We start from the raw sequence: 112,175 nt of genomic DNA, 5'->3' as shown, positions 1-112,175 counted from the left end.
ATGCATCTTTCCCTTGAATCAGTATAGATGGGGTCTACATTATAAATGTCTAAGAGATGGTTATTGGTGTTGTGTTTTTAAATAAAACAGAAAGAGAATAAACAACAACAACAAACTCACCACTTCCAGCAAAGTTGCTTAGTTTCCTCTTGATTGATGCAGGTTTCTCTTTGAGAGAATTTGGGGTGGGTGGGGGCCATGATGGGGAGAAAAGGAGCTCTACCTCCAAGTTCGACTTAGTTGCCCTAGTGCTAGTCTATTTAGCCTTCTATTTCTGGTCCTGGGAAGTTTTAATTTGTAAGCTATTTATTAGAGTGAAACAGTGGGGATTCAGGGTAGGCATACTGAGTGCCCACATTTTAAAATGACTAACTTTTGTTAAACTCCATCAAACAATCTGTTAATACAGCAGTTATCAGCGACAACAAATAGGAAGTTTTCTTCTACTCCTTAGAAAAGAAAACTATTTGTTAGAAGGAGTGGGAAATATTAAATCATGATAGAAATACTACATGTACGAGAACACATTTTAGTTGAACTTTCCAGACATATCCAAAAGTATAAAGAATAATAAAATGAACTCTCAATACACATCCCTTAGTATGCATGAGGACCTAGCTACCATTCCCCTCTTTGATGAGTTGAAGATGTTAACATGCGAACATCACACGTGTTCCCTTCAGATGCAGAAATAACGGAAATTGGCATGATGACATGGTCAGTGCTAGAAGAAGGCATGGGTAGGCAGTGCTCTGCTCCTTATGAGTCACATTGCTGACAAAGCATATTGGGCCCTGCTCTTCTGTGGGCATGGAGCCTGAATTACAGGTGAAATTGCTTCTTCTCCCCCTACCTCCCCTCCCCTGCTTCCATACAAATATGGTCCTTTCTACTCACGGCCATGGAAAACGTCAAATAAGTAAAAAATAGTCTGAGTGTCATTGTTGCTCTTATTATTGCTACTTAGTGTGTAACATATTGTGACTCTAGGAAAGATGAAGAGCTGCCCTTGGTCCTGGAAATGTCATTACTGAGGTTATGGAGGGCTCTAAGTTTGGGTCATCATGAGAAAGAGAGGAAAAGGAGCGAGAGGCTGCTTCTTTGTGTGTGACACTCTGAGGTTCCAGCAGACAGTATTGTCCTCTGTGTCTCTAAATTTACCATTCCCTGTCTAGGCAGATGTAGCAGAGTTTGATTATTTGATTTAAGTTTATACTGAAGGGTAAGGTTCAATTTTATAATCCAAACATATACTGGTCTGAACATCCCTTGTTGTCAGTAGAGCATGACCTACAAGGTATATAGGGTGTGGTCTGTTGTAAAAATATAAAAAATAAAATGCTGTCTTTTATCCCCCACTAGGTCTACATAGCAGTTCTCTAAGATATCTGCTAGATAACTTGCCCGAAGCACACATCCCAATTCCATGGTGGCCCAGTGTCTCCAGCTGCCGCACACTTTCTTACACTTAAATCGCTACATGAAAGAACACACAACACAATAACCTTTGATCCAATCAATAAGATATAATTGCCCACCTAAATATACAAAGCCCTGTACACATCTATCCCTTAAGAACATTTATAACGGGGTTGGGAATTTGGCTCAGTGGTAGAGCGCTTGGCTAGCAAGCGCAAGGCCCTGGGTTCGGTCCCCAGCTCTGGAAAAAAAAAAGAAAAAAGAACATTTATAACAACCTGTAAAGGTACAGCATAGAATCTTAACATCAGGTTCCATGTTGTCTCTGCCATGGCTTCTCCTCTCCTCTTTTTTTCCCATCTCCTCCTCTTCCTTCAAACTTTTTCCCGCCCATCCTTCCTTCTCGACCAATGACAGGCCTCATTATACCTGCCTCACCTGTGACATCATCCCATATTTCACCCTTTTTGTCTAATTGAAAAAACTTTTTTCTCAAATATAAGCCTAGCACAACTATTATCATTTTGCAATTAAAAGCATAAAATATATCTAACACACAGACCAACACTTTACCAGTTAAACAGAACATTTAATTATCCATTCCAGCTTAAGAAAGGCTTAAAATCTATGTTATATCCTGGCTAACTTGTATACTATCTGATAACTAGCCAGTAAAACATGTATTTTCAGATTTAAACAACCTGATAGGCTATGAGCCTATAATCAGTCTTCAACCCCATCAGAAATCTGAGAATGACCAAATATCTATACACACAAGAAGCCTAACACGGCTTCCAGAACTGAGAGGTTGTAGAGACAAAGCTCCACTAACACAGTCCTCTGTTAGCAACATGTGAGCTCAAGTCTTCAGCCTTCTGGCCCCAAATCAACTGACAGACTCTTGAAATACAGATTTTTTTGAAGGGCTGATCACCCTGTCTTGGCAGGGCTTATCAGTCAACTATTCTGCATAATTTATCCTTTTCTGGACAGCATTAGTCTGCAGATGAAACAGGCAGTTTTGTCCAGTGGCTGCCTAGCCACAAAGTATTGCCTTACCTGGAGGTAGAGATGCTCTGCTCAACTTCTTCATTAAATTCACCAAGTGGGAACTGTTAGGATCAGAAATGTCTCAGTAAAAGATAAATAATTTTAAATCTCATATTTTGTGGATTTCTGACGTTTTTGAAAAACATCTATCTATATAAGGCAATCTGGACTATTTTTTTTTTCGGGGCTGGAGACCGAACCCAGGACCTTGCACTTCCTAGGCAAGCACTCTACCACTGAGCCAAATCCCCAACCCCGGCAATCTGGACTCTTATCTTTATATCTTAAATATTATCTTGAAAGTATTCTCACAAACTCAGAGCCATGAATTTACTATTTGGCCCTTGACTCACATGTGTAATCAACTCAGAAATTTGTAATGACATCAATAGAAGGACTGGCTCTAAAGCTTGTACTTTTAAACTTTTTTGACAAATAAATTCTATACCAAAGCAAAAACATGATCCCAGCTGAGCTATCAAGTGAGATTATGACTGTGTAACTCAATCCAGCTAATTCCTCCCTGTTAAATTACAACCATTTCTAAATTCCTCATGAAAACAACTTTAGAATAACCACTTTTAGCCCCCCAAAAGTCCAGGTAATTGGGGCGACGACTCCTCTATAACTTCTTCAAGCTGTACATGGGCGTTGAGATATCCTTGGGGGTGGGGGTAGGAAGAATGAAGCAAATGCTGTAGCTGATGTGTCCTGACTGGTCCCAGCTGAAACTCTTTGAGACCAGGAATCCAAGTAGATGCACTCTGAAAAATACAACTCTCAACACAAAAGTTTAGAATCGAGATATCTTTTTGTTTGATTCTCCTGAATCTAGTTTTTCAGGTGGTCTACCTCTCTCAAATCTGATCAGTATGACTCTGTGAGGTTTCCAGAGCCTAATCACACTTTTTAAAAACACAAAGACAAACTCTTTCTCCCAAGATACTGTATTCCTTAGTCTGTAACCAGAAAAGCTTGTATCTTGCACTCTCTCCCAGAGTAATAATATAACCATAAAACTCAAAGTCATACCCATTATGAAGAGTAACCAATTTTAAAAAAAGGAAGCAAGCTAAACAATAGTGTTAAATGATGAGCCTGATAGGGTTTTGTACTCAGTGATATCAGGAAATAAACTCAAAATTCCCGTGGAGCCCATGTTAAGAGAATCTGAGCTTCCTGTTGTGGTAAATATCAAAACTAACTACAAACCCTAGCTAGCCATCATCAACAAGCCATATGGCCTTTAGCAGGGTAATTCATAAAATAAACTAAATACCTTCTATCAATTCTAATACCAATAAGCAACCTATCAAACCAGGACTTTAGCCCAAAATATATCAATCTGCCAAGCTCTCTACCCGGAGCCATAGATTTTATTTAACCTTAATATCCTAAGTATTTATCCATCTGTTAAGTTCTCTACCTGGAGTCACAGATTTTTATTTAAACTTAATAAGTTGTAAATACCTTCTATCAATTCCAGTTATCAATAAGCAATGTATCAAACCAGGACTTTAGCCCAAAATATATCCATCTGTTAAGCTCTCTACCTGGAGCCACAGATTTTTGTTTAACATTAAGAACTTGTAAATATCACAATACTGTACTTGGAGTCAGTGACTAATTTTTCCCTATCTAAGTTCCAAACCATGGATGAAAATCCCCACATGACTTAGGTAATCTCTGCACTCTCTTCTTTTTTAAAAGCAAACTTAATCACCTTTTAATAATATATGTCATTAAGAAGTAGCTTTTCTAACTAGGATTTCAACCCAAAATTCCTGTGGAGCCCACGTTAGAAGGAATATGAGTATCCTGAAAGACTTTCTAAACAACTTTCTTTAAAAAGCAGCTTTTAATTTCCAACTCTGATCTGCCATTACTTATCACACAGCAGGGGACCTATAGCCTGACAGCACAGTTTGCTTCTGTGTTTCTTGGTTTAAAGTTCCCACACTTGAGACATCATGTGATTCAACATGGCCCTGGCCTCCTCCTACTTAGAAAATAAAACTTTCTCTCAACTCTTAGGATTACTAGTTGATTCTCACCCATCACACTGATTCGCCATCTGTTGTTGTAAAAATATAAAAAATAAAAGAGTATGTTTTATCCCCACTAGGTCTACACCACAGTGCCCTAAGATATCTGCTAGACATCTTGCCAGAAGCATGCATCCCAATTCCATGGTGGCCCAGTGTCTCTAGCCGCCACACACTTTCTTACACTTAAATCGCTACATGAAAGAACACACAACACAATAACCTTTGATCCAATTGATGAGATATAACTGCCCACCTAAATATACAAAGCCCTGTACACATCCATCCCTTAAGAACATTTATAACAACCTGCAAAGGTACAGCATGGAATCTTTTTTTTTTAAAGATTTATTTATTTATTATATACAAGTACACTGTAGCTGTCTTCAGACACACCAGAAGAGGGCATCGGATCTCTTTACAGATGGTTGTGAGCCACCATGTGGTTGCTGGAAATTGAACTCATGACCTCTGGAAGAGTAGTCGGGTGCTCTTAACCACTGAGCCATCTCTCCAGCCCCATCCTCAGCTTCCATGTTGTCTCCACTGCAGCTTCCCTCCCTCTTCTTCTCCTCTCCCTTCAAACTTTTCCCCCGCCCATCCTTCCTTCTCGTCCAATGACAGGCCTCCTTCTGTCTTGTACCTGCCTCACCTGTGACATCATCCCACAGTGGTCCTGCCTGTGAGGTATAATCCCAGCTCCCGGATCCATTCCTGCACTGTTTCTATAAGCACCCAGCCTAGCCTCACACCCTATGTGGTGACTTAGATGAAAATGTCCCCAGTTGGTGGGATTGTCGGAGTGGCCTACTTGCAGGACTTTTGTCACTTGAGACAGGCTGTGACATTTGAATAGAATGACACTATTCCCAGTATGTCTTCTCTCTGCCTCCTTAATCCATAAATTAAGACATGAATGCTCAGCTGCTGGTTTAAATGCCTACCTCTGTGCCACCACTCCACCATCACAAGCTCTGCCCCTATGGCACTTTAACTCCAGTTAAAACTATTTTTGAGACAAGGTCTTGCTATGTAGCTCTGATTGTCCTGGAACTTACTATGCAGGCCAGACTGACTTTAAACTTACAGAGATTTTTTTTTCCCTTTAGGACTTCATTGCTTTCCTTGAATAACTACATCTTAATTACAATTACATATTTATCTATGTGTTTATTTCCAAATGACCTGTGCCCCACTTTATTTGGTGTTTAGTTGCTGTGAAGAGACACCATGACTACAGCAACTCTTAAAAAGAAAGCATTTAATTGGAGTTGACTTATGATTTAGACGTTTAGCCCGGGAATTAACAGTCATTGGTCATTAATATCTCTCAAATCAATGGACTCATTTTCCCAATAAAATGACACAAGCTGACAGAATAGACGCAAAAACAGGATCCATCATTCTGCTGCATACAAGAACACACTTCAATATCAAAGATAGACATTATCTCAGAGCAAAGGGCTGGATAAAGATGTTTCTAAGCAAATGAACCCAAAAAGCAAGATGATATAGTCATTCTAATATCTAATAAAATAGACCTTAAACTAAAATTAATAAAAAGAGATAAGGAATGATAGTTCATACTCAACAAAGGAAAAAAAACCCATCAAGATATGTTTCAATTCTTAGTTAGTTATCCTTATCCCAAATGCAAGGACACCCACATTTGTAAAATAAACAGTAGTAAAGCTGAAGTCACAGATCAAACGCAACATATTAAAAGTGGAAGACTTCAACTTCCCACTCTCACCAATGAACAAGTTATCACACCCAGACAGAAACTAAACAGAGAAATAAAAGAACTTATAGACGTTGTGACTCAATGGACCTAACAGATATCTATGTAACATTTCACCCAAATACAAATACAAATACCTTCTTCTCAGCAACTCACAGAAACTTCTCCAAAATTGACTACATACTCCATCACAAAGCAAGTCTCAACAGATACAAGAAAATTGGAATAACTCCATGTATCTTATCAGACCTCAATGGATTAAAACTGGACCTCAATAACAAGAACAGCAGCCTCCACACATGAAAACTGAACAAATCTCTAGTCAATGATCACTGGGACAAGGAAGAAATTAAGAAAGAAATTAAAGAATTTCTAGAACTCAATGAAAATGAATGTATAACTTACCCAAACTTATGGAGCACATTGCAAGCAGTGCTAAGAGAAAAGTTCAAGCACTGAGTGCCTTCATAAAGAAATTAGTAAGATCTCATACTAATGACTTAACAGCACACCTTAAGGCTCTAGAATTAGAAGAAGCAAACACATCCAAGAGGAGTAGATGGCAGGAAATAATGAAAATCAGGGCTGAAAAGGATAAAATAGAAACAAAGAGAACAATAAAAGAATGAGAGAAACAAGAGCTGGTTCTTTGAGAAAATCAACAAGACAGACAAACCCTTAGTCAAACTAAAAGACAAAGAGAGAATATCCAAATTAGCAAAATCAGAACTAAAAAGACACTGAGGAAATCCAAAGAGTCATTAGGTCATACTTCAAAAGCCTGTACTTCACAAAATTGGAAAATCTAAAAGAAATAGACAGTTTTCTCAATAGATATCACTTACCACAGTTAATCATGATCAGATAAAAAACCTAATAGGCCTATAATCCCTAAGGAAATAGGAACAGTAATTAAAAGTCTCCCAAACAAAAAACAAACAAACAAAAAAACCAAGGGCCATATGGTCTTAGCACAAAATTCTACAAGACTTTCAAAGAAGAGCTTATATGAATACTCTTCAATTATTCAAAAAATAGAAACAAAAGGAACATTACCAAATGCATTTTATTAGGCCATAATCACCCTGATACCAAAAACCACACAAAGACTCAACAAAGAAAGAAAATTTCAGACCAATTTTCCTCAAGAACACGGGTGCAAAAATAGTCAATAAAATACTCCCAAAATGAATTCAAGAACACATCAAAAAGATCATTCATCATGATTAAGTAGGCTTCATCCCAGAGCAGCAGGATGATTCAACATATGAACATCCATCAATGTAACCCACCATATAAATAAACTGAAAGAAACAAAACACACGATCATCTCATTAGATGTAGCAAAATCCAACACGCCTTCATGATTAAAGTCTTGGAGAAAAAAAGGATAATAGGCACATACCTAAACAATAAAGGCAATATACAGCCAGCTGACAACGTCAAACTGAATTGACAGAAACCTATTTCTACTATATGGCCTTGATTTTCCTATTTGACTCTCAGGCCCTGTATATTTAAGCCATCAAATACTTTGTTTTATCTGGGTCAAGTCCCAATTAGTGAAAATTGGATGTCTACGTCTTGAAGTAGTCAGTCTGGATAGTCTGGAGACCAGGACTTTGGAGAGACAATAGTAAATTTTGCTCTGGTGTCTACCATTTTACAAAATGTCCAGGCTGTCCATAGACAAGATACAGCAGAGGCTGACATATCAACTTTACATTGAGAGCCGTGACTGATGAAACGCCAACAGCCTTACGCCTAAAGTGGTTAACTGACCAACCAATCCAGATTGAAACAAGACATGAGGGCAGAGAAATCAGCAGTTGAATAACCCAAGGGTAAACTTTACACAGAGAGCAAAACAGTGTGACTATACCACTAAAGTCAGAGACAAGACAAGGCTGTCAAATTCCTCTGTATCTATTCAGCTAAGTACTTGACAACTAAGAAAGATCAAAGGGGTAAAAATTAGAAAGGAAAGAGTCAAAACATCGTTATTCACAGATGATATGAGAGTATTCATAACCGACCCACAACAATTCTACAAATGAACTCCTGCATCTGTTAAACACCTTCAGTGAAGTGGCTGGATACAAAATTAATCCCCCCAAATCAGAAAACTTCCTATATATGAACAATAAATGGGCTGAGAAAGAATTGTTATGGAAACGATATTCCTCTCAGTAGCCACAAATGATATAAAATATCTTGGTATAACTCCAACTAAGCAAGTGAAAGAGCTGTATGGCAAGAACTTCAAATCTTTGAAGAAAGAAATTGGAGAAGATCTCAGAAGATGGAAAGACCTCCCATGCTCATGGATTGGCAGGATTAACATAGCAAAAATGACCACCTTACAAAAAGAAGTCTGCAGACTCAACACACTCCCCATCAAAACTCCAACACGGTTCTTTACAGACCTTGAAAGAATACTCATCTTCATATAGAAAATCAAAACCAAAAATCAAACAAACAAACCCAAGATATCTGAAACATATCTAAAGATATCTGGAGGTGTCACCGTTCCTAATTTCAAGGTTTACTATAGAGCAATAGAAATAAAAACCACATGGTATTTGCATTAAAAGAGACAGGATGATCAAGAGAATCAAATGGAAATTCCAGAAGTAAATCCTCACACCTATGGACACTAGATTGTTGACAAAGAAGTCAAATTTATACAGTAGGGATAAAAAAGCAATCTGAGCAAATGCTGTGGTTTGCCCTGGAGTTATCTGTATCTTGATGCTAATTCCACTGTCCCAAGGACTGCTGCCTAGTCATGTGCTCAAGACTCAGGTGACCTCACCAGAACCTTCTCCCCATTGAATTTGTAAAATACAGGTGAGGGGCAGGTACAGGATAGAAGGAGGCCTGTCATTGGAGGAGAAGGAAGGATGGGAGAGAAGTTTGAAGGAAGAGGAGGAGACTGGAATGGAAAGGAGGAAGAGACAAGGGAGGGGGAGGGGAGGAAGAGAGAGAGAGAGAGAGAGAGAGAGAGAGAGAGAGAGAGAGAGAGAGAGAGAGAGAGAGAAGCTGTGGCAGGACAATATGGTGGGTGACGTTAGGATTCCATGCTGTGCCTTTATAGGTTGTTACAAATATTTTTAAGGGATGGATGTGTATTGGGCTTTGTATGTTTAGGTGGGCAATTATATCTTATCAATTGGGCCAAAGGTTATTATGTTGTGTGTTCTTTCATGTAGTGATTTAAGTGTAAGAAAGTGTGGGGTGGCTGGGCTGGGCTGCCACAGAATTGGGATGTATGTTTCTGGCATGGAAACCTGCCTTTGTAACTAGGTAGGGAGAGAGATTGCTGCCAGGTTCACTTTGACAGAGTGATATGGGATGGAGCAGAGGGGTGAGACGCTTTGCTGACTGAGAATTAAGATATCTAGCAGATATCTTGGGGCACCGTGGTGCCAGACCTAGCGGGGATAAAAGACAAGTATACATTTTTATTTTTTATATTTTTACAACAACAACAAACAAGGGGGTGTAACTGGGTGTTTACATGCAGAAGAATGTGAATAGATTAATATCTATCACTCTGCACAAAACTCAAGTTCAAGTGGGCCAAAGACCTCAACATAACCCAAATATATGGAACATGATATAGGAGACAACTTTCTCAACAGAACACTGATAGTTCAGGCGCTGAGATCAACAATTAATAAATGGGACCTCAAGAAGTTGAAAAGCTTCTGCAAGGCAAAGAACAATGTCGAAAGGACAAAATGGCAGCCTACAGAATAAGAAAAGATCTTCACCAACCCTATATACAACAGAGGACTGATATCCAAAAATATATAAAGAAACTACGAAACTAGACATCAACTGCCAAAGATTCCAATTGATTTAAACAGAGAATTCTCAACGGACTAATTGCAAATGGCCGAGAAGCACTTAAAGAAATGTTCAACATCATTAGTCAACAGGGAAATGCAAATCAAAATCACTCCGAGATTCCATCTCAGACCTGTCAGAGTGGCTAAGGTCAAAACCCAAGTGACAACTCAGGCTGATGAGAATGTGGAACTAGGGGAACACTCCTTCATTTTTGATAGGAGTGCAAACTTGTACAACAATCTTGGAAATCAATTTGACAGTTTCTCAGACTATTGAGAATCTATGTCCCTCAAGACCCAGATGTATCACTCCTCAGCATAACTCAAAAAAAAATGTCCCACCGTCTGACAAGGACACATGCTTCACAGTGTTCCTAGCAGCTTTATTCATAGCAGCCACAAACTGGGAACAACTTAGAAGTCCCTCAACTGAAGAATGGGTAAAGAAAATGTGGTTCATTTACACAATGGAGTATTGCTGTGCTATTCAAAAAATATATAATATAATTTGCAGTTAAATGGACAGAACTAGAAAAGATCATCTTGAGTGAGGTAAACCCAGAAAGTGGTACATACTCAGTTATAAGTGGATATTAACCATAACATAAAAGACAATTGTGCTACAAACAACAGACCCAGAGAAGCTAAGTAAAAAAAGAAATCTCAAGGGGGGAATGCACAAATCTCACTGAGAAGGGGAGATAGAAGAGACATCATGGATGTAATTGCAGGGGTGCTGGATGGGACTGGCGGTAGGGATGGGAAAAGGAGGAATCACATAGCAGGGAGGAAGGAAGGAGTACTGGGATAGGGGAGGCATCTTTGGAACAAACGTGGGGCAGCAGAAACTCTTAAGAATCTATGAGGGTGACCCTAACCCTAACCTTAGACTCCTAGCAATGGGGAATATGGAATGTGACCCAGTCATCTCTTATAGCCAGGCAAAACGTTCAATGGAGGACATTTTGACACCAACCCAACCACAGAATCTTTGACCTATAATTTGTCCTGCATCACGATGTGCAGGGGTAAACATGGAGCAGAAATGGAGGGAATGGCCAACCAATGGCTGGTCTAGCGTGAGACCCATGCCATGAGGGGAATCCACACCTGACACTGTTAATGGTATTTATTCTTCAATACTTGCAAACAGGACCTAGCCTAACAGTCACCAGAGAGGCTTCACCCAGCAACTGATGGAAACAGATGCAAGCAAGCACAGCCAAACATTAGGCAGAGCTTGGGGAATCCGGCAAAAGAGGGAGAGAAAGGGGTATAGGAGCCAGAGGGGTCAAGAAACCTGCAGACTCAACTACACTGGGCCCATAGGGGCTCACGGTGACCGAACCCCCAACCAGGGGGCATGCACAGGACTGAGCTAGGCCCTCTGCACACGTGTGACAGTTCTGTAGCTCAGTCTTCATATCGGACTCCTAAGAATGAGAGCCGGGGCTGGCTCTGATTCTATTACCTTCCTTTGGGACCCTTTCCTCCTACTGGGCTGCCTGTCTATCCTCAATAGGAGAAGATACACCTGGTCTTGCTGCAACTTGATATCCCAGGGCTGGTTGATACCCATGGAAAGCCTCCCTTCTTCTGAGGAGAAGGGGAGGAGAGGGGCATGAGGGGGAACAGGAAGTGAGAGGGAGGGACTAGGCAGAGAGGATGGAGGGGAGACTATAGTTGGGATGTAAAGTTAGTTAGTTAGTTAGTTAGTTAGTTAGTTAGTTAGTTAAAAAAGCTGGTGAGATGAATCAACAACTGATGTTTCTGGTATTATGGTGTATATTTAGTGGGAAATTACACACACACCACCACCACCACCACCACCACCACCACCACCACCACCACCACCAGTACTACCCATTCCATGATACCAAGATGGCTGCCTAGTGTGGGCAAAGTAAAGTAACGCATAAAAAGAAGTTTCATGATGATTTGAGTGGCGAAGTCTGAGATTATCAGAGGAAGAATTCATTATGGCATGGAGAAATATGAGGCAGATCGTGGGGATCCCCTAACGGAACCGATGAGGTAGCAACCAGTTCCCTTTCTCACAGATAAGCCTGGAAGTGGGGACACCATGTGACACCATGTGTCAGTACTATGTGACAACTTAAGGTTGCAGAGGAGCCAAGAGCCAGATGACAACAATTCTAGAGAAGGGAGGGGCTGCATTTGGTTTCTCTGCCTTGAAAGGAGGACTCCTTAAGGCATAAGGCTTACTTCAACAATCACCTCATTACTGTGCAAAGGAATCAAACAAGTTTCTCTGTAAGGGGCTTCGAAGGCATAAAACAAAACAAAACAAAACAAAACAAAAACAAACCGTTTTAACATTAAGATGTTATGTAGCACTGCCCCCTGCTGGACATAGTGAGACATCGCAGCTGGCCGACTTAACTGAGAAAGGTTGCCTAGCAGGAACAGAGATTGGTTGCATCTAGTCCTCCACCTTTTGCTGGTTATCGATCCTGCATTTATCTTCTTCCTCTTACAGTGCAACTGTCAGGTTAAAGATGCCATCCTCGGCCCCATTTTCTTCTACACTGTGAATTCTACAGTGTATGAAATGATCTAATATGTTGAGAGGGTGTACTGGCTGGTTTTGTGTGTCAACTTGACACAAGCTGGAGTTATCACAGAGAAAGGACCCTCCCTTGAGGAAATGCCTCCATGAGATCCAACTGTAAGGCATTTTCTCAATTAGTGATCAGGGTTGGAGGGACCACTGTGGTGGTGCCATCCCTGGGCTGGTAGCCCTGGGTTCTATAAGAAAGCAAGCTGAGCAAGCCAGAGGAAGCAAGCCAGTAAGTAACATCCCTCCATGGCCTCTGCATCAGCTCCTGCTTCCTGCCCTGCTTGAGTTCCAGTCCTGACTTCCTTTGGTGATGAACAGCAATGCGGAAGTGTAAACTGGAGAAACCCTTTCCTCCCCAACTTGTGTCTTGGTCATGACGTTTGTGCAGGGATAGAAACCCTAAGACAGAGAGGATCAAGTTAAAAATGTGAGATGCAGAATCTCAAACAGCTGCCAGCAGTCAGATTTCTGTAACGCGTTGAAATGAAAGTGACGGAGGAGAGTGGGTTTCTTGACAATTATGAACTATAAAATATTCTGCTTGTTAGACTCATTCAAGCTGATAACAAGTGTACTGGGGTGGCTTTACTTCTGAATGTGTGGTTCCTTTGAAATCTGGGAAGAGGCGATTAGAATTACAACCGCCTGAAGAGAATGTCTGTGAGAAACCGTCTGTCGAATGAGTCCATTTGATAAACTTGCTTTAGGCAGAGGTGGATCTGTGGCTGAATACGGGACATGAGGAGTTAGAGCTGAGTGGATTGCTCTGTTGGGGTGGGAGAAGGAGAGGGGGAGGGGAGGAGGAGGGACAGGGACAAAGACAGATGGCATGGACATGGTTTCTTATTCCAGAAGGGGACTATTAGCCACAGGGAATCCGGCCAGGCTAAGAATTATGAAACGGTGCAGAGATGTGAAGGTGGGAAGACTGAGAGAGCCAGAGGGGATGGAGGACGCCAGGAGAATGGAGCCCTCTGAACCAAGTAAGCGAGGCTCATGTGAGCTCAGAGACTGAAGCAGCAAGCAGGGGAGCTGTGTGTGTCTGCACCAGGTCCTCTGCTCCTCTGGTATAGTTATTTGCTCAGTATTTTGGGGGGACTCCTGACTGTGAGGATAAGTGGGTCACTAACTCTTGAGTCCTCTCTTAGGGCGCTTACCCTTCTGTTGGGTTGCTTTCTCCAACGCCAACATGATAGCTTCTACTCCGTCTTACCATATTTTATTTCGTCATGTTTGGCTGTTATCTCTCTTCTACTGAGAGACAGAAGTGGATCCTGGGGCGAGATGCAGGTGAGGAGGAGCCGGGGGGAAGGGGGGGACTGTAATTAGGATTTATTGTATGAGCAAAGGATGTATTTTTCAGTACCGAGGGGAGAGAAATAAAGTAATTTCCTCCTTTTCTTTGTTTTCTCTTCCTTTCCACTAATATTTCCTTCCCTTTCCCCCACCTTCCTGCAAAACAAGGATTATCTAACATTAATTTGTAGGGATTTTTTTTTCCATTCCAGAGATGGCTTTTAAATGGTTTTAGGTTTTTTGTTTTTATGATTTTAGTCTTTTGTTTTTGTTGTGTCCTTTAGCGTGTGTGTGTGTGTGTGTGTGTGTGTGTGTGTGTGTGTGTGTGTGTGTGTGTGAGTCTGCACGCGCGCAGGCGCTGTCACAGTGCTATAGAGCATATGCGATAATCAGAACACAATGTTAGGTAGTCAGTTTTCTCCTTCCAAGAATTGGACATTGGAATTCAGAGATTTACATTAAATCTTTCTCTGTCTTAATCTGTTATCCAGAGTCTTTTCTGGACAGACTTCCATAGCAATCAGCGTTGGGGGGAAATGCTCTATAACCAAAGGACATATTGTTTTCAGCCCCACCCCTGGGAATTGTTCAATTCATGACCCAGTGATCAATCGCAGCGCCGGGAGTCCTCCATGAAAGGTTAGGGAACACTCTCTAGCCACACCCTATCTCCTGTAGATAATGAGATGTGAATATCACATCTATAGAAATATTGGTAGGCGTAGCTACAAAGTGGTGATGCCTTTGTCCCAAAATGAAGCATAAATCCAGTTCACACAGAAACAAGAGAGAAATGGATCTCACTGAGATTTGGATGGTTTTGTCCTTTTGGCCAATAAGAAGCACACTTGTAATTGCTTCGGGAGAGTCCTCAGTGGATGCCAAACACTTCGCACCCCACGTTGCGTAAAAATACAACACACTGGTCTCGTTAGGTTTTTGGTTAACTCGATACAAGCTAGAGTCGCTTGAGAAGAGGCAATTACAATTGAGAAGACAATTGGTCCACGGAACAATTTTGTAATCAAGGACTGATTGCCACGGAAAGGCTCAGCCCCTTTGGATGTGGTCAACCTTGGGCAAACGGACCAGAGTTGCATGAGAACTCAGATAAGCAAGGGTTGAGGAGTGAGCAAGCCAGTAAGCAGTATTTCTCCATGTTCTTCCTGCCTGCCATCAGGGACTGGCAGTGAACCAGGAAGTGCAAGATGAAACGAGTCCTTTCCTCCCCAAGTGGCATTTGATAATGGTGTTTATTACAGCAATAGAAGGCAAACTAGGAGACACACATGCATGGGCATATGCATAATTAAGCCTAGATTCCACTTGTGAGAGAAACCATTTTGACTCATTACCCTAGCTTGTTCCTTCCTTTGGAACTCTTTCTCACAGTCCTCCTTCTACTTACATTTACAAGTATCATATGCGTGCACATACAGAGATGCGTATGCACGTATCCCTCCCTGGCTGAGACTCAGCTCTCTAGCTCCAGTTCCTGTTAGTAAGCCCAACCGCTCAGCAGCACTAAGGGGCATGCGCACATTCCTTAGCAAGGAGAAGCCTGTAAAGGGCGGGTCCATGTGCGCATGCTCCTATGCTCTCTACTGGCGGCTGTGTTATGGCCAGAATCCCTCTGTCACGGCAAAAGAAAACTAAGGATGCAGGTAGGATTTCCAGAAGCAGCTTTTCAGAATGAGTCCTCACCGTCAGCAATTCTGCCTTGAAATGGAGGTAAGTCAGAGTTTCTGAACCTTGGTGCTTCTGACTTATGGCTCTTCCTGTGGGAAGCTTTCCGGTATGTTTAGCATAAAATACTCAGGCTGCATCTTTGCGTTTAGCCGCTAGGTGTCAGTAATACGTCACTTATCGCGACAGCCAAAAACCCACAGGACCCCCCCACTGAACTTGATAAGGCCCTCCCGGGCCTCATTTGAGAATCATGGCTGTAAATACCTTAAGTTATTTTGCTAATTGAAAATATTAATATGCACAATACAAGCAATAGATATGAGACAGGGTCCAGATAGGAGAAAGGGTAATGAAATCAAATCATAAATGGGGCTTGTGTTAAGAGTCAAAAAGAGAACACGTCAAGAATTTGAGAAATGCCAGGGAAGACTTAGTCCCTTCAGTGGGGGACTGCAGAGTGGAAGGTTATTAGCACATTCGGGCTGAGTGAGGACAAGATATGTATATAACTGTGTCCGTGAGTAACTGCTGGTTACTATGCTTTGGATACAATTTGAGTGTGAAACCCCAAAGAATTGCCTTATTAAAGCTTGGCCCCTACATTGGTAATGTTAAAAGGTGAGGTAAAGTGAGGGGTTGAAGCTGACCATCTCTGTTCTCTGGCTTCCTGCCTTGCCATGTGTTAGCACTGAAAGAAGAAAGATTTTAAACTATCCCCCACTGACCCTGCTGTGAAGGCCAGTGCACCTCACAAAAGAATAACATAACATGTTATGGGGAAGTAAGTAGTCCAGCCATAGACCACCTGGCCGCGACAAGGCCTAGCTCAGCATAAACCATCCAGCCTCGATAAGGCCTGACTTACCAGTCCTGAGAAAAAAGAGTTGGGGTCAGCTCGCCCCAGAGGCAGGGTGGCCTGGAGTTGGACTGAGCCCAAGCTAGATCATGTGCGCCAATGTAAACAAACCAGTGAAATTGCTTTGCTTTGTGTAACAGTTGCCAACCACCTATGTAATTTTCCCTATAAATATCTTCCCCTAATTGGGCTCGGGGTCGACTCCTCTGTCTCCTGTGTGAGATATGTGTCGCCCCCAGAGCTCTGGTTTCTCAAATACACCTCTTGTTCATTACATCAAGACCGGTTTCTTGTGAGTTCTTGGGGGTTGCGTCGTCTCGAGATTTGAGTGGGGGTCTTCCCCACCCCGCTGTCTTTCAGCACCACAAGCATACATTCTACCATAAGCCAGTTGGCCATGCCGTGCTGTTTTTGGATTTTACCTCCCAAACCGTGAACTGAAGAAACATTTTCTTTACGTTACTGTGTTACGTTATATAGTAGCAGAATAGACCGACCCAGTAGACAATTCAAGTCAGAGAAGACTCTTGGGTGGATATTCTAATTTCCAATGTCATTCGAGCTCTAGTTGAATCATAAGATGGCTAGAATAGCAAAAGGGGCTGGAGCCTCCAGGGGTGTGTATCCATGGTAGGAGCTGTAGTTTGGCCTGATTTAGGTGTTACTATAGATAAGGGCTTGGAGTGAGTTCTGCTAATCATGTACATGATAGTGACGTGTTCCTGAAATTCACTGGCCAATGAGACGTGTCAGTTCTGTCAACAGATGATCCTGAATAGGAAGACATTCATGTTGCCAATGCAAAAGTGTCTTCTGCTCCAGGATTGGCTTCTTGCTTTTCTCTGCAGACACCCCAACTGCACTATACCACCCCATTCCTGATGTCTGGGGAGGAAGGGCAGAAGTCTCTTCCCCTGTTGGGCTGGGCAGGACAGAATAGTGGTGTTCGGTCAGCAACAAGACACTAAATGCATATGCTTCCTGGAGATCCCCAAGCCTCTCAGGATTCACACTGAGTGCTCCCGATAGACATTGTGCGTCAGAGACAGTTTCAGACATTTTGCATCTGCCCATGATCGTTGACTTGATCAGACTGGTGTCACCAAGTGGCTTAAGTAATACTTCAGATAAAACAGTGTAAAGTGAGAAACTCGTGAGAACAATCGGACTGAGAATTTAATGGAAACCGTGTTGCAGAGAAAGCAGACCCTGGGCCCCATGCCTGTTTGTCTGTCTGTTACTTTCCCTGGATTCTTAGGCATCTGAGGTTTAAGGAAAGCATCTGCCTCTCTGACTTGTGTTTTTGGTGTCTAGCACTAAATTGTTGGTTGATAAAGTGAATTATTTAAAATGCTGATATATGCGAGGCCAATGTTTTAACACATGTGCTCAAAGCTTTTCCTACTGGATGGCGTTCACACAGACAGACTCTTTCCCACTCTGTCTCTTCATACATGGTCACTAAACACTCCTAATCTAGTCACGGTTTTCAGAATACAGTCAGCCTTGAGTGGCTCAATAATTCTCAGATAATCATTGTAGTGAATTATGTGATATGTTTCTAAAATTGGAAAACAGAATGGATGGCGAGTATATGTGAACTTAAATGAAAATAAAATATGAAAGTGGCTGGTATTTTAGTAGAGAGGGTCTGAGCTGCCTACCTTCCCAGAGTCAGCTGTCAGCCTTCAGCCTTGTCATAACACCTCAAGGCTGTAGACAAACCCAAGGAGAATGAGGCCTTCCAGGTCTAATGCATCACTCCTCTTTCTTCAAAGACAATGTCTCTGAAAAATCAATAAATTTATCCCTGTTAAATAAAGTTTTCTTTTTTATTGTTTGTAAGTGATACCTGATTGAATCTACTTCAGATTTCTTTTGAAACTTGAATTTTAAATGTTGGTCATAGAAGAAATATACATCTTACAGTAATTGCCTCTCAGGTAGGTTAACGAATGTGATTTTTGGAAAATATTTCTAGCTTTTCTGCAGATTCTCACTTCATTGTACATAGAAGGTAGATCTGATTCTTCCTCCAAGCGCCATGCTCGCAGAAATAAGACTTAAACTCAGAGTATATTTACAGTTACCCTGACCATATAGCCAGGCTCTTTTCTGAGTAGCTCATATCTTAAAATAACCTATTTAGTCTGATCTACATTCTATCATGAGGTGGTTACCATGAGTCAGTCTCGTCACATTTCCCAGGTTTACCCCTGGGTATGTTTCTGATGCTAAGGTCCTGTTCCCTAATTGGCTCTTAATCTGTCAGTAAAGAAGCCATGGACCAATTGCTAGGTGGAAGGAATAGGCGGGACTTCCGGGTCTTTGGAGGCAAGCTGGAAAACCCGAGGAGAGGAGAGTTCGCCTTGCTTTTGATGGAGAAAAGTTGACCAGCCATGTGAGATCTTGAAACGAGTGGCCACACAGGCCGCTCCTACAGGAGGGTGGTCAGGGGAGTTAGCAGGGTCTAGATGTAACAGAGCAACTAAAGTTAGGGTAGGTGGGCGGTACGGAGCTAAGAATATTGATAAGGGCACACTTTTCCAGGCGGGAGATTGTAGCGGCCAGTAATTCTGTCAAAGGGCAAGTTGAAATTGAACAACTGTGTGTCTGTGTCTTTTATTCGTGGATTCAAGGGAAGTTGGGTGGGGGCTGGTAGCCATGGCCCTTTCCCGGAGCTTAGGTGAGGTAGCAAAAGCTGCACGCACCGTATCTCCCACCTAGCATTATCCCAGAATCCTTTCTGCCGACAGGATGTTCCATCTCCTGTTTCTGCCTAAGCTCTAGGCCATCACATTTATTATTGACAGATGCCACATCCGTACAGATACAAGCTATTTATTTTCTCTACGTTTATCAGAAGTAGAACAGTGTAAGATGTGGGCTTTGTTAAATTGAAGATGAAACACGACGAATCTTAACCATTCTTTCTACCCTGCCCCCTAGATTGTGTATTTGTAGCTTGCTTTATCTGTATAGTCCATGCCATGAAAGATGCTCTTCAGGGAGGAAGCTTCAGGTCAGTTCCAGTTCTGGGTCCTCTGGACTCTGTGTCTGAACTGCATGGTGTCTTCAGCTACAAGGATGTACCTCTGCTGTCCAAATAAAGGCAATAGCAATACCATATAATCTTTTGGGAGTCTCTTGGACAACCTGGACCGGCAACTTAAAGAGGGTTTTCTTGCATATTCTTTGGCTCCAGGAGGGAGTATTGTCAGCCCAGGTGGTAAAATTTATTTCAACTATGTACATATATTTAATCCACATACTTATGTTCATTGTAGGTTGGGGGATGCGAGTACTTAATAGTCTGATTCTTTAATAAAAGGAGAAGTCATGAATGTGAAAAAAGATCAGGTGGCAGTTCATGTGACATCTTGAAGGGAGGACAAGGATGGGAAGTGTCTCAGTTAAGGTCTCATTGCTGTGAACAGACACCACAACCAAGGCAACTCTCATAAGGAAAACATTTAATTGGGGCCGGCTTACAGGTTCAGAAGTTCAGTCTGTTACCATCAAGGCAAAAGTGTGGCAGTGTCTAGGCAGTCGTGGTGCAGAAGGAGCTAAGAGTTCTACATCTTTATCCAAAGGCTGCTGGGAGAAGACTGGCTCCCATGTGGTCAGGAGGCGGGGCCCACAGTGACACACCTACTCCAACAGGGCCCCACCTCCTAATAGTGTCTCTGCCTGCGTCAAGTATATACAAACCATCATGTGGAGGAACTGTGGAATTATATAATAATCTCCAAAAGTAAAAGATATTTAAATAAACAAAGTAATAACATTTCTGTATGTTCTGTGGAAAGCCAGAGGAGTCGGGTCTTACTCCTCCCCATCACCCACAATAAAAAAAAAAAAGAGAGAGAGAGAGAAAGAAACCATTTATTGTATGGTTGGGAACTGAACCCACTGTAACCAAGGTAGAATTTGAAGAGCTTATCGTATTGAGGTACACCTCTGATGAGAACCCACAACAAGGGAATGAAGGGGTTAGTTTGGCCAAATGAATGCTAACTTTCTATGTGTGCTTTTTTTTCCCAATTCTCATACAATTGCCACATGAATTGAGGCAAGCCTCCCTCTAAAAGTGGCTTTGCATCATCAGACATAAGGTATCCAAGGGGTGGCTAGGTGAGCCCAAGATCCACATGACTTTCATAGAGAAAGATTTCCTGCTTTAGAGAACTCTTACATAAGCCATCTCTGAGACCTGATTCTCGTAGGACTTTTATCTTGCTCTTGCCTGGTCTGTTCCCTAAGGATGAGCTGCCCCACCCCCATCCCAACCCTGTCTGTTTTCTTTTTACAGAGTATTACACACCGATACACTGATAATCAGCAGGACATCACAAGTTCTCCCTTCCAGGGTTCACCCTAGTTCTAAATTATGGGAGCAGATCACACCTTCTCCGTGGCAGGTTGAGAAATGGCACTGGAGAAAGGCAGGTGTTTCTTTTTATGGTAGTCAGGTAGCTACCAGTCTCTAACTTTGGAAAACCTGTTGCCTCCCAGTGTGCACTCTAGCAAAACGTTCCCTGCTCTGTGGACGGAACTCCTTCCTCTGGAACCTCTTCTGTCAATGCAGCGGTTGTCCTCTTGTTGGAAAGCCAGACAGCAGGCTGGTCTTCACTGTAGCAGCATCAGGGTCCCTGCCTGACTGCTGTGAGCCTCTGATTTTATTAGCTGCAAGGGCGGTCACCTCACTCTTATCTGCTACACACAGAGCTGTCATGAGCTGGAGAGCTGGTGGGAGCTGTTGCTCCTCTAACTCCTAGCTATTACAGATGATGTAGCTGTAACATACAACCTAGTCTTTTCTTTTTTTAAGATTTATTTATTTTATGTATATGAGTACACTGTAGCTGTCTTCGGACGCACCACAAGAGGGCATCTCAGATCTCATCACAGATGGTTGTGAGCCACCATGTGGCTTCTGGGATTTGAACTCAGGACCTCCGGAAGAGCAGTCAGTGCTCTTAACCACTGAGCCATCTCTCCAGCCCTCAACTTAGTCTTTCTCTAATTCCTTATTAACATGCTCTCTACATTCTGTCCTCCCTTCCTTGAGTACGGTTAGCCTGTATTATGGTTTGAATGTGAAATGCTGGATCATGTGTTTGAACACCCAGATCCCAGTTGGCGGTGCTATTTTGGGCAATCGTGTAGGCTGTTTATTGTAGGGATCACTGGGCATGGACTCTCACTGTCCTGCTTCTGTTTGCCACCACGTAAACCCTATCAGGATAGACTCTACCCTCTGAACGGAAATAAATTCTTCCTCTCTCAAATTACATCTCTTAGGTGTTTTATTACTGAAACACAAAAGCAACTAGTCCATGATTGTGGTTTCCTTTCAACTTGTCAAATGGGGTAATGTGTTATCTCTCGTTAATGGGGATCTTCTGGGACTGTGGTGGCTAGATTAAAAATGGCTCCCATAGGTCCAATGGGAGTGACACTGAGGAGCTGTGGTCTTGTTGGAGGAAGTGTGTCACTGTGGAGGCAGGCTTTAAGGTTTCATGTGCTCAAGCTAGTGGGGCAGTCTCCTTCTGCTGCTTGCATATTAAGACGTAGAAATCTCAGCTCCTTGTCCAATGCCATGTTTTCCTGAATACTACTTCATTTCCTGTAATGGACTAAACCTCTGAAATTGTAAGCCAGCCCTGCTAAAATGTTCTTTATAAGAGTTGCTGTGTATTCCGGGACCTTTGGGGTCCCACTTGAGGTTTAATAATAAAGACTGAGAGACATTTACATAGTTTATAGCTGTGAGCCTTTTTGCTGGGACAGTCTCTCAGCTGGCTTCTAACTTAATCCAGTCTCTGCCATTGCATTTCTCCACAAAGCTCTCGGAGCCCTACCTCCCTGCCTGGTTCCCTTTCTTCCTTCAGTCTCCGGTAATTCTTTCTCTGCCTAGTCTTCCTACCCCAGCTTTTCTTTCAGTTCTTTATTATGTAAAGGCCACACTCATTATTCAACCACTTGGCCTTGGGGGCTACTTGACCATCCCCACAGCAACTTTCGTCTCTTTTAAAGGCAGGTGAGCAAGTGACAGACATTTACCTTGAGAACAAGGCTCAAGGACACATTATTTCATAGCCAGTGAATACAGTGTTTGTGCCTCATCCGGACAGCCTTGGTCATGGTGTCTCTTCACAGCAGTAGAAACCCTCACTAAGGCTATTAGCCCAAATGCTCAAATCACCCTAGATGCACAGAACACATGAATCTCAAGAAGGATGACCAAAATGCGTATGCTTCACTCCTTCTTTAAAAGGGGAACAAGAAAACCCTTGGGAGGGAATAGGGCAGGCAAAGTTTAGAACAGAGGCAGAAGGAACACCCATTCAGAGCCTGCCCCACATGTGGCCCATACATATACAGCCATCCAATTAGACAAGATGGATGAAGCAAAGAAGTGCAGGCCGACAGGAGCCGGATGTAGATCGCTCCTGAGACACAACCAGAATACAGCCAATACAGAGGCGAATGCCAGCAGCAAACCACTGAACTGAGAATAGGACCCCCATTGAAGGAATCGGAGAAAGAACTGGAAGAGCTTGAAGGGGCTCGAGACCCCTTATGAACAACAATGCCAAGCAACCAGAGCTTCCAGGGACTAAGCCACTACCTAAAGACTATACATGGACTGACCCTGGACTCCAAGTGCATAGGTAGCAATGAATATCCTAGTAAGAGCACCAGTGGAAGGGGAAGCCCTGGTCCCAAGCAAGACTGAACCCCCAGTGAACGTGATTGTTGGGGGGGGGTGGTAATGGGGGAGGATAGGGGGGAAGCCCATATAGAAGGGAGGGGGGTTAGGGAATGTTGGCCCAGAAACTGGGAAGGGGAATAATAATCAAAATATAAATAAGAAATACTCAAGTTAATAAAGATTAAAAAGAAAAAGAAACCCTCACTAAAACAAGGACTAATTCTAGAAAGATAGTCTGATTATAATTAAAACCTATGACCAATACATAGGTGGTATTTTATTGCACTGTGACTTGCCTACAATATGCCTTGAAGTTGGAAAAAGTTGATTTAATTATTACAGTAACTTTTATTCAAGAGAAAAAAGACTTCCGTCCATAAGTGCACTCTTTTATGTTACTTTATGGGGACCTGGCAACACTGTACTGAATCCTGTGATGGGTCAGTGGCCGAGCAAGACCCCTTCCATCTTTTCCCGTAGAAAGTCTGGAGTGGACGGGGAGATGATGACACAAATTGGGGACCAGCTAATGCAGATGGGAAGGCTCTACTAAATCATTACCACCATTTATTTGATTCTGGCAGTATTGAGACTGGGGCTTCCCAAACAGACCCTGTGCTCCTCCTGAGAATCTCAGGAAGTTAGAGAGGTCTTGCAGTATGCCCATCTCTTAAATGTGGAGAGAAAGCTTACCATGTTTACAGCTATCCTACAGCTGTAAATCCAGGAAGACTTGAAATAGGATAAATATGACCATCGAGGCAAAGTACCCCCGATAAATTAAAGAGATGATGAATAATTGATGCTAAGCTCAAAATGGATAAGCTTTTTTTTAAAGATCAATTTATTTTATGTATATGAGTACACTGTAGCTGTCTTCAAACATATCCGAAGAGGGCATCAGATCCCATTACAGATGGTTGTGAGCCACCATGTGGTTGCTGGGAATTGAACTCAGGACCAATGGAAGAGCAGTCAGTGCTCTTAACCACTGAGCCATCACTAGGCCCCAGGATGGGATGAGCTTCTTATAATTAATAGTGGTCATATATATATGGGTTTTCCTCACAAAGAACAATGCATAAAGCCAGAAGTCAGATGCCACTGGTTCTGTCTTGGCATCTGGAGGGAAAGGAAGAAGGTCCTGGAAAAAAGTATGCATGGACAGGTTCAAAAAACCAACCAACCAAACGTCAGTGCTCTGTAAGGAAGATGGTGACCTTTAGGAGGACAGACATGTTTTGTAGTTTCCGTCTGAATTGTATCAGTTCGGTGTTCATAAGACTCAGAAGCTAACAAAACTTAACAAGGTTCAGGAGTGGTTGGAGATTAGGGTGGCCTCTCTCCAAAGGTATGTAAACTCCCTAGTAGTGTTTTCTTAGGGTTTTACTGCTGTGAACAGACACCATGACCAAGGCAACTCTTATAAGGACATTTAAATGGGACTGGCTTACAGGTTCAGAGGTTCAATCCAATATCATCAAGGCAGGAGCATGGCAGTATCCGGGCAGGCATGGTTCAAGTGGAGCTGAGAGTTCTACACCTTCATCTGGAGGAGACCAGCAGAACATTGACTTCCAGGCAGCTAGAGTGAGGGTCACACCCACAGTGACACTCCTACTCCAACAAGGCCACACCTCCTAATAGTGCCACTCCCTGGGCCAAGCATATACAAACCATCACAGGTGCTGGTAGCCCCACAGAGGCAACTTTTGTCAGTTATCACCCATGCTGTGGTTGTGCCGTTGAGTCACCCATACTCTTGTAATTAGTAACCCCAATAACCTCAACAGCTCTCTAAGTAGGCTTGAGTAGAATGATTTCTTTGGTTTGTTGATTGTGATTTATTTGGGATGAGCTTATGTCACCCAGGGAAAGTTACCAAGTAGATTGCCTTCACACTTCCCAAACAATGGGAAACTCTCAATAAAGACCTGTTACCAAAATGTTGGGGAAGGAAGAAGGCTCCGATGAGGGCCAAGGGGGACCTTGGGGCTCCTACAGATTTGATCCAATTCACTTAAATTTCCTCCAGGAATCTTGTGGGGACCTCAAGATCAGATCTTTCATTAGGTTTTGGAATGTCAGCTAAGAGATATCACTTTAAAATATACCCCCCCTTTTTTTTTGGATGTTATAGTTGCCCAAATCCCTCTCAGGAAAGCTAAATGATTGTTTAACCCATCCTCAAGACAATAAGATAAGCAGGCTCTTCCAGAATATTCAATAGTCCCCTGTGGGAAAGGAAGAACAAATTTAAGAATAAGTATCTTTGAAATTTTATAAAAAATAAAACCTGTGCATATGTAAACACTTATATCCATAAAATAAAGTGAATATATATTCACATATATACTTACATATTTGTGTACCTCTGTGTGTGTGTGTGTGTGTGTGTGTGTGTGTGTGTGTTCATCCCCTGAAAAACTCTTACTTTCCCGAGTGACAGGATGTAGCACGAAGACTTCAACCCTGTATTGCCTTTCCTCATAAGGAAAGATTACTAGATTTCAGTTACTCTTTTGTGGTTTCATTTTTATAAATGTGGAGAGCTATACATTCTTCTATGGCCTTCAGTTTCTGTGGTTTTTCTCCAATCCAGATGGGTAAGTGTAATTTTATTTACCCTGGGACTTAGCCCAGAAAGATTAAAAAATTTCCTGCAAGCAATTCTGTGAATGGAAAGTTTGGATAACAAAGGAGAGACTATGCCCTGAGGGGAGAAAGAAGAGCAAATGAGACCCCAGAGGACTGACAGGCCTCCTAATTAATAGAGGGGAGGTGGAAAAGACGCTCTTCACCTCAGCATAGGTGGCACAGTGATGTAAAACTCAGTGGCCTGAGTTTGATGCTAGGAGCTGGTCAGAAGCTTGATATGGTGGAACAAATCTGCAATCCCGGTGATCCTACAGCAAGATGGGAGTCAGGGAAGGCAGACTTGGTCTAAAGCTCAGAGGCTATTAATCCTGGGATCCACCTCTAAGCAGCAGAAATGAGGGACCCTCTCTTCTAAGGGTGGAAGGCAAGAGCCAATGGAAAATTTTCTTCTGACCTCCATATGCATGCAATGGAATGCTCATATGTGTGCATGCACATTCATGCGGGCATCTTTGTACACACACACACACACACACACACACACACACACTAATTTTCAAAAAGACTGTGCATAAGGCAAGACATGGCTTTACTTTCTTTTAATGCAAAACTCTGGAGGCTGAGGCATATTGCACGTTCAAGGCTAGCCTAAGCTACATAATGTGTGTGCGTGTGTGTGTGTGTGTATAGTATAGTCCTGGCTCTCCTGGAACTTCCTTTGTAGGCCAGAGTGGCCTCAAACTCACAGAGATCCAAGTGTGCTGGCCTCCTAAATGCTGGGATTAAAGGTGTGCACCACCATTGCCCAGCTAAGTCCCTGAATATATTTGTTTTTAAGTTTATACTTGATTGGAAGTATAAGTAAACCTACCCTTAAGACCCCATTCTCAGAAGTTCCTCCTTGTACTTGTTGCTAGTCCTGAAAGGTTCCTGCTCACTGAAGTCTGTGCTTTGCACATTAAACTCTCATTAAATGCTAGCAAGGGGTACACAACCCTCCCTTCCTAAGTTCCTTCTAGGTCCTACTTATGAAAAAAAAAGTCTCACCTGGAAATACAGTTGCAAAAAGTACACTTTAATACATGCAGAATGTCTTATCACTAATGTCTTCTTCAGATCCTGTTGGCCTCAACTCTGTGGAGCTATCTAAAAGACATAAGATAATAATTTTCCGCCAAGACTGAGCCTGGACTTGGAGAGGGGATTCTGATGAATGGATGTTTGGGAGCATAGGAAAAATGACTGGAAGTCAGTTGTGGGTACAAGCTGGTAGCCCTGTCCTCTGCTCAAGACAGTTCTGAGCTCACAACTCCCACCATGCCTGGACTCTGTCCCACTGACAACTCAGAAATCTTTTTGAGAAGCTGGGCTAATCAGTGCTGTTGCCCTCTGTTCTTTTAGGTTCATGAAGCCCCTCATACAATTCATATTGCATCTTTATATTTTGCGTAGTTGAGAAATCCTGTTTATATATTTTAAAACTCATGTTTTTAGGGTTATTTCCTATAGTCTTAAGGCCTGTCCATTTTGCAGAGGAACGTAGACACACCCTTGCCTCTTGAACTTGGGCTGCTTCTAATTATCACGGAGTCTTAGCCTTAACAGGGAGAGCATTCCTCTAAGGAGAAACATGAACCTCTGTACACTGTTATACAAACAAGCCTCACACCCACAGAAATGAATAGCATTCGTGGAGATCCATGTTCTGCTGGCTCTCTTTAGAGGCAGGACTGTGTCACGCTGTCCCTTCCATGGCCATGCGGGACTTGGCATCCTCCAAAATAATCCTGTTTGAAACAGAAAGGTGGGACCTCCCTGTTGTCTTCCAAGATCTTGGCTTCTTAATAAAGCTTTCATGACCCCCCTCACCCCGCTTCCTTGACTACAATTACTCTAGCATTTCACCCACAGACTCAGCAGGATTCAACAGTGACATGAATCTTATGTGATGACACTATGTTATTTCCTATGCTTGTATTTAGTAAACAGGTTTTTTTTTTTTTTTTTGGCTTATCATGAGTAAATCTGAAAGCAATATCTGTCGGGTTTCTCAGGTATTGTGTGAATGACCCAGATTGGCCTATCCCTAGCACCATACTCCACCATTCATAAATATCAAGGGATGATGCTGACATGAATCAAACTGCAATTCGTGCCATATGAAAGTAAATAATTTATTCCCTATTTTCACACACACACACACACACACGCACACACACGCACACACGCACAGAGAGAGAGAGAGAGAGAGAGAGAGAGAGAGAGAGAGAGAGAGATGCACACACGCAGGGGGGGAGACACGCACACACACACAGAGAGAGAGAGAGAGAGACAGACAGACAGACAAACACACACACACACCCACACACACACACACACAGAGACAGACAGACAGACAGACATGCACACACGCAGAGGGGGGAGACACGCACACACAGAGACAGACAGACAGACAGACAGACAGACAGACAGACACACACACACACACACACACACACACACAGAAAACCACTTGGCAATGTTTATATGCATAAACCTTGTTTTCCTCCATGGCTGCTAGTCATGGCTGAATCAAATATTCATTGATTTTGATGTGTCATGCCTCCTCGTGTTCTAATTTGCTTTCTCATGCTATGGTAAACACCATGTCCAAAAGCAACTTAGGGAAAAATGTTTATTTGACTTATGCTTAGAGATGGCAATCCATCACAGAGGAAATTGGGGGATGAAAGGGCAGAAAGTCAAGGCAGGAAATTGGATAGGAATCATGGAGGAATTCTGCTTGCTGGTTCATTCATGGGAACACACACAGTTAGATTTCTTACATAAGCCAAGACCACCTGCCGAGGGCGGGGACCACTCACGGCTGAGTGAGTCATACTACAGCTGTCCGGAATCCAGGAGGAAGATGCCTGGTAGCCATTATGATGCAAGCAGCTTTCTTCAGATGACCCTAGGATGTATCAAGCTGGGGATGAAAGATAACCAAGAAACCATGCAAACATAGAGGTGCGTCCTTTATAATGGCACCAGCAGACTCTACCAAATTTGTTACTGTGGTCACTTTCAAGGAATATTTTTAGCATACAATATTAAAAGAAGTTACTTATGCAATTTTCAGGCTTTACTACCTAAGAAGAGTTTTCATTTTAATTCTCCAGTAAGCCAAACGTCTTCTTGGTTGTTAATATTTTTCCAGTAAGGTGTGGCCTCTTTTGCTTTCAAACTTTCCTCTTTGCTTATTTGTTTTGCTCTGAAATTGTATGGTAATGAGTGTTTCTGGTGACATAAAAAAGAAAAAAACAAACAAAGAAAACTGAAACCTTCTTCGGCGAAGGTTTTTTTGTCCAGGACATTGGCAGATGGAAGATATCTGTTCCAAAGGCACAGACATAAGGGAAAAGGTTCTGATTCTGTAGCTCACAGGAGTCTGGAGCAGCAGGAATCGGTCATGATCTTTAAGTAGCAGGTGTCCTAGGGATGGAAGCGCCTTCTAGACAGGATCACGAGAGACCATAAAGAAGTCGCAGGAGAAAATGTACTTAGCTACGTGGCATTTCAGCAAGCAGATCTGGGAAAAGAAGTCAGGAGGGAGCATTAGAACACTTAGTTGTGAGTATATTAACTTCGCAAAGGTACGCTGCATTCAAAATGCAGGGTTCATTTCCCCAGAGAGCCTCAGGGCCCTCTCATAGTAAAGCAGGGCCTTCATCTCCTGCCCTTTCAGTTTGAAGACCAGCCCAAGAAGGCTGGTGCTCTCCACAAGCCGGACATTCTGCCGAACACGTCTTTCAGCCACTTTCTCCAAAGCTGTGAGTAGTTTCCTCCAGGCAAAGGACTTCTCTTCTACTTTTAGACCTTTTAAGTAGTGAGTGATTGCCTCGTCTTCTGACTTCTTATGAAATTGTTGGAAACGGCCATAGCGGAAATGAATATCCTGCTCTATGTGGGCCACAAGGTTGTTGCGGTTCAGGGCCTCCTGGAAATTTCCCTCTGCTTCTTCATATTGGCCAATTTCTGCCTGCACTTCAGCCATGCAAACATAAGCCATCTCAAATGTGGGCCTCAGATTCAAAGTCTCTTGAAATTCACAAATGGCCTGATGTGCCAATCCCTGTATATTCTCCTGCCTTCTGGACTGCCTGTTTCCGGATGTCTTCAGTTGGATCATCTGTTGCTTGTAACAGAGCCCTTTTTGGTAATGTAGGTAGCCAGAGGAAGGTGACGTCTGCAAGGCCCTGTGTAGAAGATGAAGAGCTTTGTTTATGTCACCTTTCCGGCGGAAATACTTGGCTGCGTAGCGAAAGACATAGCTTTGGCAAGATGTGCTGCTGAGGGCTTCTTCAATGTGTGTTTCTGCTTCATCTTGTTCCCCTAAATCCTGAAGCTTTAGAGCAAGGAGAACTTTAAGGTGTGGATCTTCTGGATTTAACCTGACAGCCTTCCTTAGAGGTTCTAGAGAAACATAGTTGTCATCGAAATCTTGGCGATAGGCCACAACTGCATAGCCAGCGTTGTACTCAGGGTTTTCTGGTTCCTCCTGCAGAGCCTTTGCAAAGCAGGCCATGGCTCGCGTATAGTTACTTCCTCCACACTTCAGCAAGGCCCAGCCTTCCTCACAGTCTATCTCAGCACACTCCATCCTGTAGCGGAAGGGACTTGCGAACTCCCTGCAAACATTCTCCACCTTGTCCAGGTAGATCTGGGCTTCTGCCAAGCTGCCCCTGTGGTAATGCACCCAGGCACAGTTGCCCCAGGTCACCAGGCTTCTCTTGCCCAACTGCTCTCCCTCGATCAAGGCTTCAGCCTCTTTCAAGCTCTTCAGGGCTTCCTCCTGCTCACCTTTCAGGTGTCTCACGTAGGCCTGGAGGTTGTGCATCCCCAGTGAGTTCTTGATGTCAAGGAACTGGACCTGCTCTGAGATCCTCACTTCCAAATCAGGTATGTCATTTTTTTCGAAGAGCAGGCCCCATGTGAAGTGACATCTCAGCTGAAGCAGATTCTCCATGACCTGGTCACCATCAGCATTCTCTCTAGGAGGGAGAGGCAGAATGAGTTGTTATTTGAGAAATGGCCGGAAATGGACACAAGCCAAGCATGTCTTCCAACACTCTTGCTCTTTTATCCAAAGCCCCACACTTACTGTTCCGTTAGAGTCCCTTAATTGTAAACTGATGACTTCAGACAAGGCCGGACATAGATGGCCACAAGGAATACACGCACACACAAAGATGACAGACCCTTCTTCTGAGGTTTAGAACTCTAAAAAATGATTTCTTTCCTACTGTCTTTGAGGACTTTATGTCCACTTGCATGCTGCCTGAGTTGACATACAAATAGGACCTGTCCATTAGCTAAACAACGAATATTGAGAACATGTCACTGTCACTGTAGGGCCTGTCCCTTTCATCTTAGACACAAACAAGGAACTGGTGTGATGTTCTAAGAAGTAGGCTATCTCGGATCAAGTGGACCTGTTGTCTTCTTTCTGACACGAGGGGCATGATTCTGCTTGGTCTTTTTATTTTGGGGTGATTTAGATGTGGGCCTTCTAGAGAGTGACAGACCTTAGCTCCCCTCCTCTGTGGTTCAAAGGATTCCCTGCATTTTAAAGATGTCTGTACAAATTGAAAGGCTTTCCTTGTCTCCCTACAGTACAGTTCCAGAGCTTCCCAGGTGTGTATCACTGCATGCCTCAGTGTCATACTTTACCTATCTGTGAAATGGGAACAACTTTAGTATCTCCCACTCCTGGTCTTTGGAGGTTTTAGTGAGTCTATAAGTATACAATACATGGAATATATTATAAAACCCTATAAGAGTTTCCTATTTTTCTATTGGTGTTCAAGACAAGAGGTAGAATTTAGTCACTCATGTTTTGGGTGGGTATCCAAAAGCAAGCAGCTTTAAATCATGTTCAGGGCTAGAAGGCAAAAGGCTCTTGGTTTTGTTGGTGGTTGTCTCTGCCAGAGGCCATGTATGTCATACTGCATAAACCAGTTGTCTTTGGTTTTGATCTGGTCAGAAGGCAAGAGTAGCAAAAGAGAGGTGTGACAACCTGTTAGGTCTTTCCCATAAAGAAGACCATGCTTGGAGTCCTTAAAGGTAGACCAATAAATAGAAAATGACATCTCCTGAATCAGCCAGTTGGACTGAGTAACTCCTGCATCTCCCATTCATTCACCCAGTATATATTGTAAATTATATGTGATAGCCCCTATTTTCTGGTCCCAATTCTATTGTAGGAAGTTTGTCTTCTTTTTTTCAGTTATGTTCCCTCTTTTAGCCCCCAGGGGTGTGGTCTTCTTTATGAAAACTACCTGCTGTGGTTCATGAACATCAGTTTTTTGTACTGGAAGACCAGAATTCAGCATCATTGACTCAAAGAAAGCTTTGTGTGACTGACCAAAATTCTATGAAGTCTCCAAGGTGCTCCAATAACATACATGATTTTGAAAACATAGAATTGGACTCACTATAAACCTAAAGCAATCAACGCGATATGGTACTAGTATGAATAGCTCTGAAAGAGAAAAGGGACATACATGTTGCAGGGGTCGGGGACACAAAAGCCAAGTGTCAAAACACTACATGTATGGCTGCACCTTTTTGCCTAGGCTGCCACAGGAGAATAATATAGACTCAGTGACTTACACAACAGAACTTCGTTTTATCGTAACACAGCAAGTTATAAATCTCAGATCAAACTGCTTGCCTGGTAGCACCTCATCTAGCAAGCATTTCTTCCTGACTTGCAGAAGGTCACATTCCTGCTCCATCCTCCTGCAGTCTGTCCGGTCCGTGCCATGAACTGAGAACCCTGGATTTGCTTCTTCTTCTTGTAGGAAAGCCTCTCAATTCTGTAACAAGTGCCCTGCCCTCAGGTCTTCAGCTAACTTGAACGTATGTCTATATATTTTTACCTTTCTCTATGTACAAGTACTACTTTTGCAGTTGATTTGGAAGGGGACATAGTTTGAACATTAGTATAGTTTGGCTTAGTGACGTAGTTTCTAAGGTGTAGATCTGCTGAAGGCAGTTTCTTTTGGGGATGTTTTAAGTCACTCATATACATGATTAAAATAGAGTTGGAAGGAAGTGTTAAAGAGAGTTTAGTCATAGTTCAAGACAGAGAATAAACTCACAACAAAACACGGCAAGCAAGCTTTAAATCTTTGCATCTGTCAGGAGGTCAGGGTTGGAATAGCTTTCTGAGTTAGAGATAATCCTGCAAGCCGCTACAGTCAGGTCCTGAGAGAGAGAGACTGCCCAGAGTGTCATGCCCTGATGTCACACTAAGGGAGTCATGTAGACCAAGACTGAGCCACAAATTGAGTTCCCCACTTTTCTCCCTAGGTCTTGTCTCTTCCTACAGTTGTCGTCTATGCTCTGTCCTTTGTGTGAGTTTGAGTGGTCTATCCCAGTGACATGTCTAATTGTGTACAGAACCTTAAATGCTTTCGAGGCAGGTTATAATCTTGGTTTCAGTCCTGGCAAAAGTTCAGTCTCATCAAAGGCAAGAGATTTATTTTCAGAAAACAAGACTTAACCATGTGTCAAGGCATTCTACCTGATACCTGACAAAGGGAGGCAGGATAGGGAAAATGAGACGGTGACAAGTTCTCGGCTAACTCGGGAGTGAGAGCCTGGAAGTAGCTACTTTGAGATGAGGACTTTGGGGCTAGAGAAGTACATCTCTTATTAAGGTGATCCATGGAGAGAGGTGCCTTCCATTTTGGAATCTTACCATCTTTGGAATAGTTTTGAATGCCATTTCTCCAGGAAATAACAATTCTTTTGAAAACCTCACCAAGAAGAGTGCCCAAATGTGGGCCCAACAAGACTGACACCAGACTTAACTATGAACAGAGAACAATGGGCAGCCCAGTAAGGCTTGGAGAGGAGGTCTTCTCCAGGAAAGAGACCAGCCATTGGTTGTCCAACACCAAATGTTGGTTCCTGATCACATATACACAATTAACATTATAAAGACTTAACAGGTTATATTTAGAAATTTATGTGTATGTACATACGTGTGTGTGTGTGTGTGTGTGTGTGTGTGTGTGTGTGTGTGTGTTTAGGGTGCTTATGCCAAGGCATGCATATGGAGGTCAGAGGATGGCACAGCATTATGCACTGGTCTTCACCTTGTTCCTTAGAGGTTGAAAGCCAAGTGTGTTCTACCTCCTCTCTCAGTAGTACCACTTGGATTCAACCCTGGTCCTTATGGTTTTTTTGGTGAGCCCTTTACCCACAGAGCCATCTGCCCAGCACCATTTTAAATCTTCAAGGGAAGCAGTTGTGAGGCTCCCTTGTCCCCTTGGCATGGTATTTCAGAGCCTATGGAGTGTGACGGGAGACTGGGGACCACAGAAAGACCATCAGTGGCCATGAATGTTCGTAGCTTGCAGAATATTATCAGTCCTTCCTTCAAGTCCTTCCTAGGCTTCAAGTAATGGAAGGAAGATGCTCGAAATGTCCTTCATGTACCAACCTGGAGAAGAAATAGGGCACATTCTTCTTGCCATCGAAAGGTTCCTGAGTGTTGAGAGATCTTGGTGCCACTTTCTAGGAATGTAGTGGGAAGTTGACATTGGACTAGGACAAGGAAGTAGGCTCAAGATGAATTCAGCTGAGGAATGTGTTATTTGTATCTTAATGGGTTTTGTTAAGGCTCTGAATACAATAATCATGGGACCTCTGTTTATGCTTTGTTTGTTCCTTAACTACTCTGTTTATACCTTATTTATTATTCCTTGACTACTTTGTTTATGCCTTAGGACTGACCATATTCTTTGTATGTACCTAGAATGGTAAAAAAGCAGAGTGGAGAAAAATAAACCCACTTCAGCTTTAGAACTGGCTGGAGTCAAATTATAGTGTTGCCTAATTGTCTTTTCTTTCTTTAATGCTCCCTCCCTCCCTCGAGACACTGTTGACTGACTGAGCTGACTTGGTCACCTGAGCCTGTGGCCCAGTGTGCCTTGGGTTTCTGTCCCTCAGTCCACTAGTCCATTCCCATTTCCAGAGTGCTTTTTCTTTTCTACGGAAATGTCTCTTTCTCAACGTATGTCTCTGGTCCAATTCATTGATGCTGGACAAAAATACTTGGGTATTTCAACAGTGCCTCTGGGAAAGTTTGGCAGTTATTTCTGGACTCTGGTCTTTACCTATAACATTTGATAAGCCAGGCTAGAGATACAAGGGTAAGACGTTTCTGGTCTTTCTGTCTCTATAATCTATCAGTTTGTCTACCTGTCTCTGACCTCTCCTGAACCCCCCTCTGTTGTTTTTCTCTCTTTCTGTTTTTTTTTCTCTCTGTTGGGGGCACATAGGTCCTTGCATCCACATTAAACAGTAAGAACATCACACATGTTAAACATGAAGAATTGTCTCTTCAATAGATATATATTGTTTTCCCACTCAGAAGACTGGTAAGGGAGGTCATTAATAACCTAGTATTTTGTGTTCTCTGTACAGCCAGAACACATCAACCTCATACAGCAGGACCAGAGGGGGCTAATAGTGTAGGTAACTTTTGCTTTATTTGTATGGTCAGAGGCTCTCCCAAGCTCACACAACCAGAGCTAGAAATGGTAATAGTCCAAATGACCTCTGTACTGTCTGTATGACTGACACTATACTAGATCCTTCCCAGGCCCCTGAAGCTAATACTTGAAGCCTATCTCTACAACTAATCCTTTTGAAAGAAGTCACATGTCCTTTGAGTTGCGTTTCAATGCAATTATACCTCATGATACCACTGTGTGCACAAAGGATTGTATTACACCAGGAAACATTTTTTCCATATTATACAGTGCTGAAATATATTTACAATAAACAGTGTCAGGTTAGACTCTAGAAGTTTGAACCAACATTGGCTAAATTATGGTAAATCGGATTTCGTTCATAGAGACCAGAGACCCCAACATTTGTCTTTTTCTATCTCTATGTCTGTGTCTGTGTCTGTGTCTGGGTCTGTGGGTCTGGGTCTGGGTCTGGGTCTGGGTCTGGGTCTGGGTCTGGGTCTGGGTCTGGGTCTGGGTCTGTGTCTGTGTCTACCTCTGCCCCTCCCTCCCAAACAACCAAATTCATGGTTATTCCTTCTTTTCCAGAGCACTTTAAAATGATGAACAGGCTTCTGTCGGAAGGTTAATCTGGCCCAGGGGCGTCAGATTCAACCCAGCTTTTCTTTGCTTTCCCTGGCTACAGCATTCCACAGGACAGCAGTAGCCCAGAAAGATCTGCCTTGACTGGGAGGCTCACAAGGATCCTTCTGGGGAACTGTGTCTTGATACACTCTTGCATAAGCACCTACTCTACCTTACCAAACTTCTTGGCATGGTTTTATGACCCATGGATGCCCTTCCTGCTACTGTCACACAGTGGTTATTGTTTCTGAAATAAATGGGTTGGGTACTCTGAGATGAGGACTCTGAGAATCTCACTTCTTGTCTGCCCCCATTTGGGTCTTCCTAGCCAGGCTCCTTCTGGAGGAATTGCTATAAGAAGGGCAATGAGAGTGGGGAGGCCCCCAGGCTCAGGGGATCAGAGGTGACCTGATTCCCTAGGTCTCAGGGGCAGGCAAGAGGGCCTTTTTTCTTCCTAGTTATATGCCCAGTTCTTCTGTTCAGTTGCAAATAATGAGATGCTCCTTACCTGGCAATGCAGCAACTCGGCCTCAGGGTGCAATAAAGCGCCCCATGTGCCTTCCATTAAATCTGGAACCACTGGTTGGTGGCCCTGTATCTCATTACCTTTCTGGTGAGGTATGAGGCCCTTGTCTGAGGGACGGAACTTTTACCCACCATACCCTAAGCCTTAGTTGTGTGCCCACCAAGTCTCTGGGTCTCAACTTGCTCTACCTTACCAAACTTCCTGGCATGGTTTTACACTATATATATATCACAAATCCATGCAAATTTAGTTTCTTGGCAAACAGCTTTTAATATCTCTTGTCTGAGGGAATAGAATTTATACATTTCTGTTTCTTAATCCTGGGAAAGAAAGAGGAAAAAAAATGTGTCCTGGCTTTTGGTTAAGCCAGCCAGGGATGGGCAAGAATGCACCTGTAACAGCATCTCGAGAGGTCCTTTATGGGGTATGCTAAGGACAATGGCGCTCAGAAGATCGGAAGGAGCACACTCTAACCAGCTGATCACTTTTAGGGCACCAAGGGTACTGGTGGTGCCTTCTTCCATCCCAGAGAGCCTGTTTGATAATTGTCTCTGTGAGATGAGCATGCTAAATTCTCCCCCAGACACTTCGTACTACATGTTGTGAGACAGCCATAAAAATCAAAATAAGCTTCCAGTCACACATCCAGCACCAGGCACACAGCCTATTTTGGAGCATTAAGCAAAATCCCTGAACCCTGAGGGCAGTTAGCATCCTTTTCCCCCATCTGCAGTAGAAAGCGAAGCTAGAGGCATAGCCAGAACTAGGCACGAGCAAGTGTCCTGGGTTTTCTCAGAGTATAGAGCAGGGAAATCCTTACCCCATGGTTGCTGTGAAGGTGGTAGCTGTTCAGAGCAGAGAAGGACTCTTCAGAGACTGGCCTTGACTCTCTGCTCTCTTGCAGACTCTCCCACCTACTGGAGGCTTAGATAAGGGGAGGCAAAATTGTGAGCTGGGGGTGTGCTCTTTGCAGTCATCAGTGGGAAACTGAAACTGAGACTGGAAAGTGAAACTAAAGTTTGCAGTTTATCCTCAGGGAAGCTGGGGGCCACAGTCGGGTTTGCCTTTCTGCTCTCTCCAGGGAAATGAATCAGAAGGCTCTGAAACTGACTGACTTAGCAGGTCCAGAGAGCACGGAGAGATTCTGTTAGATCGGAGCTGATGAAGGTGATGCAGTTATAATGAAAATCAGACTGGCATCTTCAGAAGCAGTGTTGTTCTTTATTCCAAGCAACTGAAGGGTCTGCATTCCCTCCTTGGAAGTGAGACTTGCCCATGTGGTAGTAGGGGCCTTAGGAACGGATAGGATGGCAGAGGGGAAGTTTGGGACTGGAAGACTGAATTCCTCTGCTGTGTGGAAGTGGACGATACTAGCTGGCCTGGTGTGTGCATAGCCTTAGCAACTTCCACAGGTGTCGTCACTCAGGTGCACTGTCTGGCCCATGGCTTCCCAGCCTTAGAAATTAAGCCTTCATAAACGAGGACAATTTCTCAAAGCCTAGGACTGTGTATGTGTTAACTTATCCTGAGGTGACTGTAAGGGGTTCTTTCCCTCAATCACAGCCACGTAAACAGGAACCGGACATAGAATCCCTAACCAGAGCCTTGATGCTATTCCACTCTAAACAGGCTAATAGCAGGCTGGAGCTCAGTGATTAAGAACACGGACTGTTCTTCCAGAGGTCCTGAGTTCAAAGCCCAGCAACCACATGGTAGCTCACAATGTGGATCTGTAATGGGATCCAATGTCCCCTTCTAGTGTGTCTGAAGACAACAGCAATGTGTTCATACACTTAAAATAAATATTTTTTAAAGGATAGCAATAGCAATCTAGGGAACTACATACAGTGGATCTCACACTGTTTCAGGTTGAGGTCTATTATTTTAGTCCGTTGTCTTGGTCAAGCTGTAATCTCAGCCCTTACTGGTGTCTAATTCCTTATCCTGGCCTTTGGTGTCTGGGTCCTCAAATACAACTCACCCTTCACACCTCCAAATATTAAAAACATTGAAAGTACTTAAACTTCTACTTTCATCTCTTTGATAGAATGCTAACCTCTCCTGAGAGTCCTCCTTGACCAGGCACTGAGTGTCTAACACCCAGTCAGCTGACACCAACACAGGAGATGGCCCTCTGCCCACTTTCTCCAGTAAAGTTTAATTTTGGAGAACCTAGAGGCATGTGTCAGTGAGGTGGCTAGGTATACATTAGAGAGTTAAAGTGCTTTCTATCAAGCCTGACTCCTGGGTTCAGTCCCCGGAACCCATGCTGTCAGGAAAGAACACAATCTGGAGTGTTATACTATGACTTCTTCACACAAGCGGTACACATAGGTACCGCCCCCACAAACACACTAGCAAAAACACATTCACACACATACACACTCACACATGCACACACCCGCTACACACTTCACTGAAAGATAGTATTAATACATTTGAAAAGGGATGGGGTCGAAAGGATTGTGTTAATAAGGCTCTTGACTCAAAATTGCCTTTTCTTGTTTCCCTTTGGTTTCTTTCCCATTTATTTATTTTTTTTATTTATTTATTCATTCACTTTATATTCTGACTGCTTTTCCTCCTCTCTTCCCAGTCCCACCATCACCCCTAACCCCATAGCCGTTACCCCTCCCTGTCTCTTCTGAGAAAGGAAGGCCCCACCATGGATACTAACCTGACATGGCACATCTAGTTGTAGCAGGACTGGGAGCATTCTCTCCCACTGAGGCCAGACAAGGTAGCCCAGCTAGGGGAAAGCCATTGAAAGGGAGGCAACAAAGTCAGAGTCAGCCCTTGCCCAGGTTGTTAGGAGACCCACATGGAAACCATGCTGCACATCTGCAACATACATGTAAGAGGCTTAGGTCCAGCCCATGCGTGCTCATTGGTTGGTGGTTCAGTTTCTCTGAGCCCCTGTTGGCCCAGGTTAGTTGACTCTGTAGATCTTCTTGTGGTGCCCTTGATCCCTCCGACTTGTTCAATCCTTCCCTCACTCTTCCACAGGACTCCCCGAGCTCTGCCTGGTGTTTGGCTGTGTGTCTCTGCATTGATTTCTCTCAGCTGCAGTAGAAAGTCTCTCAGGAGACAGCTTTGCTAGGCTCCTGTGTGCAGACATAATAGTGCATCATTAATAGTGTCAGAGATTGGCTCTCTCCCATGGGATGTGTCTCAAATAGGGCCAGCCATTGGTTGACCGTTCCCTTAATCTCTGCTTCATCTTTAGTCCTGCACATGTTGTAGATAGTATACATTTTGGGTTGAAGGATTTGTGGGTTTTTTTTAGTGTCCCCCCCCCAACTCTATTGGAAGTTCCTCTTTGCTCCAGGAGGTGGCAACATCAGCCTCTATATCCCCTGCTGCTAGGAGTCTTAGCTAGGGTCACTCCCATAGACTCCCCCTCCCCTATCTATCCCAAGTCTTAGGCTCTTCCTAGAGGTGCCCCACCACCATCTATTTCCTTTCTCTATCCCAGCCCTCTAGCTCTGCCAACACACACAGGATCCTCAGCTCAGTTCCCCTCCCCATGCCCTCTCCCAACCAGCTCCCTTCCTCTATGTACCTCCAATGTCTATTTTATTTTATTTTCTGAGTGAGATTTAAGCATCCTTCCTTGGACTCTCCTTGTACTTAGCTTCCTTGGGTCTGTGGATTGTAGCTTGGGTATGTTGTACTTTATGGCTAATATCTTCTTATAAGTGAGTTCATACCATTCATGTGTTTCTTGGTCTGGGTTACCTCACTCGGGTTAATATTTTTGATTTCCATCTAATTGCCTGCAAGTTGTATGATTTCTTTGTTTTGAATAGCTGAGTGTAGTGTGCATTGTGAAAATGCACCACATTTTTCAGTAACCATTCTTCAGTTGAGGGACATCTAGGTTGTTTCCAGTTTGGGGCTATTACAAATAAAGCTGTTTTGAGCATAGTTGAGTAAGTGTCCTTGTGGTAAAAATACCACATTTTTTGGGCTGAACCCTGTATTCAAGGATATTAAATTGAATTAAGGGAGTTGCGACCTTGGGACAAGATCACACACAGCTAAGTTTAGGCCCAGGCATGGTACAAGCCTTTAATTCCAGGAGGCAAAGACAAGCAGATCTCTGAGTTCAAGGGCAGCCTAGAACAGAGCAAGTTCTAGGTGAAGAAAAACTTAAATCCAGGCTTAATGGACCATAACTTTAATCCCAGGAGACAGGCATGTAGATCTCTGGGTTTAAAGTCAGTCTATGGAGCAAGTTTCAGGACATCCAAGCTTAGGCAGTGAAGGAGCTGGAAAACAGAAAGCTGGTGATAATGTAATAGGACAGGGGAGGTGCATGTTCCAGCTCCAGCAAGCAGCAGAACTCAGTAACTTTAGCCAAATGGCTCTGGCTTTAGAGTCCAGAATAGAAGTGACTACTGGGACAATTCTTGCTGCTGGTCAGCTGGAGCTAATAAATTAGTGGTAATTAAGAGGAGAACAGCATCACTGAGGTTAAATCTTCTGGGAAGTGTTTTCTGAGAGCACAAAGAAGCTGTGTTCAAGAGCTAGCCAAACTTGTACCTCATGCTGCAGCTGTACTTGGTAATGTGTAAGAATCACCCAGATGATACTGGTTTGAAGGCATGAAGGGGTCATGAAGAACAGCTGAGGCTTGGCATTGTGAGAGGCCATGGAAGGCCATTGGTGAAGGTGCAGCCTCCGTTGCAGTTAATGGCCCAGGACTGAAGGGGTCATGCAGAGGAGTTGAGGCTTAGCACCATGAAGAGAGTGTGTGAGAGGCTATGAGTGAAGCCTAGTTACAGCAGAAGATCCTAGTGTATTGGAGATGCCAGTATCATGGAATGATCGCCAAGGACAGCAGCAGCAGTGGAGTGGATCAATCTGAGCTTAGGGTGCTACAGAGAGCAGAGCTGGAGAGGTTATACCAGCTCATTGGAGGGTCCCAGAAGATCATGTGTGGATCCAAGACATTGAAACAAGAAGCAGTAATGTTGAAGTTGCCTTGGAGACCCCAAGATGTTTGAGATGTTGAGAGCTGTGGGTTATCTACTGAGGAAAGCTTCTAACAGGGAGTCGGACGAGCCCAGGAGAAAGAAGTTTGTTGCACTAAACAAAGATGAAAAGGGAATTGGAGATCTGAAGACCACTTTGACATCAGACATGGAGGTGCAGAGTTTGGAGTTTGCTGGTTTCCTGACTTGCATTGGGGATTACAGATAAGTGGATGAATCTCAGAAGAGACTTTGAACCTAGGACTTTTAACATTGTTGAGATTGCTATAGAGTAGGCAGGGAGGGGGGGCTTTGGAAGTTAGACTAAATATATTTTGCATCATACTATGTTTAGGTTTGGCCCCCCATAGACTCATATGTTTGAACAAGCCTATGGGGGCCAGGGAGTAGAATGTGATGGTTCCTATATGCTCAACCCAGGGAGTGGCACTATTAAAAGTTATGACCCTGTTGGAGTAGATGTGGCCTTGTTGGAGTAGGTATGTGGTTGTAGGTGTGGGCTTTAAGACTCTCATTCTAGCTGCCTGGAAGCTAGTATTCGAAGATGTAGAACTCTCAGCTCTGCCTGCACCATGCCTGCCTGGATGCTGCCATGCTCCCAATGGACTAACCCTCTGAATCTGTAAGCCAGCCCTAATTAAATGTGGTTCTTTATAAGACTTGCCTTGGTCATGGTGTCTGCTCACAGCAGTGAAACCATGACTGAGACAGTTTTGGTATGATCTTTTCCCATTCTGTAGGCTGTTGCTTTGTCATTTTGACAGTGTCCTTTGTCTTACAGAAGCTTTTCAGTTTCATTAGGTTCCATTAACTAATTGTTGATCTTAGTGCTTGAGCTGTTGATGTTCTGTTCAGGAAGTTGTCTCCTGTACCAATAGGTTCAAGGCAGTTCCCCAGTCTGTCTTCTATTAGATTTAGTGTCTGGTTTTATGTTGAGAACTTTGACCCATTTGGACTTGAGTTTTGTGCATGGTGATAAATATGGGTCTATTTGCATTGTTCTACATGCTGGCATCCAGCTAGACCAGCACCATTGGTATGATGACTTTGGTTTCTCTCTCAAAAATCAAGTGTCTGTACATATGTATGTTTATTTATGAGTCTTTGGTTCTGTCCCATTGATCAGCCTGTCTGTTTTCATGCCAATACCGTGCAGTTTTTATTACTATTTCTCTGTAGCACAGCTTGAAATCAGGGGTGGTGATACCTCCAGAAGTTCTTTTATTGTATAGGATAGGTGTAGCTATCCTAGTTTTTTGTTTTTCCATCTGAAGTGGAAAATTGCTCTTTTAGGGTCTGTAAAAATATTGTGTTGAAATTTTGATGGGAATTGCATTGAATCTGTACATTGCTTTTGGGAAGATGACCATTTTTACTATATTAATCCTGACAATCCATGAGCATGGGAGCTCTTTCCATCTTCTGAGATCTTCAATTTCTTTCTTCAGAGACTTGAAGTTCTTATCTTAAGGGTCTTTCACTTGCTTTGTTACTGATACACTAAGATATTTTTTTATTATTAGTGGCTATTGTGAAGGGTGCTGTTTCCCTAATTTCTTTCTCAGCCTCTTTATTGTTTGTGTAAAGGAGGGCTACTTGTTTTTTTGAGTTATATTTTGTGTCCAACCACTTTTCTGAACGTGTTCATCATCTGTAAGTGTTCTCTGGTAGAATGTCTGGGGTCAGTTTTATATATACTATTATATCATCAGAGAATGGCTATACTTTGCCTGTCTCCTGGGTTCAATCCCCAGAATCCATGGTGGAAGGAAAGAACTGAATCCAGGGGGCTGTACTGTGACCTTTACACAAATGCACTGTGTACAAAGTGGCATCCTCACACTCACATTCACATACATACACACACACACACACATTCACATACATACACACTCACACACACATTCACATACATACACACTCACACACACATTCACATACATATACACAGATATAGTCACACACACATTCACATACAAACACACTCATACATACATACTCTCTCATACACATACATATACACATTTACCCACATACACACTCACACATATATACACTCACACATAAACACACACACATACACACTCACACTCACACATATATATACACTCACACACATAAACACTCACACACATACAGTTTCACACATACTTACACACATATATTCACTCACACACACTCCCATACATATAAACACACTCATCTACATACACACTCATCCACATATACACTCACACACCTCACACACATATATACTCTCACACTGACATACATATTCACACACACAAACATTCACACACGCTCACATATACGCACACACGTACACTCACACACATACACATTCTCTTACACACACTCACACACATACACACTCTTACATACAGTCACATACCTGTCACATACTTCACACAAAGCACTAATAATACTTTAAGTGTGATGAAAGAATCTGATTTAATAAGACTTTTAATTCAAGTTGGCTTATCTCTTGCTTTACATCTGCCTGTCTTTGAGCGGCAGTTGGGTCTTATTTGCTAACGCAGCTGCCTAGAATCCTCACATTCCTGTATCTCCCACAAGTCGATTGTCTCACCCCACTGTGCTCATACGTATTTCTCTGGTCTCTCAGTGTCTTCCACATCTTCCTATTTCCTCAAGAAAAGTGATAGAACAGAAGCCCAACCCTTGGAAATGTCTTACAAGCAGGAGAGACTCTTCACATTCTGCCATATGGAATTTGCTTCCTTCGGTTTCTCTAAGTCCCTGTGGTGGTTTGAATAAAAATGACCCACAGAGGCCCACAGGAGTGGCACTGTTAGGAGGTGTAGCCTCGTTGGAAGAAGTGTGTCCCTAGGGGAAGGCTTTGAGGTCTCAGATGATCAAGCTAGGCCTGGTTGGTCTCAACCTCTGAAACAATAAACTGGCTCCATTAGGTGTGTTGCTTTGTAAGAGTTGCTGTGGTCATGATGCCTCTTCACAGCAATAGAAACCCTAAGTAAAACAGTCCCTATGTACTGGGATGTTGTTCTTTCCAACTCAAAGGATACTGACAAAGACGTTCATATGTCCCGCACAGTGCCTGGAAAGCAACTGACTTAGAGATGGCCCCATTTGCTCCCTTCCTTAAGTCTAGCCACCCCTACTGTACTTTTTCAGTACGTAATCCACAAATCCAGTCCATTGTCAATTGGGAATGCCAGTACAAATCTCTGATAAACATGCTAACTTTAAATATTACTTATTTAATCTTTTATTTTTATGTGTGTCCATGTGTGCCTGCATGAGTTTATATTAAGGATGTGCATGAAGGAGACTGTGGGGGGTGAAGAGGGGTTCCTCCAAAACTAGAGTTACAGATGGTTGTGAGCTACCATATGGGTGTTGGAACCTGAACTAGATTCTCGTCATGAGCAGTAAGGGCTCTTAAGCACTGTGCCACCTCTCCATCCCAAACACACAAACTGCAATACTTACCATGAAAATCAAGTTGAGTGTTTAACTGGGTTTCAGAACCAGCACTTTACAACCTCTGCTTTTGCATTCTGTAGTGATGCCCTGACCAGAGAGGAGACATTTAGAAAGACCACTATGCCTCCACTTCGCTTACTAGACTATTGAAAGCACAACCCTAAAACAATGGGTGCAAAAATTCTTTGGTGGAAGAAGTGGAAGACTAAAACGTTTTGATGTTGAAGCATCAGAGGAAGAGCTTGCCTCACAGGGAGAGGCTTCCTGCAATTTTGTCATGCTATTTCACAGTCAGATTTACACAATCTGTTTCCAGGTTTCTCTTTCCTCTTTTCTATAAACTCGTAACCCTGCTGCTGGGAAGGGAAATGGAAAGTAAAAGTCTTTCTCTTCCTGACCTGACCAAACTGTAAATAAATAAACCCATCTTAACTTTCCAGTCTATGCTTCTTAGTCTCTGTTCATTAAAGGAAGCCATAGACTTTAGAAACACAGGTACCTTATAACAGAGACCAGCTCCTGGCTAACTGATATCTGTGGTTACAATGTGGGGACATTTCTAGCTGGTTGGCATGTTATTCTGATTGCCTAACTCTTAGGTGTCCATTGCCTATGAATGCCTATTGGTAAAGAGAAAGTAACTTTCGGTTTTAAGTCATTCTTTTCTGTGAAAAATACTCCTAAAAGTTTGACTTTCTCATTTGGGCAGTGACCGATGAGCTTTTAAAGTGAAGACCTCGCTATGTTTTGGGCCCTTCATGACAAACTGTAAAGGCAGTGTATTTGAAAGGCCCCTCAGTATGGAGGCTCGGTTGAACTGGCAGTGGAGCAGCAGTCACTTAGCTGTGTGACTAGAAAGCTTACCCATTTTTCGAGAGTGCCCACTTTGATTTTCAGCAGAGCCTAGTGTGATATCTGTGAGCTTAGATTTTTGGTTTAACCCTACCTCATGTTTGCTCACTTGGATTCCCCTTGGGCTACCCCGCAGTACCAGCTGGTATGAGATCATTTATCACCCACACAGGACCTTGAATAAACTTGGGGAGGGGTTGTCATGATGTACAAACTCAGAAGGCTAAGGTTCTTAGAAAACTTTTTTTGTTTGTTTGTTTGTTTGTTTGTTTTGATTTCAATACATTTGTGAGAAAGCTGTATTATAATTCGTGTGGGCATGGGAAGGAACTAAACGCACTACATCTTGATGACCCTTAAGAAAAATTTTCGGTGATTTTTTTCTAATGCACATTGGTTTAATGTAACTGCCTGTGTATGTGACAGTTAACATGATGAAGGCAGACATTTTGGTGGCTGAGGCAACAGTTCCATTAAAGGTTTATCTATGTGAGGGTCTCATGGACTCCAAAGAGGTGAGAAACTCTGCTAAAATGCCTGTCAAAAGCAGCTTAAGGGACAAGGAGTTTATCTCAGCTGACAGTTTGAATGTTCAGAGCATCAAGGTAGACTCCTCAGGCACAGTTAACACAAAGACTTGGGGATTTATTCTCCCAATAAGGAATAAAATAATATACATTATTTTATTAGGGAATATAGAGCCCAGCCAGGATTAATATACATTGTATTTAAAAAGTACACATGCTTCTATTCTCTGCTTTGTTTTGAGATAATATGTTTCAAAAACTAGTTTTTTTTTTCTCCAAAGTAAGCTAGCCTTCAAAGAAATGCCTTTATCCCCTACCCCTGTCTGTTGTAGTGCTGTTTACTAAAGGCAAGATAAGGAATTAACCCATGTTCCTGTAAAGAATGGCGTTTTGTTCCAGTAGCTCAGTTACACTAATGTCCTTCCCCCTTAGGTCCTACTTGCTCCCCTGGCTGAGCTGTGACAATGCCTCTTCTAGCTTCTTAATTACCATTCAGTTCACAGTGCTACTTAGACAGAAGGCAATGCTAGTACACTTTACTTAACCAGAGTTCTCTTCTCCCACAACAAAGCTGAAATAGTAATTGACCTTAGGGTGAAACAAACACTAAGACTGTCAAACAATTGCTCTCAAAGTTAGCCAAAGAAAGGTGTTGCCTTTCGTCTATTGGCTCACCAGAACACTTACTCTGCCTGCTTCTCAGCTCTGTGCTTTCATCCAAATGAAAGAATAGCCCTTTGCTGACTAACCTGAAGCAGGTTTGAGCTTCATGGTCACAGCAGCAAAATCCTAACTGTAGCATTGTTCCTCACTTTTGCTTCCCTGACCTTTCTCCCAGTTGCAATAGCTTTGATTACCAGTAAACTTTGTTTTCAAGAACAATTTTTAGTTTGATAGAACAAATACAGATAGCAAATAATTCTCACATTATCTCCCTGCAAATTACACAACTTCCAGAATTTTCCCTAAATGTGTATATATGTATGTGTGGGGAGGACATGTGACTTCCTCAAAAATTTCATGCATGATCATCATCACTGTCATCGTTGTGTGTATGTATATATGTGTGCATGTATGTCTGTGTGTGCATCTGTGTGTGTGTGTGTCTGTCTTTGTATGTTCTGTGCAAATTGTGTATGTTGTACTACAGTGCATTTTAGAATATGGGAGGACAACTTTGTGTAGTGTCTTCTCTCCTGCCTTTATATAGATTGCCAGGCTTGAATTCGGGTAGCCAGTCTTGCTTGGCAAGCCTCTTTACCCACTAATCCATCTTGCCGGCCCTCTACCTTAAAGTCTCTTACTGAACTGTTGAGCTAGCAAGCTGCCTGGATCTGGTGGTCTTCACCTCTCAAGTGTTGGGGTCGTGACATGGTGAGAGAGCTTATGAGAGACAGTCGACCTGACTTTTATAATAGACTCATTTTCCTGATAAATAACCGATTCCTTTCATAACTCGCAATCCATTAATCCATGGATGGATGAAACCATTTATGAGGGTTCTGCCAATTACCTTACAGACTTCAACGATGTTCTCTATTAGGGACACATGCACTTGTGGGAGGGGGCATCTAAATCGAAGTAGTTGTTTAAATGCATTGTAATACAAAGCAAGCTTTGCACTGGAGGGATCAGAGGAATCACACTCTCCTGCTTTAATTCGGGACGCAGGTATATCCTGGGTATCCTTTTTTTAAGTAGAGCTTGGAATACAAGGCACTAATCGAGAAAAATGGACCCGAGCCAAATCTTCCCTTTGCAAATCTCTAGATTTGGTACCTTTTGGGATGTACTGTTCTACTAGACAATGACTAGAACGCTTGTGAGTCTTTTTATTCTAAGGAGCCTTGGGGGATGACAGTGGGCAGCCAAGAAGTTGCGGCTCTCCCAACCATAAGAACCAGGCCACTGATCTGAGCTCTGAAAACTACTTTTTTTTTTATCAAGCCAGCTCAGTCAGTCAACAGGTTCTCCAGAGCAGGAGTGAGGATTTTTTTTTTTTTTAAGACGATTGGACAACATTATAACATGACTCCGGCCAGTTCTGAGGCTGAAGTGGATTTTTTCCAGTCTGCTTTTATACCACTTTAAGAACATGTAAAGTGATAAGATCAGTTCTGGGTCAAGGAACAAAGAAGATGACAAACAAAGTCTTGTGAACGACTTTCTAATCAGGATGACTGCCGCACATGCCTCACCTGAGTCAGCTCTGAACTTTGCATTAACTCAAATGTTCTTAAAATCAGGCCACAAGTTCCATCACACTATTGGTGCAGCCTGGAGAAGGCGCGACACTCTTCAGCTCCACCGTTACCGTAATCCACATAATATTTGTAAAATTCATATCCAATAAACAACTCAGGACAGCCAAAAAATAAAAATCTGGGTCTATTCCCCAGTCCTGGCCCAAAGTCAGATTCCTGCCCTGAGCTGGCTTTTGTCTGGCCAAATTCCCACCAAGTGCCTAGAAGCAAGTGTCCCCAGAAGGCTCTCCACATTCTTGGTTAAAATTACCTGTGATTAGAAACTTCAAAAACTTCATGATGTTCACTTGCGGAAGAATGGAATGAGATTCACATATTTTATCTTGCTCAAAAATGAATTTGAAATGGATCTGAGACCTTTTCATTTAAACATGAAGTACTGAAACTGCTAGGGATGTCACAGGAGATCCTCATCTACAGTTTTAGGGTGCAGACCAGACACAGCACCGACAACACATGAAGGAGTTCTGTGGTGGCTATTCCCGGCTGTCAGCTTGACTGTATCTGGAATGGACCACAACACAGAACTTATAAGGATCTTGTGGAAAGGAAATAGAGGAAAACTTACAGGCCACATGGTACACGCCTTTAATTCCACCACTCAGGAGACAGACGAGCAGATCTCCGAGTTCAAGGTCAGTCTACAGAGCAAGTTCCAGGACAGCCAAGCGTAGGTGGTGAAGGAAGCCATGGAAACCAGAAAGCTGATGAAGATGTAATTGAACAAGGGGGTCATGTGCCACTCCCAGCAAGCAGCAGAACGCGGCAGCTTTGACCACGTGGCTCTGGCTACAGAATCAAGAATGGAATCTCCCTCGGAGACTAAGGAAAGTCACTGAGGCCCCATGTGTGACAGGGCTGTCCGTGCATGGAGACCCAGAAGGGACATTGCGTGAGGTATCCTAGGTTGTGCTTCACAGCCAGCCTTGGTGATGAGTAAGAGTCACCCAGGTGACCGGTTTTGAAGGCGTGAAGGGGACATGGAGAGAAGCTGAGGCTTGGCACTGTGAGAAGCCAAGAGAGGTTGGTGAGGGTGCAACCTCACTGTCAGTTGAAGGCCGAGGACTGAAAGAATCATGTAAAGAAGATGAGGCCCGGCATCATAAAGAAGGCCTGTGAGAGAGAAACCATGGCTAAAAGTGAAGCCCAGGAAACCTGCTAACAGAGAGTGGAAACAACTCAAGAGAAAGAAGTGTATTGCGGTCAACAAAGCTGAAAGGAGTCAGAGATCTGAAGAGCATTTTGACATCAAACACAGAGATGCAGGATTTGTAGTTTGCCCCGCTAGTTTCATAGGACCAAGGGCTTTTCTTCCTATTGATGCTGGGCAGTGCCATCCTCTGCTACATATGCGGCTGGAGCCATGGGTACTAATTGGTTGGTGGTTTAGTCCCTGGGAGCTCGGGGTTGGGGGTCTGGCTGGTTGATATTGTTGTTCTTCCTATGGGGTTGCAAACCCCTTCAGTTCCTTCAGTCTTTTCTCTACCTCCTCCATTGGTGTGTTTGTGCTGAGTCCAATGGTTAGCTGCAGGCATCCTCATCTATATCAGTAAGGCTCTGGTAGAGACTCTCAGGAGACCTCCACATTTGGTTCCTGTCAGCATGCACTTCTTGGCATCAGAAATAGTAACTGGGTTTGGTGGCTGCATATGGGATGGATCCCTAGGTAGGGAAGTCTCTGGATGACCTTTCCTTCAGTCCCTGATCTACTCTTTGTCCCGGTATTTCCTCCTGTGTGTATTTTGTTCTCCCTTCTAAGAAGGGCTGAAGCATCCACATTTTGGTCTTCCTTCTTCTTGAGCTTCATATGATCTGTGAATTTGTTTCTTAGGCATTACAAGCTTTTGGGCTGATATACACTTATCAGTAAGTGCATTCCATGTGTGTTCTTCTGTGATTGGGTTACCTCACCCAGGATGATATTTTCCAGTTCCAACCATTTACCTAAGAATTTCATGTAATCATTTTTTTAATTGCTGAGTAGCATTCCATTGTGTAGATGTTCCACATTTTCTGTATCCATTTCTCTGTTGAAGGGCATCTGGGTTGTTTACAGCTTCTGGCTATTATAAATAAGGCTGCGATGAACATAGTGGAGCATGTGTCTTTGTTATATGTTGGAGTATCTTTTGGGTATATACTCAGGAGTGGTATAACTAGGTCCTTAGATAGTACTATGTCCAATTTTCTGAGGAACTTCCAGACTGATTTCCAGAGTGGTTGTACCAGTCTGCAATCCCACCAACAATGGAGGAGTGTTCCTCTTTCTCCACATCCTGCCAGCATCTACTGTCACCTGAGATTTTGATCTTAGCCATTCTGACTCGTGTGAGGTGGGATCTCAGGATTATTTTGATTTTCATTTCCCTGATGACTAAGGTGTTGAACATTTCTTTAGGTGCTTCTCAGCCATTCAGTATTCCTCAGTTGAGAATTCTTTGTTTAGCTCTGTACCCCATTTTTAAATACGATTATTTGATTCTCTGGATGCTAACTTCTTGAGTTCTTTGTATATATTAGATATCCCTCTATCAGATGTAGGATTAATAAAGAAATTATAACAGCAAGGAAATGGAACCAACTTAGATGTCTGTGAACAGATGAATGGATAATAAAGATGCAGTGCTATACAAAATGGAAAATTGTTGAGCTTTAAGGAAAATGAAATTATAAGGTCTGTAAAAAAAAGTGTATGAACATACATGTATGTAACAACAATTGCTAATAAAGAGGCCATGAATTTGAAAGAGAGCAAGTAAGCGTGTATGGGAAGGTTGGAAGGAAGAGATGCAAGGGGGAAATGATGTCATTACATATAATTCCAAAAGAAGTAACGTTTGAAAATGCATTTCCTTTCTCATATTCAGATCAGCATATAATGTGCACGCATGCGCAAACACACAAAGACACACACACACACACACACACACACACACACACACGGAGTTGTAAATCTGGGATTATCCTAACATTTACAAAGCAGATCAAGAAAGGGTAATGGATGATGAGGAAGGACAGACTGCCAACAGACGGACACTGGTCATGAAAGAGATCATAAAGCTGTTTTTCTAGCGTCAACTCTTTCATAGCCTTTTCTTTTCTGTGGTAGATAGATGTATAACCATATAACTGAATATGGAAAACACCAGCTGGAGCCCCACTGCTTGAGAATGGCCATTCCCACTGTATAGCAGTCCAGGGATATGTGGAGTTTGATACTGGCCAAGACTTTGAGTGGCTCCCTTAAACCAGCTGTGTAGTGGTTTTCCTTGTGGGTTCACTAAAAATAAAGCAATATTTTTAATAGTCAAAAAAGAGGAAAGAATATACATTTCAAAAAAACAGTTGAAAGAGAGAGGATCGTCAGGAGGTTTCAGGGCATGTGCGGTGGAGACAGAAAGGTTTTCCATGACAGTTCTCAAAGGGTCTCCTAAGTAGACCATCTATGCTCTTAGCTGCTCCCTGTGGTTTGGGACACACTCTCCATTAGATAGAACACACAGTTCATTTAGCAGCCCAAGCACACTGAGCTCTTCTTAAAGGAGACACTCATTAGGATGTGTGGATGGACAGAATGGCAGGGAGAATGGCAGAGCAGCAAATAATTGTCCCAGTCTCAAACCTAAGCCTCTCTGTAGATTTCAGTGTTCCTTTTCCCTTAAGTGCAAATGCAGCTGCACATCTATTCGTACCCACCCACAGACATCCTCATCCTATGCTCTGTTAGTTGTTTTTTTTCTTCCAAATATCACTGTCCCCACTGTGTGCTTTGTGAATCTGTTTGTGCCCAAAACACTCTGAGCAAGATGATGAACACCAAATCTGCTGACCCAGAGACTCTCAGAACTCAGACCGTTGCCAGATTTATGTAACCACATGATACACACTTTTTCTCTTTCCCTGACAGTTACTAAGTAGCAATTTGTTGCACAAAAGGTTTACAGGAGCAACTTTCCTGGTTTTCTTTTCAGCATTTGCTTGTGTTTTTATTCTAGTACTACCGTTAAGAAGATATTTGCATCACAAACTTGATTTTCGCTTATTAGGCAGATGCTTATAAACATAGAACTGGAAGAAGGTAGCTGGGAGAGAGAAGCCTTCCTTTCTAAGGTCTCCTCTCATTCCACTCTGCATGTATAGTGCTGGGGACCAGCACTAAAGAGGAATTCTAGACACCATGCTTGGCTCAGTCAATGGCTTTTAACTTGAGCTGAAAATGGAAATATCTTCATTGCCTTGGATTGAAGCTCAGAACAGAACTTTAGACTCTGTACAGGGATACTACCCGAGTTATGTCTCTCAATGTCTGCTGGAGGGAAATTACAGTGAGGTAGTTTTCTATCTGATGCTTAGCTCAGGACTGATGGAGAAACTTGTCCTACTGTGAGAACAGTGCTCACAGTTACTGAATGTTCTTGATCAACTGTCATAGTTTTCCTCTTGATCTCACCACAACCCCATAAGGAAAGTCCTATTACTATCCTGGTTAATATGTAAGTAAATCTGGCTTAGAAATATCAACCAAAGAAGCCAAGATCTCATATCATATTCGCAGCAAATTTCAGTAAAGACCCTGGCTAACAGTGTCTCCAGGTGGCACTTTGGCTCTGCTCAGTGCAATCAGGGGTGTATAAAAAAAATGAGACCAGAACACTTCAATATCCCTCATTACGTGTGAGCTGGGGAGAAGAGAGAAAGTCCTCAGGAGAAGATGTCTTCAGTTGACCCAAACTCAGATACACAACCAAGTCTTACCTGTGGGAAGCACAGTGTAGTTAAAAGCCCCTGTCAGAGATACCTCTGAGTTCAGAGCATGGTTTTATCACAGATTGGAGGGAAGTCAATAACCTTATGTTGAAATGCACAGCTGGAAACTGCTCTCAGTTCTTGCCCCTTTGCTTATCTGACTACACTGCTGCCTACTAAACAAAGATACAGAACTATGAACATGACTCAGGAATACCTTACAAGGAAGTTCAGAACCACACCTTTTCAAAGTTTCTGCTTCCTCTACTAGTCTGAAGGAGAATTACACTAACCTTGGTCTCAGAAAATTTTGATTAAACAATGAATTTGGGTTGATGGACAGTCTGTGGGATTGTCGAGACTTTGTTGAAGGGAATCCACGGAAACAGTCTTAAAAGGATGAGGACAAGTCAAAAGAGCTATATAGATACAGAATTAGATGTTAGCACCCAACTTCCTTGGGTGCTCTAGACTCCATTCGCCCATCACTGTCTGAATACTGCATACCCTACTACTTGTTAAACACATGTTCTACTGGCCAATTCAAATAAGGTTGTTTGGACCACTGATAAGGTCATGGTTGTAGTCTTAGTCGACAAAGGTAGGAAATTCACAACAATGGTAGGAAATTCACAGGAGGATATAAATGATGTGGACTTTATTGTTTTCAGACCAACATCTCAAATCCAAAACCAAACAACAACAACAACAAAACATGGAAAAACCAAGCACCTGCAGTCTCATTCTATCACAAATGCTCTCTCCAGTGTTCTGTTGTAAGCAATGGATCCTGCAAAGCCTTTTTGGTATATGTGATCATAGCAAAATATTCTCATATGTTGATGAAAATATACCTCCATGTCTCTACTCTTTATGTTCCAACACTAGATGTAAAGCCCTAGTTATATCCTCACACAAAGGCTGCATGGAGCCCAGCATGAACATGGCTTCTCACAAAAATCTCATTAGATTCCTAAATCAAGCATATCATTGTTGCTGGAATTTCCAACCCTAGTAAGCCCATATAAAGAACACACAATCCAGTTATTATAAACTAACCCCTATATTCGAAAGTGATTGTAGGTTGCCAGTGCCCTGGTCATTGGTACTGAAGGGAGAGGATGCAGAAAGTCTTTCCCCATGTTTGGAGGACCCAACCTTATCCTTGCCAAACCTTGGTGCTTTCCCACATTGCCCACTGCCTGTCCTTCTAAAAAAAAAATAATAATTAAAGCTATATGCCTAGATTGGGCAGATCTAGCACTCTACTAACTTGTTCCACAGCTATGAGACTCCTTGTTATTTGTGGTTTCTCTTGGCCAGGTTGTTCTGGTCCAGTGTGGCTTCCCCTTTTTCACTGTCCTCTCTTCCCCTCCTGTTCTCCCTCCCCTCTCCCACCTATCCCCTACTCTTAAACATCCAGTCCTTTCTTTTTCCTCTTATGTCTAATCACCAGCTCTAGCCATTATGGGCCACTTACAATTCAATGTTCCAAGGGGAAGCTTACTGACTGCCCATGGGAGGACAGAAGTCTGATCCAGAGCAGAGACTGGCAAGTGGACAGAAAACAATGATGATTTCAGAGCAGTGGGAAAAGGAGAGGAGGCAGGTTTTGATTTGATAAGTTAATAGAAACTTGTTGGGTAGAAAGAAGAAACTAATATTAAAGGTGATGTTTTTGTTGTTTTCATTGATAAGTCAGAAGTTTCTTTAAAATACATATGACATCACCTGAACTGTGGGGCAACCCTTCTTGAAGAAGCAGAATTAACACCAGAATACTAACAGCACCAGGCCAACCCACCACTCTTCTTTACTATCAAAGCAGAAACAGCCCTCTCTAGGTTTCATTTTCTCTAAGCTGGAAGCTTGCCAGTTTCACTCAGGAATTGAGGGCGTGGCAAACTGATAATCCTTCCATATATAAATGCCTTGCTCATCCTAGACCCCCTAGAATGCCTTTGAGTTTGGAAGAGTCTCTTGGCCTGAATTAAAGTGCTATGGAACAAGTTCTTTCTCCCAGCACCATGAGGTAAAGACTTTCTCATTTTTGCTCACCTTAATTCTGTATATATTGACACTCTAAACTCAGAGCCATAACTGATGGGTTCCTGGGCATGCTTCATCCTGTTCATCATTCTGATGTTGATAAGTTTTCAAAGTCTGCTCAGTGGGGAAGGTTTTGGATAAGAGGCAAACAATAGCATTAGCATAATAACCATTGGCCTTGGAAGCCAGTAGAGGAACAGTGATTCAGGAAGTAGATATAGAAGGGTCATTAGCCCTAGATCGATTAGACAAGGAGATTCTCTAGAACATTGGTGGACAACCCATCCAACATCAATACAAAATGCAGCTTTTTTGGATACTCACAAAAAGCATGGAGACCTTCCCCTTTCACTGGGGGCCAGCCATAGTTAGATCTTCTTTCTTGTTGGTTTTCCTTGAGGCAGCATAGGGGGAAGAGTGCTGGTGGAGGGTAAGACCATCTTAGGAGATATTTAGGGTTGCTGTGTAATAATAAATAGTTTACTTATCTAAGTCTGAGTTACTTTGCTGCTGTTGCTGATCTACCTTCTGTGTTCTTCTGAGGCCAGAAACTGTAGTCTCTGTCATTTAGCACATCATCCTAAAACATCAAGAGATTAAGTAAAGGATTAATTGCTAGAACCTTTTCCCTTTTGTCCAGATGCCTCTTGCTCGTTAGGCTAGGGGGAACTTTGAAACGATAAACTTCTGTTGAACTGGGAAAAGAGAATAATGTTCATAAAAGAAAAAACTTTTACATAAGCAAATATCCATAAACTCTCATAAATTTGTATTGCTATAAAATTATTTTTAAAAAAGCCTGTCTTTTATGTGGGTGAGAGGCTTTGCTGACTGAGATGAAGATATATCTATCAGATATCATGGGGCACTGTGGTGCTGAACCTAATTCTGGATAAAAGACAGCCTTTTTAAATAATTTTACAGCAACAAATTCATATAAAGATTCACACATGCATATTTATACATTTCCATTCATCCGGTTAGGTTCAGCATGCATGCATTCTCACAATTACATTCTCCACCCCCCCACACACATACACACTGTTACAATTGCATACTCAAACACACACACACACACACACACACACACACCCATATTTACATACGTATATAGAACAAAAAGGTAAGCACCACTGCAGAAAGAACTCACTCATTCTGGATGAAAAATTAGCTCCAATCTTCATTGCACAGAGATAGAAAAGGCTTCTACCCTTTTACTGCTAAACTCAAGTTTGTAAGTAGAAAACTTTGTTCCTTTAATAAGACTAAGCCTGCTTTGTTATTAAGGAAAGACCTGCTCTGTCCCATGGTAAGGAGAAACCTGCCTGCTCCTTCTGTTCTCTGCAGCTTCCTTTCCCTCATTCCCTCTGCATTCTGCACATTGCTCTCTTAGTATTTTATGTTATTTATAGTTTCTAAGTCATTGCACTTTGCATTCTCCTTCTAATCTTGCTCTCCCCTCCTGCTCTGATGTCACAGTAATGCTCTTACTCTCAACACCTTTTGTCCCAATGCTGTGCCATTACTTCTAAGTTCTTGAAGTCAGTTCTGTCTAAAAATCTCTCATGTGTCCTGGCTAAAAATTATCCTCAGTTTTGTTCCAAAAGGTTCTGTTTAGATCTTTCTAAAACGTGTTCTCTCTAAAATGTTCTCCTCAGCAGAGTTCGGCCTTTTCTCTTTGCCCTTGGCACTTACATATCGTTCAGAATTCAAGATCACATGGTAAAAAGTTCATCGCAAGTTTACACAAATTCAAATCATAAATAAAGAAGTTTGCAACAGTGCACGTTTGCATGCATATCCATTGCGAGTACTTGTCTGTCTAGACAGTCACCATATGTCACAGCTCCACAGGTTCACTGAGAGTTACAAAACATAACTAAGCTATTTGTGGAGTTTTGTATAGATAAACCCAGTCAATATTTTATCTTCTATCCTATCACCTATAATAAACCCATAGTTCCCTATTCATGACCTTTGGTTGTTTTACAACCTCTTGGAATGTGCTCTGTGTAGTAGAAAGTATGGTTATTATCTAAGAAGCAATTAACTGGTGACACATGGGAGACTGACAGAGTTCTCATTGCAGTTTTGACTATCAGAAAATGATCTAATAGTGGTCCCACTGTAAAAGAGCTTAATAAATACTGACATAGTTTTAGGAATTCTTACAGGATCATCACAAAGAAGCAAGAAGTCATCTATTTGTCTAAATAGCATCACTACAAAACAGTACATCTTCGTAGATCTGCAGAAATCTGGTCAAAAGGGTGGGCTCATACCTAGTTATTATCATATATGTTTGATAATAACAGAAAAGGAATATTAGCAGCAGAATCTTTTGTAACATGATTTCTCCTGTGGTGTGCTAAATATCCAAACCCTAATAAGCCCATGCAAGGAAAACACAACTCAGTTGTCTGTTTATAAACTACATGCATATACTTAGCAGCTATGCCTTAACACTTTATTCCCCAGTTATAAAACCCCTGCTACTTGCAGTTTCTCCAGGCTATGCCTTCTCCATCTTCCTTCTAATAACTCTCCCTCTGTCTTCCTCTGTTCAATGTCTCTTGCAACTCTTCCTCCTCCCCTCCTCTTCCTGTCTTCACCAGAAAACCTACCTCCTCATTTTCTCCCAGCGATAGAATATTTGTCATCTTTTTTAGCCAATTAAGGGAAATTTCTCTACATTTCACATTTTTTGTCCAATAAAAAAACCTCTTCTCCCAGATATAATTGAAAAAATTATGACAAGTAAATCACACAGTATGAGGTACAAATGACATACAGTCCAACAATTTGTCAATTAGGTAAAGCACTCTGCCATCCATCTAACTTTAAAAGGCTTGATTCTACAGCTGTCCTGATATCAGTTTGAATACCATCTGAAAACTGTCCTCTCAAATCTGTGTCACCTCGCTCAATGCTAAGTGGCTTGGGTTGGCTTTGAGACTATACTCAATCTTCAACCCTGTTAGAAATCTGAGAATGACTTAAATGTTACCTGAAAATATAAGAATCACAAAACGTAACTTCCAAAACTTAACCAGTTTATAGAGATAGCTGATCACCTGGACAGTCCCGCAGTCTGCAACATGTTAGAACATCAATCTGTAGCCTTCTGGCCCAGGATCAACTGACAGACCTTGTGAAATAGAAATTATGAAAGACTAGCTCATCCTGTCTCAGCAAAACTAAGCTGTCAATTACCCTGTATTTGTGTCTTGAGGTATGTTTCTGTGGCTCACATATAATATTAGGCCAAAAATATTTTCTTTGCAGTCACTAAAATGCAGCTGCTTCTCATGCCAAGTACAGATATGTGTGGGAGGAGGGATTCTAGTGATGGGCCCATTTCACTACTAGTTTTTCCTCCTTAATCAACTTCAATACCAGATATGGTCAGAAAAGAAGCTAGAATGCTTCCCAGTGACAGTATTTTCTGTAGTCTATGATATCTAACAGAACTAGAAAAGAAAAGGTTGTGTGTTTTCTAGAATTCAAGCATCATAGTCCTAAGATTCCTAATTTGCAAGTTTTGAGTATAGCTTTTCCAATGTAGCACTGGAAGTCTCAGGTTGTCCAGATTAGTGAGCATACTCCAGGGTTGCTGTTTGACCAGTTTAGGGCTGGAACCTGGAAAGTCATGTTTCCAGTAAGTACCCAACTGGTACTGATATGATATGAGTTTTACTGAACCCCCGCCAATAAAGTAAAAAATAAAAAACCCATAGGAGAAGGATCCAGTGTGACACTTGATACAGGCCTCATGTAGCACATGCCGAGGGGGATTAGGTCCCACCCACTCATACAGACCCTATAGCAGTCACCTCAGAGTGCCTCCTGCTAACAGAGGTCTTGGTCTCCTGAGCAATACTGTTCTAGATAGTACGCACACCTGTGATGACATTCTGCTCCATAGTCCCCTTGCCCCCATCCAAACCAAGAGAAAAGCAAGTGATATCACCAAGGTAAGAAAGAAAAGCTATCGCCCCTAGCAGGAGACAGAAGAGCCTGTGAAATTGTTCAAGTTCTGCAGTCTCAAGGAGAGCAGATACCTGCTATGTATGGCACAAACGGCATGATTAGATCATTGGAATGTGAGCTTCTATTTGCCTTTAGGGCACTAGCTGGGCCAGAGCTCATATACCTGAGCTAGGGTCACATATTTTGGAATCGTGACAGATCATCCCCAAACATTAGGGCAGCTCTAGAGTAACAGACATCTCTATGGATATTTTCCCTGAGAAGTGTCTCTCTCATGACCATGGGCTGTGGGAAGCAGAAGAATTTGGGTCGAAAACTTTCCCCAGTGATAAACAGCTTTACATTATTGAGATAACTTTTTCAACTATCAAAGAAATATTTTTCTCTCCTTAGTGCTCTTAAAGAGACACCATCATAGGAGAAAGAACAGAACAGAAAGAAGAACAGAAAAATTTCTGTCGCAGGGACCCCTAATTTTTATGCTTCTCCATAGGTGGTAGGAAATAATTGTTGTGGTTGTTGAGATTCTGTTTACCCATCCTTCATTAAGATAAAGAATCATCTGACCACCAGTCATTTATTTAAAAGAGCAGGCATTACATTTGACCTTATACTGTGTCAGCTCTACTCTGGGGTCCTCTTCTTTCATGCACTTGCTGGAGAAAGGAGTCACTAACACCTTCTCTGCTCCAGCCTAGGCTTTTAGGAAAGTATCTATGACAGGGGCCTTGTGAAAACTCTCCTATCCTTGTAAGTTCTGTTTGTGCAAGCATACTGTTGAGATTGCATGGATGCAGTATCCTTCTGAGGTTTAGCAGACATCCTATGCAGCAGGCTTACTGGTCCTCTGGCCTTTACAAGCTTTGAGGTCACACTTGGTTGCTATGTCCAGATTCCTTAGATATCATTGATGTCTTTGTTAGGGTTCCTGTTGCTGTGATGAGGACTATGACCAAAAGCAATTTGGGGAGGAAAGGGATTATGTCATTTCACAGTTGTTGTTCATCATGAGGGGAAGTCACAGTAGGAAGTCAAGGTAGGAACCCAGAGACATGGACTGAAACAGAGACCATGGAAGTATGACTTACTGGTCTGTTCCTCAGGGCTTGCATAGCCTTTCAGCTTGTAGAATTCAGGAGCATCTGCCTAAGCATGACACTACCCACAAGAGGATCCATTACCAACTAAGAAAATGCCTCACAGGCTTTCCTACTGACTAGTCTTAACATGTTTTCTCAGTAGAGACTCTCCGTTCCTATGTGACTATGTGTCTAGGTGGCTTAAAATGAGCCAACAAAGGGTGAAACTCCATTGATATCAATGAAATTATTTTAATTGGCTTTTAGCTTTTTTGTAACCCAATACTAGCACCATTCAGTAGGCACATTTTTAAAATCATAATGTGAAATACTCCATATGAGTGATAAATACACACTGATCAGAGGGATAAAGGGAGGGAGGGTGTTTGCTGACTTAAAATGCTTGTTGATTCCCAGTATGCAGAGTGTGTAAAAGAGATCATTAACTGGGGTCTATTTTTATACAGTGAAGAATCTCGTAGAAATCTCATACATGACAGCCTGGTTGAGCTGAGATGCCACTTTACTTGGGAGTTGGTTATAAAAGATGACTACATGCCTGATTTGGAAACAAAAATCTTGGAGACTGAGTTCTTTGATACCGACTACAACATGGGAATGCACAACCTCATGGCCTACGTGAGACACCTGAAAGGTGAGCAGGAGGAAGCCCTGCAGAGCTTGAAAGAGGCTGAAGCCTTGATCGAGGGAGAGCAGTTGGGCAAGAGAAGCCTGGTGACCTGGGGCAACTGTGCCTGGGTGCATTACCACAGGGGCAGCTTGGCAGAAGCCCAGATCTACCTGGACAAGGTGGAGAATGTTTGCAGGAAATTTGCAAGTCCCCTCCGCTACAGGATGGAGTGTGCTGAGATAGACTGTGAGGAAGGCTGGGCCTTGCTGAAGTGTGGAGGAAGTAACTATACGCGAGCCATGGCCTGCTTTGCAAAGGCTCTGCAGGAGGAACCAGAAAACCCTGAGTACAACGCTGGCTATGCAATCACAGCCTTTCGCATGGATTTCTCTAATGAGATTTCTCTAGAACCTCTAAGGAAGGCTGTCAGGTTAAATCCAGAAGATCCACACCTTAAAGTTCTCCTTGCTCTAAAGCTTCAGGATTTAGGAAAACAAGATGAAGCACAAAAATACATTGAAGAAGCTCTGCCCAAAATACCCTCCCGAAACAATATCTTTGGATATGTAGGCAAATTTTACCGAAGAAAAGGTTGTGTGGAAGAAGCTCTCGAGTTCCTCGAAAGAGCCTTGAAGACAAAACCTTCCTCTGTCTACTTGCATTTCCAGATTGGCCTTTGCCATAAGAGCCGAGTGTTTCAAATAAAGGAAGCTACAAACATGCACCCTAAGGGGAGGGATAGAGAAAGAGCAGACCAATCCATTCGTTCTGCTCTATATTATTTTGAAAAGACTTTAGATCTGAAACCCACATATGAGAGAGCTTATATTGATCTGGCTGAAATGTATGCAGAATCTAAACAATTTGAAGAGGCAGAGGAAGCTTTTCAGAAAGTGTTGAGCATGGTGAGTGACTTGGAAGTTCATATGCAGCAAGAGATTCATTTCCGCTACGGCAAGTTCCAACAATTCCATATGAGATCAGAAAATACAGCCATCACCCATTACTTAAAAGGCCTGAAAATAGAGGTGACTTCTACATTCAGGGATAAACTTCTCAAGGCTTTACAGAAGCTGGCTGAAAGACGCATGGAGCGGAATGTTCATGTCCTGGAAAGCTTGAGCCTCCTTGGGTTTGTCTACAGACTGAAAGGGGACACAAGTAAAGCCATGTCATGCTATGAGAAGGCCCTGAGGCTCACAGAAGAATTGAACCCCGAGTTTTGAGGTACAGGTTATGAAGTGGCTTACAACTGTGGGCATGACTCCCTATTCTACTATTCTGTTGTAGCTCTTGCCTTAAATATAAAGAGTTGAATGAAGCAAGATGCAGATGATGCCTTTTTTTGTATCTTGCCTTTCTATAGCACTGATTTTTTTTTTACTTTTTTCTTTCTTTCTTTTTTCTTTCTTTTTCTTTTTGTCTTTTCTTTTTTTTTTTTTCTCACCAACCTGCGGGTGTGTCACAGAAGTGTCCATTCTTCTACCACACATAGCTGCACATTTTCCTTATGAGTGTGCCTTTGGAGTGCATGACCTATACCATCAGTCTTCCAGTATCCTGATCAAAGGGCACTTGACCTGGGAAGGATAATTTTTAATGAGATGTCCCAACCTTCAGCAACATCTGAGAGCAAAATAAAAAGCAATGGTGAGCATGAAAAAGGAGAGAAGTTCAAGATTTCCTTACCATGTTTCAGTCCGTAGTTTTATTTTCATAGGCTTTTCTGTAGATCAATGACCCCCAACCATATAATCAATGCACCTTCTTGTATACAAGTGTCTGATTTTAGACAATTGTGGATTTCTCTGGTCCAAATACATTGGTACTTATTTATCACTAAGAACGCTTTAATGCCTTCAGGAAGGTAGGCTAAAGGAGCCACCTCTTTGGAATGTGCCAACAAAAAAAAAATGACATAATAGCTGTCTAATACTGTTCAGTCTATTGAGAGTTATGTGAAAGTACCTTGTTATTTTTCTAACCCTATCGTATTCAGTAAAATCTGCTAATATCACAGAATTTTGAGTGTACTTTGTTTGGAACGTTAAGATCTGTATTCTAGGGGGCTGGAGAGATGGCTCAGTGGTTAAGAGCACCGACTGCTCTTCCAGAGGTCCTGAGTTCAAATCCCAGCAACCACATGGTGGCTCACAACCATCTGTAATGGGATCTGATGCCCTCTTCTGGTGTGTCTGAAGACAGCTACAGTGTACTCATATACAATAAATAAAATCTTTAAAAAAAAAAAAAAAAAGATCTGTATTCTATGATTGTATGGAACCAGAAAAGAGCAAAATCAAACTGCATAGGGTCAGAAAGGACAAAGCAAGGATGCTCTGGGAATATAAACACTACTAAATCTTTAAGAATACAAGGAGGAAAGAGGGAGAGGGGTGGTCTACCAGAAGGGTGTCTGAAAAACTCATAAGAAATCATACTAGTAACTACCTATCTGAAATTCCTATAATACACGGAAGTCAGTGTGCACATACAGAGTTGAAATGAAAATTTACCATCTGACTTGATAAGGCTTCCCCCAAAGAACCATAGACTTACGAAAAATCCCAGTACCAGGCATGAGAAACCCCTTTTGAGTTGTAGGTCAGGGTTGTCTAAAGGACTCCCAAGACATTTTAGGATACTACTGTTGTTCTTGGTTGCCCTCTGAAGGTGGGAAGGTGAATTGCTATTATTAAAGACACAATGAACTTTAGACTTAGGGCCCAGGAGACCCGAGGTATATCTGACCTGAAAGCCTGCTTCCTGAGAAGTAGCTTTTACAGTTGCTGTTCAAAGAAGGGCATCAAGGAATAATGCTACCCAGCAATGCTGCTTATAAACCACAACAACATCCAGCATGGCACTAGGATAACCCTAAGGATGCACTAGTACCATGCATACCTCAGGGGTAACCAACAATACTCAAGTGGAACTAAAGGCTTGACCATCAAGTGGGAACCCTGGCCTGGTAAGGTAACCTTGCTGAACTATTAGGACTAGTGAAGTCACGTGTCTCAGAAGAGATCCTACAACTACCACATCACTAAACCATCGTAATCCCAAACTACTTTCAAAATCCCACCCCCCTTATATTCATAAATGAGTGTATTTCTTACTCCTCATCAAGAAAATTCTGTTTGTAAAAGAGACCATTGTAGAAAACTACAGCCAGTCAAAGTGCAGAGATACGAAGCCTAATCCCAACATATACATCTGTATCACAATCCCTGCACCTAAGGTTGTGGATCATTGCAGAAGGGAAAGTGGATAAAAATGAAAAGCAAAACGAACAGAAAGTTTGGAATGATGTCGTGTCTCCTGTAAATGTCAGAGGCACAATGCCCACGAAGTCTCCCCACCATAACTGCCCAAACATGACAGAACAGGAAGACACTGATGGGCGTGCTAAAGTGGAAGTGGAAAAGCTTGGGAGTCCTCAACCTTAGGCAACTAAAGGACGGCGAGGATGGGAGCAGTAATCTTCCCCAGGAAGAGTGCAGGAACTCTGCCTATGCAATACCAAATTGTCCACCCAGAAAACATACGCATATATGTATCGTTACATACTGTGCATGTGCGTGTGCGATTCAGCATGCATGGATGGATGGATGGATGGATGGATGGATGGGCGGATAGAAGATAGATGACAGAGGAGAGACAGGAACAAAGCAAGGAAGGAGAAGAAAGGATGGGGATATGTGACAAAGTCTACAGAGTACATTTATTCATTATACTACTGTCTCTTATATTAGCCTCTCATTTTAAACATCAATATGATAGCCCTTGCAATTAAAATTACATGTACCTGTGCTGAAGCATGAGGTTCTGATACATGCATAAGCTGTGGAATGGCCGCATCAGTCTATGAACATGGATCACCCCGAGTACTTACTTTTTCATAGTAAGAACTGTCAGAACCTACTCTTTCACTAATTCTCAACGTCATTGCCTTCTCCTGTGCTTCGTTGTCACGCTTCTATCACTAACTTTTTGAAGATAGAATCTTGCTGTATTGCTCAGTCTGGCCTAAAACATACCGTGCAGTCGAAGCTGGTCTGCCACTTTCCACCCTGCAATAGAAGTTGTGTTACTACTCCTTACTTAACTCTTTAAATAAAGCGTTCGGTAAATCTCAAACTCCCTGCAAGGTTCCAGTTTTTTATAAGTGTTATTTTGTGTCTATTGGAGGCTGCTTGGTGTGTGGAGTTCTAAGTCTTGAGAGACAGATCTGTATATTGTCGGGGGTCTTCCCCCCCCCCACCTACTCACCTCCTAAAACAGTTCCCAGTTACTAAGCTAACTAGGCAATCGTTTCAGAGTTCAGTTCCCCATCTGAGGAAAGAAAGTTATTGAAAAGCTCATCTTATTTATGTTATTGCTTCGTTGTACTTACCTGTGGCTCTAAATTATACTCGTAAATGAATTTAAAACCCGACCTCAGAGCTGGGTTCCACACACCTGAAATCCCAGAAGTAGGGAGGCCGAAGCCAGAGAACTGTGAATTTGAGACAAGCTTGGGCTACACTGTGATTTCAAGGCCTATCTGGGCTCTCCAGGGAAACTGTGTCTGTAAACAACAGGGATAACAGCAACAACACTGTCTGCAGTCGAACAGCGTGAGGAGTCTGAGACAGTGCTCACGTGGACAGCACAGACACTAACAGGGGAACTGTACAGAGAAGATAAGTATGGCCCCTGTGCAAGGATTACACGCAAATTTGTTAAGAGCTGTATCTTTTCTTAACCGGGAAGTGGGATATCATGGGATGAGGGGTTGGTGGAGGGGGTAACCGGGAAGTGGGATATCGTATGAAATGTGAACGTGTGGAATGATTAGTTAAAGAGTCTGAGAGACCCTTCTGAAGGCCCAATGAAGTGAAAGTCTCAGTAGCAGATGCTGACCACTGGCATCCCCACACGGGGATGGGAGGGCATTTGCTCAGGAATCTCTGGGCGCCCAGAAATGTGGCTAAAGAATCGGCTGCTAACTGTGTTCAGGCTGCAACTGCATCTTTTAGACTAGAAGAAGAGCAGAAGTCCCTACATACACTGATTAAACTTGATTCGCTCAGTGCACAGAAGCTAAAACAGAGATGTTTTGATACCCTGATGTGCATTCATCATTTTCCATCGTCTTAGCAGAAGAAGAGTTTTGAAAATGCCTTTGAAATTTTCATCCATGTATAAACGTTGATTATATCCATCCTCCTGCACTTCCCTCTGTTTGCCCATCAGATCCCCCAAACTGTTTCCCATCCCATTTCTTTTATTTCTTTCTCTATATACACCAGAGCTGAGGACTGAACCCAGGGCCTTGTGCTTGCTAGGCAAGTGCTCTACCACTGTGCTAAATCCCCAACCCTATCCCACGTGATTTCTTGGCCTCTCTTTTTCTAATATAGCTGTCATTTCCTCTTCGAAAGGGGTATAGAGGTCACAGAAGCCACTGCCCATCCTAAAAGAAGAACCATCGATATTTAATATTACCATATTATTTTGCTGTCTCTTACCACCATACACACACATATACACACAATTATATTTTAGTTGAAACTTTTAGATTTATTCTACAATTTCAATTTGGCATACTGCAGGATCACTGTTAGGGATACACACACACACACACACACACACACACACGGTAGAATATAAGGATGATATGCACAGAATATTCTAGGGTTGGGCAAAAGTGAATCCTTCAGGTTTAAGTGACTACAGTGAAATGGAATGAAGATACCAGACTAAATTTTGTTGGCAGTTGCCATATATTGCAGAGAAAAATTGTGATCAAAAGGTGCACTTTAAGCCTTAAGCCCCATTTCCCTACATGATTAGTAATAAGATCTACTGAGTGGAAAATTCTATAGTTAGGATGAGCAGAGGAGTCAGGGAGAGAAAGCAGGTTTTTAAAGAAACAGTCAGGAGCTGCTTGTCCTCGATCCTTGACAGGAAGGCTCCTGCTTTTCCAGCCCTTTCCTCTCTGTATGCACCACTTCATAGCACATCTCTCTCAGCGCAGGGCTGAGTGTCTGCACGCTGACACACTTCCGGTTGTTATCAGGCTCATAGGATGTCAGGAATAGGCTGCCTGCGCCCCAAATCGTGTTGCCTCCCACACCCCTCACCCATCCAGCTTCTCATTTATTCCCTGGAAATGCCAACAATCCAGCAAAAATTCCTACTGCAGGTTAAGATCTCCGTTCTGCGTTTGCTGTTTAACTTCTTCCTTCTCGGTGGATTTTTCATGTCTGGGAAACTGCATGAGATCCTTCAGGGCTTTGAGGCCTTCAGACTTCCTGTGACACTCCTGGAGGTTGCAGTAGCGCTCAAAGAGTTCTTGGTCCTCAGCGCGAGGGCTCTCCTCGCTGAAGACCATCTGATAGCATTTCTCTACTTCCGGGAAATCGATGAGGTCTGAGTAGGAGTTCAGAGGACTTGGCCTCCTCTGAAGAGCCTTATTCATGTACTCCATAGTTAAGCTTCTCAGTTCTTCCACAGTCTGTCTTCTCTCACTGTTGTCAGCCTCTCCTGTATTCTGCAGTTGCTTCAGTTTTTCCCTGTAACGGCACATGACCAAGCTGTAGAGGGGACTGTTGTTTGCTGTGGATCTCAGTGCTTTTCCAAGGAATTCAATAGCTCTGTCTAGGTTACCCTTTTTCCTGTAGAACTGAGCTGCCTTTTGGAGGACGTCTGTTTGATTAGGACCCTTTTCCAAGGCATCTTCAACCAATCGCTCTGCTTCAGCTTCTTCCCCCATCTTCTGCAGTTTCAGAGCCAGGAGAACCTTCTCGTACTGGTTCTGAGAATTCAACTCCATGGCCTGTTTCAGAGCATCCACAGAGAACTGCTTCTCCGGTTTTTCTTGTAGGCGGTACATGGCAATGGCCATTCCAGCCGTGCACTCTGGATCCTCAGGCTTCTCTTCTAGAGCCTTTTCGAAGCACATCTTAGCCCGTTCATTTCTTCCACACTTTAGGCGTGTCCATCCTTCCTCACAGTCAAGTTCCGGGCATTCCATGCTGTAAGGATTTGCAAACTTTTGGCAAACTTGTCTCACCTTGTCAGCGTAAGCCTGAGCTTCTGAGAGCTGGCCCATGCGGTAGTAGATCCAAGCATAGTTCCCCCAGGTGACCAGACATTTAATCTCTGCTTGATCACTGCGCTCTGACTTCCGTAAATCTTCAGCTTGCCCTAAGCATTCCAGGGCGGCCTCGTTCTCACCATCTAGGTGCTTTATATAGGCCAGTAAGTCATACATTGTTGCTTTGTGCTCAGAGTTTAAATTTTCGATCTGGTTACACACCCTGTCTTCCATATGACTTGAGATGCTTCCTTCCTTGAATAAATTCCAGGTGAAATGGCACTTAAGTTGAGGAAGGATTTCTTCCAGAGACTCCTTGTTGACCTCACTGTGGAGAAAACACACATGGTCACCATGATGGGCACCCATACATCTTGTGTATTTTGTGATGGTTAATTTTACATGGGAACTGGACTGAGCCCCAGGACATTGAAGAATTAAGCACCTTCTTTTGGGTGTTGGAGTCACACTACGGTGTGAGCTGTGGGCTCAAGGATGTTTGTTTTCCGGCCATCCTTTCTAATTGCTAATCCCTCAGACACGAATCAGCCATTAACATTCAAGTTCTCTTTATGTCTACACCCTGTCCACTCTCCCACCTGCCACCCCTTTGTGGTAGTTCCTGTGAACAGATTCACACAGCCATTGCACAAGGCCTTTTCTACACTCAGGGAATGCTGGTGACTATTTCACCCACAATTACGTAGTACTCCAATTCCAGCACATATATTGAAAAAAAAAATCTGTGGTCCTTTTAAAATAGTTCTATCCCCCTGTCTCCTTCTTAGCCTTGTCTTAGAACTATTCATTCAAGAGTTTAGAATTCCCTGCAATTTTGCATTTTAATCATAACCAAAAGCTAATTGCGATTCAGGACACAAGTATAGGACAGTTTGAGAGGCTGTAATTCCTTGTCCCTGTTCTAGTTACAGGGTAGAAGGTGCAAGTCAGGAAGAGGAGGGAGCCTGATAATGTGCTCCCCAATTCTGAAAAGACAAATTTCAAAGCTGAACGTGGTCATGCGGTCTCAATCCGAGCACTCAGAAGGTAGAAGAAGACTGATATGTGTGGATTTGAGGGCAACCGAGGTGACATGGTGAGCCCCGACTCAGAAAAGAAAAAGAAAGAAAGGAAATTCAAGTTCTCAGAGACTCAGTCATTAGCTGGAGCTTTACATTACCCAATTATTGGTGATTCCTCTTGATGAGGAGTCTGAATGACAGTAAGATGACCAGGAAGCAACAACCCACAAAATCTTACTTAGTCTTTTTCAATATAAGAAACTACAGTGGAGATGGAACCCTAGGTGCTGCCTTTTAGGTCTCAGATTTCAAGGGGCAGATTGTTCTGAAAGAGGTGTGACCAGTGCACCTTCAAGGCCTTCCCTGGCTTCAGCTCTTCTCTGCTCTGTCCTTACACAGAGTGAGTGTGAAGGAGAAAGATGCTGTGTCAGCTGATTTCCTTTGTCAATCTGATCGGATGTATAATTACCATAAAAACGCAGCACATCTAGGAATGTATTTTCAGAAATGGTTAACTGTGAAATAAAACTCTAAGTCTGGATAGCACCCCCTCCACGAGCCAGCGTCCAAGACTAAATAAAAATAAATAAATAAAGCAACCTGGGCACCAGTATTCACCTGTCTCTGCCTCCTCACTGAACACAGCGAGACCAGCATTTGCTGTTACCACCATGACTTTGCGGCCATGATTGTACCCTCAATATCTGACCTGCGATAAATTAACATTTTCTTCCTTAAGCTGCTTTCATTGGGTCTCTTATCACAGCATACTAAGCCATGTAACTAAAACAGAGAGACAGACATAATACATGAATTGGTAAGTTGGTTTATGGGAAAATTTAGACATAGGAACATTTAATCTCTAGACACGGAAAGACCGTAACTGACAAAGCTGTACAAAGAACAAGAAAGGCTTTTCGTGAACCTTTGCAGGAACCTCAAATCCAGAATGGTCCAGGTGCCCTCCAAGGTCCTTTACTTACACCATTCTGCAATTTATAACATTGCTGGGCAAGAGCAGCTCAGGCTACCCCAGTCCTCACAGAATGCAGTGGTAGAGACTCCTGGTCAGCATAATCTCACAGCTCACAGCTGCTTAAATTTTTGTCTTCGATGTAGCCAAACAGCAAACGCAGCAAAGCCTTTCGTTCAGGCTAGCCATTAAGGTTCCGGGCAGGTGAACTTTCTGGTCAGTCACACTCAGAACTAACACTGATCCTTTCAGAGTCCCACACTGTAGGAAGGAGTAGGCTAACATAGTTGGAGGTGCATGCCTTTCATCCATTGTGATTCCAGCCAGGTCCTGGCTAAACATTTGTAACCATTCGAGCTGAGGGAAGACAGTCTTTTTTCATAGCTCTCACAGCAGTTAAATAGCCTTCCCTCTGCCATCAATGCTTCTATTCTTTGCTGATAGGTACTTGTCAGGAGCAGCAGTACTTCTTAGTTCTCACTGAGACTCTTCCAATGGCAGGTGTAGTTTAAGTTTTAAAAATCAATGTATTATGATTACTCTTTACTTACCAAAAAATGCACTTGTTTTATGGGTCTATGTACCCTGAGTCTAGACAATTGTTTATGCTCATGTGCCCCCCACACACACTTGATAGGTCCTCGCTGCCATCCCTGAGATGCCTGTGTGTGTCTTCATACTCTGTCCTTACCATCTCTAGGTAACCATTGTTCTGCTTGCATAGCTACAAATTAGGCAGAGTTTATATTTTGAGGGGGGATAGTTTTCTACCTGCCCTGCAGCCTTAAACAATAGCAAAAATCAACTTGAAAGTTTGAGATTTGGTTGCATATGAGAAATGAGAAAGAAAACCCCCAAAGTGAAAAACCCCTTCTCATCCGTAAGAATTGTTCCTTATACCTTAATCATGGAGCGATCTAACATTTCGGCAACATGAATTGAGCTTGCAATACTGATGCCAACTGGCACACTACCTGATCGTGAAGGAATAGTTCCTTTGAAAAGACACACAGAGACACAGACACACAGGCACAGACACACATGTGAACACACATAAAGAGACACGCAGACACAAATACAGTAATACAAACACACACACACACACACACACACACACACATTGAACACACAAACACACACACTAGCTTTTAGTGCATTGATCACATTGAATGACACAACAGACAAGTCCAAAGAGCAATTCCATTAGTTTAGCTTTGAGCCCAACTTTGTGCTTGAGTGTGTCTACAAATCTTCTCCAGGGCTGTCCAGTGAGCAGTTTTAGAAGCTGCAGAGTACTTCAATGCACACAGAGAAGTAATAACTAAAGGTCCCACTAATAAAGGTCGTGCTAATTCAGGTGTGTTGAATCAACAAGCAACCAGATAACCTAGGACACTTCTGTGCACTGAGCGACAGTTTATCATTTAAGGTGGAGAACCAGAGATTGCACTGACCTCATGACGGCGATCTGTTTCTGTGCTGCTGTGAAAAGCTGGGTGTGGGCTGAACAGTTCAGAAATCTCAGTTCACCGAAAGTGGGCACTCAGACGATTATATAAGGGGGCAGAGGGCGGGGGAGAAACTCATCAGCTGATGTCCTGCTGTTTCTCATGACTCACGTTTGTGAAAGGGAAGTGGAAACTAGAAACTGAAACAGACTTAAAATCAACCAGAAGAGGAAAACAAAACTTACTACTGAGATCTTCTATGTCCTGGACACAAAACTTTATGTAAGCTCTCAGCCTGTGGCGTCAGAGGGTGGGGAGGCATTTCCTGGAGCATGACATTCCATCTGGGAAGAAGAATGTTTTCCACAAAGTCTCTAGGGTACTCTGACAGTCGTTTCTGGGGCCACATGAAAGAAACTATTCTAAAATCTCTTGAGGGAACAATAGTAGTCTCCCTCTGTGTTCCCTGGTGGGAGAGAGTTTTCAATCCTGTTTTTTTCCTGGAGGATAATCGAACCAATGTTTTTGTTTTATGCTACACTGAATTCAGGTAGCAAAACACCAGGGGAATTTGCTGTGCCTTTTAGTTCCTAAAGGTCTGCGATGAGCATTTCCTGTATACCAGTTCTGGAATGGAATTATTATGTGCATAACTGCCTCCTGGGTGGGAGAACAGACTTGTGATTAAGTCAAAGAATTCTGCTTTGAATTATGAGGTCATGTGGAAGTAGGAAGGTAGAGTAGACCAATTTTTAGCTAAGGAATTGCTGATTTACTTAACGATTTGCTTAAAGGAAGGCTTTTTTTTTCTTGTTCGTCTGCTAAACATGAAGTCACTTGCTCCCTGAGACAGAATGACCTGGAGAAACAACTGAAAACATTGGCTCGTGGTTCTTCACAACCTGCATGTTGCCTCACATGGTTCTGTAAAATCTTGCCTGCTTCTTTGCCCCACCTTGTTGTTTTAGAGAATGGTATGAAAATGAAACTACTCAAGACTGAGGTCTTTCAGGAGCTCTCCTAGCCACGGTCCATTAGTCAGCATATCTTCTCTTCCACGTGGTCTCATTGGCATCGAAGCACCTGTTCCAGAAAGGTTTCCACATACTGTCACCACAACGATTGGTAAAAGGTTTGATAAAAGCCCCTTAGTCATGATATTAATGCCCATAAGCACTCAGAGTCTGGTTAGCCTGGCTTGTTAGAAAAGAAATGGATTGGTAATTAGGAGTATGCTTCTTTTCAGCCCGAAACAGCCCAAAGCAGACTCAGCTCACAAAGCGAACCTGTCACTGGAAGAGAGTTCCAGTTCAGAGATCACTGCCGTGTGTCAGGAAGGTGGCATGAACTCAGTCAGCTGTGCAGTTCTGGTTCCCTGTTTCACGTAGCAACTTGCTCCTCTTACTGGCGTGAGAGGTAAGGCGTGAGAGGACACGCCTGTTTGACCCACTGAACTTGCCTTTAGCCTATGCTTTGAAAGGCTTTGGTTAGAAAAATCCACAAAAAGTCTAAAGTTTTCAGAGATCTCATTTCATTTTCTACCTAAGAACTCAATGCCTGATTTTGGTCCAGAGGGACTTGAAATGGTGAAATACAAGCCCAAGGAGGACGGGCCTGCATCCTTTTCCCTTTCCGCTCTGATTAATAGAAAACTGTACGCTGGGCATTTGTGCACTGTAAGTGTGTTGTTATTAGAGATGTTGCTTTAGCGGTGCAGAAATGGTCTGAGCAGCAGAAGTGGTTAAGTCAGGCACAGGGCACACTGACCCAGTTGTTTCCTCTTGGAAGAATAAAGGAGGTCGTGATTGACTGGCTGGTTGCTTGATGGATTGGCTGACAGATCAATTGATTTTCTCTCTCTTTCTCCCTCTCTGTTCCATTAACTCTCTCCTTTGTGCATGTGTATGCATGTGCGTGTGTGTGTGTGTGTGTGTGTGTGTGTGTGTGTGTGTGTGTGTGTGTGTGTGTGTACCTGTGTATAGAGGACAAGAGAGGCCATACTGTCCCCTGGAGCTTGAGTTATACGTGGTTGACCTGCTCAGCTTGGATGGTCAAACTAAACTCAGGTTCTGTTGATGGATGAGACATCTCTCCAACCCTACCCAGAATCTACCATAACTGATATTCTCTACCACAGTAAGATGAGTTCTGCACATTCTTCATTCTTGTTTTATTCTAGTTTCTGGCTTAGGACACACATTTGATTTTGTCCTGTATTAGTAACAATTGCATGCCATTTGTTGTCACCAATAATTTTCCCCATTATTGGAACAAAAAAATTTATTGTAGTAAAATAAAAGTCTCTCCTTTCAAAAAAAAAAAAACCATGCAAAAGTGAAAAGTTCATTTCAAAGGAATAGAAGAAACGTTTAAATGCAAAGGATCCGTGAGAGCTCCGCTCTTCTGAGAATATTTCCTCAGCTTGTGTGTCTTCTCAGCCCTCAGCTAGCTGAACAGTCCTGTTACTTCACATTACACACTGACATGTGTTTAAGAGAAGGTGAGTCAAGGGATACACAGTCATAGTTAGGCGCTTTCACGATGTCTTCAATTGTGATAAAGAAGGTGCATCTCTGGAACAGGAGGCCATGAACACCAATTCGCACCTTTGGCCTTGCCTCAGAAATAGTCCTGTTCAGTTGAAGAAGGCAACAGTCTGCCTGTCTTATTTAGATAAATGGAGTAGCAAGATGTAGCAAAGATTTATCTTGCTCAAAATCAAGCATCTGGAGGTCAGGAATGCTCCACCTCTTGGTACTGTTTTCTGAGCTAAATATCATTGAAGGAAAAGAGTCTATTTACTGTCAGTCCCATTGACACTCTATGCACAAGGTAATAGCATGAGGGCAGGAAGGAAATTCCCTCTAGACAATCTTCATTATAGCAAGCCCAAAGCTATGTCCTCCTCACATGTGGGACGTCATTTTAGCCATTTAGTAGGATGTTAAGCTGACATGTTCAAGATTTTGCTATCTGTGCTCACATGTTTATTGTAACATTCAAAATAGTCAGACTATGGAACCAAACCAGATGCCCATCAGTATATGAATGGATAAAGGAAATATGGTCTGAATGTAATACATATGTACAAACACAGACACATGTTCATATATAAAGGAGTACTCACACACAGAGAAGTATACACACAATAGAACAGACAAGCACATACATGATGGAAAACACAGCATGTGTGTGCGTGTGTGTGTGCACAAACACACACACACACACACACACACACACGCACACACACACTGGAATACTACTACATCTTATAACTGAGGGCAAATTAATATTTGTAAAAGATTTATTTTAGTACATATTTATGTAGTATGTGTGTGTGTTTCTGTCTGTCTGTCTGTCTGTCCACAGTGTATGGCTGTCTCCAGAGGCAAAAAAGACCACCACATTCCCTGGAGTTGGACTTGCAAGTGGTCATGAGCCACCTGCTATGGGTGCTGGCAACTGAATGGAGGAGCAGGAAGCACTCTTAACTTTGTAATCATCCCACTAAACTTAGTCTAATGACAAACATTGGTAAAGGGGAAGCCGAGAGGCTTTCCAAGGGCTCTTGACTAGATTGTCATCTGTGCACACATCATGCAGCAGATCCAGTACTTCAAGGATCGCAGGAATTTCCAGCCTCGAGGTGAAATGGAATTTTTATGGAAAGGATTCATCCAACTCAGAGATGATACAAACGCAGGCATGCTCTATTTTTTTTTTAATTACAGAGGAGGGCGTCAGAGAGGCCTCGGAGTTGCCGTGATTCGTTCATTCGTTCCATATTGTCTTTGACGGAATTGGCCCGCAGTTTCCTATAGAAGAACTATTTGGCATTTGGTTTCACAAACCTTTCATAAACCCCATTTTGAGCTCCAGTTCTGAGTTCTTGGATTAGGTAGCTGAAGGGAGGCGCTGTGTACAGCTGAGAGTACCGACTACCTGTTGCACTTAGGTATATCTAAGGGTCTCAGTCAGATTTCCTCTTTTGTCTCCCCTTGCAAATGTGCAATTCTCAGCAACTAGGCAGTCACACTCTAGGTCATAAGGAAATTTGCTGGCTTGTTAAGTCTGTATCCCTTCCCTGAAATGGGGGCAGTGTTGTGGAAAGGAGCACCTAGATGCTGTAGTCTTTAATTGGAACCATCATTCCTAGGTTGGTGCCTGGGGCTGGCACATTGGAGGGATGCTGAAAGAATAGTGTCATCGGGACTGGAACACTTCCAAGCCTTCTACTCTCACTGGGTGAATATCGTACAAATCTACTGGCATGGAGTGATCTGGTTTGGATATGGAATGCTCCCCAAAGGCTCCCACATTGAAGGCGTGAACCCAAGCTGATGAATTTAATCAGTCAGAGGTAATTAAGTCGAGGGGGGGGGCTTTGAGAGTTCAGTCCACTGATAGTTCTTAATTTGATGGCTTCACTGGAAAGTGATGGTAACTGTGGATGAAGCAGGTCACTGAATTCTACTTGGAGATGATACCCTATCTCAAGCCATTTGTTGCTTCTAGTACTGCCCGCAGCATGTTCCAGTGTTGCCACAATCCCAGAGAATACAGGACCAACAAACCATGGTTCTAACTTCTGAGAACATCAGCCCAATAAGCCCTCCCTCTTCTCACTATTTCTCTCCGGTATTTGTCACAGCAAGGACAAACTCATGGGAGTGGCAGGATGGGTGGGACATGACATCATAACTCAGTCCTCCGTTCAGGGACCAACTCTGAGCTAAGGCACACTGGGGAAACTTTTCACTGACCAGAGTTCCTATTTGAAAGCAAGCTGGAGATGAGAGACGTTTTCCTGCTTTCTTCACTCACACAGATACTCCTGAGAATATCTCTGGCTGGGATTAGTACTCATGGAATGCCAAGCCAATGCAGGGACTCCAGGGGCATACAGAAGCAGGTTTGTGGTCACACGGTGTTGATCTGTAAGGTTTAGACCAAGAGAAACAGCAGCTAAGGTGTCTTGGTTTTAACAGGCTTCTTTGCTAGCACATAGGGGAGCTTTTCTGAGGACTTATCACTTACCTTGGAGAATACATAAGAGATGTGAGCAGGTCACCAAATCAGGTCTGGAGAGACCAGGGGACTCACAGCAGGAGAGCACACAGTGCCAACTGCACACACGGGCTCATTTTTATTGTTTCAGCTCCCCTGATAACAGAGATACAGGTTTGCATTCATCACTGAAGCCAGAGGCCTTAATAATGGGCCCGCATGTACAAGGGTTATTAAAAGCACAACTATGCAGTTTTACTTCAGAAAAATACCTGGGACCACCATTTGATTTAACTATTCTCTATAAATTGAGGAAGACTTCAGGCATTTCTGTGTCCCTGCCCACATTTGCTGGTACCCAAGATTCCCTTCTTGAGAATGTCCCTTTCATAAATTTGTTCCATCCTCAGATATCCTTAGGGAGGGAAATACTATTCCCTGAAGGATGTGGTCAAGTCATGTCCTAAACTCCTTCCGTGGTCTCCGATTGGTTCCTACCTTGAATTCCTGTCTTGGTTTCCCTCAACAACAGACCGTATCTTGTAAACTAAATAAACCTTTTAAATCCTAAGTTGCTTTGGTCTGTGTTTGATCATGACAACAGGAAAGCAACCTAGGGGCTAAGTCAAGACAGAATGTTGCCTAGTACACCAGAGGTATAATATCAGAAGAGAACAGATGTGTAATGTTACTCTTTATTATCTGCACTTGAGTCTAAAAAAGCGAAGGTACAGTACAATTCCAGAGCATAGCTTAATGTTCCATCATGCATTATTTATAAACAACGTTGTTATTTTTCCAGAAATTCAAATGGCAAACATCAATGGACTTAATGCATAGAGAATATTTGAATTTTTAAAATATCATAGACCATTATTACAGCTGTTGGAATGTTTAGTTTTAACAATCTGAGACTCATATATGTTTTAATTGCTAAATAAGATGTTCATGGATACATAAAGACAAGCTAATGCTAGTAGAGAAACATTTTTGTATCCCGGAATGTAGCTGACAGTTCTTAGGCTGGGCCACTTGACTCTGTTGATTCACATCAACCTCAACACTTAGGCCCTTCAAGATCTGCCTAGGAAATGGCAGTTGTCAAATTTTTGGTGTTTCTATAGTTTTTTTCCAGAGTTAAAAGAATTTTTTATATTCCTCCATGTGCCACATTTCTAATGGAAGAAAACAACTCGACCTCCAATACCCATGTCATTTCTAAGTCTCTCCACCTAAGCTTCAGTCCAAGTTATTCTTCCAGCCAGCTGCCTTCCTGGCATCTGCAATATGGGTCCAATGTAGCATTTTGGAATAAAGTAAGTGTTCATTTGACAGGGAAAGCTTCCTAACAGTGACTATAAACATTTCCCTTGTGAGTTTATAATCAGCAAGTATAAATCGGCAATCTCTTCATCCCCAGTGAAGTTTCCACACGCTTGAAATAAACGTTTATATGAATTGTCAGGATGGGAGACAGAATCCCCCTTCTTTTCATACAACAACATAGTCATAGGAGAAAAGAGTGGCTAAGAAGTCTCCTCGTCTGCCTTCTGGAAGTCTGCCTCTGAGCTAATGGAGTAGTTGAACTCATGTGTGTGAGACGCCATAGATTGAGGACTGGCTGGTAAACTGGAGGAATGATTTGGCCCCACAGCTTTTGTTGTTTGTTTGTTTTTAGACCTGGGACTCACTATTGAATTTCTATTTTGAGCTCAATTAATATTGGACATTATTTTGTTAGTCTCAATTTTATTCAATAAAGCAAAATCACCACCTTCTCTCTCTCTGTCTCTCTCTGTCTCTCTGTCTCTCTGTCTCTCTCTCTCTCTCTCTCTCTCTCTGTGTGTGTGTTTAATAGTGGTTATATAGACATATCTACACTCAAACTAGCAAGGCAAATATATGTAGTCATTAAATATTACATTTATAATTCCCATCACCCACCACCACCACCCCTTCCAGGTCATGTTCAGGCTGACCTCAAGCTTACTGTAATCCTCCTGTCTCAGTTCCCAAGTGCTAGGATCCCAGTCCCGAGCCACAGTCCCTGGTTCCTCAGCCTTTTGATGGACATTGTAGAACAGGGCTGTGCAACATCTCAAGTAATTCAACGGTGGAACACTCACCCATGTGAGGAATTTGCCTGCTTTGCATAAATACAGCATCAAACTCCAGGCAAGCTTGGGGGGGTGATTAAAGAATTACTACTGTGGAAACTATTTTAAAGAAATAGAGTCCTACGCTGTTTGCTAAGATCCTACATCTCTCCCTGCGTTTGGTCCCTCTCTCAGACACCCTATGATCCAGCAATTCAGGTGCTAAAACCTGACAGCAGAATTCCCCAAAATTCTGACAAATACTATTAGTCAGAATGACAGTCCATGCTTGGTCCATGAAGTTGTTAAGTATTTTGAATGGCAGCTTGGTAAGGGTTTGCTGTTTCCTTCTAGCAGTAAACCTGCCACTGTGTCACTAGTTTTCATTCCAAAGATGCTGAAGGGACCCGGTTTCCAGGGTCCTCTTCTCCCTCCGAGGCTTTATCAGCTCCCTGGCCTTCTCTATCTTCCCTAAGGAATGCCAAGATGCGCAAGGCCTCAGGATCAGATTCATCTCTAGAAAGCCGCCTTAGAGCAAGTTTTCGAAGTTTGTCTCTCATCTTTCCTTTAGGCTTTGATTCCCGATTTATTTTCACACCCTCCATATAGTGGTAGATGGCTTTGTCTTCACACTTCCTTTCGTAGAACTGAAAGTTGCCATACCGTAGATGGAGTAACTGTTTAGGGAGGGGACGGAGGTCCTTGTTGAATTCTTTCTGGAAGTAATAATCGGCTTCTTCATACTGCTTTGTTGTGACATAAAGGCCGGCGAGGTGACTACAGGAATTTTCGATCATCTCCTTGATATCCTCCGCTTTCCGTAAGTGATTCAGTGCTGGTTGTATCAGTGCCTCTAACTTCTCCCTATTTCCATTAGATGTGGTTTCTTCGGTGTTCAGTATGTGAAGGACTTTTGACCTGTAACAGCACCCAAGGTAGTAATGCACATAAGCATTGTTGGGCATGGATTCCAAAGCCTTTTTAAGCAACTGTATTGCTCTGTCTGTGTCATGTACCTTGACGTAAAACTTGGCCGCACCAAGCATTGTATCTATTGCACTTGGGTCCTTCTTCAAGGCTTCTTCAACTAGCTCCTTGGCTCGGTTTTCATGCACCTCCTCAAGTTTCATTGCCAAGAGGACTTTAACATACGTGTTGTCAGGAGACAGGCTAATGGCTTGCTCCAGAGAGTCAATATAGTCATTGGATGCTGGCCAGTCATCCAGACGGTAGTTTGCAATGGCCCATCCAGAAGTGGATTCTGGGTTCTTTGGGTCCTTTTCCAGAGCCTTCTCGAAGCACACCTTCATTCTCTCATTTTGGTTCTTGGTACACTTTAGTCGGGCCCACCCCTCCTCACAGTCAAGCACAGGATTCTCAATCCTGTAGGGACTAGAGAACTTCTTACAGACCTGTTTCACCTTGTCCAGATACTCCTGAGCTTTGGACAGCTGGCCCATGTGATAGTAAACCCAAGCATAGTTTCCCCAGGTGACCAGACTTTTGATTTCTATTTGGTCAGGATGTTGTTGCCGGATGAAGTCTTCGGCTTCCCCTAAGCATTTCAGTGCTGCCTCGTTTAGACCTCTGCAATGCTTAACATAGGCCAGTAGGTTGCACATGGTGGCTTTAAACTCACTGTTCTGGAACTCATCCTTGTTAAACACCCTGTCCTCAAACTCATCCAAGGACTCCTCTTCTGCCCTCAGGTTCCAGGTGAAGTGGCATTTGAGCTGCTGTAGACTGCTCTCCAATGATTCCTTACTGGCTGTACTGTGGGACAGAGAGAAAGAAAGAAACAGTCAATTTGAAAACACACTGCCTGTTCACCTGGCAAAGAGTGAGATCCCAGGAAATGTTCTCCTTCTAAACGGTTTTAGCCTGGCCGTGAGCAAGGACCATGGGCTCCGTTCCTTTCTTCAGTGTTGGGCATGTCTGACTTACTGCATGGGGAAGTGAGGGCCTGCCCATTACAGGCAATAGGACCAACAGAAGGAGGGGTCACCCTAGGTGGAGGTTGGGTTTTCTTGAAAGATTGCTTCTGTGAGGTAGCTCTTCTCTTTGCTTTGGAAGGTCTTTGGCTCCCTTGAACCTCCCACATCCAGTATTCCCACTTCCATTTTTATATCACATGGGCTCTTGGCCCCTCCTCCCCCCTCTCTCTTAATGTCTCTTTTCTGTCTTGTCCTGATCCTACTTCTACTTTCATGACATCTGCACACATTCGCACAAATACATATATGCAAAGCTAAGATTTACCTATGAGAGAGAACAGGCAATGTTTGTTTTTCCCAATCTCGATTTTCTTACTTAATATGATATTTTTCTAGTTCTATCCGTTTTGCTGCAAATTGCATGATTTCATTTTTTCTTTTAAAAGTACATTTTTAATTAAAATATAAGCAAGTCTCTTTCCCCTTCAGCTCATTTGTCTCTCCCTCAAACCCCTCCTATTTTTCCCCACCCTCAAATTAATAGCCTCTTTTTCTTTGAGTAGTGTGTGTGTGTGTGTGTGTTTGTGTGTGTTTTGCATGCACAAACCTAGTAAATATAATTTGCTGACCCCACCTTTTGTTGTTTGTACGTATGTGGTTTTAGGGCTGAACATTTTGTATTGAATAACAAATTTGGTAGCTCATCCTTGGGAGAGGCTAATTTTTTTTTTTTTCCTTAATGGCTGAATAAAATTCTGTTGTATGTACCACATATTCTTAATTCATTCATCAGTTGTTGCACATCTAGGTTGATGCCATTTCCTTGCTTTTGTAAGAAAACATTCTTTTTGAAAAAAAAATCATGGCTAGGATATGTACGAGGATTAAAGTATTTTGGGTATCTACTCATTTTAACTGCTGTGTCTTATTTTTAATCATTCTTTATTTTTTTGCTCATTTTATCATCTTTGAAATATTTCACCTATTAATTGTATTATACCTGTTAGCAAAGTCTCAAACTTTTATTTCTGAACACAGTGTAGTCCCCATCCCCTCCTCCACGTGTACTTCTTAGACTGGTGATTTCTCACATAGGTAATGGATTATTAATACTTTTTCATTTTTGTTTTAATTTCCCTTCGAAATTTATTCTTCTCTCTTAGGTTTTTATTTTACAGCTAGGATAGGAAGCAGGGCTGGAGGGGCGGCTTTATAGGCATCTTGCTCCTTTTCTTGACAGGGAGAACTTTTTTTTTCAGGTACCCTGTGACTCTTAGAGATTTTCCCATCCTGTAAGATTCCCTTCAGTCTCATCTCGATAAGCGAATAAGCAGAAAAGAAACTAACCCAGCACCGAAGCCTCTGGAACGCTGTGGGGTCTCACATATTCCTCCCGTGCTATGCGCAGGTCATCCGTAAATTCTAACCGGTTCTCACTTGTTAGGTCGCCAGATGCAAAGCCACGTCAAGTGACAAGGGTTGCATCTGAACTGGATTGACTCTCTCCAACCCCTGTCGTTAAATTGTTAGGTTACACCTTGCAAACCACCAATGCTTTGGTTGGGCCAGGTTCAGGTTACAAGACAGGAAGTAGATCTGAGTGGCAGTTGTTAACTTACAGGCAGATAGTTCCAGTAGGCTCCTCCCAGGGACCTAGCAATGGCTCAGGTTATTACCTGCTGCCACCAAATGCTCCCTCCATGTGTGAGCTGAGTAGAAACGGTTGCCAGCTGCCACTCTATCACTCTCTGTTCTCACATGTTCCTGCTCTCCCTCCCTCTCTCTCCTCTCTCCCTCCCTCCCTTCCTCCCTACCTCTCTCCCTTTCTTTGTTCTCTGTCCCCCCTTCTCTGACCCCATGGCTCTGCTCCTGTCTGTCTACCTCTAACCCTCCCCCCAGGGCCTCACTCCCCTCCTTTCCAAAAATAAACTCCCTTCAGACCAGATCTGATCCGTGATGTGATTTCTCAGGGGACGCCTTGGCACGGGTCCTCCAAATACTCCCTTGCCACATTACATTTCATAACATCATTGAGTAAGAGGAGCTAGTTTCTTCCTACGCTGTTTAGTTAACAACCCCGATGCAATTCTGAGTTTAATTGGGCAATTCCAGATTAGCGGGGTTAGTAGTCTAAATACAACTTTGAGAGTAAAGAAATCTAAAAAGGGAATACTTCCGTTCAATAATACTCTTGCGTTTCCCCCTGACACATCTTTACAAGAAGCCCCTGCTACGGCAGACATCTGTCTCCCACCTCAGCTCTCAGTGACCAGGCGAGCAGATCTGGGCTGGAGGAGATCACTTGAGCAGATTTCTGACTTATTTACAGCTATAGAGATAGAGGAATACAAATACTAACATCAATGTGACTATAGAGACAGAGGAATACAAATACTAACACAGGACTGGCCTCTCTTGGGTCTGTGGCTCTTTAGAATTTGCATGTGTCATCAAGGTTGACTGCATTTCCCACACCACCAGAAAAAGTGAAGACTTACCTCATGACTGCTGTGAGACTGTTTGTGGTGTCGGTGTCTGTGTCTCTGGAAGCACACTCAACTGCTGTGTCACTGGCACGCTGTGTCAAAGCACTCAGCCCAGGGCTGGCAGCAGGCACTCTCCAGGCAAGCTCTTCCTCTGCCTTCTAATGAAATGCTACAGACCCATATATAACAGTAGCTGCTGGTTTCTTTTCCTGTTTCTGTGCAGCTGACTCCAAAGGGAAATTGAAACCGGAAAGTCACACTGATGTCACTTTTTATGGACAAAAGGGTTGAAAAAGAGCCTGACTCCTCCCCCAACCCCAAAGAAAAGAAATTGAAATCAGAAAGTTATATTGATGTCACTTTTTATGGACAAAAGGGTTGAAAAAAGAGCCAAGCGTGTGCACCACACACACACACACACACACACACACACACACACACACACACACAAGCAAGCAAGCGCACGCGTGCATGGCATCCTGTCTCATAGAGACCAACATATCCATCCTCACTCTAGCGTCCTCATGATCCAGGGAAGAAAGAGTTTCTATTTCACAGAGCAGGGGTTTGTGTCTGTTTTATCTGCTCAAGTGAAGCACCTTTCCTTCAAGGAGAAGTGCACACTGCATGACTGGGCAGGGATTCTGAATGCAGACATTCAAAGAATGGACTCAGCTCCAAGCTGATGTTTATCTATCTGCATTTCTATGCTGCTCCCCAGGAGAGATTACTCTCAGCCCCTGCTTTCAGGGTCTCCTGCTTTGAACTGAGAGTAATACTGAGTCCATGGAGGGCATGCTCTAGAATTATGACTGGCACCTAGTAACTAGTATAATTAGTAGCCAAAAGTTTTGGACGTTTGCTTTTTTCCAGAGCCCGAAATTCTCTGATCCCCTATGACCTGTCATAATCACTAACATTTCTGAGGCAAATAGTCCCTTAACCTGGAAGGCATTCCAGATATTCCTGGCTCTCTTGGGATGCACCGGTGGGGCTGCTCGATAGTTAACATGTGCGTATCCAGATGTGTAGCATCTGTCACTGCAGGCCGTGCTCTTCCCTTTGTTATGCCTGTGTGGGCTAATCTTGGCAATCTGCGTGGCTTAGTAAAGCACACTTCTGCCTGCCCGTGTCTGTGGAAGTGTTTCCAGAAACACTGGGCAGTGTGAAGGCAAGTAAGACAGAGAAGGCCTATTCTCACTGTCAACATCACTGTTCAATAAGGTGAAACTGGAAACACGGCAGAAGGGGGGAGTTAGCATGATGGGCGCCCATGACCAACCCTACTTGACCACTTGAGCATTGGTAACGCTGCCCTCACCCATGAACATAGGACCAGTTCTTCAACCTTTGAACACTAACCCCTACCAGGAATGCTTCAGGGGCTTTCCAGGCCTCAGCCCTGGAATGGAATGCCACCATTGACCCTTCCTGTTCTCAGGTATCCAGCTACTTGGCCTGTGCAGCCACTCGTTTCCTGGCCTCTCTGCAGATGGATCTTGTGGGACTATACAATCTCTGGTGGTGCAAGGCAACCCGTATTGTAAAACTCTGACCCATATAATATTCTTGAAGACAAAAAAAAATTACGGAATATACAGACCCAAAGGTCGAAAGGTAACAACCCAGTTTTCCGATGCCTTCAACATAAGGACATGATATAGAACAGTAGTCACCAGAGCAACCAAGGCCGCTGAGGTGTTTTACCTAGCCTTGTTATTTATTGTGGGTTTTTCTGCCTATGGCAGAAGCACATCCGCGCTTATACTCATTTACTTTTAGTTGGGTTTTATTAATTACACTGATGTCAGTTAGAAGCCTACATTTTAATTCAGCCAATAATGACAAGTTCTGGTTCTGTTTACAAATTTTATATATGATTGAAATATATGTATTAAAATGTATTTATGTGTATAAAATGCTAAAAATAGGGACTGGGAAGATGCTCAGTGGGAAAAGTATTTGCCATACAAATGTGAGGGCATAAGTTCAGATCTCCAGAGACTACGTAGAGCTAAACATAATACTACATAGGCCAACACTTCTGGAACTGCTACTGTGAGACAAGAGACTAAACACTTCCCTCAAGGACTTCTGGGTCAGATAAATTGGCATATGTGGAGAAGAACAAGAGAAATCCTGTCTTAAACATGGTGGAAGGAAAAGATTTGGTTCTTGGGGTTGTACTCTGACATCCATGTGTGGTTAGGCATACTTGATCCAACACCCCTACACACACACACACACACACACACACACACACACACACACACACCGAAAACCGAAAGAGAGGGGGGGAATGATGAAGTGAGGAATCAGGAATACTGTGGGCTTGGTTTCAGGTTTTAAATTTGCATAAAACCTGTTGGATAGAAATGTTGAAGTTACAGAAAAGCACTGGATGGAGAGATGAACATGGAGACGTCGTACTCAGGGTTAGCATATTCTGGGAGCTCAAAGCCCTCACTTACCCTTTAGAAATTGCAGTGACCTGTGTCTCCGTGAAGTGTTGGGATGGTGAGGATACAGTAGCTGATCTAGTGGCAAGGTAAGTGTGACTTTATGGGGTTGATGACGAGTAGACAGTGAGGGATGACCAACCAACTGACTTCAGTTTTTAGAAAAAACATCATTCAATGAAAGTGCTGATTGTTCTGACTGCTACAAATATTTTGTCTTTTCCTGAGGAAGATACACCTTGGGCTGCTCTAGTCTCAGCTGGCTTGAAAGGGTAGACTCAGAATGAGGAAAACCATTTTGAGGAATTACCTCAGCTGGACATGGTGCGATGAAAGCTTTTCCCCACTGTGGCCAGCAACTAAGTAGCATCAGCAGCCCATGGAAGCATGGGCAAGAAAAGTTCTCAGGCCCATCCTCAATGAAAAAGTTACTTGTTAATAATCCCTCCAGATTATTACAATGCACGCATAAGTATACAAGCCATCTGATATATTGAATGTGAATGAAAAATACTTCTTACCCATTAAAATGTTTGTTCTTAAACCATTTCTCAAGACTTCTAAAGAAATTGACCCTCTTTTTTCCTTGGGTCTATGTAAACAGTCCCACTGATGTCTTGTTCACCTAAATGTGTGCGGGGGTTAGACAGTCCAGTCCTATTCATGCTGGCTGGGAAAGGGTTGAGTTTCCAGATGTGTTCTCTAGATCACATCATGGTCAATCTATGAAAGTGGAGTCTTACCTGCTCTATTTCCTTCTGTGCTCACTGGCAAATTAGTATGTTTAAAGCGATCTTCCAAGTGAACTTCGACAATTTGCGTAGGCAGTAAACCAGCTTTGCATTTTTATTTTCTTCCCCAGAACTTAACTATTGTTTTATTAAATGTCTCTTCCAAAGGAGCCATGAAACTTGACTTTTTTTCACATCTTACTTTGAACAACAGTTCTTAAATGTTTTAACCTCCCTTGTAGCCCACCACCTACCAGAGATAGTGGAAAAGAAAAGGATACAGGGGAAGTGGACCTGTTTAGAAAGGTTCCTTGGAGCAACTCACATCTGTGTCATCTGGAAATCGGCAGTTTAGTTCACAGGTCAGCAGTGGTGGCTCGATCCACTCACAAACGCTTCACAGATACACCAGCAGTCCAGTTCCTTAGTCGGGCTAGCAATAGTGGTGACTCAACCTAGCAGAGATAGCCAGGTGCCAGCCTCTGCTCAAGTGAGCAGGAGAGACTAGGACAAATGCCAGGAAAAGCTCTGTCACTCCTTCGAGTCCTATTTATATCCTCAAATATCGTGTATCCTCCATGTAACATGCCTCCAATCAGCCCAAGTCCATGGAGTCCCTACAAATGCAGCTCAATTACGCAAAGTAAGGAGGACCAATACATGCATGTTAGCAAAGAATCCTTCATCACATGTCCTTTCACATGTTTGCTTTAGCGAACATCTTCTCTTCTGTGTCTTCTTTCATGAGTCTACCTTAGCGTTCCACATCTGTGTCCACTTTAACTTCCTGTGTTTGCCCCAGTAAAACACAATCCCACCAACTTTCCATAGAACCCTGAAGTTTCCACTTCAGGGCCATGTCTCAAAGACTTGGTTGCCAGCTGATAGTGCTAATGGGTCCAAGAGAAGGAAATCAGGTCATTGATGACATGCCTTTAAAAGGTATTTTTGGGGGCTGGAGAGATGGCTCAGCAGCTAAGAGCACTGGCTGTTCTTCCAAGAGGACATGGCACCTACATGACAGCTCACAAATGTCTCTAATTCCTGTCCCAAGGGATCTGACATCCTCCTACTGACAAATATACAATCAAAACACCAACATACGTCAAATAAAAGTAAGTTATTTAAAAGGGATTTTGGGGATAGGAGACTCTTCCTGTCTTATTCTTTACTTTCTGGTCATCAAGTGGCAAGATCTTCCTCTGCCCTGTACTCTCCACTATAACGTGTTTGCTATAATGAGTTACCATCTCTAATGCTAGGAGCCAAGGTAAATATTTTCTCCCTTTAAGTTGGTTGCCTTGGGTATTTTGTTAACGACCATAGACATTGAATTAACACAGAAATAAACTTGACATCATTTCTTTTTGCTGTGGTTCAAATGTGTCACCTGAAGTTCATGTTAGAAACTTGATTTGCATATGCCAATGTAGTGAAGAGGTGTCTGGTGGGAGATGGGGTGTTGAGGCATAGGAGCCAATGACCAAGAATAAATGAATTAATACTGTTTCCATGGAAGGAGGTCTGCTGGTACAGTAGTTGCTTCTGTCTCTCTCTCAACCTCTTTGCTCTCTCACCTTGAGATTCCTTGCCAGGAGTGCTCTTGACGGCTGCACTCCCTCCATATCCTATATCCCAGCCTTGTTAACTGTGAAGAAATAAATTTCTATGCATTATGTGTGATCTAGTCCATGGCATTCCCATATAAAAGAAAGGAAGACTAAGTAAGTTCTTTTTTTAGACATTAAAAAAAAGTGTATATTTTTAGTATGGTGGGTGCCATTGAAGGCCAGAAAAAGGCATTGGTTCCTCTGGAACTGACATTATAATTGGTAGTAATCCCAATGTGGGAGATACAAACAAAACCCTGGTCCTCTGTAACAACAGCAAGCACTCTTAGCCAAGAAGCCATTTCTCAAGCCTACTAAGAAACTCCTTAAGAGTAAATTTTGAGATTGCAGTTGGGCAGTCTTTGACTGGGAACTTGATACAACTAAATGACTTTTCCATAGTCCTAAGCAGAAGAGAAACTTAGAAATAAATTCAAGTTGGGAAAATTGACTTCTGTCCCTGATAGAACACTAAGAGTGTTTGTTTTATTCATTCATTCATTCGTTCATTCATTCATTCATTCACCATCCATTCATATAGTAAATGAATGCTTAATGAGTACAGTGTGCTAGGCACTTTGCAGTTGCTTTCTACACACTTGCAATGTATCAGTGCACAATGTCCCTGACTTCATGGATTCTACAATCTACGAGGAAAACAAGACAACACACAGGAATGTTATGGACTGAATTATTGTCCCATTTTTCTCCAGAAATTTCACACACTGATTGTTTAGCCCCACTTGTATGCAAGGATGTGCAATAAAGAAACTGTTGACATCACCGCTCCATGATGTGGTTAAAGATTTTCCTGTAGGAGAGAGTGTTGTTGTAAAAATATAAAAATAAAAAAGTATCGGTGTCTTTTACCCCGCTAGCTCTGCACCGCGGTGTCCCAAGATATCTGCTAGATATCTTGGCGGAAACACATCCCAGCCGCACACTTTCCTACACTCAAACCCTCACATAAAAGAACACACAACACAATAATCTTTGACCCAATTGGTAAGATATAATTGCCCACTTAAACATACAAAGCCCGGTACCATCCATCCCTTAAGAACATTGATAACAACCTGTAAATATACAGAGCAGAATCTTAACATCACCTGCCATGGCTTCTCCCCTCTCTCCGTCTCCTCTCTCCTCCTCTCTCCCTTAGTCTCTTCCTCTCCCTTCAAACTTCTCTCCCACCCATCCTTCCTTCTCCTCCAATGACAGGCCTCCTTCTATCGTTTACCTGCCCCTCACCTGTACTTTACAAATTCAATGGAGAGGTGGTTCTGTTGAAGTCACCTGAGTTCTGAGTACGTGACTAGGCAGCTGTCCTTGGGGCAGTGGAATTAGCATGAGAATACAGATAACTTCTGGGCAAACCACAACAAGAGAGAGAGAGATTTGGGGTGGGGGGGGGGGAGTCTGGAAGAATGCAGAGCAAAGAGAAAAAAGTAGATTGCCTATGGCTAGCATTCAGGAAATGGGGAAATGGGAGAGAAAAGTGGAGATGGTGAGATACAGCACAGTAAGAGAGGCAAGAGACAGCAGTAAGTAGCTAGCAAGAGGATAGATAGATAGACAGTTGCCATGGATAGCCACATGTCCCTTCTGCCAGAGGTAAGGGAAATGACTCCTTTTGACAGATGGGAATTGAATTGGTTCACAAGTTCCTGGGCAATTCTGTGCTTTATCTAATCACCAGAAATCCTCCTGTAGTCCAAGTCGTGCTCATTTCTTGGAACATGAACTGCCTTTTGGAATTTAGACAACTGGAGTTTCCTTTGGAACTGCCTGACACCCACGTAACTTAGATTGGAATATAATGCTCGACTAAGTGATTGAGATTAGATAAGGTTAAGACACCAAAAGGGAAACTGTAATCCAGAAAATAAAAAATGGCAACAAATTTGACAAGAATGGTTTGGATGGCTAAAAGTGTCCTAGTTAAGAAAATTATAATGTGAACAGGTAGTTTAAAAATCTAACAACCCACGTTAATGCAAGAAATGCCTACTGTACAGATAATATTTTCATGCTACTTAAAACGATGGAGTGACAGGTTTTTTAAAAACCCAGTGACATCAAATATGTGGCAAATGAGAGACTTTCACAAAAGGGTGTGCAATGCAGACCTCGTAGGGCATAGTGGTAAGACAGGGTGCGAGCTTTGACATAAAAATTTGATTCTTAGGATTGAGTAGATTAAATATTCAGTTAGAGGTGCGTGCGTGTGGTGTGTGTGTGTGTGTGTGTGTGTGTGTGTGTGTGTGTGTGTGTGTGTGTGTGTGCAACACAGTCCTGCTTTGTAGCCAAGGTTGGTTAAAAACTCACTATATAAGTTAAATATGGGTCTCAATCCTTCTGCCTTAGCATCTAGAGAGCCAGGTTTGAGCCAATTTGCCCAACTTGGATTGGTCTTTTGATATCTCAGTATGACTAGGGAACAGTTTCCAGTTACTCATGCAAACATTAATCTCGGGATTGCTACCCAGACACCTTTTACACTTGATTAAAGTCTGTGTAGTTAGCTTTAAGTAGGAAAGAGTATCCCTGCTGATCTGCCTGAGCTCAAGCAATGAATAGAGAAGGTTTAAGAGTAAGAGCCTCCCTGAAGAAGACCCTGTGGACAGCAGATGCCCTGCTGCAGGTGTATGTGTAAGTGTGCATTTATGCATGTGTGCTTGTGTGTGTGCATGTGTGTGTGCATCTATGCATGTATGTTAGGGCAGACTATGTGTTAGAGAATCTATAAATAATAGCTAATTCTTAAAAGATCAGGAACCACCAATAGAGTGGCATTGTTTAAAGGCAGAGCAATAAGGAACGAAAGAGTCACTGAGCCAGTTTTTCGGCGTGTGCCTGTCTTCGGGGACTAGGGAATCAGGTCAGATGGTGCCGGGATTCTGCTGTCCCACCTACCTCGAAGCTGACTGGTTTTGACAAATGTTTTGACTGATTTGTAGCAAATATTTGAGTTAGCTACAAAATGAGTCTGTTCCGGAAGAGTAGAAAAGAAGTAATAGAGGAAAGAAGAAAACAAGAGAAGGAAGAAGAAAAGGAACCAGGAAACGGATGGAAGAAATGGAAAGATGGACAAAGCAAGTGGAAAGAGATGAACTGTGGGATGTTCCTATGTGGCAACTATTAGGTCCAAGCACCCCCAAAGGGCAGACTGGCTAACCTGATCTTGGATGAAAGTCTTGACTCCATTCAAGCTGAACTGGCAGAGATAAAACCTCATGGACAGCATTCCACAGCATTCCTTTTCCTGTCTGTCAAAAGGAGTCACTTTTAGTATCTCCTGTTTCCCTTGGCCAAGGGGACATCTGGCTCTCTGTTAGCTACACCTATGTTTATATATCAAAGTCCATGCTAATCTCCAGACTCCTCTGGTCCCTACTAACATACACCTCACTAATATCAAAGCCCCTAAGTCTCCTGGCCCTTCTTACCTCTTCCACTATGCTGTCCCAGGCTGTCCCAGAGTACAGCTCACTCCCCCCTGCACTGTCTCTGCTCTCTTACAATGGCAAGGTTTTTCTCTTTGGATTTAACAGCAATGTCATTGTGATGTTCATGTCATTAAAATTAGGAGTAAGGGAAAGTTTAATGCATCATTTAACAGAAAGATTAAAAAGATTGAAAAAATATTTCCTAAAAAAAAATGATTATTTTGGTTGTGGATGATGATACAAGAGCAATATAAATTCTTCTTTATGCTCATGTTTAGTTTTTAAGTTTTTCTTTTAGTGTACTAATGTTTTTTTGTTTTTTTTTTTACCACGAAGAAAGTCTTCAATGAATCTAGTTTCTTTTCTTTTCTTTTTTTTAAAGACCGCTGAGGATTAAGAACAAACTAGCAAGAAGTAGATGCGGGTGGACACATTTGGCGCCACCTGATGGAGCCAGGCTTCTCTGGCTTTGGGAGTTTCAGGATAGATTCTGACTTGTCAATGCACTGTGCTACAGGTTGATGTCATTATGCAGGTGAAGGCAGACACAAGATGAAACGAGGCCTGTCATTGAATGAGAAGGAAGGGACGCGGGAACAGACGTTTTAGAAGGAGAGGGAGAAGCAGAAGACGAGGGAGAAGCAACATGGAGGTAGACGTAAACCACCCACACCATGCGTCTCTGCATAGAAGCAGGTTATGAATATTTCTTTTTTTTTTTTTTCTTTTTTTCGGGGCTGGGGACCGAACCCAGGACCTTGCGCTTCCTAGGCAAGCGCTCTACCACTGAGCCAAATCCCCAACCCCATGAATATTTCTTAAGGGATGGATTTCTATAGGTCAATTCAGCTTATCTAGGTGGGCGGTTTATATCCTTATCAATTGGTTGTGAGTTTATGGTGAAGATGTATTGTGGACTGAGAATTTAACATATAAATCTGATTGATAAATTGCAGTTTATTGAGTCATGATTTCACCGGGTTGTTGCTGCCCAGGAGACGGTTGCTGGGCAGAATCCGTAACAGGAAGCCATGATAGGCCAGCCCCATACTGGACTTCTAGAGCCCTGATTTTACTGGGTAGCTGGAACCAGAGAGTTCGTGGCTAGCAGAGAGCCCCCGGGAGAGGTATTAACCAGAGATAAATTACGGTTAGTTCCATTTGGCCCCACGGGTGCCGGAACTAGCTCTAGAGACTAGCGTGGCAAGGTGCCACGCTGGAACAGCTCGTGGACCGCCTGGGTCAGAGAGTACTTGGGGGCAGCGTGGAACCGCTGAGATAAAAGTACTTCACAGTGCCATGGGGGCCCCAAAGGTGCCAGTGCTCTGCCACTTTTTAAATATTTACGGTAGCACTGTGCATCTTTACAGAAGAATTATCTATGTCCAACTAAGAGTGCATTAACAATTTGTGCTACCTTTAAATAATGTACCTTTGCATTTCAAATAACTTTAAAATGCAAACAAAGGAAAAAATAAGAGCTTGTAAGACTATGTCTGCCTAGCTTATATTCTTAACTGATGAAAAGTATGGGGCTACCACAGAGTGAAAAAGAGGTGCCCTTTTCCCTGGGCTCACCTCAGCCACGGTTCTCTTCATTCAGACCACCTATGGTTGAGATTCTACTTGTGTCTATTGCAGAAAGCCTGTGTGACTCCGAAAATGCCTGGGAACTTAAATACAGCTGAATTAAAAGCAGAAACTTTCTACTCTCCATTAAAACACGTCAAGCATTTAAGCAGATATCAAAATCCAGCACTCTTGAAAAAAAAAATGAGGTTATCAAAGATACTAAATCCAATTTCAAAGAAGAATCAATTCAAGAAAAAACAGTGACATAGGCTTACTAGTGGTCGCAGGCTGGAAGCTGCCCTGTTCTCCTCCACTGTCAAGGCAGATTTGCTCCTCAGAAAGCTACCTAAGCTGACTGTAGATTCTGGAGCGAAGGAAGCATGGGGCTGTTGATAAAAAGCAACTACACATGCAATTCCAATATGAAGTAGAAAATTATCTTGCCAAAAGCAAAATAAATAAATAAATAAATAACCTTCCAGCCTCGTTGGCTTCCTGTTGAAGGAAAAGGATGCCTCAGGAGCCTTGCGCTTCCTGTTTTTGAACTCAACCAGAACTGAACGTTTTGCAGGAAGTATGGGTAAGCAAATTTAAAGGAAGGAAAATATAACTAGAAGGAGGATCAGAAGTGTAACACCAGAGAACTAGACTTAAAGATGGCTGCTTGATACAGACGTCAGGAGAACGGTTGTCAACACTAATATTAATAATACCTGGGGGGAGGGCGGTAATGGGGGGAGGATGGGGAGGGGAACACCCATAGCGAAGGGGAGGGGAAGGGGCTAGGGGGATGTTGGCCCGGAAACCGGGAAAGGGAATAACAATCGAAATGTAAATAAGAAATACCCAAGTTAATAAAGATGAAAAATATTAATAGTACCTAATTTGTTGTATATGACAATCACATGAGATAGGGCATTTACCAGAAGTAAAGGAGAAGACTTGTTGGGGGCACAGAAGTCCTTGTGTCCACAGATCACTAGGACACCTGTTTCCCCACCCAGAAGTTTGGGAGTAGATTTTGTTCAGAACCTGGTAACTTTTTGCTTTCTGTTGGGGCAGACTCCACCCACCTGTTGCTATAGAAGCAGACATCACCCACAGTCCCCAGAATGATTGTCCAGACTCTTTCCTCCCTAGGCCGTTACCCATCCTTGAGGGAGACACCACTTGTATATTATAGCCCGATGACTTCTGTGCTGAGTCCACACTATATTCTAGTCCTTTTAGTTGTATAACCCACTGTCATGGTCATGTGTGTTGTGCTTTATAAAATGTGGTATGATGTGATGAGGTGAGAGGGAGGCCTTGGTGGGCCCTTCCAAGGTGTCCCCCTGAACCATCAAGACGGGCTTACTATAAAAGGAAGTTTATTTGGGACCTAGAGGAGGGAATAGTGGCTGTGGGGTGGGGGGGGCAGAGAAGGACAGAAATCAAGGAAAGAGAAAGAGAAAAAGAAGGGAAGAGGCCAGCAGGGACAAGTAGGGAAGAAAGAGAAGAGAAATGTGTAGGTGGGAGAGAGGGGAAAGATAGAAAGAAAGAGAGGAAAGAGGGAGAGGGAGAGAGAGGGAGGGGGAGAGAGAAGCTGAACAGTCCTTTTCTTTCCTCCATCTTTATTAACTTGGGTATTTCTTATTTACATTTCAATTGTTATTCCCTTTCCGGGTTTCCAGGCCAATATCCCCCTAACTCCTCCCCTCCCCTTCTATATGGGTGGTCCCCTCCCCATCCTCCCCCCTTTACCGCCCTCCCCCCAACAATCTCATTCACTGGGGGTTCAGTCTTGGCAGGACCCAGGGCTTCCCCTTCCACTGGTGCCCCTACTAGGCTATTCATTGCTACCTATGAGGTTGGAGCCCAGGGTCAGTCCATGTATAGTCTTTGGGTAGTGGCTTAGTCCCTGGAAGCTCTGGTTGGTTGGCATTGTTGTTCATGTGGGGTCTCAAGCTCCTTCAAGCTCTTTCAGTTCTTTCTCTGAATCCTTTAATGAGGGTCCTGTTCTCAGTTCAGTTTGCTGCTGGCATTCACCTATGTATTTGCCATATTCTGGCTGTGTCTCTCAGAGAGATCTACATCTGTTCCTGTCAGCCTGCACTTCTTTGCTTCATCCATCTTATCTAATTGGGTGGCTGTATATGTATGGGCCACATGTGGGGCAGGCTCTGAATGGGCGTTCCTTCAGCCTCTGTTCTAAACTTTGCCTCCCTATTCCCTCCCAAAGGTATTCTAGTTCCCCTTTTAAAGGAGGAGTAAAGCATTCGCATTTTGGTCATCCTTATTGAGTTTCATGTGTTCTGTGCAGTCCTTCTTACAGGGAGAGCCAGGCTCCTACATGACTGTTGCTGATAACCCTTGGGCAGAGCTTAAAGGAGTTTCTAACTAGTCACACCTTAAACTTTATTGTGCACCTAGGTTAGAATGATTGCTGCCAGGAACCCTTTTCCTAATTTATACTTGTTAGATTTCAAATCTCGGACAATGGGCGTGGTACCTATTTAACAGATCAATGGGGACTCCCTGCAATCCCTTGGTCCTTACCTAGCCCTCCTGGCTGGCATACTCCACTCCCTACCCTGAACTCTCCAGTCCAGGGTTAGAGCTTCCCTTCTCCTAATTGCCCTTCTGTCTATAGTCCATCCATATTAGTTACCCACTCTCTTTGCACCTTTGGGTCTCCTGACTGCTGCACCTGGTCACCCTCTCTCCCCTTTCTTCCCCCACCCCCTCTCCTCACCTGGCTCAGGGTCATGTCTACTCTGGATTCTCCCAGATGCCCCTGCCTCTGGATATGCTCTCCCACATATCTATAATAAACTTTCATCTCCACCATATCATGTGCTTTTCCATTCATTCATTCATTCATTCATTCATTCATCCATTCAATGCCAAACCTAGAACCAGACACGTCTTTCCCTTTCGTATTTTTTTCATTCAGTAGCATGTTTTAAGTATGATGACAGTGAACTGCCTTTCCTTCAGTGCCCTGACGTTTGATCCAGATTGATGAAGTCAATCTGACGTGGGTTCTCATTCTTATCTCTTGGTGCTGTTCGCTCCAGTGTGACACCTGTAAGATCCAGAGAGCTTACGCATGTTTAAGGAGGGAAGATGACCTAAACCACATGTGTTTAGCTTTTTCACTCACCCCTGTGTAACCGTGTACCTGTGGAGGATGTATTTTAAGGTCCCAGTGGGTTTCCATCGACGTATAAGACCTTGGATGACACTTAACTTTACATACTTTTTTTCTATATATACATACATGTATTTTTGTGCTTTTTTGGCACTATTGCACTCTGGTGATGTTCTTAAGGAAAATAAGGATTATTTAAACGCAAACTATGATATATAATGATCAACTTGACGAGCTCAAGTGTTTAGCTAGAAGCTAGCATGTATGGCAATGGTTGTGCTTGACACAGGGAGATCTATGTCTCGGGTGGGACAGTGGGATGGCAGCTCTTGGTTTGCTTTTCATTCGACTTAAAATGCCGCTTGGGTGCACGGTTCAATGGGCTAAATTGCTGATATTTTGAATTTTTGATTTACCATTTTTTTGGTTGCAACTGACTTCAGATAACTGAATCCGTGGACAAATGAAACTGTCACACGACTCCTCAATCCTTGGCTTCTCTTAATGCCAGAATGCAGCGTTAAGCTGTCTTGTCACTACTAGGAATACCGGGCCACTTGGTTACTCAGTGGGTGTTCCTAACTTTGACCCAGGTTAAACTGTCAATCTTGTTCCTTCCTGGGGCCAGGAGTGGAGGGGAGGGTGAGGGGAGGATGGGGAGTGGCGAGTGGTTTGGTGAGTTGTAAACTTCTATTTTCCCATTTTTTTCCTCAGGATATGGATAGATTTCTCCATCAGTTGTATATCATCTTTTTGGGCGTAAAGTCCTGGAATACAGCCTAAGGCGGTCGTTGTGTTAGAATGGTGGCTCGTCAGTTACACAGGAGAGGTTTATTAGGGGAGAAAAGGACGAAGAGGGGGTGACAAAGAAGAAAAAGGAAAGAAGGTTGGGAATGCTCTGCCTTTTATTTGGGCCATGACATAATCACACCCACAGCTACACACAGGTAAGGGCAGGCAGGTGAATGCTGGGAATGTATGTGGTTGCCATGGCAATGGCACGTATGGGTAAAGTCATCTCTGGATTGGAGGCTATAAGCTCTGATGCCAACAGTTAATCCCCCCTCACCACAACTACTCCCCAGCCCCCCACACCCCCACAATCTTCTATTTTATACTTTATATAGAAAATATGTATTTTAATTATATAGTATGCAGATATAATTAGTCTGTAAATATTTACAGGAAGGTAAGATTACAAACTCATTTAAATATCATTTAAAATTACAAGTATTCATATTAGTTATACCACTTATTTAAGTATATATTTTATATGCAGAGAAATATAATTGCCATATGTTAAGTAATATATTAGATACTATAAATAAAATGTGTGCACACAGTATATATTTCATTTGTGTTTGTTATTATTGCTTTAACCCTAGCTTAAGAGTGCATTATTCAAAATTTCCTTATATTTTATTCATTATATATTTATTTTCCCAAAGCCTAAATGATTCCTTGAAGCTTCTCTTAAAATTGTAACAATTAGGGCTATTATCAAGTGTCCCAGCTATGAAGTAAAATATACCTATCTTCTCTCTGTGTGTCCTTGTGATCTCTGCCTCTGCTTCCTGTCACCCCCGTTACAAGGATTGCATGAGATTTAACTGAGAGAAGCTAGGATGGCAATATTAGTCGGGGCTTCCGTCAGAGCTCTCTGAAGTTAAAAGTCTGATGTTTTGTTTTGTTTTTTCTTTCTTTTCTTAATGGATATTTTTTATTTACATTTCAAATGTTATTCCCTTTCTAGGTTTCCCATCCAAAAGCCCCGTATCCCATCATGTTCCTCCTTCTATAAGGATGTTCCCGCTCCCCAAACACTCCTCCTTCCTGCCTCCCCTCCCTGACTTCCCCTACACTGGGGGGTCCAGCCTTGGCAGGACCAAGGGCTTCTCCTCCTATTGGTACCCAACAAAGCCATCCTTTGCTACATATGCAGCTGAAGCCATGGGTCTGTCCATGGCTTTGGATGATGGTTTAGTCCTTGGGAGCTCTGGTTAGTTGATACTGTTGTTCTTATGGGGCTACAAACCCCTTCAGCTCTTTCAATCCTTTCTCTAACTCCTCCAATGGGGATCCCATTCTCAGTTCAATGGTTGGCTGCAAGTGGCTGCCTCTGTATTTGTCATGCTCTGGCAGAGCCTCTCAGGAGACAGCTATATCAGGCTTCTGTCTGCATGCACTTCTTGGCGTCAGCAATATTGTCTGGGTTTGGTGGCTGTATGTATTTGGGCTACATCCCCAGGTGGGACAGTCTCTGGATGGGCATTCCTTCAGTCTCTGCCCAAACTATGAATATTTTTGTTCCTCCTTTTAAGAAGGACTGAAGCATCCCCATTTTTGTTGTCCTTCTTCTTGAGGTTCATGTGGTATGGATTGTATCTTGGGTAATTCGAGCTTTGGGGGAATATCCAATATCAGTGAATGCATACTAAGTGTGTTTTTCTGTGATTGGGTTACCTCACTCAGGATGATATTTTCTAGTTTAATCCATTTGCCTCTGAATTTCATGAAGTCATTGTTTTTGATAGCTGAGTAATATTCCATTGTGTAGATGTACCACATTTTCTGTATCCATTCCTCTGTTGAAGGGCATCTCTGTTCTTTCCAGCTTCTGGCTATTATAAATAAGGCTGCGATGAACATAGTGGAGCACATGTCTTTGTTATATGTTGGGGCATCTTGTGGGTATATGCCCAAGAGAGGTATAGCTGGATCCTCAGGTAGTTCAATGTCCAATTTTCTGAGGAACCACCAGATTGATTTCCAGAGTGGTTGTATCAGTCTGCAATCCCACCAACAATGGAGGAGTGTTCCTCTTTCTCCACATCCTCGCCAGCATCTGCTGTCACCTGAGTTTTTGATCTTAGCCATTCACACTGGTGTGAGGTGAAATCTCAGGGTTGTTTTGATTTGCATTTTCCTGATGACTAAGGATGTTGAACATTTCTTTACGTACTTCTTAGCCATTCGATATTCCTCAGCTGAGAATTCTTTGTTAAGTTCTGTACCCCAATTTTTAATAGGGTTATTTGGCTCTTTGGAGTCTAAAATCTTGAGTTCTTTGTATATATTGGATATTAGCCCTCTACTGGATGTAGGATTGGTAAAGATCTTTCCCCACTCTGTTGGTTGCTGATTTGTCCTAATGACAGTGTCCTTTGCCTTACAGAAGCTTTGTAATTTTATGAGGTTCCATTTGTCAATTCTTGATCTTAGAATATAAAGCATTGGTGTCCTGTTGAGGAAATTTTCCCCAGTGCCCATGTGTTCGAGGCTCTTCCCCACTTTCCTTCTATTAGTTGAGTGTATCTGGTTTGATGTGGAGGTCCTTGATCCACTTAGACTTAACCTTTGTACAGGGCGATAAAAATGGATCCATTTGCATTCTTCTACATGCTGACCTCCAGTTGAACCAGCACCATTTGTTGAAAATGCTATCTTTTTTTCCTAATGTTGAGTCCTGTCTCCAAGCTCGTTTCCAGACATTCTGGGAGTGGCTGAAACCTCAGCTATTCTGTGACAATAACTTTTTGAGTCATGCCAACTATGGACAGGATTGGTCTGATAACTTTTTCAGCCCAGGAATGACCATCAGAACGGAGAAATGAAACCAACCTTTTACTGTACACACTTCCTGAAAGAAAATACTTTGTGGCCAAAATTGCTCTCTCTGGCTATGACCCTCACTGATCTCCCTACGGCTCTCCCCCCACTTCAAGTCTGATTCACACACACAAAGGAAACAGAAACTCAAGAGCCAGGGTGTTAAGTAGAGTCTTCAGCATGGCTGCATAGCATCTCCTGTGCCTGCCATTTGTGTAGCATTCTGCTGCCAGATTACCTACCTAGTGAGAAGGAGCCTGAGAGGCTCTGTAAAGCAAACACAGAAACAAGGGAAACATGTCCCCGTTAGAATAGGAGGGGTGGGGACATTATTTCTGTAAAACTGAACAAAATATATTCAAACTGTAGATGGTACTTTGTTTTCCTCGGAGGCAAATGAGTGAAACTGGACACTTGCATGGGTGTGGTACGTCATACACACGCACTCCCAAAGTCTGGGGAGGCTACAGCAGGAGGCTTGTGAGTTTGTGAGCAACGAGGCTACGTGGTGAAACTCTGTCTTACAGGAACGAACACTAAACAAGACACCTTACTGCCACCACCGAACTCTAAACCCAACCATGGCCAAAAGAAACTGTTTCACATAGCTTCTTTAACATGTAGATAATTGCTCCCTCCCCCACCCCCATCTTTCTATTTTTCTGAAAGATTGGGGAGAGATCTTACACACCCATATTCACCTTCTGTCCATTCACCTTTCTTTGAGGACTCATCCTTATCCATTTCCAAATTCACTAATTATGTATTCATCAGATCAACATTTATTGAATTCTGACCTCATTTTAGACAGTGTTCTACATCTAGAAAACTCTGGTAATACTTGAAGTGCAAATAAAGATAGGGGACACTTTTTAATCTTGTGAAAGGAATGATGTAATTAAGGGTAAATATTTCTAGAGGGCAGACAGGAGATAAGGACGGAATTGAACTCATATCAGCTAAAGGTCGAACCACAAAGTGTTCCAACTGACGTGGATAAACAAAGACAGTCAGAAGCCTTATTCTCGGGCTTTCTTCATCTTCCAGCCAGGAACCCCATCATAACCAGTTGTTGCAGCTTATACATGATTTGTTCTCCAAAGACTCCAGTATTGCTAGCTGTGAAGCTGGTCCTTCAAAGTATAAGGCGAGGGTGCACTGAGGACACTGAATAACTCCAGTGAAAAAGAAATTTTATTCAAACTGTCAAGGCCATCTAGGGGAGATGGGGTGGGGACAGAGAGAGAATCAGATGTAGGAGAGAAAGAAAAAAAAAACCTCATTGGGGCTGGGAGTCTGGGGGAAGCCTTAAACTGGGACAGCCTGGAAATGGTGTGGCTGGGGAGGGAACTAGAAGAGCCCTGTGGTTTTGGTGTCTACCATAGATAAAATGAGGCCTCATCAGCCAGAGGTAAGGGGAGATGGGGAAGTGGATCTTCCTGGCAGAAAGGAACAATTTGCACAGCTCTCTGAGAGTGATCTCTAACCTACCCACCAGCAACTCTTCTTCTGTGTCCTTGTCTCCTTGTCTAGCCCCAGCTGAGCCCAGGATGTCATCTTAGACATAGTCAGTTGTGCTTGGGATTATTCTTCGAACCTAACAAAAAACGTCATTGGAACCTATGTACTAGATTCATCAGTTGGTGGACTCATAACTTGATAGAATGATTGCAGATTGGTGGAAACCAGAACCATTTTTTGAAGGAAGTGGGCCACTGGAGAGGGATCGTTGTTCTCAGACCCGTCTCTTCCTCTTTCATACTTCCTGTCAGCCACAGGTGAGCAGTTTCCACCTGTCATGTCCTTCCACTGGGAACTTCTGCCTTGCCGTAAGCTTGAATTCGGTGGTACCAGGCAACAGTGGATTGGGATCTCTGCAACCGTTAGCCAAAATAAATCCTTTCTCTAGTCACTCTGACCACGCTTTTTGGGGGTGGGGGATGGGAGAATACTAACCAGTGAGAATAGGTTGGGGTAATTCCAGAATGACAATAAATTATCCTCAAAACAAATCTCCCATCAACAGACAAACAAGCCTTCCATGTATTTGCTGTGAGGGATCTTATACAGGGCTGCCTGACTCAGTGTCCTCAAGCAGCAGGTCCTCACCTCTTTTGAACTCCTTGGAACCTTTTAAAAGTCACTCCTTAACGATGAGGCAAGAACTGTTTTGTGTCTTACATCTATTACGTTTACTGATGTTTGTAGTCATTATCTAGTCTCTAGATGCCGGGAAATAGTCTCCAAAGGGATAGAGGCTTGCTTGCATAAGACTGTATCATTGGCTTTACCCGTGGCCCTAGAAATAGGACTAACTCAGCTGAGCAGTGACCTACAGGTGTGTCCAACCTTTGACATGACACTGTCATCTGTAAAGCTCGCGCTCCAGAACTCCACATTATCAACTTACAACCAAAGAAGCCAAAACCAAACTAAATAAGATAAAGAAAAGGAAAGAAACCACCATTTAAAGATGCATATTTGCGGAGTGGCACAAAATGTGACCTCCTCGGCCTGGCAGGCTAGGGAGACCATAAAATACACCCAGGAAAAGCAGACGCAGACCTTGAGTGATAGGCCTTATCAGTCTGAGCAGAAATATCAGCCTTGGCGGCGGCTGTGAGCTTTGATGTGCCGGAGCTAACAAACTGCGCACCCTTGTATGCTGCAATTAACAAGCGGCGAAGATAGGGAAACTCATTGGATTTACTGCTGTGCTGTTGTTACCCCCACGTCACTGTTCTGGGGATGGGTTTTGTGGTTTCTCCCTTTATATACACTGTGCTGAATATTAGACTTTGAGCCTTGATGAGAACACTGTCTTGGCTCCATGTGCCCCCCTCCATCCACCTCCCTCCCCGCCCTTCTCATTTCCAGCCCTCCTCTCAGGTGAGCCCTGCTTGACCTTAAGCGGCTGGATGGCTACAACAAACGCTGACTCAAACTTACACAACTCTAAAGATAAGTACCTTCTTAATGTATCTAAGGGGGCTGGAGCCATGCTTTCACCATGAGGAACACTGGCCACTCTTCTAGAGGATCTATGTTCAATTCCTACTACCCTCATGGCAGCTCACAACTGAAAAGGGGACCTTTTCAGCATTAGGCATGGCCAGGACGCATAGACATATATTAAGATAAAGCACTCCTACACATAAAATAATAATTAAGAAAAATGCACCAGAAGCACCTACCTTTCCTACCTTACAAGTATGGGGTAATTTCAACCTGTCCAGGACCTACATATTTTTAAAATTCTTTATAGCTGGATTCACTTCAGCTCAACATTCTCTACAAAATAAGAGGACAGGTCAAAAGCTCACACTCTGTAATACCATCCGTGCTGTCCGTAGTCACAGAGTAATCTCGGCACATGGCAGAGAGCCTACTGATGAAGCATTGATGTACCCAGGCATAAAATCAAGTCACTTGGTAGCCCTGGCACTGAGAAAGGAAGTAAGATGAACATTTGGGGAAACTCCTATACTTTAAAGGTCTCTAGAGTTGCAGGAATAGCTCCCACGATGTGACAGCCAGGTCAGCGGAAATGAAACTAGAAGGCTAACTTTCTAATTCCCGACCGTCTTTATTACTGCTGTGTAACAGTCAGTGTGGAGAGAAACTGATACCTAGAGGAGTTCCTTCTCATGCGCTTCTAGGAGCCGCCTAAGCAGTTTTTGCAAGGCTCTTCCTTCATTCCTCAGGTTACCAGAGATTAAAGTCCACGTGGTGGGCAGTAAGGCTGACGGAATGGGGAGAGCAAGAACAAGCTGCTCTGTCTCTAGACCAGGTCCCAGGGCAGCTCCGACCGCCCCCAACATCTCCTGCGAGGCTGAACCTCCATCACGGAGCTAAGCACATACCTGGACCAGAGTGTGGAAATGTTAAAGGGCCCAGAGGAATGAGAGGCAGTTGTAGGTCTGCTGCATCAGAGAAGGGAGCAGGGAGGCGAACACAGTGAGTTAGAAACCACAGAAACGCTTGCTCTCTGCTTCCAAGCATAAAGGCAAAATCGAAGGGCATTCTGGGGAACCATTGAGACTAGCCGGATTGATACATGTAGCCCAGTTTGCTCCTGTCCTAACCCAGGCACTGCCCTTCGACCCCTGGGAGTGCCTTCCAAGACAGGATGCCTTTTCACTGTGAAACAGATGTGGAGGAATACAATACATTCTTTATTTCTGGAAGGATGGCCAGAGAAACCAGGCCAGCGCTGCACTCTAATAATAGCAGCAGCCTTCAACAAATTAAAGCCTTTCGCATCTGTGAGTGCTCTCTGAGCGAGAACTCCACGAAGCCGTGTCTCAGCAGTGGCCATCTCTTCTCTCTCTCTCTCTCTCTCTCTCTCTCTCTCTCTCTCTCTCTCTCTCTCTCTCTCTCTCTCATCTGAGCCTGCTGCTCTTCCTTTTGTTCCTGGCCAACGCTCAGCAATCTCTTTACTCTACCAGACATCAGTATCAATAAACAGGATGGTCGGGTAAATCCATGGGTCAAGATTGAAAATCCTAAGGGACAGACATCGGTGGAAAGCACTTTTCAAAACAAATAAATATATTCCTTCATATCAAATCAAGATACTATAAACACGTATCTTGGGCTGTCCAGACATCCAGTACAGAAGACTCTCTCTTTCCTTGACTGGTGTGTTACTTTTCCAGGATTGAGCAGGGCAGAGATGTGAACGTCTCGCTTCGTAGAAGTACCAGACACAAAGGTTCCTCAGGCACCGTAGATAAAGCTGTCCCCAAATGGCTGACAATGATGATAGCCACATATAGTTATCATTTTCTTCTGAGCATTAGAAACTAAGTTTACTAGCACAAGCAATTGAAGGCAACAAATACGCAGGTATTCTTATGGGAAAATGCAAGACCAGAGACAACCCTTTATTCTAGAACCCTTTTCATTTTTAAATCAAATTACATCCCAAAGGAAAAATACTGAACTCTTTTAAACAATGACAAAGCAAACAAACAAAACCAACCCCAAACCCCGTGTTTGTGTTTGTGTGTTTGTGTGTGTACATTTGTGTGTGTGTTTGTGTGTATGTTTGTGTGTGTATGTGTGTATGTGTGTGTTTTTGTGTGTGTTTGTGTGTGTGTGTGTGTGTGTGTGTGTGTTTGTGTGTGTGTGTGTGTGTGTGTGTGTTTATGTGTGTGTGTGTGTGTGTGTGTGTGTGTTTGTGTGTGTATGTGTGTGTGTTTGTGTTTGTGTGTGTTTGTGTTTATGTATTTGTGTGTGTTTGTGTGTGTTTGTGTGTGTTTGTGCTTGTGTGTGTTTGTGTGTGTTTGTGTGTGTGTGTGTGTGTCTGTGTGTGTGTGTGTGTATATGTGTGTGTGTGTGTGTCTGTATGTGTGTGTTTGTGTATGTGTGTATGTGTCTGTCTCTGTGTGTGTCTCTGTATGTGTGTGTTTGTGTATGTGTGTATGTGTCTCTGTGTGTGTGTGTGTGTGTGTGTGTGTGTGTGTGTGTGTGTGTGTGCTTTGCCTAATGGTCCTTAGCATACAGTCATGGGTAGTTTACTAGTCCTCATGTTCTAAGAATCCCAGGAATTTGAACCATGGCCATTATGATGTTCTGGACTCTGTTAAGGGCCAAGTAATAAATCTTTTTCTGGCTGGGTGAGCAACCAGTCCAGACTGCTCTTGCGGCATCAGAGAGCACGTGATCCAATAAAACTTCACTCATAGAAGCAAATAGCAAGCAGTAGCTGGCCTCTGGGTGGACGTTTGTTAACCCTTGTTCTATGACCCTGTGTATTCTTCATGCTCAGAATATCTTGAAGACACGAGGTCCTATCTTCTCCAGCAGGGTCTTTTCAGCCATTGCCTTACTCTTTTGGATAGCACACGTTTCAGGGGACCAAAGTGCTGTAGTTTTTCCTTTTGTTTTCTTGGAGTCTTTGTTGATATTTTACCAAGCACAAGTGCACTTCAGGCTCACGGCCTCCTGAGCTGTAGCTGCTCTGAAGATGTTGACACTGCTTGCTCTCAGCACTCCCAAATACCCTCCTCACACAGTATTAATTACACAAGGACACAAATACTTCTGGTGCCTTCCTCAACTCGGAACGGCGTTCCCCAATTTGAGATTCCCAGTCCATACATCTAGCCTTTACCTCTCTTCTTCCTTTAACAACGTTTTGAATCCGGAAAGTATATTTAAAAAAATGAAAGAGAAAGAAAGAAGAAAGAGATTCCTTGTGTCTGCTCAACAGAGAGGCACTCTTACGTCAGCTGTCATTTTAAAACACCAAACCAGCAAAACACGGGTGGGAGGGGGAGGGGGAGCGGAGAGACCACTGCACACTAACATGTTAATGGACTTCCAGAGTTAAGAGAATGTGGGGCATTAAACAAGTGTCTGTAATTTCCGGTGCACTTCCTTCTCAAATAAAAAACCGGGAACGGAAGGAAAGACAGCTGTTTTTGAAAGCCTTTGAGTGAGCTGAGTTTTGAGTTCTGGATAGAAAAGGGCTCAGGATCCAGAGTCCATCCAGCGCCACTAGTGGGCGGCCCAGGGAAACAAAAGTCGCGTCCAGCCACATTTAAGAGTGATGACCACTTCTAAGTCTCATCTCGGTGTGCCTTGCTGATGAGTAAAAGAGCAGTAACCGCAGATGCTGGGATTTTCCTTTTGGCAGAATGGTGGCTGGTGAAGGGTGTGTGGCCAGTGACTACTGCTTCGGGCGCGGGCTACTGCTCCTCGCAGCCCAGTGTACCTGGTACCCACACTTTGTGGGAGCAACTGCTAGCCGGTTAGGCTACGCATTAAAGATATCTGTGTTCCCTACTTGTTTGCAGCGTTGGTCAGGTGTGTGGCTGGCATACCTGAATCCTTTGGGGGACTCCCCACTGTTTCCTAAAGTGAGCTCCACCTTTCTGGGTCCCCACACCCACTCCGCTCAGCTAAGGGTGGGATTCTTCACTCACCCAGGCAACCTGGCTCATATACTGCTCCCAGCTCCCAGCTAGCTTTGTACCGGGGTGGTACTCCATCATAATGCTGCTTCCTTCTCACTGGGTCCTGCTACTGTCGCCAGAGGGTGCCCTTCTCCACCGCTTTGAACTTTATTATCCCTAGATACTAAATTTGAGAGTTTGCAGCCAAAGTACTTCCGGAATTGGGAGCGAGTTGATTTTATCCGTTCTTCTATGAAGCTCCCCTGAATTATCCAGCCTCTGGGCTTTGGTGATCCAGCCAAGCTCTAGCATAGACTTCTCCTTGTACAATACAAGACCAGACAGGATCCTTTACTGTACTTTCCTATTTTTAATGTTTGCTGACGTTTCTACCTGAAGTGGATTAATTCGCAGACTGTAACATTCTGGACAGCAGAGATGACACCTAGTTGATTCTTACAGGATAGTTCAACTGTTTCCAGCTCTCTAATGGAGCTAGCATCTTAGCAAGAGGCGTTCTCCTGGATTTAATTCTTGGAAGATCCCTGGGATTTAAATTGAAATTCAACTGGCTTAGGAAATGGCTCCGGGGCTTAAATCACTAGACTTTAAGCCCTAGGATCTGAGTTGGGTCATGAGTTCAATCCCAGGGAAAGTAAAAACAAATTCCTGCAAGTGGTCCTCTGACCTGCATGTGTCACCCTTGACTAAATGGATGGATGGATGGATGGATGGATGGATGGATGGATGGATGGATGGATGGATGATAGGTGAATCTAGATAGATAGATAGAATGAAAGATAAATGACATTTAAAGTCCTTTAAAAGAAATGAGGTTCCAAGGCTAAGATGTAGCTCAATGGCAGAGCTCTGGCCCAAGTCACTGGCATCTTTCCCTATAACTGAAAAGGAGATAAGGGATGGGAAGAGAGGGAGAGCTTTAGTAGTGAAATGTCATTCTAACAATCCATCATACTACGCCCTGTTGCCCAGCGGTTATACCCTTTCACATATACTTCTGGTCTTGACAGTTTAATTCCTCTCCTAAACTGAGTCTCCTCCCCGCCTCCCTCCCCATCTCCTTCCCCCTCCCACTCCCCCTCCTGCCTCTTCAAAGGAAAGGAGACATTTTAATCTACCAGTGGTACTTATAGAGAATAGGGAATCACAGTTCCCAGAGGATCCCTTCAGGTCAAAAATGGACCCAGAACTATCTAGAGTTGCTGGTCCCCGGCCTGTAGGAACAGGGGTCAGTATGTGGGAAAGCAGGGGCCTTCCTGTCACTCATAGATCCGGTCCTGTGCGCACAGCTCTTTGGGCTGAAACAACAAGCTGATTTTCTTTTCTGTGCTCTCCACAGAACCATCTCTGCCAACTTGGATGCAAAAGTCTCCTCAGATGGTCCCAGGCTTAGAGTCTGTGGGTTTGGTTTCTCTCTGCACCACCCAGCCTGTCTTCACATCCTTCAGTCCCTCCCAGACCATAGCACCCGCGGCCAACAGTGAGTGTATCTTCTCTGTCATCAAGTATAATGGGATCCAGTAGGGGCTTGTGGGGGAGATCATCAATCACGTTGAACAGAAGGGATACCGCCTTGTGGGTATGAAATTTATGCAGGCTTTTGAGGATCTTCTCAAGGAACACTACGTTGACCTGAAGGATCTTCTCTTCTTTGTAGGATAGTTCTACAGGATCCCTTTCCTGGCAGACAAACCGGATGTTTCCAATCTCATAAGCACAGTTGTAGTTATTGTTCCACGTCCCCCCACCCCACCCCCACAAGCCATTCCTCATGGTTTTAAGAGAGGAATGGAATCACCATACTGTAGGGGAGAGAGTCAGCTTCCCGTCAAGGGTTCTTAATTTCTTTTTCCCCTGTGGTAAACTGTTTAACCCATAGCAAAATACTTTAACATGGGCGATCTCAGGAGACTCTCACTGAAGCAAGAGAGGCAGGAGGTAGTAGGTATATAGGGCTAATGAGAGCAGAAGTAACAAAGTAAGAGGGTAGGTCAGAGGAAAGTCAAATAAAACTGAGGGCAATGGAGTATGGGGAGAATACACTCAAAGTACAGTGATTTGTTCATGAAAATCGCCTTATGTAACCCTGTATAATTCTTTTTAATTAAAATAAGTTTAGTGAGTAGAGAATATATAGAACAAAGCAAAAAGAAAAAAAAACCATTAAGTCCAAGAAAAGGACATGAGAATGATCACCCTTTGAACAAGGTCAATCAGATGCCTAACTAGAGGCCAGGAAGTAAAAGATAAGGCCGGGGTATGTAACTCAGTGGTTAGGAACACTGGCTGCTCTTCCAGAGGACCTGTGCCCATATGGTGGCTCACACCTGTCTGTAACTTCAGTTCTAGGGTCCTGGCGCCCTCTTCTGGACCAGGCAAAACTCATACACGTCATTGAATAATAATTTAAAAAGAGAGATTTAAAAAGTGAAATTAATTTAAAAAGTGAAATTAGGTAACAAGTGGCCCTCAAACTACTAAAATATATCAAATAGATTCGAAGAGATTCAAGCCATAACCAGGAGAAACTTAAAAATCTTTAGTTACCAGGTTTATCACCAGGAAAGCACTCTTTCCCCCTCCCCAACCCAAACACACCATTTAATCTGTCTTCATCCCACACCACTCCAGAGTTACTGATCTTCAGAGCTAGGGTCCAGGTAGGCCCCTAACATTCTTGAGTTACAGCCAGGTATTGTGTTCCTGTTTCTCACTTACAGTACTGAGGACCTTGTGAAGGATAACTGAGAAGGAGCCAAGGGGAAATCAAGTTTTTTGGCCTTGATGTTCTACTGTCTGTTTTGTTCACAAAGAACAGTTCCAGGAAAAACAGAATGAGAGTTGTTACAAAACATTGCGAAGCATTTGCTGGTTGTTCCCAACTGTACCTCAGCTGTCAACAGTAACATATTAGTGCGCCTTATCTTGACTCAATGACTGGGATTGTTCTCTATAGTTAATGGCTTGGCAATTTTGTGTTGTTCCCTTCCTAAAAAGTAATTGTGAAATGAGAAGAAATCCTAGACTCCAGTATATTAGGTTACCTAATGAAATCTGAGCAGAGTTTACAATTGCTTAAATGGAATTTACTAGAACAGTAATGGAAATATGTTTAATATATGAAATCAAGCTGTTGGATCTTTGAATTGGTTTCTTAGACAGTCCTCACCTGAAGACCTACCATTATGTAATCTCTCTGAATGAGGCCTGACTCTTACATAAGCCCCAAAGATGTCAGTCTGCTGGTCTGTGGATCACTCTGCCAAGACTTGTTCAACCCATGGCCCAGGGCAGCCATGAATGTGGCTCAACCCAACATCATGACTTATGTAGAACACAAGGTGTGTGTGTGTGTGTGTGTGTGTGTGTGTGTGTGTGTGTGTGAGAGAGAGAGAGAGAGAGAGAGAGAGAGAGAGAACAGAGATAGAGACAGAGAGACTTTGTTTTTCATAATTTGATTATGTGGTTCTGACGAATAACTTTGTGAATGATGTCATGTCTCAGTGTCAAACATTTGTGCTTCCCACTAAGTCTCATGACATCAAAAGAATAGAGATATGGTGGAGATAGGAAAAAATCAAGGCATACTTGGAAAAATCTAGAATCCAAACATGAAAAAGAATTACTGAAATTCCATGATCATCATAGGTGGATGGGAGTGGTGTGGGAGCACATAAGTGTGTGTCCTAGGGGAGGGAGACCTTAGCAGGTACCAAAAGGAAATGGAGAGGCCGTGAGAACAGCTTGGCCACAGAGTCCAAGGCTATGCCGAGCTCAGGGGAGAAAGGTCTGGCAGAGGTCCAGTCCCACTCAACTCATACCTCAATGCTCATGAAGTCCTTTGCAGCTGTCAGATGCTATCCTCTGAGTTTTATTTCAGAAAAGTTGGTACAGTGGTATACATACTAAAAAGAGAGTTATTAATAATGCTTTCCCACAGAGACTATAATGGCCTCAGAGATTAAAAAAAAAGACCTGTTCCTATCATAGTATCTTTTGATGAATCTAGCTAGGTAAGCAGGGATTGGATGAGGGAATTTCAGAAATGGGAAAGGCTTGGGAGGAGAGAAAGAAAACACTCACACACACCTGTTTTCCAGGGTTGCACCCCAACTTCTGTGTGTTCCTGAGACGATGGAGAATTGGAGAAACTCTGCAGGGGTCAATGAAAATGGGATAATCTAACATAGTATGAGTTCAGCCAATGGATCTATGAGGGGTGGGGTGGGGAGCCCTAAAACAACGCAGCAGAGAATAGGAATGGGTGTTTCCTGGTGGAAGCATCCCAACAAGTTCAGCCTGTTCAATGTAAATGAGCATCAGGTGCACAAGTTAGGACAGGAAGAAGTGAATAAGCTGGCAACTTGCTCTGTTGTGTGCTTTTGGGAATTTTGCAAACTGTTGGAAAGACTGGATCTACCAAGTATGATTGTGCAACTCACCTAGCAGCCTAGTTGGGAGGAAGCTACAGTGATGTCCTCTTTCACATTCCCAGGGTCATGGACTAGTGGGGACCCCGTGGGAGAGGCCAAATCTGCTTCCTAAAGCCATAGTCCTCTTACCCACTCCTTGCAAAAGTCTCAAGGATTTGGCTCAGTCTCTGCCTGCTCTCTAATTCCTCATCTACAACAAAATGAACACAGAACAGACAAAAAAAAATTATAGGACATTCTTTCCTTTGTGTCGTCTCTGACTTTATTTTCTTGTACACCGTGGATTGCTCTTCAGATGATAAAATGCACAACACCCGCAGACTGAGGAAAGCATGCAGATTGAGTGGACAGTTAAGATGTAAGTGCAACTTCATTCAGTTATAAAATACCATATAAATGTATAATAGAAATAAAATTCCTCAATACAACCTACTTAGGTAAAATGCCACAGGGAGATAGCTCAATAGGTGTCAGGAGCCATTTAGGAAAGGCTGAGGCTAGTAGGTGACAATTAGGTGACTTCCTGGAGGTGGCCGACCTTTCTGAATGGCCCAAGCTGCACTGTGAGCTCTGAGAGGCAAAGTCCCAAAAGACTTCGTCTCAGGATTGCGTCTTGCAGATGGTATGCCTTTCCTGATGTGATATGTCACTATTGCATAGCCAAAGGACTCCTGGGCATTAGCTCACCCTGTTGAGCAAAATTCCCGCTGATGAACATAAAGATAAGCATACATGAATTAATACTGTTTAGAAGAACTAAAGATTTTATAGATTTTCTGCTTAGACATTTAGGAGAATTTTTTTTCTTTTTTTTTTCTTTTTTTTCTTTTTTCCAGAGCTGGGGACCGAACCCAGGGCCTTGCGCTTGCTAGGCAAGCACTCTACCACTGAGCTAAATCCCCAACCCCTAGGAGAAAATTTTAAGAGATAGTTTTAGTTGTTTTGCTAGAAAGATCTAATAAAGTTAGAATTGAAAATAAAATGTGCCCACTCCTCAAAAATAGGAAGTGAAGGCTGCATAATAAGGGATACAGTGAGCTTTTACAATTACCCTAAAAGGAGAAATAGTGGGACAAATTTGT

General features: G+C 43.0%; 4 protein-coding genes and 2 non-coding genes across 9 annotated transcripts; 3 read left to right on the top strand and 3 right to left on the bottom strand.

Moving 5' to 3' along the window:
* Positions 1 to 15,550: 15,550 nt before the first annotated feature.
* Positions 15,551 to 108,137, top strand: LOC116891105 (interferon-induced protein with tetratricopeptide repeats 1-like). 4 transcript variants are annotated; one of them, XR_004386817.1, is made up of 3 exons: positions 15,551 to 15,717; positions 101,510 to 101,619; positions 108,000 to 108,137. XR_004386817.1 is itself a non-coding variant. In XM_032891819.1 (2 exons), exon 2 carries the CDS (start codon positions 61,049 to 61,051, stop codon positions 62,348 to 62,350), a length of 1,302 nt encoding a protein of 433 aa, XP_032747710.1. In that variant the 5' UTR covers positions 15,551 to 15,717; positions 60,961 to 61,048; the 3' UTR covers positions 62,351 to 62,487. The 4 variants fall into 4 exon arrangements, 2 of the variants coding, with proteins under 2 accessions (XP_032747710.1, XP_032747709.1); XR_004386816.1 differs by lacking the exon at positions 101,510 to 101,619; XM_032891819.1 differs by lacking the exons at positions 101,510 to 101,619; positions 108,000 to 108,137 and adding an exon at positions 60,961 to 62,487.
* LOC116891107 (interferon-induced protein with tetratricopeptide repeats 1) lies at positions 28,721 to 37,426 on the bottom strand. The gene is made up of 2 exons (XM_032891821.1): positions 37,345 to 37,426; positions 28,721 to 30,880 (listed from the first exon to the last, which is right to left on the bottom strand). Exons 1-2 carry the CDS (start codon positions 37,347 to 37,349, stop codon positions 29,494 to 29,496), a joined length of 1,392 nt encoding a protein of 463 aa, XP_032747712.1. The 5' UTR covers positions 37,350 to 37,426; the 3' UTR covers positions 28,721 to 29,493.
* Positions 54,435 to 54,566, top strand: LOC116894906. Its single transcript, XR_004387108.1, has one exon. It is a non-coding gene; the product is annotated as a small nucleolar RNA SNORA71 (small nucleolar RNA).
* On the top strand, positions 65,761 to 65,867 carry LOC116894884. The gene has a single exon (XR_004387093.1). It is a non-coding gene; the product is annotated as a U6 spliceosomal RNA (small nuclear RNA).
* Ifit3 (interferon induced protein with tetratricopeptide repeats 3) lies at positions 66,669 to 71,810 on the bottom strand. The gene is made up of 2 exons (XM_032891822.1): positions 71,658 to 71,810; positions 66,669 to 68,536 (listed from the first exon to the last, which is right to left on the bottom strand). The coding sequence occupies exons 1-2, from the start codon at positions 71,660 to 71,662 to the stop codon at positions 67,306 to 67,308; spliced, it is 1,236 nt and encodes a 411-aa protein (XP_032747713.1). The 5' UTR covers positions 71,663 to 71,810; the 3' UTR covers positions 66,669 to 67,305.
* Positions 77,338 to 83,402, bottom strand: Ifit2 (interferon induced protein with tetratricopeptide repeats 2). Its single transcript, XM_032891820.1, has 2 exons — positions 83,187 to 83,402; positions 77,338 to 80,527 (listed from the first exon to the last, which is right to left on the bottom strand). The coding sequence occupies exons 1-2, from the start codon at positions 83,189 to 83,191 to the stop codon at positions 79,138 to 79,140; spliced, it is 1,395 nt and encodes a 464-aa protein (XP_032747711.1). The 5' UTR covers positions 83,192 to 83,402; the 3' UTR covers positions 77,338 to 79,137.
* Positions 108,138 to 112,175: the final 4,038 nt, after the last annotated feature.

The sequence above is a fragment of the Rattus rattus genome, chromosome 2 (genome assembly GCF_011064425.1).
Source record: "Rattus rattus isolate New Zealand chromosome 2, Rrattus_CSIRO_v1, whole genome shotgun sequence".
Lineage (NCBI taxonomy): Eukaryota > Metazoa > Chordata > Mammalia > Rodentia > Muridae > Rattus > Rattus rattus.
The sequence above is the reverse complement of the archived record's forward strand: the minus strand, read 5'-3'. Positions and strand labels throughout refer to the sequence as shown.

What these genes read in the sequence shown, in the direction of transcription:
- LOC116891105 (XM_032891818.1), top strand. Translation starts at nt 55,376, where the DNA reads ATGGAACAAGTTCTTTCTCCCAGCACCATGAG. An exon ending in CTTTCTCCCAGCACCATGAG is followed by an intron (nt 55,408 to 60,960) that starts GTAAAGACTTTC and finishes ATTTTTATACAG; the next exon opens with TGAAGAATCTCGTAGAAATC.